This window comes from Metopolophium dirhodum, chromosome 1, assembly GCF_019925205.1.
Source record: "Metopolophium dirhodum isolate CAU chromosome 1, ASM1992520v1, whole genome shotgun sequence".
NCBI lineage: Eukaryota > Metazoa > Arthropoda > Insecta > Hemiptera > Aphididae > Metopolophium > Metopolophium dirhodum.
Genome location: NC_083560.1, coordinates 145,281,261 through 145,420,906, shown reverse-complemented (window position 1 = coordinate 145,420,906; position 139,646 = coordinate 145,281,261). Strand labels below are relative to the sequence as shown.

The following is a 139,646-nucleotide window of genomic DNA, read 5'->3' as shown; positions in this document are numbered from 1 at the left end:
TTTGATTCAATAAATATTGCATTATGTGATTGTAGACGTATTATTTGGTCCTTAATAACGTAGCTGGTATATTGCTTAACGTAAACACAATTAAATATATTATTCAAGCATACATAATAACGGTCAGATAAGTGAATAAAATACAATTAAAGTTTAAACCATGTATATACATAGAATACGTAGACACACAGCTCCGTAGACACACAGCTTAATTGTTGAAGTTTTGACCGTGATTTGCATCACAAACTGTGGCTCGATAGGTTAGGCGTAGGTTCCCCAAACATAGGATGATAGGTAGGTCCGGGTTCGAAACCGTCGTAGCTCTCTTAGGGCGGCAACGACTGTACCGTGTATTCTATGGCACGGCCGCCCGTCAATTGACTTTTTTGAATTTTTTTTCACTTTATATTTCATAAATAATATAATAATATACATGTTAATTTTACATTATATGACTGTATATTATATATTATGTACCTATATGTTATTTAAATTATTAGGAATTCAACACATATTATTTTCTTTAAACTGTCATTGTTATTATATCAAACTAATTATACTAATAATCATATTTATTTTTCGTAAGTTATTTCGAATGTTCTGTGATTGGGTTTATGGAAAATACTATTTTTTCTCTTCACTTATAGCAACTAGACATACTAGACTTATTTTCTGCAGCACATTGTTCGCTATCCGACTAAGTCGACTAAGTCGGATAGCCAACCTAGCTGACGAACTTTAAAGTTAATAGATTTTGACTTGATATGACTGACTTTCTAGACACTCCAACACGGTTTCGACTTTACACTTTTTACATAAGAAAAAGCACCGGACATGTGACGGCACATACCTACCATTCTATCCGCAGTCGACGGATTGCTCATTTTGATTTCGTCTTACCCGTCCGGGGAATGCGATTTTTTCATTGGCGGGTTCTAGCGAAACCACATCCAAGGTGGTGAGGCCTGTGAGTTTCGCTGGGTGGCGCGGGGCTGACAGACCGCGGCGCTTGCCGAAGGCCGGGGCGTCCACTTCGCCGGCGGATGGATACTGATTTATAAAGTTTGCTAACACCGAGCCACTGTCCCATTTACGGTTGATTACGTGAATCAACCGGTGACATGAGATCCAATCACGGCGTCTCTGACGAACGTCTCGCTTGAAGGACGCGAGATGAGAATCACAGAAGGCCGACGCTAGCTCCTATACGCTTAAGGCGTCGCGTCGAGTGATTACTTCTCCGAACATCTCTCATGAGTACCTTGATCGATAGATGGTTCGCATTAGCTATGAGCAAAGATGCGTCCCTGGCGGGAGAGATCAAACCGAGTGGATGGGAAAGCGCACTGGCGATTCGGTCGGCGGAGGGGCGGTGATCTGGATTCAGTCAATCGTTTACAAATGACCCAGCTCTGGAGAGAGGACTCCGGTGTTGTGCGCCGGAACCAACCTCGACGGCTGGGGGCCACCAGTGGCAAAATCTTGAACGCACCAGCCGTAGGGCCGGCAAACACAGTTTGTCGTCAAAATAAGCACAATTTGTTACCGTAAGACTGAAATCACCGAAGAGTGGGCGGAGTCAGGAACCACATGCCTGACCTACGGGCAGGTAACATCTTAGTAACGTTAGGCGGAAGCGAGGAAGCGGGGGCTAAGGTCCATCACTGCCGTAAGAACTGCTAAAGAAACTGCGGTGACGACAGCGACGGGGGGCTCGGATCCCCCGCTGCTGAGCGGAAACCAACCGCTACAGACAACACGAGGCCACCAGAACTCTGAAGGCGGCAGAGCGAGGGCGGGTCTGGGGGACCGCCGGCTACACCGGGCCGGTGTTCCCGCGCCCCCACGGGTGAAGCGCCCGCCGGTCGGGGAAGGGCTGGCGGGCCCCCGGAGCGGTCTGACCTAGGTTGCTGAAAGGGCATCGAGGTAACCCCGTGAAGACTTACTGGCGCTCACCCGCCTGGCAAGGACGGCCCAACCAGGTCACGACGAACCAGGCGTGTAGACTGACCAGTACAAGTACACACCTGCTACCGGCCGCACCAAGACGAGTCACGTTGAGAAACTGGCTGACTAATCTGGTCCGGGAAAGGGGCAGGCGGGGTACGGTCTTAACGAAGCTAGCCCTAGAGCTTCGAGTTAACTGAACTGTAATCACAAGGGCTCGGGGCAGGCCATGCTTGGTGCTAGCGAAATGACCAAGGACCTCCGAGTTCCCTGGGCCACCTGTACCTTCCAGGGTGGTAACCCGGTGGTTTAGAACACGCTAAGCCACAAAAGGTTTGAAATGGGTAGGAAGGCGGGGGGGGGGCGCTCGAACAAGGCTACACCCTCGAGCGCCCTCACGAAAAGCTCGCTCATGATTGTGCAGAACCGTGCGGAGCAAAAAAGAGCCGCGGGATTGAGACCGCGGCTGACGATGTCCTGCCCGGGTACAGGACTGGGTGGACGATGAACGGCCGAAAGGCGTCTTCGCACCCCCGGGCCATTTGAGGGCCCCGTCCCGATCTCAACGCCAGTGGAGGGCGCATCTCCAAACCGAGCTTCCCGGGGTAATAGGAAGCACCTGGAGGTGGTCTCAGAGACTTACCGGTGGCGACGGGAAAGGGTCATCAATGAAGGAAAAGAGGACTGGCTAGGCAGTTTTCAGCAGACCAGCCATTCCAACAGTATACCCCGGAGATGGGCAGCTTGCAGGTCCTCAAGGATCGCAGAGCATCTACTTACACATACGACTGCCCGACCGTCAGCTACGAAAAAGTTCCGCGCTCAAGGAGCAAGCGATCGGAGCGGACCGAAACGCAGAGCGCGGACCCACGGGAAAAACCAATAACCGTGTTCCAGGCGTATCAACGCACTGAGGAAGGGTAGACCTGATAGGCACGTCAAAAGACCCCGACGTGGGTCCCCGTATAAGGACGACCGAGGTGATGGAGGGCACCTTCCTTTTCCGCACGGGAACCATCTACCCAAGTGGGGAATCATACCACCTGCGACAAACCAGTGGGCTTGAGCGAGAAGCGCCAGAGCATGACGTGGGAAGCAGATGCGGATCTCCGTCAGCGCGCTGGTGCTTCTAGCACGAACCTGACTGAGAGCACACGGGCCCGACCAACTCGTGTGCGAACACGTGCAAGGTGGAAGTCCGGCTGGGGGACATACACCGTCAAGCACTCAAACCCGAGCATTCGGTACGGACACGGCACCCGGCAAAAGAAAACCGTACCACTCAAAAAAGGGCGCATCGCGTCAGCGTAAGAACTGCCCCGGTGTCGATGCTAGTGGGAAAAGAGTCGTTGTGAGTACTCTGGATAACGGATCCTTCAATCTCATCTCGCGGGCGACGAGGACAGCCCCACTGAAAACCCGACCTAGCTTACGCCCGAACGGTAACAGTGCCCGTCGAGCTGTGTGGTGTGCGTCCGGCCGACGCGCGCGTGTACCTCGCGTGCTCGCGCTCGCCGGCCGCGCGTTCGCGACATATGTGGATGGCCTCGCGGGGGCTGTCGGGAGTAGCGCCTTAGTAGAAGGGGAGTTACTTGACTGGGTCGAATCCATCGCTCGCCGACGCGGTTATACGAAACCCACCGATCTATCTCGTACGAGAGCAGCCGGCGGGGGATCGTCAGCCTGGCGCCAGGGCGCCCTGACGTAACCCGTCGGAGGGATGTTTGTTTCCGCGTCACCCAAAGGCGTGAAGGAGCCGCCCTCGCGACATATGGCTAAAGGTGTAAAAACCCCCGAGGGAATGGTCTTATAACTCCCCGTCACACAGTGGTTAGAAATGACTTGCTTTACACTTAAACATGCAGGTTTTTTTTTTTGATATAATTATATATACATTACAGGTACATGTTTAAATGTATTGTATTGGTTAATATAATATTATGTATCTATATGTTTTTTTTTTTATGAATTATAATAAATAGGTACAATATATTATAGTTATAGTTTGTATTTTTCGTAAATTATTTCGTAAGTTGTATGATAGGGTTTTCAGTTATAGCCGCCCAACGTCGGGTCTGCAATCCACCGCAGGTGGATTGCCTACTTGATATGCTGTAGCACATTGTCCACGATCCGACGAATTCGGATTGCCTACCTAGGTGGCTAATTGGATGTTAATCGATTTTGACTTGAGATGACTGACTTGCTAGACAATCCAACTCGGGTTTTGACTTTACACTTTTTACATAAGAAAGAGCACCGGACATGCGACGGCACATACCACTCTATCCGCCGCAGGTGGATTGCTTATTTTTGTTTTGTCTTAGATGGGTAATGACTGATTTGCTGGACACTCTAACATGCAGATTTTCGAATTAACATTTTCTTACACGTACAAAAAAAGCACCGGGCATACGCTGTGGGGTAGTATCATCATTGAATTGCCGGTTTTCATGGGTCATGGGAGATTTCTAGACACTGAATCTTGACTTTCAAACGTTCCCACCTTCGAAACGAGACCGCCAAAGAGCCAGGCCATATCAGAAATTCTTATCACTTTCTAATGTGTAAGTGTCACATTTATAATTCGAATGTGTCTCCAAAATCGGTACTTACTTACAACTAACACGGTCAAGGGGTCCAACTATTTTTTCGATTATTCACCTATCTACGCAACTAACGGGGTCCGCAATCCACCGCAGGTGGATTGCATACCTGGTGATATACGCTTCGCATATAGTCCGCGATCCGACGCAGTCGGATCGCCTACCTATGTGATTTTAAGACTGATAGCTAGACATTGATAAACCTATCGACTCTACACTTTTTAACAATTTTAACAACCAAAAGCAGCGGAGAAACGGGAGATGATCCTGGAGATCGTATCCAGCCTATCTATTTACAACGTTCGTGACGGATTGCTAGACGCTCAAACTTTTAAACATTCCCGCCAAAGCGCCAAGCCTTATCTCCAATCCATATCACTAATCCTTATCACAAATCCTAAACTTTCGTCTTACAGCCTTTGCGACTTTTATATTCCAAAATTGGTACCCACTCTCAGCGAGTCCAACTTTCCCAGAGTTTCACTTAGAGCTATATTAATAAAACACCTTTCCTAACTTTCCTAATCATAAAGTATTGATAAAATGCTATATATATATTAATTTATATGTATTATTAGCATTTTAGCATTCGTCATATAGGTAAAAAAAAAAATAGTTTTAGAAAGGTATATTGATATTATTACTACTTAAAAACATATATAATATATATTATAAATATTTTTAAATTATCAGCTATAAAATAATATGATGTATCTAAAATATTTTGACAAAATATATTTTTATTTTTACAGTAATATATTTATAAAATGTAATCACAATATCTCACAAATGATTCTAAAATTATTTCAGAAATATCAAACCAGCGGCCAAAATATATTTTGTACATATATTGAATATGTCTTATTATCTTCTAAACACCATCTAAAGTTGTTTTAAAAATATTTGTAGTTTGTGAATGATATTTTAAAAATAAGTAGAATTCATATTATTGCTATGTGGGATGTAATAAATATAATAATTATATGTCGCCTTAGATTTTTCAACTGCCGTACATCGTCGTCTTGAGTGGGTGGCATTTGTGGTGGACCAAGGTTTTGCCGTGAACCACACATCTAAGCTGTGTTCGAGGCATTTCGTCCCCGGTGTTGACTACGCTGTGGGAAACGTGGAGCGCCGCCGTCTGTCGACAACAGGGGCCTGTTTCATAAAAAAAACAAGTTTGAAAAATACAAGTGACAAGTAACATGTAAAAACAGACAAGTCCAATTCAGCATTGTTTCATAAAAATGTATTCCAGTCGAAAATGACTTGTCAAATAAATAACGGTTTACAAGTCAGCTGTTTATTTTTACAAGCCTGATAAGCAATGTATGATAATATTTCGGTTTATCAATCCGAAATTTTTGATCACGATTGTACCTACATACTACATATTTTATACTTCTACATTCTACAAATATATTTTTAAAAATGACCAAATTAACAAACGAAATACTTTTAACTTCTATTAAAGAGCATAAATATGTGTTGTTTGGTGCTTTTTCAAGTCAGCTTTCTCACCAAAATAAGGAGCAGGCTTGGAAAAAAGTTTTAGACACTGCTAAAAGTGTGGGTCACAAACTGCCTGAAAATAAGGGAAATGATTGGACATATATACGTGATACATTCTGGCAAAACCATAAAAAGAGAGCAATGGTAAGTTATATTTATTTATTATAATAGTTGTGGTGATCGTGCTAAGTACCTACATCAAATTTGTAATGTAGGTACCTACTTATTTTTATCATCCTTGAATTTTTAACAATTTTATTAAAACTCAATAAAAATTTATAACCAATATTATCCAGTGTCATAGTCAGGAATTTTGTATGGGGGGGGGGGGGGGGGTGGCTAACATTCCATATTGCCTTTGTAGATAGTTAACAATTTACTTAAATGTGTCAAACTAAACATATTACATTATTATACTCGCATTCATGACAATTTTACACAGACACACACATACATATAAATACTCCAATATTTTATCTAGATTTATGTATGGAATAAATACAAGTCTGGATGATAACTTAAACATATTTATTGTTATAGCTTAAAATTGGACCTAAAACTGGCTCGGCAGGAGGAAAAAATTGCAAACTTACTACAACTGATGAATTAGTTTTAGACATCATTGGTCGACAATCACCAATTGTACAGGGTCTAGGTGTACAAGATTCCTTGGGCCATACTCATGAAACTGTACTAGAGTGTACTAATGAGAATGTGGTAGCAAATGATGTAAATTTGGTTCAGTCTAATTCACCAGCAGACACATCAACCATAAATATTATTAGATATTCATCACCAAATGATAATGTTAAAAATATTGAAAAATGTAAGTTTGCATCGTGTAATGTAGGTCTAAATTATCAATATTATTATTTTACATCATTATTCATCACAAATGTTTTTTTGTATAGCAAAGAAAAGAGTGGTAGTAGCCAGTTCTTCAAAAGAATATAATAATATGGATGAATTAACGGCCTTAAAGCGTAGGAAGTTGGAACTTCAAGTTGAATGGCTTGAAAAACAAAACTACAAAGAAACTCTGGAAATATTACAATTAGAAAATAAATTATTATTGGAACATTCTAAGTATACGTTTGATTTAGTACTGGGACATAATACTGAAAAATTAAATTTATAAACGGATCTCAATTTAGTTACATTAAACTCTAAACAAGTTGTTTTTATTAAGATTCAATATATATTTTAAATTTGTACTTGTTATTTGTTATTAAACTTTAAATATTGTGATAAAACTATTTCATTTCTAAGTTAAGGATCTTAAATTAGTTACATAAGACCCTAATCAAGTTGTTTTTATTATTATTCAATATATATTTTAAATGTGTACTTGTTATTTGTTATTAAACTTTAAATATTGTGATAAAACTATTTCATTCCTAAGTTAAGGATCTCAAATTAGTTACATAAGACCCTAATCAAGTTGTTTTTATTAATATTCAATATATATTTTAAATTTGTACTTGTTATTTGTTATTAAACTTTAAATATTGTGATAAAACCATTTCATTTCTAAGTTAAGGATCTTAATTTAATTAGTTAAATCCCAAATGTCTTAAATATCATATTGTTAATTTACTTTAATTATGTTTTTTTTTTGTATAATATTCATAAGTATATCATTTAAATAATTATTTTATTGATAACATAATATTAAGTACTTCAATAATTACTAATTATATTATTTTCATATTCTGACTTTTTTTTTTTATTTTAATGCAAATTTGATAAATATTTTACATTAACAGTTATTGATTTATATCTTATATTTCAACTTTTAAGAACATAGGTTCCTACTATAAGTTATTTAATTTACTTAACCTAGATAAAAATGTGATTTCATGTTAAGTATGATGAAATCATCTAAAATTGTTTTTTATCTCTTGCAACCTATGTTCTCCATTCCCTAATGGAACATTTTGTAATTCTCTGTCTGGTTCATCATCGCTTAATTCATCATTGCTACTGTTGTTTTCAAATTCCTCCAACATAATATCTTCATCATTTTCCCTAGCTAAATTACATAAGGCAGTACATGCTTGAAATATATTGCATTTAAGCATGGAAACTTTTCTTTTAAAATTCCAAATGCATTTTCAATTATTCGTCTTGTTTTTTTATGACGTCGAACAAATGACAGTTCTGCTGCATCATTTGGGTTTCTTATAGTAGGCGGTATTAGCCAATCTTTTAAAGGATATGCGCTGTCGCCAAGTATAATCCCATTTTCAATTGGTCTCCAACCTGATTCCATTTTAGCCCATAATGAACTATTGCGTAAGACTCTAGCATCATGTACTGAGCCTGGCCAGTTGGCATTTACATAATAAAATTGCATAGTCGGTCCACAAACTGCTGTACACGTAACAGAATGATTTCCATGTCTATCAACAAACACCGGTTCATTTATCGATGGTGCGTCAATTTTAATTAAAGTTCCATCAACACAACCTACAACTAAGGGTATTGAAGCTATACTATGGAAATGTTGAACAACAGTTACCAAATCTGTTGGAATTATAAACAAAACACCCTATATAATGTAGTGTATAAGTAATATATTCACACTGTAGTTCATCAGACGCTGACTATACATTTTTATATACTACAGCATATTATATGTCCTGCGTAGTGTAGCCGGGTATACATAGTTAGTCGTTGATTTATATTACGCCTCGTAACACTATTGTACATCGTATCATTATACTTATTATTATATTATATATATCCGATTATATTATTATTTACCTTTTAACTTCTGTATATCTGTGTACTTCAACAGGTTATGGGCCCAGAGTAAGGTCTTTATAATAAAGTCGTGAATAATTAGTAAAATAATAATTGATTAACGAATTGCGTGTTTTTTGTGTACAGACAGTGTACAGCAATAATAATTCGCGAAGTAAGTGCAGTGTAGTGTGCGTGCGTTTCGTAGTGTGCGTGCGTTTCTTAGTGTGCAGATAGTGTACATCTACGTTTTGTTTAAATATGGAAAACGAACAATATAAAATCAACAAACTCAAAGATGCATCAAATTGGGACATGTGGAAATTTCAAATTAAGGTTATCATGAATGCAGCTGAAATATTTGATGTAGTAACAGGAAAATCAAAGAAACCAATTTTAGCAAAAATCGGTAATGAAACTGAAGATGAAGCGAGAAAAAGGCATAGTGTTGATTTTTCAATATGGAAAAGGGCAGATAATAAGGCTCAAAAATGTATCGTCACTTCACTAGATGAACAACCTCTACAATACATTATGAACTGTGACACAGCAAATGGTATGTGGAACAAATTACTTAGTGTGTACGAACAAATGTCGGACACAAGCATAACAATAGTACAACAAAAATTCTATCGTTATACAATGGATCCTAAGGACAATATAGCCGGTCATATTTCGAAACTAGAAAATCTAAGTAGACAACTAAAACAATTGGGAGAACCTATCTCAGAATCAATGTTGATTACAAAAATTTTGATGACATTACCTGATAGCTATAGGCACTTCTACAGTGCATGGGACTCAATGAATAGTACAAATAGAACGCTAGAACAGTTAACCACTCGATTGATGGTGGAAGAAACACGACAAGTGCAAGGACAGGGGGTCCGTAACGATGGTGCTGAAAGTATTGCTTTGACTGCAAACAAAGGCAAGTATATTAAAAGTCAAAAATACGGGAACAAAAATGATAATACAAAACCAGGAAAATGTAACCACTGTAAAAAACCAGGACACTGGAAAAGGGACTGCAGGATATTCAAAAGGGAACAAGAAGAAAAGAAATCAACTTCCGGTTTGGCGCTTATTGGTGTACAAAGAAAAATTGAAGAAATCGACGACTCAGACAAATGGTATGTGGACTCAGGTGCGAGCGACCACATGACAAATCGGAAAGAGTGGTTCGTCGATTATAAAAATTTTGATGTGCATTCGCCTGTACGTATTGGAAATGGTAAGCACATTATGGCAGTCGGAAAAGGTAACATAAATATTCATACTTATGTTAACAATAAGTGGATAAAAGGCTACTTAAAAAATGTTTTATATGTACCTGATATAAAAGTAAATTTATTTTCTTGTGGGGCATGCCTTGATAAAGGAATTACAATGGTGACAGACAGTAAAGGTTGTACATTTAAAATGGATAATCGTGTAATTGCAGTCGGTGTTCGTGAGAATAAATTGTTTTCAATGCTAATCAAAACAGATATTTCACAGGAAATTGGACACTGTGCTAACGTTGCAGTTAAGAAATTAACATTAGAACACTGGCACAAAATACTATGTCATCAGAATGTCAAACATGTTCGTGAGTATTTAAAACACAATCAAATACAATTTACAGATATACAAGGACAGTTATTCTGTGAACCATGCATCTATGGCAAACAGCATAAGGAGACGTTCACTCAGAGCGAAACAATAACTATTGAACCAGGGCAAATAATACACAGCGACGTATGTGGACCCATGGAAGAGAATTCATTAGGAGGTAAAAGATATTTCATTATTTTTAAAGATGATTATTCTAAATATACTTATGTTTATTTTATGAAACATAAATCTGAGGTTAAAGAAAAACTTAATTGTTTTCTGAGTATGGTTAAAACTCAAACTAAAAATGTTATTAAAACTATTAGAAGTGACTGTGGATTAGAATATAAGAATTCTGAAGTTCAATCAATTCTAAATATTTTTGGAATAAAGCATGAAACAAGTGTACCTTATACTCCTGAACAAAATGGAAGAGCTGAACGTTCAATGAGGACTATTTGTGAGGCAGCCAGAACAATGATATATGCCAAGAATTTTCCAAAATCACTGTGGGCAGAAGCAGTCAATACAGTAGTGTTCTCATTCAATTATACTGGTAATTCAGGGAAAGTATGTAAAACTCCATATGAGTTATGGTTTGATAAACTTCCTAAAATAGAAAAGTTTGTAGAATTTGGAATAAATGCATATAGTTTAGTTCCAAAACAACGATGAAAGAAGTGGGATGCAAAAAGTCGAAAAGGATACTTTGTTGGATATTCAGAAACTTCAAAAGGGTATCGTATTTGGTATAAAGAAAATAACGAGGTGTCACTTAGTAGAGACGTTATTTTCAAGGATGAAAGTGTTGTAAATGACCAACGTGTAGAATGTTCTAATAATTTAAATGATAGTAATAACATTGATGTTCTTAGCTTACACAAAGACGGCTCTTTAGAACACAGCAATACATCAGAAGGAGATGGAGTCATGGAAAATAAATTTGGGTCAATAAGTGTAGATGACAATGAAAAACAAGAACATGAACAAGAAAATGGATCAAATGTCAACGTGTACAACTTGCGAGACAGAAGTAATATTAAGAAACCATTACGTTATGATAATTCAGCCTTTTTCGTAGTCGAATCCGATCCAGTGAATTTCAAGGAAGCTGTGGAGTCACCAAATTCAGAAAAATGGATAGAAGCCATGAACAATGAAATGGAATCTCTTGAACAAAACGGAACATGGTCGCTCGTAAGTTTACCTAAGGACAGAACTATTGTAAATTGTGGTTGGGTGTATAAAACAAAATATAATGTTCATGGACATGTTGATCGATACAAGGCTAGGCTAGTAGCAAAAGGGTATAGTCAAATGTTCGGTATTGATTTTAATGAAACCTTTAGTCCTGTAGTAAAGTTCGATTCAATTCGGTCTATATTAGCTATATCAGCAGCAGAACAATTACAACTTCGACAATTTGACGTTCAAACAGCCTTTCTATATGGAGATTTGGACGAAGAAATTTACATGAGACAACCAGAAGGGTTCAACGATGGTACCAAAATGGTGTGCAGACTTCAACGCAGTTTATATGGCCTAAAGCAGTCACCACGATGTTGGAACATAAAGTTCAAAACATTTCTTCTTAACTTTAATCTATTAGAAACAAAAGCAGATCCCTGTGTTTTTGTTAATAGAGAAAATAACAAAGTATTAATCGTCGCTATATTTGTTGATGATGGTCTAGTTGCAGCTACATCGAGTCAGGATGTACATGCATTAATGGAATATTTGAGACAACATTTCAATATTACCGAAGGAGAATTGAATCAATTTTTAGGTACAGAAATTGAGCGAAAATCTGATGGATCAATTGTAATGCACCAAGGGTTGTATTGTAAAAGAGTATTGGAGAAGTTCAATATGACTGAAGCAAAATCAGTTCAAATACCAGCAGACCCTCAACATTCATTAGATGACAAGCAACAAAATACTAATTTAACTAGTAAAGTCCCATATCGTGAAGCAGTCGGAAGCTTATTATATCTCAGTCAGATTACAAGACCGGACATAACTTTTTCAGTAAATCTAGTTAGTAGATACATCGAGGATCCAAAGGAACAACACTGGACAGCAGTGAAACGAATTTTAAAATATTTAAAGGGAACTATTAATTATGGATTGGTATTTAGTTCTAGACAAAAACTCATGTTAAAAGGATACAGTGATGCTGACTATGCAGGTGACTTGGATACAAGAAGATCAACATCAGGGTCAGTATTTACATTAGGATCTGGAAGTATAGCATGGAGTTCACGTCGTCAACAGTGTGTTAGCCTTAGCACAACTGAATCAGAGTACATAGCTTTAAGTCAAGCAGTACAAGAATTAACTTGGTTAAAATTGTTTTTAGGTGAATTGCTGGACCAGCCAAAAACGGTGCCAACAATGTATGGAGACAATCAAAGTGCGATTAAACTCGTAAAAAATCCAGAGTTTCATAGAAGAACGAAGCACATAGATGTTCGCTACCACTATATAAGAGAAAAGTTCAATGAGGGATTGTTTTCATTGGAGTACATATCCAGCAAGGAGCAGATTGCGGACATTATGACAAAACCAACTCCACGAACGCGGTTCAATGAGCTAAGGGAGATGTTAGGAGTTATAAATATTGATGTATAAGGGTATATTGTTTAAGGGAAAGTGTTGGAATTATAAACAAAACACCCTATATAATGTAGTGTATAAGTAATATATTCACACTGTAGTTCATCAGACGCTGACTATACATTTTTATATACTACAGCATATTATATGTCCTGCGTAGTGTAGCCGGGTATACATAGTTAGTCGTTGATTTATATTACGCCTCGTAACACTATTGTACATCGTATCATTATACTTATTATTATATTATATATATCCGATTATATTATTATTTACCTTTTAACTTCTGTATATCTGTGTACTTCAACAAAATCATTTAGAAATCGAACCAATTGTGGAAAAAGTACCTCATTTATGGCTTTTGTCACATTTCTTACTACACGACAAACAGTAGCTTTTGATACACCATGCATATCACCAATAGCGTGATACTGAGTACCACTTCCCAAAAAATGTAAGCATACATTTACTTGTTGAATGGGGGATAATGCATGATTTCTATTTGTATGATGAACTAGAAGATGCCCTATACTGCTGACAATGTACTCCAACTTCACTGAGTTCATTCTGAACCGTTCATTGTATTCATATTCAGCCATAAAATTATTATTAATTCTTGGACGGAATATTCTTCTTCGATGAATGATAACATTTTCATCGTCGCTGTCAGAAGAACTTGATGATGAAGATGACCACATTTTAAAAAAAGTTCTCTAAATTTTGAAGAATAATATAATGAAATAATATTAATAACAATTGTCACTTAAAAAACTATACTTCAGGGACTAGTCAAATTGTTATCATATTTTCAATATATTTTACAAATCATTGTTGTTTATGAAACAAAAAACAAGTTTTTTTACAATATTTTCCAGGTTTTCTTTAACTTGTCAATTGTCACTTGTCATTGGTCAACTTGTCAACTTGTATATTATATGAAACACAAAGTTAACAAGTGAATGAAATTTAAAAGTTTACATATGGTCCATTTCGACTTGTCTTTTTTATGAAACAGGCACCTGCAGTGCTGTCTTTGGTGAGTGTATAAATTATATATTCAATAATCGCAGTAGGTACACCGTGACTCTATACCCGTCGGGCTCGACTTAAGGCTGTATTCCACTAACACCGTGTTCCGTGTAGACCGTGTTCGTGTTGAATATTGTGCAGAATTTTACTATGTTACCACAAAATATGATAATTCAACCAAACTATACCTTTGATGTTAGATAAGAAACAAAATGATGTTATCTTTGTTGATAATTTTTAAATACTGTAAATTTGAACTTTACTGTTATCTACGTTAAACTTAAAGTTTGGTAGTTTGTAGTTAAAGTTAGTAGTTAAACTAAACTACCTAAATAATAAGTATTTATACATATAGTTAATTAAAAACAGTAATATATATTTTTTTATCTATTAATAATAGTCAATATTTAATAGGTATGTCTAAACGGAAATATAATGTGGAAATAGAAATGTATCACAAGCAATTACAATTGCATAAAAGAAAAATAATAATAATAACTGCTATTTTAGAAGAATTACATCATACAAGGTAGTAATAAATAAATTAGCAGACTTCAGTAGTATTCTACTATTCTCAATATAATAGGAATAGGTACCTAATGTAAAATATTAAAAGCATTTATTAATCCTGTATTCTAGTATATGATATATACTTCAATAGTAAAACATTTTGTTTTTTTTTTAATAGCAGATTTTTATTTCTGTGTTTAATTATAAATTACTAATTACTATATTTATATAGTATACAAAGACAATTTGTTTAATTCACTACTACCACTTTACACTCAATGAAGTCAAACAGGCTACCCAAAAATAAATATCGTAATTTGTGCAGTGTTTAAATGTACATTTGTTTATTAATTTTTGCAACCTCCTATCACATGACACCAACTTCATCTTCATTTCCTTCCTCTTCGATTGCATAGTCTTCCCTAGAAAATCAAACACAAAATATCAGTAAAAATGTTTATACATAATAAATAAAGTTGCATACCAAATACAGCGTTATTCATAAGTTTAAAAAAGTCCTTCTCAAAATCATTCTTCGCCTTTTTCCTCAACTCTGTGTTTAACTCTATATATTTGGCTAACCAGTCAGACTGGTTAAACTGAATAACCCTATGTACTTATAAAAAATAAGAAAAAATAAGAAAAAAATTATAAAAATCTGTTTAAAATACAAATATTTACCTTTTCCACTTTCAACCCATTCTTAATTGCCTGATGCAGATTTCTATAATGTATAACATAGTTCTTCTTCATCTCAAAAGTTGCCATCAACTTCCTCACCTTCGACCCGCGTGGTATATCGCTATTCGGCAAGAATGGTAGATCGTTGTGCTTATCATGTAATTTTTGTGGGTATGTTACATCCACCTCATACACTCGCCCTATGGGTGATGTGTCGTTCAAATCATCAAGTCCGTTTAACGTAGGTTCGACCCAGTTGAACCCACCGTACGGCATGTACTGCGACATTGCCCATCCATACAAGTTGTTACCTATAAAATTGAAAAAAAAAAAACTTAATAAGTATGAAAATATTATTAAGTTTTGAAAAAATATTCTTACAGTCCTGATATACTATCCACGATTTCTCTTTCGTCTCATCGTAGTCCGGGGTCTTTGCATTATTCGCCTTCGCATATCGTTTGCTCGCTTGAACCAATCCACCACGTATACCTATAAAAATAATTAAGATTAATATTATATATACACATTTAAAAAATAATATACTGACCATTCTCAAACATCAATAACATGTCATAATCTGTTAAAAGTGAAAGTTTCTGCCCCGTAACCTTCAGCATCGCATCGAAACTTAAGCCTAGGGCGGTGAAATAGTGGGCTGCGTCCAAGTTGTATGCCCTCATACATACGTCGTGGAAGTTTTCGAACACATCAGCCAACAGCAATACATCGATTTTCAAATATAAGTCTGAATACTCGCCCAACGTCGTACAGCCAAAGTGGTCCCAAACCAACTTCGCGTGCTCAAAGTCTTCCTCCTTTATCCTCGTCTCCTTCAACGTACTATAAAAACTCCTCTTACTCGGTAATCGTTCTTCATCCAATCGCTCCCAGCTATCTGTGTACTCGTATGGGTACACCCCCTTCTGAGTCACTAACGGCATATCTCCGGCGACAAAATGTTTCGCGGTTTCTCGGAAATTCTCAAGCTCTGGTGTCACAAGATTTTTTGCTAAAAATGACAGTCCTGATGCCATAAACCTGAACGTGTCTATAAATCGCATTGAAAAGGTGTTTGTGACGTATTTCGTAAATGATATAAATTTCTCCTTGCTGTTAGGTATTACTTTAATAGCTTGGGTGTCATGGCCAAGTTCTGTAACTATTAGATGCGCGTCATAGTTGGACAGGTTATGAAAAAATATAGGTATATAGTTTGGTGTTTGAAGTTTGAGATTGCACGCGTTACATATAGCTTTCCGGTATTTTCCAGAGAGATGACAGTGATCCGCCACCTTATGGTTGTCGTATGTAAAGTTAGTCTTACATAAATTACATAAATTCCATGAATCATGCGACTGCCGTTGTTCATGCGTGAAAACTATAGGTTTATTGGTCTTCAATAATTTTTCAATTTTTAGCGCCATCTCAGTAACGGTTTCAACAAAATGCCTCACCACGTCTGTCTTATTCTTGTTTCCTCGGTATAATATTGACTCTGTTGGTATGTCATGTTCCTCCAATAATTCCTGCGGTACGTTATCGCTCGCTTTCACAAAGAGTCCATAGCTCATCGCTTCATGTCTATGTAATATCCTCGTTTTGTCTCCTTTGCCCTCATCAGTCTTCGTCAATATCGTCTCAAAATCTGCATAAATTACTATGGGATGTCTTCGAGTCTTCTTCCACGCCTCGAATTCAGTACACTCACCCTCTTTTGGCATATCTGGTAAAATTGGTGTGTGTTCTCCGCAAATCAGCTTGTGTTGATTCAGCGCTTCCTGTCCGCTCAACTTGTATTTATGCAGCCTGTCATCGAATGATGTGAAACACCTCTTGCAAAACACTACTCTCCCTTCATGTTTTGTTTTTTGTCGTCTAACGAGCCGGGAAAAATTTGAAATATACACATAGTGTGAGTTTTTGTCGTCCGTCACCAACAACAAGTCAAAGTGGTTTGGTTTCTCCTCATCGACTACTCGCAGTGGGTACACTTCAGACCTGGGCAATTTCGGTATTTGTAACTTTTTTTCTAGTCCGTATACGTTAATGGAGACATTGTTGTTATTGTTTTCGAATTTATTAATATCGGATAGTGGTGTGGGGGAGGTGAGTCCATTAAAATTATATTTATCAGCGTGCTTTCTATAATTTTCTCCTACACAATATTTATATTTTTCGGATACATTATTTGCCGCATGTCTCGCCAAAATTGCCCACTTAAAACATTCCTGGTCTATGTTTGTGGATTTATTGTACCCTGTTTCCTGTCGATATACGTTGGCAACTCGATATACGACGAGCCACCCAACGGTGTATATTTATATATCGCCAACAACAAACCGTCTATTGACTCTAGAGAAAACCCACTCCCCCTCCCACTGTACTCATCTTTCTCCTTTATCAACTTTATATACGCCCTCTCTACAATCGTTCTAATGTCACTATCCGGATAAAGTTCTACCGCCGAAGTCTTGAATGCCCGGTTCTCCGACGAGTTTGGTACGTTGGGCCGGTTGTATGTTGCCTCGAGTTTCAAATTGAATTTAATTGCATGTTTTTTTCACGTGGGTTTTCAATAAATTGACTAGCTCAGGCATAAGCGGGCGGAGAAAGTCAGAATAAATCATTGTATTAGTAATAGTTTTAGCATAATACCAAACTATTTTACGGTTTTCGGACGACAAAATCTCAACAAACCCGGGTGACTTGACGAGATTCAATCTAATTTTTTTAGCGTTAGCAGCTGAGGTGGTATTGGCGGTCGAAACACGTTTCCCGTTAACGGCAACGGTGTATGAATCTTTAAAAAAAAAAAAACTAATATTAATATCTAATGAAATTAATTTAATGTCGAATCTATTAAAAATCTAATCAACCCGTGACTGAAAAATAAAATCTAACGACATGTATTTTAAAAATCTGTTTAACTTGTATTCGATTAATAAATCTAATTTAACGTTACGTATTTAAAAAAATAATCCACGGTGGATAAAATAAAATCAGCGGGTCTTTTAAAAATCGAATTAATTCTGATAAATTAAATAAAACTAACCTGTATCCTTAAATTCGTCCATTGCTTTCATACACAATAGATCGTCGTCGGATATCGCATTCGATCCACCGGCCGGGACATCGGGGACAAATATTTGAGGCGCGATCTGTATAACATCACCTTGAGTAGTGGCACGAGGCGCTCGTGTTGGATGATCTATGATTGGTGCAGCGGGCATTGGTCTCAAATGTTTTTGAATGTTGATAATACCTTGGGAAAAATAATAACAATAAATTAATATTGAATAAAAAAAAAAAATATAACATACCATGAATATTTTTCAGATGTCTATTGGCATGCGATTTATAGTTGAATGTCGATGTAAATACGGTACACGGAAAACGTATACTGGTATGAGTTATTTCATGTCGAATCAAACTGTCTTTTCGTCCAAAAACCGACGGACACTGCACGCATTTAAATATATTGGTAGGTAATTACGAGAGAGAAAAAAAAAATGTTTAAAAATTAAAACACAGAGTGATAATAATAATAATTGATTATATTTTAAATAATAAATAGGCAAATAATAAATGCTGAAAAAAACACGAAGGGAGCAAACGCATAGCACGTGTACAAGTAACTGTGACACACTGAACGCCGTTGACAACGGCATCTGCAGCTGGTGTAGGACAAGGTCGTATCGATAACAAAGGGATAATAGCCATCAATTCAATGGATAAATACGATTATTTGAACGTTTTCAAAAAAACCTACACCGTAGTAAAAATGTTGCTACATGATCTACATCTAAACGTCAATATTTAGATCCAAATTTATCTATATCAAAGATGTATGAGCTGTATGTGAAAGAATGTAATGAAACAGGTCAAAAACAAGTAAGTTTATCATTGTATAAAAAAATATTTTGTGAAAATCATAATTTATCATTCTTCAAACCAAAGAAAGATCAATGTTTAACTTGTGAAAAGTATAACAAATCTGCAAAACCTCAATCCAAAGACATGGTTATAAATTATGAAAATCACATCCGGAGACGTGATGAATCTTTTGCTGCAAAAAAATTAGATAAAGAACGAGCTACAAGTGACCAATCTTTTTGTAGTGCTACATTCGACCTTCAAAGTGTCCTCCAAATTCCAAGTTCTGAAGTATCAGCCATGTACTACAGTAGGAAACTTTGTGTATATAATTTAACATTATACGAGGCTGCTGCACCAAATAATGCATTTTGCTTTTTATGGACCGAAGTTAATGGTCAAAAAGGAAGCTCTGAGATTGGATCAGCATTATTAAAGTGGATATATCAACTCCCTGAACGTATTAAAGAGATTTCCCTGTATTCTGATACATGTAGTGGGCAAAACAGAAATCAATATGTTGCTGCATTATTTTTATTTGTTGTAATTCATACAAACATTGAAGTACTCCATCACAATTTTATGGAGAGTGGTCACTCATATATGGAGGTAGATAGCATGCACAGTGCTATTGAGTCAGCTAAAAAAAACGTACCAGTCTATACCATGCACGATTGGTTGAATATCTGTCGCCTAGCTCGTTCTCAAAGAAACAATAAAAAATGTTCTGGGTACTCTGTTCATGAATTATTATATACAGATATTTATGATCTAAAAAGTCTAGCAAGTATTTTAATAAAAAATAGAACTATTGATAACTATGGTGATCAAGTTTCTTGGTTAAAAATTAAAGTTATGAAATATGAAAAAAATAAAAAAGGGATAATACAGTTCAAATACAATTACTCAGACAATGAATATAGAAGTATACACGTGGGTGGAAAAGGTAGGCCTTCTAAACTTCCTGAAAATTTAAAAATGTTGTACGACAAACAATTAAAAATATCAGAAAACAAAAAAAAAGATCTCATGAAGTTGTGTAAGTCTGAAGCAATACCAAAAGACTTCCATAATTGGTATCAAAATATTCCATTCAGCTCAAAGAAGAAAGATACAATACAAATTTCAGATTCTGAATCAAATTCTGAATAGCATACCATATTTTAGTTATTATGAATTAACTATTTTTTTTTTATTTGTAAACAAGGTCGAAAGTTATTTTTTATTTTTTTGTTATTTTATTGTAAAACAAAGTTATCTTTTTATTTTTATTTTTTGTTATATTTATAATGAATAATATTTACTGTTAAAACTAAGATTTGGTTTTAGTAATATACAGTTTCAATAGGATTAAAATAGTTATTAATGTTATTTAAATAATAATACCTAAAAACAGTATTAGGTAATAACACATGTTACCTTCCAAGTTCAAATACTGTATGTTTATACCATTGTTAATAATAATAACATGCTGATGTACATTGTGCATTTTATATTACATTATAATTTAAATTAAAATATAAATGGAAAAAATGACCAAGTGCTTAAAATGCCACTTAGTCATTTTTTACCCATATTAAATTTCAAATTTTTTCAATTTAAGCTTAAAACAAAAGAAATTGAAAAAAAATTATTGAACATATTAATTATACACATTATTACAGTTTATATGATATCAATTTTGAAAAAAATGGATAAAAATTGAATTTTTCATAGCATATCTAAAAGTAAAATTGATATAACCTAAAACTATAAAAATACACTTGGTCAGTTTTTGCATGACGACGACGATATTTTTAAAAATGTTTTGAGCAAGTTGTAGGTAAAAGAAACTTATTCTAAAAGCAGTATATATCATTGTGAATTTGGTAACATAAAAAATTAATGTTTCTTCATGTCCAAAAAAAATAGGTCTCACAATTTAAAAACGTATTATTGTGTCCCTTTGGCAACCAAAGTCTGAACACACCTATGTCAAAATTACATATTTAAATAAACACTGTGTCAATTAATGTTCTGCGTTTTATGTTTCCAGTTTGGGGAACAAGAAATACAGGAACTTGTTGACGCAAATCTTCAATTAATAGAGTTTCGTCTACAGGTAGAGGGTCATTTGAGTTGATAAGCATATTATGCAATATGGTACCCGCCGTTTTTCCCGAATCGAAATTCCCGAATGAACTTTTTCCCGAATGTCGTTTTATCCGAAAATCCGAAAACCCGAAACCTTTTTTCCCGAACGACTTTTTCCCGACGGTTATTGTTCCCGAAATAAAAATTTTTAAAAATTTAAAAATGTTGTTATAACTGTGAGCTGTAATGACTAGGTATGTATTTTCTATACATTATAACTAAAATACAGCTGTTGCTATACATTCTAATCTTTTCTAATCTTTTCTAATCTTTTTTTTCTCCGTGCGATAAACGGGCACATGTAGAATCGCATGTTTGCCATTATTGCACTTTACCGTCGCTGATTTATATTTTACACCGATATTATTATTATTATTATCGTTTGTATCTTTTATCTATGGTATACAAGTAAAACGTAATCGTTGTAATCGTAAAGCCGCGTTATTCGAGTGCTATCGACCGTCGTTATACTTTCCAGTGCATTTTATTGTAAATAATATAAGATTATATACTTAGCAAAATCATTTTAATTTTATTTTAATCTATCACCATGGATGAAATTAAAATTTTGAGTGAAACAAAATTAATTTGTGGAGGTTTTATTTATGTGCGTTCTAAATTACCAGTCAACGGTAAAACATACTGGGAATGTCAAAAGTTACGTAAAAAAGAGTGCAAAGCAAGAGTTATTACTGCGTTCAATATTTTTGAAAATAAAAATTATTTTGTACGAGAATCAACGTTGGACGATCACGACCATGTTCCCAACCAAGAAGAGTGTGAAGCAGAGATCATCAAATATTCTTTGAAGCGGAAAGCTGAGGACCAACCACAACTACCACCTACTCAAATATTACGTACAGAGATGGCTGGCTTATCTGACGGGGTTCTCAGTCAACTACCTAACCGTGATAATTTAAAAAAATCAATGCGTCAAGTCCGGAGGTATTTATTTTTTTCAAATTTCCACGAATCCAATTTAATTTTTATGTATTTTACACATACCTAAGGAAAAATTTGCCGCCCAATCCAAAAACACTTAATGACTTTGGTACTCTTCCCGATCGGTATCAAAAGACGCTTACGGGTGAACATTTTTTAATTTACGATTCACTTGATGATGATTCCGTCAATGAAGGTAGAGTCGTTGTGTTCTCGACTCGGAGAAATTTAGAATTATTGGCCCGGAGTGATTGCTGGTTTTTAGACGGGACTTTTAAGGTTTGACGGATTTTATTATATTTATTAGTTTATTACCTAGGTATATGTCTATGATGTGTTAATCAGTGGTGTATTGGTACGGGTACGCCGGTATACGTCGTATACGTCGCGAGCGTCGCGGCGAACAACGGTGTCCGGGTGTCATGACGCGGCGTTTAACAAAAATGTCTCTTAAGATTTTTAATATTTGAAAAATTAAACGTTTTATTGAAATTCTGATACTTGCGTCGTCTTTAACACATAAAATCACACATTGCTACGTAAATTAAATTTCAAAAATAAAATTTTTAGGTGGGTAAATCGTTGTGTGAAGCGAGCAACTTTTACACGTATGAGATAGGCAATTCCGACGAGTAAGGCCCAATGACGTCACGCGGCTATTCTTCATTTCTTAATATCTCTTAATTATCTCTTATTAATATCTCTTATTTATTTATCTATTGAAGTAGGCATTGAATGTAATTATATAACAATATGATTTTGTTTCATAATTCTTAGGTGTGTCCCACTATTTTCACACAAGTTTTCACGATTCTGGGAACATGCAAACAACACGATGCTCATGACACAGTTGCTATTCCATTTGTATATGCACTGTTGTCGTCAAAAGAAACGGTTCAGTATGCCACTGTGCTAAGAGCAGTACAATCTTCATTTAACGAACTCAGGATTGTTTGTGAACCGGCTAAGATCATGACTGACTTTGAAAAATCTATAATCAACGCTTGTCAAAAAGTTTATTCAAATTGTCCTCTCAGTTGTTGCTTTTTTCATTTCGGTCAATCAATGTATCGACAAATTCAATCTGTTGGTCTTCAAGCCACATACAATGACCCTGATGATCGTTCATTAAAAATGTACAGTCATATGATGCTAGCGTTGGCATTCGTACCTTTGGCTGAAGTACCTCGCATTTTCTCGCTTTTGAAAAATGACGCGCCTGAAGATTTATTACCAATTTTGGAATATTTTGAAAAAAATTATGTTGTAGGAGTAATAGCTAGAGGGCGAAGACGAGGAATTCTTCCACGTTATCCGCCAGAAATTTGGAATCAGCACCAAGCCGCTCTAACTGGTTCACACAAAACCAACAATGTAAGTGAGGGGTGGCACAATCGCTTCCAGCTTGTTATTGGAAAACAAGCAACATCATCCAGATCTTTACTCCGCTCTCGGTGAGATCCAAAAAGAACAAGCTGATGCTGAGATAATGATCGCGGAGCTGAGTTTAGGACGAAAAGTTAGAGCACTACCAAAAAGAAAATGGCGGGATTTTCAAAAGCGAATAATGTCCATTACTGCTGAATTTAATACATACCAGCCGTTACAATTTCTGAGGGCAATCGCACATAATATTGTTTTGTAATTTTGTTTTTAACGATAACAGCATTTATTATGTTATTATACTTTTTAGTTTTTTTTAAATAATTTTTATATGCATATAATTTGTCGATTTTAAAATATTTAACGATAACGCAACAGCATTTATTATGTTATTATACTTTTTTCGGGTAAAAGGTGTTCGGTAAAAAAGGTTTCGGGTTTTCGGATTTTCGGATAAAACACTATTCGGGAAAAAGTTCATTCGGGAATTTCGATTCGGGAAAAAGGCGTTCGGGAAAAAAGGTTTCGGGTTTTCGGATTTTCGAATAAAATACCATTCGGGAAAAAGTCCATTCGGGAATTTTGATTCGGGAAAAATACCGGTAACCATGCAATACTGCTGTAGCTATAATAGTTACAAGAGTAGTTGGGATTTGAGTTCGAATTCCAACTAATAACACAGGAAACCGTCTTTTCCAAACACCAAATGTTCGTTCGATGACATTTCCTGTGCCAATTTGTGCTTTCTAAAAATATAATAACACCTTATTGCTTTGTACAGAGCAACAAATATATTCTAGTTGTTTTATAAAATTTGCATATGGTTTTCTTACTTGATATCGTATTTCTGCTTCAGTAACAGGGTTGGAAAGAGGTGTCATCATATAATTACGACAAGCATAACCTCCATCTCCTACCATTACAGCATCTCCAAATTCATTATTCTCAAATTGTGCTCTTAATAAAGAATTGTCGAATATTGTTGAGTCATGAACTGAACCAGGCCATCTAATAATGTTTGTAAATCAATAAAACGAATTTAGAATAACTAATAAGTGACAAGTTTTTTGCTACAAATTACCACTAACCGAGCCACAATATTTTTGAACTGCAAATTACTGTTGCATACGGCTTGAACATTGATAGAAAAATAGCCTTTTCTGTTGCGGAATCTTTCTCCTATATTTTTATTGGGTGATTGGATTCTGATGTGTGTACAATCTATTGCTCCAATGACTTTAGGACATTGGCGCATTTTATAGAAATCTTCATAGACTACTTTTCTATCAGCTTCTGTTTTTGGCATTTGAATGTATTTTGGTTTTAGTGATGCAATACATGTTGACACTTTTTTTACAATACGGCACACTGTTGATTTATGGATTCGTATATGGTCTCCTAGAACTGCCTAAAGTTTGACATACATATTTTTATATATACAATAGTTTAACATGCTTCCGTGGGCAAACATAATAATCTAAAATATTCACCTGAAAAACACCAGTTGCATAATATCTAAGTGCAATCAGAAGCTGCAATATTGGTGATAATGACATACTGCATTGTGTATTTTGACATAAATGATCTTGAACCATGTCTAGTAATTCGATAAACATTGTTTTAGACAACCTGATAAACATACATAAATCATTACTCGTTGACTCAAGTATTCAAATATGTATTCTGAATACAAAATTAAAGTATTCTTTACAAGACTGCATTTTTAGACCAAAGGTCCGGTTATAATACATATAAATAGGCATTACTATTTAAAATATGTGAAAATAGTCAAATCAAATATTTCATAAGTACCTGAATCGCTGTTTAAAATCTGTATCATCATATTCGGTAAATGGATTGGATCTATCACGAAAAGATCGTGGTCTCGGTAACACCTGAAGCACCCCAATGATAAAATCATCATCACTCGTTGAATCAGAATCAGATGAGGACATATTTTATGAGTGTGATGGTAAAAAGTAAAAGAACGTATTCTTTGAATGTGTATTTTAATATTATTTATTTTACCTATATTCAAATATTTTTCATAATAAAAAAAGTGTGTCTGATAAGAAATATAATTTCTTATCACCATTTTAACGGACCTGTAAAAGTTACCGAACCAAAATCGGACCTGTAGTTTACAGGTCCAATAGCCAATAAATTACAGGCCCGTTAACGCTAATGAGCGATCAAGCAACACCCAATTTTTTTTAACGGACCGTTAGTGCGTACAGAGCCGTAAATCGCTAATGATCGTTTATGCAACCCACCCTTAGAGTAATTTTTATATAATCAATCACAGTTGAATAAGTTAAATAAATCAAACATATTATACTAAAAACTCGAGATTTACATTTATTCCATCATTCTTCAATCCTATTGACTGGGGCACGTTACAAATTGGCGCTGTGGACAGGGTATCTCAATAGATACTTAGAGAACAGGAAAAAATAATTAAAAATTTTTTTCGAATTTTCGAAAAATTTTGAAAATTTTCGAAAAATTTTGAAAATTTTTTCTGCAATCTAAGTCCATTCAAGGAGGCAAATTCTTCATCGAATCACCGTTGGGAGATTGATCACCTACCAACAACTCCGAGAAAGGACCCTGAACAAACTAACAATTACTAGTCAATACGTGAAAGCAATGGAATTGCCAGCGAGACAATCATACCAGCTGCGTTGTTGTAAGTATCTAGTTAAGTTCCGTCATTGTTCGTCTCCTATGGTATAGCGTATGACCATAGTATATTATTACAAGAAAAAAAAATAGTTGTGTTAATTAAGATTGTGGAACATGAATTTTCGATTTAATTAAAAACATATTATAAAATTGTTCAACCTTTTAACTTAAATAAAATAATAATTTAGAATCAAATTGAATTAAATTAAATAGTAGTTCGAATATTTTAAAACAAATAATAATTTAATAATTTAATAATTTAATAAATAATTAAATAAAATAAAATTTACAATCATTTTAATAAATTAAATAAATTTAATATTAAAATAAAACTTAGAACAATTTAATAAAATTAAAATAATACTCTTTTTTATTTTTAAAATAATTTTGCAGTCATTTAAATAAAATAAAAATATTATTTTTATAATATTATTAATATAAATAAATAATTTTAAAAGAAACTAAAATAATTTTTCAATCATTAAAATAAAGTAAAATATTATTAAAACATTATTACTATAATTAAATAAATTTTAAAATAAACTAAAATAAATTTTCAGTAATTTAACTAAAATAAAATAATAAATTATTTTTAAATTCAATCAATAAAAAAAAATAAATTAATAATTGTTTTAAATAAAATAAATTAATAATTATTCAGAACTTAAACTAATATAACTTAAATAAATTATAATTTTTTTTTTAATAAAAAATACATCTTGTAAATAAATAAATAAATAATTATTTTGAAATGAAAAATAAGTTATTGAAATAAAACAAAAATTGAATTAATTATTTTAGATATTTAAATAAAAACTTTTACGATTGATTAATAAATAAATAAAATTATTTAGGTTGAACAACAATCCAGATTTACGTAACAATTGATTGAAATAAACCGTGCTTATTATTTATAATAATTTTGAGAATTATTATTTGATATTTTAATTATTGAAAGGCAGTTAAGTCCTTATTGTTGAACATAGCCACAATCTATAAAAAAAAAAATTAGGAATTTATTTTGAAAGAATATTTTATTAAGGCCGGGAAGTAAGTCCTTACGTTTTGTGAATTATTTTGAGACAGTTGTTGTCCATATTGGGGGAATTTATTAAGGCCGTGTAGTAAGTCCTTACATTTTGTGAATTTATTTGAGAATTTTATTAAGGCCGTATAGTAAGTCCTTACGTTTTGTGAATTATTTTAGGACATTTGTTGTCCATATTGGGGGAATTTATTAAGGCCGTGTGGTAAGTCCTTACATTTTGTGAATTTATTTGAGAATTTTATTTGAAGGCCGAGAAGTAAGTCCTTATATTGTTGAATTTATTTAAGACATTGAAGTCTTTGTTGAAATTATTTTATAGGCCGTATAGTAAGTCCTTCTGTTTATGTGAATTTTTACGACAATTATTGAAGTCGTGTTTTGTTGAATTTTATAGGCCGTGTAGTAAGTCCTTCCGTTTATGAGAATTTTTACGACAATTAAGGTCGAGTTATATTGAATTTTGAATTTTAACGACAATTGAGGTCGAGTTTTATTGAATTTTGAGTTATTATTACGATAATTGAAGTCGAGTTATTGAATATTATAGGCCAAATTGTAAGTCCTGATATTTTGTGAAATTATTTGAAGACAGTGAGTCTATATTTTGAGATTTATTTTATATAAGGCAGGAATAAGTCCTTAAGCGTTGAGTTAAATATCAAATTGAATTAATTTAATTAATACAGTTGGTAGGAGTCACTATTTAAGTATAGATGTCCCAGGGTTGATTAATTAAGTTAAAAAAAAAAAATTGAATAAAAAAAAAATTTAAAAGGGTTTTAATAGGGAATATAATAACAGTGTTATTATTTATCGTTAGTAATACGAATTTAATATTTTGTTTTAGTTATTTATTCATCGTTGCTATTAATTGTATAATTAATTATTTATAAACGATTTAATTTATTTTACGCTAGTGTGTCATTTACGTTTTAGTTAAGAGGACGCTACACTGGTCATTTTCAGCGGTAAAAACACGTCTACGAAAAACAAACGAAATGGCATCAAAAAGTGGTTTTATAGTAAAAATACTCATAATGAAATTTATAGAGAACAATATTTAGGAGGGAACCTCATAGGTGTTTTTCAAAATATCAATTAATAAAAAAGTTACAGTTATTTAAAAAATGTAAAAAAAAAAGGTTTTTGTCCCTTTAATATTGAGCTGTATATTTAGATTAATACAAAACCCCAATGAGGTTCCCTCCGAAATACTATTCTCTATAAAATTTATTATAGGTATATTTACTCTAAAACAACTTTTTAATGGCTTTTCGTTTGTTTTTCTACAGCATGTTTACGTCGTTGGATTTGATTTTTTATTGCCATCATGTGCTGCCACCTACTTGCCGTTATGACGGCGGCCGCTAATTCCCCCACCACGCCAAAAAGTAAATTTAACAATAACTGTCTCGTGCGTTCGCTCGTGGGTCGGTTATCGGCGACGACAGACGCTTCTGAGAAATGAGAATAGATTATGTGCCGATTATGAACCAAACCAAAGTTGTTCCTAATATGGATTACTGACATTATAGAAATGACAATAATGAATAAATAAAATTATTATAATTTTGCGATCGGCGGCAATCATAGACGGCATTCCATCACTGACCTACTGGATAGTGGATAACTCTTTGATTTATGTTCATTGTTCAATCATTTTTCTAATATAATTACTACGGGCATTCTAATATTTTCAGATGGTAGGTACATCAAACTTCAAAATATGCATCATCCAGCAATAATAAATTCAAGTACCTAATCATATAAAATAAATATTCAAATTAATTGAAACAATTACCTATTATTATTTATTATAATATAAGTATGACTATTATGACTATCCCCCACAAAAAAAATGAGTTATAAATATACACACCGTACTTATTAATTAGTGATTACGAATTCCAGACAGCGGAAGTAACAATATGAGACTACCTACTAATAACTGTATTTCCAGAAATGTGTATAACAATTAAAAATAAATATTGAAGTATAATTATTACTATAACTACCTATTGTAATACCTACTCAAATATTATCATAAAGTAAACTCTGAAAAATAACCATTCCTTCTGGATGACTCAAGGTGATCACATCAGTTGTAAGCATTTTTGTGACTTTATTACAATTTTTTTTTGCACTTTTTTACGGTCGTTTTACATTGTTCATTATGGCAAACAAAAAAAATGTGCTAAAGCGTAAACGGTCAACTAAAAATATGGTTACTAAGACACTTTCACAAAAACGATCAAAAAAACCGAGGTAAGTGCCCTAAATTACATATTATTTATTTTAGATTCTGAGCGAAGCGATGAATGTATTGATTTTACAATGATGTGTGTTTTTTTTTATTTTTTCATTTTTATTTTTTAATTTTAATTTTTTTTTTGTGTCATCACCTTTTAGGACGGTAAAGTGCTTGGATTTTCTTCAATAGTAACTTTTCTGATAGGAAAGTGAATCTAGTTGGTACTTTGGGGGGTCAAAAGTAAACATTTCTCAGTAGTTTTCAAACGCGACAAAAGAAAAATTAAGGAAAAACGGGGATTTTTACGCAAAGTCTGTTTTCGAGAAAATCAATTTTGGTTTTTGGTGCTACTCTAAAACAAATGACTGTAGGTACATGAAATTTCGACTGAATGTTTATATTAGCATTTTCTATACACCATAACATTTTCCAAATATTTTGATTTATTTTGAGCTGTTTACGGACATATTCAGTTTCTATTTTTTTTATTTTTTTTTTCTATAAATATCAATAAAATTTTATTTGTTGGGTAAAATCGTAGGGACTTTAAACTTTTTACAATCTTGATTTGCAATAACGTCAATAACATAACTTCTCTTCTTAATTTAACTTTTTACAAATAGTTGAAATACAAACACTTCAAACGTAATAAAAACCTCAAATATTTTAAAATAAATTTAATATAACTTTACTCATTAAGTTTCAATTTGTTAGTTGTTCATAGCTTTGACTTAGTGAGTTATTCAAAATTGTATTTGTCGTAATCAACCATAAATTAAATATGATATGTTGTATAACTATAACTATATAACTATACGTGAATCTATTTTTATTAAATTTATATCTGAATAGTAATGTCGAAGAGCCAACGGGAAGTAATTTAGTTGACACACCATTGACACCAGATACGTCATTGTCTCAATTAGAGTAAGTGTATCCTATATATTATGTAAACTGGACTAAATATATATGTATATGTATAGTGCTCAAAATTTTAAAGTAAGATTTTTACTATACTCCATTCAGAATAACCTTGCCCACTCGATCGACGAAAACTCGTCCGGTTTGCGCATGTCTGTTGCCACGGTGAGCGCTGATGTTTGGTGTGCTGCCGCCGCCGACACGCCGCAGGTGTATACGTAGTGAACAATAATATCACACATGTTCACGATTCTACGGTGCCACTGCCACAAGTGTTTCACGCGTTCAATTCGTAGCACGTCAAAAAACCGCGCACCCTCCATTATTGTTTATTTGCTATTATATTATTTTATTTGCTTTATCTTTATTGTGAATTCAACATGGCAAGCAGTTCTAGCGAAGAAGATGCTCAATATGTCCCATCACCAATTAAAAAACATAAAATGGGAAAAGTGAGTATCAATATAATATAAGAAAGTCATCATAACTTTTTTTAAATGTTAAAAGTATTTAAATAAAACAGTATTTGATTCTCAATTTTAAATACTTCCTCCAATACGGCATTTTTATTAAGACTTATTTTTTTTAAATATTTATATTTCAGGCTATAAGTGAGGAAGTAAGAATACGAATTGTAAATATGTATAAAACCATCATCATGAACGAACCTAGCATCTCCGTGAGACAAATTCGTAAGCAGATATCGGAAACATTGGGTGTTGGTGAACGTTCAATCCAAACAATAATTACAACGTACAAGGAGACAAACACTGTGGCTGCTCCAAAACAGACACGTAAGAAAAAATCTTTTCGGGATGTTTTTGATGAATTTTCAAAAAACGCAGTACGCAGACATGTGCATACTATTTGGTTTCGTCGTGAAATTCCGACAGTCGATAAAATCCATCAAGCCGTATCCGCCGACGACAGTTTGCCTTAAATATCGCGTACCAATTTATTTCATCTTTTGAAAGATTTAGATTTCCGGTACAGTAAACGCAGTAGGAACAGTGCTATGACGGAAAAAAATGAAATTGTTGTGTGGCGTAGAATGTATTTAGAGAACATTCAAAAATATCGGGAAGAAGGTCGACATATTTATTTCCTCGACGAAACGTGGGTGAATGCTGGAGATTGTACATCGAAAACGTGGGTTGACACAACAGTACGATCTCACCGGGACGCATTCCTAAAAGGACTATCCACAGGTGCTGTCAACCCCTCGGGCAAGGGAAAACGGCTCATTGTACTCCATATAGGTTCAGAAGATGGCTTTCTACCTGGTGGTTTATTGTGTTTTGAGTCAAAAAAAAACACAAGTGATTACCATGACGAAATGAATGGGAACACATTTCGTGAGTGGATGGAGGGCATTCTACCTCTACTACAACCGAACTCCGTAATTGTTATGGACAATGCGTCCTACCATTCCGTTAAACTTGACCGAGCCCCATCATCCAATGCCAAAAAGGCGGATATTATCAAGTGGTTGGAAGATAAAGGAGAAGTAATAAAGCATTCGATGGTCATCCCTGAACTCCTACATATTGTCAAACGTTTGAAGCCAATACACAATAAGTATGTTATTGACGAACTTGTAAAAGCAAAAAATCATACAGTTTTACGACTCCCGCCATACCACTGTGAGTTGAACCCCATCGAACTGGCTTGATCATCAGTAAAAAACCACGTTCGGATGAATAACACCACTTATAAGCTTCCAGACGTAAAAAATTTATTGATAGAGGGCATAAAACGAGTCGACGCAGAAATGTGGAAAAATTTTATAAGCCATACCAAAAAGGAAGAAAAAAAATTTTATGAAGTTGACAAAGTTATTGACGAGGTCTTGTCCGCCGAGATATCAGATGATTTGACGATGACTATCACGGGAGACACTTCATCTGAAACGGATTCAGATAGTGAATAATTTTTTTGTAAATATGACTAATTTTTGTATATAACTGTTTAAATTTGTGTGTAATTTTTGTAAATATGACTAATTTTTGTATATAACTGTTTAAATTTGTGTGTAATTTTTGTAAATATGACTAATTTTTGTATATAACTGTTTAAATTTGTGTGTAATTTTTGTAAATATGACTTTAATTTTTGAAAATAACTGTTGAAACATAATAATTTTTTTTTTAGAAATATGAGGAATTTTCGTAAATATGAAATTGTATTTATTTTTTAGTTTTAATTTCTTACTAAATTACATATATTGATTCCTTTTTGGTTTTAATAATGAGTGTATACAACCGTAGGTATTGTGTTTGGTGCAGAACAATAAGGTAAAAGTACAAAAAAACAGTAAAAAATGGTAAAGAATAAAGAATTGATTATATCATTATTGGTAATAATTATTTCGATCGTGTTATTATGATTCCCTGTATGCACGGCGGCGGCTGTCGGTGACGACGGGTCACGGCAGCAGTCGACAACTAACGACCAATCACAGCGCTCCTGACTTTCACCGGGGGGTCTGACGGCTGCCGGCGGCTCAGTCGCGTGCGCAAAAGTGGGCAAGGTTATTCTGAATGGAGTATATCCAACGATGAAAAAAATCAAAATATCCAAAATTAATTCAAATTACTTGAAATTTTAACACATCATCATAATGAGTATATTTGAATTTGTATACAGTAGGTATACCTAATATACATTTAGAACAATTTTGTGCAACTTATAGGTACATAACTTTAAAACTTTGAAAGTTATTGTTTCATAAAAGTTATAAGTGGAAAACAGAAGCACCCTAATTATAATCAATAGTTCAAGTATAGTACACATAAGCATAGTATAGGAATTTAAAGGAATTGAATTCCTAAGTATAATATTTCAAGTACCATATTTTTGAAATAATCAGGACAAAATAAAATTAAATACAATTTTACTAATTTGAATTTTTTAGTAGTACACCTTGCCTAGATGAAACGTTCTGGCCTTTATCAGAGTAAGTTTATAATATTTTAATCAAAAATAGATACATATAAAACTATAACATACATATTTAAACCTAATTAATTTTAGTGACACACGCACTCCATCACACACACATACGTTATGTACGGAAACCAATGATAATAATGCCAATCATGATTTGAAAGGGTAATAACTAATATTTTAATAATAATGTAATATTAAAATTATAATATGTAGGTATAATAAGTTAGTTTTTACTGTGGTATTTGAATTTTAATTGTAGTCCTCTAGTTGGTCGGCGTATTGTAGATATTGCATTTTTCATCAAACAAATACAAATAAGGCATTAAGGACCATTTGGATGCTCATTTATTGACATGGAATTTCAATCAGAAGTGATACATGGCTTTTATTCGATATTTGTTTTTAAATGTAAAGTATGTTGTATTGAATCTAAATTATACTCGGAAAATATTCAACAAAATCAGTACATGTTAGTTAATAAAGCTGTAGTAAATGCATGTCAGTCCATAGGTAAATATGTGTTGTAAAGTTTAATAAAGAATACAATTTTATTATTTCTTGTAGTTATAATAATGATAATATGTACCTAAAATATGAAACTAGGGATTGGGCACACTCAACTCACGGAGTTTGCCGCATTCATTGATGTACCGTCATTATCGTGTAGTGGGTATGTACAAATACAATCAAACGCAGCGAAAGCTGTAAGCGAAGTAGCATGGGACGAAATCAAAAAGGCTGGAGAAGAAGAACGCAAACTTGCCATACAGCATGGAGATATCGATATTGACGGTGTACCGATGATTACAGTGGTAGCTGATGGACAATGGTCGAAACGCAGCTATAAAACCAAATATGACGCATTATCTGGAGTAGTAAATATTATTATTATTTATTCATTTCTTAATTATTTTTTAATTTTTATTTTACAATTATTGATATTTTATTATTTTTATTTAAATCGTTACCTATAACCTATATATGTTTGAAATTATGTTATCTGGAATCTGTACTCTTACCCTCCGAGGGTGTAAACTATTTACACATAAACAGGTATATTACAAACACTTTAGCTATATTTATTTTTAATGATAACAATTCACAGGCTACAATCATTGGATATAGGACGAAAAAAGTACTGTTCATTGGGATTCGCAATAAGTATTGTGTAATATGTCAGAGATCTGAGTCAAAAAATGAAAACAGTATAAATCAACATGAATGTTTTTTAAATTGGACCAAAGCGTCTACTAGTATGGAGGCTGATGGTATAGTAGAAGGTTTTTTGAAAAGTGTGGAAATGCATGGACTAAAATATAATCGGCTTATTGGTAAATGTATTTTCTAAGAGTAATAATTCATATATTATATACCTACTTAGTAAAAACTACATAGCTAATTTATTAGTTTATTTTACTGTATTAAACTACTATTTTTATATTTGTGTTTGAAGATAGATACTTTTTATACCAGAATACAACTTAAAACTAAAAACTGTAAATATTTAGATTTTCACCAAATTTTTTGTACCTATTAGCATTATCTGTATTCTATAAACTGCAGTATAACTTTTAAATTTTTCGACTTTTTCGTCTAATTTTTGGTTGTTTAATTGTATTGGTTGTAAACAAAACAAGTAAGTAACTTGTTAGTCTAACAGAAATAAAAAAAGTCCTAAAAATTAAAATTTTTTTTTTAATTTTCGTCATTTTTACGTATTTTGTCAATATTTGAACTTTAAATGCTTTAAAAAAAAACTGTGCCTACGGATTTTTAATATTTGTCATCTGCCTTTGAAAAAATATAGTAGGAGCCTTCTATTAAATTTTCAAGAACTTTTACCCAACAAATAAATTTTTATTGATATTTATAGAAAAAAAAACTAAAAAAATTGAAACTGAAAATGTCCGTAAACAACTCAAATAAGTCAAAATATTTTTAAAACGTTACAGTGTGTAGAAAATGCTAATATAAATATTCAGTCAAAATGTCATGTACCTACATTCTACAGTCTTTTCTTTTAGAGTTCTGTAAAAAATCGGTTTTGCGTAAAAATTTCCGTTTTTCCTTAATTTTCCATCCGTTTATCACGTCGCTTTTGAAAAACTCCTGGGCATTTTTACTTTTGACCCCTCAAAGTACCAACAAGATTCACTTTCCTATCAGAAAAGATACTGTTGAAGAAAATCTAAGCATTTTTACTGCCCTAAAGGTGGCAACAGACACAAAAAAAAATGAAAAAAAAAACACATCATTGTAAAATCAATACATAGTTTGATTTTTACTTTGCATTTAGGTGACGGAGATAGTAGTGTGACGAAAAGACTTCACGAAATTTCACCATACGGCCGCCATTTTCACATTAAAAAAATTGAATGTCGGAATCACCTGATGCGAAATTATTGTTCAAAACTAACTGCGTTATCTAAAATAACAAAATATTCATTGCGAGTTCGTAAATATGTATTGACCAATATACTACGATTTAGGAGTGATGTCACAAAAGCTGTTAAACATTGGAGAAATACTAACGATAAGAACAAAGCTCAAAAAATAAAAGGTACCAACTCTTTTTACAATGTTAATTAATTACATTCAATATGATTATCATTTTATATATCTAATCGCATAATATTCATATTTGTATGGTCATTATACAATATATTATACCTATATTAATTTTTTAGGAATTCAAAAAGATTTGGCTAATGCTCCATTCCATCGATTAGGACAACATACAAATTGTGATTCTTATTTTTGTAATGGTTCTAAAGTACAGAATACATTAAACTTAGTTCCCGAAGCAGAAGATAATGGAATCATGAGTGAAATCCAAAATATAATGTCCAGATTAATTACAAACGCCGAAAGTTTACTCGAAAATAAAAACAATAATATTTGTGAACAATTTAATTCTATTATAAACAAACATACTGGTGGCAAGAGAATTAACTTTTCTGGAAGAAGAAGCTACAATACAAGGGTTGAAGCCGCTGTGATAGATTTCAACTCCAAAAACTTTTTACGACTTATACATAAAAAACATTCTAATGGTTTTAGTCCTGGTATGTAATCAATAAATATTCAATTTTTGGTTTAATTTATTTTCCTGCACACATTGTTTAATTTCAGGAACATTTGGGAAAAAGTTTATCAATAACCGTTATAGGATAAGATCAAACACAATAAAAAGACGGCAGTTATTTCCAGAAACACGAAAAGTACCAAAAATGAAGACAAGTGGACCGGATGCTGATTATGGTATGGCTGAACCACTTTTAGATACACTATCACCAGAACAAATGGAAATTAAAAAAACAGACTTTCTTGCTTCGTTGCAAAGAGCTAATGTTGAACAAATAGAAATCGATACTAGAGAACAAAGTGAGTGTGATAAATGGTTTCAAGAGCGAAGAATTCGTCTTACTGCATCTCGGTTTGGCCATATCTGCAAAATGCGAAAGACCACTAGTTGTAAAAATTCTGTGTATGATATACTTTATGGGTCAGATATTCACTCCAAAGCTATTCAGTATGGAAAGGACATGGAAGTTGTTGCAAGAAAAAAAGCTGAGCGTTTTCTATCCAAAAAAATATATGCTTGTGGTTTATTTGTGGATAAAGAAATAGGATATTTAGCAGCTAGTCCAGGTGATTTAGTATATAATATTTATAATCTATTCAAACTATTAAAAAAAAAAACTTAGGTACTTATTTAAAAAAATTTTTTTTTAATAAATTGATGTCATTGTTATATTGTATATTCATAACAAACCAAATAAATAATAACAAAAACAAGAGTCTGTTATAAGTAAAATGGAGAAAATACTATAACATAATTTTTAATTTACGTTTATTATTATAATATGAGTACCTACTGAATTTTAAACTATATTGTTATGTTAATAATTAATCATATAATATTTTTCTTTTATTAAGATGGGTTGATAGAAGATACCGCAATAGTAGAAATTAAATGTCCATTTGTGGCTAGAGATACTATTAACGCAGTTGAAGCTGTACACAAAAAACTTGTAAGAATATAATATTGTTTTATAAACGAGTCATCATATTATAAAATAACATTACAAGTTACAACTAACGTAAATATATTTTTAGCTTCAACATTGTTTTATTGATCCGTCAACTCAAGCAGTACAACTAAAAAAAGAAAGTGTATACTACTATCAAATAATGGGGCAGCTTTATATAACTAAAAGAACAAAGTGTTATTTTGTTGTATACGCTGAAAAATGGCTGCATGTACAAGAAATATTTTATGATCATTCTTTTTGGAAGTCAAAAATGGAGGAAAAGTTAAAAACGTACCTATTATTAACCTATATATTAATTAATATTTTAAATAATTTATAACATATTATAGGCATATACCTAATCTATGTCTATTATTTATACTATATTATAAAGAAATTACAAATATCATGGGTAGGTACTAAATAAGTGTTATGACATTTTTTACAGATATTATATGAAATGTCTGTTACCAGAAATAATCGATCCGTTGTATCCAAAACGGTTGCTTAAATCCGATATCAGGGAACCAGATTATATTATATGTAAAAACATAAACTTAAATAAAAAATAAAAAATAAAATTCTTTTTATTTTGTATGATACCTATAACATTTTTCTTATAAATAACAAATCATTTCAATATTCTAATAATCTATAGTCAAATTATATCAAACATTTACCTACTAGAAAACTAATATTTAGATATTTATGTAATATTAATTTAGGTTATTGTTATAAATTAGGTATTATTTACTGTACCTACTTTATATACCTATGTTTAATGTATTAATGTAATACATATAAATCACGTAGGTACACGCGGATATTGAAAATATTATAGTGGCAGAAAGGCATATACGTGTTGGTATGGATTTTAGATTTACGCGATCCGCCACAAACAAAGGTTGAGAGAATAATAAACATCGCTCCCGAATGAGCACAATCGTCGGCTGGCCGCCGACTACCAGTAGTGGGCGCGGCTTAAACGTCGCGTGCTTGCGCATCGTGAAAACACTTAACAGCGCGTTCTCTCGGCCGTTGTATACGTTTCGCTTTAGGTGTAGCGTCCTCTTAAGTTAAAAGTAATCTATTTTAATTAGAATTCTATATTTATTTAACTAAATTATTATGACTATTATTAAATGAGTCAAAAAGAAATTGATGATAGTCTAACTGAAAGCGAAACCGGAAGTGTTCAAATAGTAGATCAGGTTAAAGTTTCCGTAAACACTGAAGTAACAAGTGATAGTGAATTAAATAAGGGAACTGACAAAGAAAAAGATACAACAAATAGCGATAATAAGGATTTATTAATCGATTTAAGTACAGACGAAGGGTATCAATATTCTGTAGATTTCGATAGGGAAAAATATTTAACAGCTATCAGGGAGAAGAATTTGTTGAATACAAGTATAAGACCGATATTAGTTAGCGAAACGGAATTACGAAAGATAGGTACCCGGACTCAGAAAGGAATAGTACATACTCAATTAGAAGAGGTTAAACGAATAAGAAAAACCAAAATGACTAGTAAAATTCCATTAGACAAAGCCATCCTAATGATCCCCACCTGTAGCAAACAACACATTAGTAATAAATAATAAGATAGTTAATAAGATAATTAAGGATAAGTTATGTTTTAAGTTGGAACCAAAAACTGAAACAGTTGTGACCGTGCCAATTTCCGATCCGGCTATGGAAAATAGAGATGTTATAGTTCTTAAACAGGAATTAATTAAAGACGTATACTGTGCCAATGTGGTAGGGACAGTAAGGTCAGGAAAGGTTTTAGTCAGTATATTAAATGTTTCTGAAGTAACTAAAGAAATTAACGAAAATATTATGAATAGAATATTGTATGATACCGCTACGACCTATAGTATACATGTGGTACATACGGAGATTAATGATGACAATCGAGTCAATAGAATTTTAAATCTAATACGAAGTGACCATATGAGTATTGATGAGAGACAATCCATATTTGAAATATGTGAACAATATGCGGATATATTTCATTTAGAAGGAGATCGATTAACTTTTACAAATGCAGCCGAGCATGTTATAAATTTGAACGTTAACCAACAACCCATTTATCAAAGACCCTATAGGTTGCCACATTCGCAACAAGCCGAGATTAAACAGCAATTAGATAAGATGCAACAGGATGGAATTATAGAACCATCTAGTTCACCTTGGAATGCCCCTCTATTACTTGTTAAGAAAAAATTAGATGCCAGTGGGAAAGAAAAGTTTCGTATCGTGATAGACTTTAGAGCTTTAAATCAAGTGACTTTAAATGAATTTCATCCCTTACCTGATATCACGGAAATACTCGATCATTTAGGACAATGCCAATTGTTTAGCGTAATTGACCTCGCTTCAGGTTTTTACCAAATTCCGTTATCAGAATCTTCACGAGAGCTTACAGCTTTTTCAGCTAACAATGCACACTACCACTTTAAACGAATGGCGATGGGGATGAAGACTAGCCCCTCCACATTCCAGAGACTTATGGATAATGTAAAGTCAGGAAATATTGGGATAAAATGTCTAGTATATCTTGACGACAGAATAACCTATGGGAAAAACTTGGATGATCACAACAATAAGTTAATAGATGTTTTTGACCGTTTGCGTGAGCATAACTTAAAAATACAGCCAGATAAATGTGAGTTTGTAAAACGAGAGTGTATATACTTAGGGCATGTTATATCTGAAACAGGAATAAGACCAGATCCGAAGAAAATCCAAGCTGTTCTCGATTTCCCAGAACCTAAGAATGTAAAACAAATTAAATCTTTTCTAGGATTATCCGGATATTATAGGAAGTTTATTGAAAATTATAGTTCGATAGCTAGGCCTATTACTAATTTGTTAAAGAAGGATGTAAAGTTTAATTAGAGTGAAGAATGTGATAAAGCTTTCGGAAAGTTAAAACATGCATTATGCACTGAACCCGTATTACAATACCCAGATTTTACAAAGGAGTTTATCTTAACAACAGATGCTAGTGGGAAGGCATTAGGAGCCATATTATCACAGGGAGAAATAGGAAAAGATTTTCCCATTGCTTATGCTTCAAGGACCTTAAGTCCAAGCGAATTCAACTATTCTACAACAGAGTGACCACAGAAACGAATGTATACTATACAGGATATAAAGGAGGAAAGCTATAACAATTTCCTTGTAAAATTCTAAGGCACATTGATAACCAATGGTAACGTTAAGGAGGTACATGGAGAATTGTTGGAGTCACCTCCTGAGTATCATATAGTTACTGAAATAGAAAAGTATTATAACTTCAGGTCGGGAACCAACTACGAAATAAAACAGAAATTTGGGGATACCGTTATCTTGAAATCCAACAAACAAGTAGGAGAAGTAAAAAAGGTTAAACATGAAGATAGGTATATAATATTCTTAATAACCAAAAGTAAGTCTAAGCAGAACACTACGTATGAAAATCTATATACAGCTTTATTGAATTTAAAACATTTTAGTGAAAAGCATTCTTTAAAGAAACTCATAATGAATCAGTTAGGTCGAAAGGATGGATTAGAATGGGACAAGGTTAGAGCTATGATTAGATATGTATTTCGAACCACAGGAATAGAAATTTTAGTTTGCTCAAAAATGGAATATACAGAGCAAAAGAAATTGATTATATTTAAACAATTTCACGACTCAGTGCTGGGAGGACATGCAGGAATAAACAAAACCATTAGGAAGCTTAATCGTCAGTTTAATTAGCCAGGACTAAAATTAGATGTAAAAAACTATATTACGAATTGTGAGTCCTGCCAAAAGAATAAAGTTACAAATAGAAAAATTAAGCAACCCATGGTAATAACCACCACAAGTTCAAAGCCATTTGAAAAGATATTTTTGGATATAGTAGGACCATTAGTCACTACCGCATCTGGAAATACTTATATTTAACAATGCAAGATGATTTAACTAAATATTCATTGGGAGTACCATTACCATATCACACAGCCAATACTGTAGCTGAAGCTTTTGTAGTACATTTCGTTTGTATTCATGGAATACCAGAGACCATATTAACTGACCAAGGGACAGATTTTCTAAGTAAAACATTCGCAGAAGTATGCAAACTTTTAAAGATTAACAAGATAAACACCAGCCTTTATCACCCGCAAACTAATGGGGGGTTGGAAAGATCACATAGAACATTAGCTGAGTATCTTAGGCATTATGTAGACAAGGATTTAAATACTTGGGATCAACTGTTACCTTATGCCTTATTCGTTTATAATTCGACTGAGCATTCAGACACAAATTATCAACCATATACATAATTGTATGGGAAAGAACTAAATATTCCGGTAAATTTGAAAAGTAACCCCGAGCCTAGATACAACTACGATGATTATCTGTATGACCTGAAACAGAAAATGCAGGAGTCTCATAAAATAGCAAGGGAAAGATTAATAAAGAAAAAGATTAATTCAAAAGCGAATTATGATAAAAACGCTCATAGTGAAGAGTTGCATGTAAAAGATTCAATACTGTTACGAGATAATACCCAAAAGAATAAGTTAACACCATTATGGAAGGGACCATATAAAATATTAGAAGTGTTAGATACTGAGAATATTGTTATTCAAAGGGGGAGAAGGAAGGTCACGGTACATAGAAATGATGTGAAAAAATATCATGAAAGTTCCAGTTAGAGAATTAAATAAGATAACTAAGATAGATATAGTTGTAAATTATTGAGTAAATAACGTAGGTGATAAGAAAAATATTTTAAATTTTAGGGAAAAGCAGAAGAATTTCCTGTTGGAATTAGAACGGGCTATCGGAAGTGAACCCACCATTATAGCATATTACGCCCAGATGAATTACCCAAATGTTAAATAAAACATATAAGCACAGCGAATCATAACTTAGCTGATCCATTCTCGAGATCCAAATTAAAGGAATATACTAAGAATATAACACAATTTTTATATGATATGACAGAAAATAGGGGATGGTTAGATGAACGTTGTTGTGACACATTGATAGATTTTATAGAATTTATACCTGAACCAGGCGATTTGCTGGAATATAAAAGATTAGAAGCTAACGAAATGATTGCTTTATAGATTAATTGGGTTGCTGGAGATTCATGGTCAATCAGGGATTCCGGAAGAAGCAAAGAGGGAAACTAAAATATTGTTTAATGAAACTACATTACTAGGAGGGCTCATGGTACACACTACACAGTGTAACAAGTATCCAGGATAATGTGAAAATGTTACCCGAAATCTATGAACACAGATGTAATTTACGATTTATACGTATAAAATGTAATGGAGTGATTGACAGCGATAAGGTATACCGACAAGGACAGATTTCATTATCTGTGTGTGTGGGAAAACATTGTTCAATAAATTTGCTAAGACCAGAAGGAATAGAATCCGAAGGGATAGTTTCCACATAATTCGGTTTGACAGGAGATCAAGTATTATTCGAATAAAGATTGCTTATAGAACCCATACCTCTTCAAGATTTTCAAAATAATGATAACACAACTAGTGCAACAGAGGTAGAAAGAAAAGCTGAGAAAAGATCCTTACCTGATATGTTAGAAACAACCACCAAGTTAAATACCACAGAATATCCAATAACATTACCACCGAACCACCTAGATGCAAATATAACCACTAATAATTCGGTTATATGCTACAACCGTTGTAGCAACCGTACTTGAGGAATCCACCAAGGCCAGTAATCTAAAGGAAATCACCGAAACCAGTGAATCAATAGGAACCAATATTAAAACAAATGATCAAAAAGAAAGGAAGTTAGAATTAAACTATATATATATATTATGTGTCAAAATGGGAATAGTAATAATAGCCATTGTTACGACACATCGTAATGCATATTATCGCCGCGACCAAAGGTCCATGACTGAACCCCCGCAAGCTCCGCGTGCCCATGCGGTAATCAAAATCTTATCTCGTCTCCTTTCCGTGCATGCGCCATTAATCACTATCTATCTTCCTATTATTATTATTTAAATTAATTATTATGTACAATTGATATCGTTGTTAATGATATCAATTTTCTTGTTTTGCTGTATCATTCGGATCGTTTTTTTTGTTGTTGTACCTACTGCCATTGCGGCAACCTCAAATCGTACGCAGTTTTCTGTTATTGAACCATCGCCCGTCGTTGACATTGCGTCAACGTCCGACTCCGACGTCTTGGCACCTTTGTGCTTGTCATTTAGGCAACCGCAGTCGATCGAGTGAGTACACCTCTATATTATCACGTCATTCCTGCCAGCCTTCGTGGGAAATCCAACTCCTTGCCCGAGTTCGGGACTGGTGCCAGAGTCAAGCGCGTAAGTCCGCCAGCAACCCAGTGCGTTGTGTGAGTGGCCGCTCCAGGTCGTCGGATTGCATTGCTCACCGGACCGGACCTTCACCTGCCGTAGTTTTTTAAGTATTTTTAAGTTCAGCCTAATTGTAATTGCGCCCTGTGGTCATTGCACCAGACCGATCAGACCACAGGGACCCCGGCCCCATACTTAAACTGCACCGTCCTGAATCCCATTGTACCACCTCCCTTCCTGCGTTCCTGGCTGCTTGGTTACAGCCGCCACGCGGATTCGTCGTGGGCACATTAGGTTGCCTATTCACCGGGAATCTAGGGGCACATTAAGTGGCCTATCCTCTGAGATTCTAGGAGCACATAAAGTGGCCTATATCCCCGGAATCCAGGGGCACCCCATATTGGTCATCGCCGACCTAAGTCGACTGGTCTGTCCCTGACCACCCACATTACTCTCGTACATAAATTTGGTCCTTCGAACCGGATATAAAGGAAACAAACCGTGACCTTTTCCTATTGTCCATCACCGTTAGAAAAAATAAATAGAGTAGCATCTACACGCTACATCATTGGTTGGTATCGTTCGTTTCTGATTCTTCGCTGTTTATTTGGTTACTTCATCTACGTCTCACTGATTCAGTTCCGTGCTTGTATATTCTGATTGTCACCTCGGATTTATTCTGACCATTGTCACAATGTCACCTCCCGTTTCAATGGGTTATGTTGAAGCCAAGTCTCGCGTGCTCCGTGGTACGGACCGAGTCACCTCCTTCATCTCTGCTGCAGGAGAGTACAAGGCAGACCCTCAAAATGCTGGCAAACGTGCCAAAATAGAACAAATGGTACAACACGTGAATGAAATCCGTAGAAATGTCGAAGCTGATATCCAGTACATGGAAACAGCTGTTAGTCAGGGTACAGCGCCGATCGATGTCACTGATACCAAAGACAGTCGGACACTCTCTGCGAAATTCGATAATCTTTATTACGAACTCATCGCCTTCGCGGATGTACATCACATCACGATATCTTCGCCCCATGACCAAACACTCTCTTCGACTATAAATCAATCAACCTACGGTGGGAACCTTGCCCATTATCAGTTGCCGAAACGAAAGTTCCCAACATTTTCTGGCAAAATCACTGAGTGGCAAGGATTCGATGATCTTTTCAACTCGATACTGTCGCACACGCCCAATCTTCCCGATGTGGAGAAATTTGAGTTTCTGAAAACGTCTCTCGAAGGCGAACCGCAATCACTTGTTGCACACCTTACCTTGACGGCCGCTAATTACCACAGTGCGTGGGAAATATTACGAGGTCGATATGGGAACAAAAGAGATCTAGCCAGAGTTCATCTTGAAGCTCTGCTGACTCCGCATAAAGTCCTATCTAACGATGCCACTTCAATTAAATCGTTGATCCACTCGATCTTGGAACACACAGAAGCGTTAGATAACCTGGATCTAACAACACGACACTGGAGTCCAATATTAATATATATGTTTGAAAAATATTTAGACTATGACCTCCGGGCGCGGTGGGAAATGATTGTTGGCGACAGACACCAACCACAGGTTACCGAATTCGTCGATTTTTTACGCCTGCATGTGCGGTCAGCTGAAGCGCGTTCAGGAGCCTACTCATCGGTGACACCTGCAGGTCCTGTTAGTCAAGTTAAACCTACTCCAAGATCACAACATCCAAAATGGCAGCATTTTTCCTCGTCAGCCAAAGCTTATATTGCAACCACCAACCATCCGCCATCTCCAACCATACTTTGTCCACTATGTCAACAGACCCACTCAATTCGCCAGTGTTCGCTCTTCGCGGCTCAAGGCCCCACTGAACGGTTCCAAACGGCGAAGACCCATCAGCTATGCATAAACTGTTTGGGTTCTGGGCATTCTGTAGGAGCATGTCCATCAAAAAAAACTTGCCATTCATGTAAAAAACAACATCATTCACTACTGCATTTCCCCGCCAGTGCACCCACGGGCACAAGCGGTCCGCCGCCAACTTCAATGTTTGTGGCAGCAAAAAATCCTCAGTCCATACTACTTTCTACGTTGCTTGTCAGTGTCGTGTCAGTCGACAATCAGAAATATATCCTCCGGGCATTGTTGGATACGGGCGCACAGGTTAGCTTCATTACGAATCAAAGTGCCGATCGCTTATCGTTAACCCGTCGTCGTTGTTCTACACAAGTCAGTGCTTTCTCGGGTGCCTCAGTCAGTGTCGTGTCAGGCGTCACATCTATTGTACTGTCACCGGTCGGGAAGCCGGACCCGTCTGTTCCTCTCGATGTCTTGATTGTGTCAAAAATCACTGACTACCTACCTCAAACAACATTCAATTTCACTGCGTGGCCCCATTTAAATAAGCTTGAGTTAGCCGACCCAAGTTTCAATATTCAAGGGCCCATTGACATTCTGCTTGGTGCAGATGTCGCCCCAGCGATCCTGAGTGGTGGCCGTGTTGCTGGTCACCAATCACATCCGACGGCGTTCGGAACTATCTTTGGATGTGTTTTAATGGGACCAACGACACCAATCACAACAAATACAGTCACGTCGATGTTAGTGACCACTGAAACGGCACTCGAAAACTCTCTTACTAAATTTTGGGAAATAGAAGAGCCACCTCAACTGCAACACCTGAGTCCCGATGAAGTTTTAGCTGAAGAAATATTTTTATCGTCCGTCAAACGTCTAACATCTGGGCGATTCAGTGTTGCACTACCATTTAAACAGCCACGTCCGATCCTCGGAGACTCGAAAGGCATGGCACTAAAGCGACTTCACTACTTGGAGAACCGATTATCACGTGATGAAGGTCTCTCAAAACAGTACCTGGAGTTTATGACCGATTACCTCACTAGTCAGCATATGGAAGTTGTTCCTATGAACCAAAGAATGACGCCATACTGTTACTACATACCACATCACTGCGTTCTTCGTCCAGAAAGTCGTACGACAAAACTCAGGGTAGTCTTCGATGCATCCGCTACTACCACTGCAGGACGAACACTGAATAGCAGTTTGTACACTGGTCGAAAACTACAACAGGATCTACCACAGATCCTCATTCGTGCTCGAACCCATAAGATTCTGTTCACTGCGGACATTAAACAAATGTACCGGCAGATTGAAATCCACCCGGAAGATCGTGATTATCTAAGAATTCTATGGCGCTTTGAACGTGATAAACCTATCGAAGAATATCGTTTACGCACTGTCACGTATGGTACGTCCTGTGCGCCTCATCAGGCCTTACGCACTTTGCAGTACCTAGCCGAACTCGAAAAGAACACATACCCCACCGCCGCTCAGATCATCATGCATGATACGTTCGTTGACGACATCCTTACAGGGGCCAACACCCCGGAATCCGCGCTTGAACGTCAAGAACAATTGATCTCACTATGCTCCCGAGGACACTTCCAGCTCCGGAAATGGGCCAGTAACTCATCCGTGGTCCTCCAATCGATTCCGGAATGTGACCGATCTATGTCTACTGACGTTCTGTTCGATGACGAGTTGGAAGCCGGGTTGAAAATCCTCGGCATGCGGTGGAACCCGAAACAGGACCATTTCTCCTATTCCGTCCAGCGTCCTAGCACAAAACCTACCAAACGCTCGATTCTATCGGATCTCGCTCGCATCTTCGACCCGCTTGGTCTCCTTGCACCGACCACCTTCTTAGCAAAACATTTAATGCAGTTGCTATGGACGTCTGGGATCGGATGGGACGACCCAATTCCTGAACAGATTCTTACAATCTGGCAGCGGTATCAATGCGACCTGAAAATTATCCAGAATTTGAGTGTTCCACGCCGAATCACCATGGACGGAGAAGTCAAATACGAACTCCATGCATTTTCAGACAGTTCTGAGAAAGGATACGCGGCAGCCGTATATCTGCGTTGTGAGCACCGAGAAGGAATTAAATGCCATCTTATCACCGCGAAATCAAAAGTTGCACCCCTAAAACGAGTAACCATTCCCCGTCTCGAGTTGTGTGGAGCTGTGTTGGCCGCTCAACTGCTACACTATGTGCATGAAGTCCTCAAGTCTGTCCTCTCCGTCGAAGCGATGCATGCCTGGACCGATTCGACTACCACTCTCGCGTGGATAAAATCTTCACCACATAGGTGGGCTACATTCGTCGCAAACAGAACCAGCCAGCTTCAGAGTCTCACACCACCATCGCTGTGGCGTTACGTCCCAACCGGTCAAAATCCAGTTGACTGTGCGTCTCGTGGACTCTACCCAACAGAATTAATGCAACATTCAATGTGGTGGAACGGACCTGCTTTCCTGTCCAAGGAAGACAGTGAGTGGCCACCATGTTCCACACTCAGCGCGTCACATACGACTGACCTCGAAATCCGACACACTACTCTTTTGTTAACCTCATCCACTACCATCTTCGGCCAACTGTTTCTTCGGATTTCTTCACTGCAAAAAATTATCCGCATCGTCGCATACTGTATACGAGTCGTTGTACGAATTAAGCAAAGCACCAGAAACCTGTCGCCTGTGGAGCTAGCTCACTCTTTGAAAGTCATCATACTTGCCGTGCAACAAGACGCATTTGCCGATGAACTTAAACGGCTCCGAGATTCAAATAACAAAAGTACCAGTAAACTCCGTGGCCTAAATCCATTCATTGATGAACGTGAAATTCTTCGAGTTGGAGGTCGATTAGTTCACGCGGACATTCCCTATGAACAGAAACATCCCATACTCTTGCCACGCTCACATCGATTCACAGATCTGCTCATCGACGACTTCCATTTACAACATAAACATCCTGGAGCTACCACACTACAATCCATCATCCAACAACAATATTGGATCATCGCTAGTCGACAAGTCATCAAATCTCGACTCCGACTCTGCATCGCTTGTTACAGACTCCGTCCTCGTAGCGTTCAGCCAATCATGGGGAACCTACCAAAGTTTCGGCTACAGCAAATCAAACCATTTGTCGTCACAGGAGTTGACTATGCCGGACCAATAACTTTGAAAACGTCAACCACTCGCCGAGCTATCCCGTGCCAAGCGTACATATGTCTCTTTGTCTGCATGACAACAAAAGCACTACATTTGGAACTAGCTTCGGATCTATCCACAGAAGTGTTTTTGATGGCCATGTGTCGGTTCATCTCCCGTCGTGGCCCTGTTGAACAAATACATAGCGACTGTGGCACGAACTTCGTGGGTGCAGCAAACTTGTTCCAGACCGTTGACAATTTCACTCGATCCACAGAGTACCAGACAAAATGCCAAGACTACCTCGCAAAACGTAACATCAGCTGGCATTTCAACCCCCCATCTGCCCCTCACTTCGGAGGACTGTGGGAGGCTGGAGTGAAATCGGTCAAGACGTTGCTGTATCGAACTCTCGGGCTCCAACGACTAAAATACGAGGAACTTGCCACATTACTCAGTCGAATCGAAGCGACATTAAACTCAAGACCATTAGGTGCGCTGAGTCATGACCCTCGTGACTTCGAAGCGCTTACGCCTAGTCATTTCTTAACTCTGATGCCCAGCACGGCGATTGTTGAACCAAACTTAGACTCAGTCCCGCTATCACGCCTCCAGCGCTGGAGACTCATAAAGGATCTACACACACATTTCTGGAAACGTTGGCAGTGTGACTACTTGCAGACCCTACAACGTCGAACCAAATGGACACAAAATCAAGAGAACATCAAGGTGGATACACTTGTCCTCATTCGAGAACCAACCACGACCTTAAGCTGGAGACTCGGCCGAATCACTCAACTTCACCCTGGTCTGGACGGTGTAGTTCGAGTAGCAACGGTTCAAACAGAAAACGGCCTCCTCAAACGACCAACAGTGAAGCTATGTCCACTACCTATATGTTGAATGCGGGATGCATTCAAGGCGGGCAGTATGTTACGACACATCGTAATGCATATTATCGCCGCGACCAAAGGTCCATGACTGAACCCCCGCAAGCTCCGCGTGCCCATGCGGTAATCAAAATCTTATCTCGTCTCCTTTCCGTGCATGCGCCATTAATCACTATCTATCTTCCTATTATTATTATTTAAATTAATTATTATGTACAATTGATATCGTTGTTAATGATATCAATTTTCTTGTTTTGCTGTATCATTCGGATCGTTTTTTTTGTTGTTGTACCTACTCTCGTTCGCTCGTCTCGTCATATACTGTATACACGAGACGTGGTGTTTTTTGCTCATGTATCGTTGTAAATAAATAAAATCTTTGTTCACGCCATTGCGGCAACCTCAAATCGTACGCAGTTTTCTGTTATTGAACCATCGCCCGTCGTTGACATTGCGTCAACGTCCGACTCCGACGTCTTGGCACCTTTGTGCTTGTCATTTAGGCAACCGCAGTCGATCGAGTGAGTACACCTCTATATTATCACGTCATTCCTGCCAGCCTTCGTGGGAAATCCAACTCCTTGCCCGAGTTCGGGACTGGTGCCAGAGTCAAGCGCGTAAGTCCGCCAGCAACCCAGTGCGTTGTGTGAGTGGCCGCTCCAGGTCGTCGGATTGCATTGCTCACCGGACCGGACCTTCACCTGCCGTAGTTTTTTAAGTATTTTTAAGTTCAGCCTAATTGTAATTGCGCCCTGTGGTCATTGCACCAGACCGATCAGACCACAGGGACCCCGGCCCCATACTTAAACTGCACCGTCCTGAATCCCATTGTACCACCTCCCTTCCTGCGTTCCTGGCTGCTTGGTTACAGCCGCCACGCGGATTCGTCGTGGGCACATTAGGTTGCCTATTCACCGGGAATCTAGGGGCACATTAAGTGGCCTATCCTCTGAGATTCTAGGAGCACATAAAGTGGCCTATATCCCCGGAATCCAGGGGCACCCCATATTGGTCATCGCCGACCTAAGTCGACTGGTCTGTCCCTGACCACCCACATTACTCTCGTACAGCCATAATTATACTAGTGATTATATAAGTCAACATTATAAATTGGTGGAAAGAAGCAAATTCAATTATTTAAACTCAGTAAATCTTAAATCTTATACATGTGATGATATAGAGTTAACAGAAACTAAAATGTAATCAAAAAGTCAAGTAGATAATTAATAACGTAATATTGTATAATTAATAAGATAATAAGATAAGTATATTAAATAATATAATATAATAGGAATTAAAATAAGTAATTAATAAATTTATTTAAATGCAACGTATAATGAAAAGATACGAAAATTTGATTAAACATTTCATTTAAAAAAAAACAAAACATATTTACAAGTACAGTAAAACCTCCCTATAACGGACCCTCTATTAAACGGAATCCTCTTTATAACGGAAAATGTCAATAGTCCCGGTTCAAATAATATATGAAATTAACCTCTCTAAGACGGAACCTCTACAAAACGGAAACGGACAATTTTCGTGATCCAAATAGTAAAAATAATCTCTATTAAACGGAAAATAAAATTATTTAAAGATAAATTACAATTATGTAGATACATATATACTATGTACATACATATATATTTGGTGACTAGATAATCTTAACTTTATTATTACCTGAAATATCAGTCGACAGTATCGCTTCACGATTGTCATATTGAATTGTTTATTACCTTCTAACGAATATTTATAGTACAATGTATAGCAAAGATTAGATAAAGATTAGATACTTGTGTACATAATATGTACCTACAATATAATTTTGTTAATATGAACTGCCCAGTCGTCTTTTTTCTGTCGAATTGTTCATATCGTTTAGTCAACGTGTAGTGCTCACGGTCTGTTTTATCGTTGTGATTTCGCTTGTTTTTGTACTGTTTTTAATTGTTAATATGCCACGTACAGCCCTGACTTTGTCCTTCAATCTTTATTATGCAAGATGGATAATTGTTCTTCAGCCCATCAGTTTGCGAAATCAATAAGTGTCTTGGATGCTGTCAACTGGATAGCGTTGGCTTGCAATAATGTGAAAGCTGAATGTGTGCGAAATTGTTTTCGTAAAGCCGGGTTTCTTTCAAATGAAGGAACCAATATAGATTTACCAGAAAATGCTTTGAAAGAAATGAATGAGGAGTGCGTTACAGCAAATGTTGATGTAGAAGATTTCATTACATTTGATAGTAAATTAGAGACGCATCAAACTTACGATTCGGTGACTTTTTTAGAAGACGAGGAAAAAGAAGAAGAAAACGATGATAATGATGACAGCGAGACCAATGATGAGCCAAAAATAAAAGATTTTAAAACCGCAATCTCATATTTAGAAGATTTACAAAAGTTTTCAGCCATGATATCTAATTCAAATCTGTTAGAACTTACCACAAAAGCTCGAGAATGTGCCGAACATGCTGCTCTTAAACACAAAAAGCAATCAAATATTAAAAATTATTTTTCTTAATTAAAAAAGAGTACAAATATCGAATTGTGTAAAATGTTTTTTTTAGTTCTTAGTTTTATTTTTTAAGTATGTATTTAATACATTTATTTATTACACATTTATTATTATTTTTATCACATTTAAATACAATTTTACCTAAAATATATATTTTTTAACAGATACATACATAAATACATACATAATACTTCTTGAAACTTCATTTTTTTTTTTTTTTTACATACCTCTCTATTACGGAAAACTCTTTATAACGGAAAAATTGTTGGTCCCAAGCGATTCCGTTATAGAGAGGTTTTACTGTAATACAATTTATAATTATAGGAATCGCTAATCTAAAATGGATAGGAATGAATAACTATTGCAGGAAACAAACATAAATATAGCAATTCAAAGGCACACTAATTCAGAACTCGGAGAATGTTATAATTTTACGGAATGCTTTGATCATCATATAAATTCAGCTAATAATACAATATTAGTACCTTACGAAAATGGTGAAATTTTAGAAATAATTAAATGTATAAAAAGATTCATGACAGATATGGTTGTAGAAAGAGATTTGGCAAATCCAATTTGTTTGGATTTGGCCAGATATATTAATATTGTACCTAGTGCAAAGGATTTATTGTTTTACGAAAGATAGTTAATATAACATAATTAATTATAAAGGAAAAAAATATATACTGGTCTATGATACCATTGGAGATTTTAAATACTAAATAATTATTTATTGTAATCAAAGATATTTTTATGTATAATAACGTAAATCAAATTATTATATTGAAATTGTATAACTATTGTATTATTTTTAATCATCATTTTATCATCTTATCATTTTTAATCATAATATTTTAATCATATTACTAATAACAATTTTTATTGTATTTAAGTTATATATCATGTTAACTAACAAAAATATAATTGTGTCAATCTAATCAATTGTAATACTCTAATCGAGTAATCAAAAAAAAATAATAAAAAAAAATGTAACTATTAATTATTATCATGAAAATTGTCATAATATAACAAAAATTAACCATTTATCTATGTACTAAATGTACTGAATGCACTGAATTATGTAAAAACATTGTAAACATTATCTATGTAAATTGTATAATCTATGTAAAATTTTAATTTTAAAGCTTTTTGTAGTTCTACAAATTGTAGCCCTACAAAAACCTTTGAAAGGGCGGTGAGGTGTAGCGAGCTGTGACTTAATATCATATTACCCAATATATAACACTTATTTAGGTGGTGTAGAACCTATCCTAGCGCTAGTCACTATATTTAGTTTATTTTTAGTTATTTTAATTATTATTTTTTATTCATAATTTTTTTATTTTTTTAAATGTTATCTGTATTTTATTTTAATATACATTATTATTATTAATTACTTTTATTTGAATTAATGACTAATTTATTCTATACATGAAAAAATATTCAATAAATGTGTAGCGAGCTGTGACTTAATATCATATTACCCAATATATAACACTTATTTAGGCAGTGTAAAAGTGTATATATAATCATATATTATAGTACGCGCCGCGTAACATTAATAGTAATAGTAATAGCGTCCGCGCTGCGTGTGTAGTAGTAAAGCGAATATCGAGCGCGTGACCCTGAACGGCGTGCGTCAATATATATATGCTTACGTATATAAATAACTCGTATAAAATGACCGTATAGATCTGTGTGGTTATGTGGAATAAAACACCACAAATGCTCAACAACAACACATATATATGTTCATCCGGCCGTGTGCAAGCGTGTGACAATCCCACGGTAGGCCTAATCGCAAAATGACCATATATGGTTATCCAAAGTAAAGTAGGGACAGGGACAGAACTATCGAGGAGAGCTGATGGACAAGCGTTCATCAGACGAGCAACCGACGAGCTTAGGAACAGTCATCAGTAACTATTGTCACATCTCGCTAGCTTCATTCGTATATTTGGACTTAGAGTAATTTTTATATAATCAATCACAGTTGAATAAGTTAATAAATCAAACATATTATACTAAAAACTCGAGATTTACATTTATTCCATCATCCTTCAATCCTATTGACTGGGGCACGTTACAATATTTAGCACGACATAGTATACATGTACGTTAGTTATGTTACTATTGTCTATTCGAGTAATTAATTTATTACATATTAAATAGTTTATTTCATATAATACTCATAATTAAACCTACCTATTTAAGTTGTTTCAAATAGTATATAGTCATATAATCATACAATTTAATTTCCAGACCTTAATTAAATACATACATTTTTACTATGTTTATTTATATTGTATTATTTAAAATCTGTAGCATCGTTTGTATTTTACACCAAATTTTACTCACCTAAAAACTGTAGAACCCACTACATAGTATATTATATTTTTAATATTTAATATTTTACCACATATTCGAGCCCATGTCAAACGATTTAGAAGCGTTGCTTTATAAACGTAGATAATAAAAGAAATAAATGTGTATATTTGTTTTTTATTAATTTGATTTTATGCTAATGATTGAACCTATCAAAGGATGCTTAATAAATCTAGCTAATTATTTTATCAAATAGTTTAATTGAACACTTAATACTTATAACTAAACCTACCTACATAAGTAATATCAAATAGTATAGCCATATCATTATACAATTTAACTGCCAGAATTTAATTAAATACATGTAGATCTATTAGTTTATAATAATTATTGTATTATATAGTATCTGCAGCAGCTTTGTATCGTACATAAAATTTATAATTAGCAAATTATATTACCTCAAACAATCAACTGCCCTAAAAACTGTAATATATTTACTACCTACATAGTATACATGTAGGTAAATTATATTACTATTATCTAATTCAAGTATAAAAGAACCGTCCCATATATTCCATAAGTTCTATTTTGTTATTATATTAATATTATTTAGAATCTGTAGCAGTATATTTTGTATGCTACTCTAAATTTATGATTACCAAATCTGACTCACCTAAAAACTGTAATATATTATGTACCCACTACATAGTATAGGTATTTCATATTTAATATTTAACCACATAATCGAGCCCAATTAATATTACTCAATAAATGTAGACAATAAAAGCAATAGCTGTGTATATCAATTTGTTATTTACCTTTAAATAAACTGTTTATTAATTTGATTTTATGCTCTTTACTATGTAGTAGGTACATAATATATTGCAGTTTTTAGGTGAGTCAGATCTGGTAATCATAAATTTAAAGTTAAATTGAATAATGATATCGCTATACTATTTTATATTACTTATGTAGGTAGGTATTGTATATTTAATCATGAGCATAAAATCAAATTAATAAATAGATAATAAAAAGGTAAATAACAAATAATTAATATGCACAGCTATTGCTTTTATTGTCTACATTTCTAAATATATAATACCTTTACTACGTAGTAGGTACTTAATATATTACAGTTTTTAGGTGAGTCAAATTTGGTAAACAAAAATTTAGTGTAGCATACAAAATATACCTACCCGTAGTATAGTCATACACTCTGCGTTGATGTATTCAAACGTTTGTCACATCCATCGTTGAGCTAGGATATTATCATATAATTTAACTAACCCAACCACCGTATCAACTCTTAACGTTTAGACATTTATTTATTAAGTATGCATGTACCTACAGTACCTTCTGTGGCTATATCGTGTATCAAATATATAAATACCGATAGGAGTATCTCACGGCGTCAAGGAGACCGAGTAGGCAAAAGTCTGTAAAATATAAAATCGAACTCTTCGAAGTACGGCCGCAGGCGGTCAATAAATTTAGCGGGGAACGCGAAGTCATCAGCGGGGAGGTCCGACGTCTCGAATTTTGAAAAAAAAAAAAACGTAAAATGTTCGTTAAATACGAATATATTTTGATAAGGTGGAAGTGATAGCAAAAGGTAAACCTAACAAAAAAAAAAAACGCGAAAAAAAAATTTCCGAATATACACAACCACCGCTAATTAAATTCGATCCCGGAGACCGGCATCGAAACCATGACTCCCGGGCCATCCGCACCAACGCCTTACCTACCTACCTACCTACCTAACCGAGCGTCGCTGGGGGAGACCCCCAGACCCCCCGGTGTCGATCATGAGTGTTTTCGATGTCGGAAGCCGCAGTGGTCTTGCGGTCTGGTCGTCGACTCGAGCCGACACGGTGTATGGGTGATATGGAGGTCTGGTGATAAGGATCTGTGAACAAATTAGTGATAAGGATGATAAATTTTTTATGAAAATTAGTGATAAGGATTTTGGATTTATGATAAGAACGGTGGATTTTGATAAGAAAAGTGGATTAGTGATAAGAATTTTGGGTTACTGATAAGGATGTAGGATTAATGATAAGAAAAGTGGATTTTTGATAAGAATGGTGGATTAGTTAATCGGGTAGCTGTAAGTTTTTTACTGCCGTCAAAAACGCCAAATCAAGTAATAAAATTCAAATATTTCGGACGGTCCTAATCATATAGCCACCTCGATTTATTTGGGGTCTACCAGGTCAGTCACCTACCTCGACGTTGGACTTATATGTCTCGGCAACAGGTATGCAACGTTCATTACTTCTGCAGAAACCGCAAATTAAGTAATAAATTACGTGAAAAAAAAAATGTAAATCATTTCGGGCGTCATGGATATAGCCGCCGTCTTTTTTTGAGTGTCTAGCAGGTCAGTCACCACGAATGACGTTCGCCGTAGTAATAAGGGTAGGCAATCCGACTTCGTCGGATAGCGGACAATGTGCAACGGCCGGGTCACGTCGTCAGGTATGCAATCCGACAGCGTCGAATCGCCGATAGCGTTCATGACTGTCACCGAGAACACAAATAAATTACGTGAAAAAAATTCAAAACATTTCGGGGGACATGAAAATCATATATCCGCTGTCTTTTTATGGGTGTCTAGCAGGTGAGTCACCTCGAATGAAGTTCGCCGTAGTAACAAGGGTAGACTACTGGACGGACAATGTACGACGGCCGGGTCACGTCATCGGGTATGCAATCCGACTGCGTCGAATCGCGGACAGCGTTCATGACTGTCACCAAAAACTCAAAATTACGTAAAAAAAATTCAAAATATTTCGGGCGTCCTTGCAAATCACATAGCCGCCGTCTTTTTGGAGTGTCTAGCAGGTCAGTCACCTCAGTGTTACCGGTAGAAAATCCGACTTTGTCGGATAGCGGACAATGTACGACGGCCGGGTCACGTCATCAGGTATGCAATCCGATTGCGTCGAATCGCGGACAGCGTTCATAACTGTCACCGAAAACGTAAAATTAAGTCAAAAAAATTGTAATACATTTTGGGGGTCCATGAAAATCATATAGCCGTTGTCTTTTTATGGGTGTCTAGCAGGTCAGTCACCTCGAATGACGTTCACCGTAGTAATAAGGGTAGGATAGTGGACAATGTGCGACGGCCGGGTCACGTCGTCAGGTATGCAATCCGACTGCGTCGAATCGCGGACAAAACGCAAAATTAAGTAATGAATTACGTGAAAAAAAATTCAAAACATTTCGGGCTTCTATGCTAATCATTTAGCCACCGTCTTTTTAGGGTGTCTAGCAGGTCAGTCACCTCAGTGGTCCGGATAATTATATATATGCAGTATAATGTATATACTATGTATACTATGTATATATGTAAATAAACTTTAGGTACATAATAAGCAAACCCATATAATGTTACAATAACCAATACGATTTACAAAAACATTAAACATTTCCATGCGTAATATATATTGGAAATATTATGTGAATTTCCAGCGGCCACGTTAATAATTTTTGTCGTCATAAGCTTAGTAGTAGAGTAGAGCAATATAGAAGCGAAAGGGGTTCTGTTTCCCATACGAACCTCCGAAAAACACGGAAACGTTTCCGCGCACCAACATGATGTTAGACCCAAGGTCTCCCGTATCGTGTAATCGGGAGATACGTAACGCGGGGTCGGCTTGTTAAAAGTCGCGCCTACAACTTACTGTAAGTCATTCGCTGATAGCGAGAGGATCGACGATAAACGGTCGGTGATAAGTCCTACCACTTTGTCGGTATTCTGTCAAAGGCGGGAATGTTTGAAAACCATGTTTGCGTGTGTATTAATGAATTCGAGTGATGATCCTGTGGCATTATTATGACTATATGAAAATTTTTTGCAAAAATGAAAAAAAGAATGATGGTCAAAAGAGTAAGGTGTAATGCTGTGTTCGAATGAATAATAAAAATATAAAATATCGATATAATATGTCAATTCAATAAATCAGCCGTGCGATATCGTCACCCGCATGGGTTACCTGCCTTGACTCTTGTTATTGTCGCCGCTCTAAGACTGCGCCGACGTCCGACTATAACCGTTATTAAACATCCGACAGCCGTGATCGAATAACAGAAAACACATGAGTATACAATGTAATATTGTATTATTAATTTAATTTGTTGCTTTTTAAAACGTTGACCGCAGATCGTAGGTATTAATCAATCAATTTAATGTAATGTAACACATGCTTTCCGTTCACCGAATTTAATATTTTATCATACCATACCATACCATCGACATAATAATACCGACAGATCACTTATTGTTTGTTTTACTATACACTTTCTTTATTGCTCTTCATTTGTCAACTTCAGAATGAGTAACAAAGTATAAAAGAAGGCCCTGATGTACGCTTGGCAATTGCCGTTAATCAGGGCCTTGTTTTTTTAACACGTTCAACGAGGATCGTATATAATATCAATTAATAAATAATTATAATAATAATATAAGTGTTTTACTATACACTTTCTCTATTTATTTTTATTTATCGACTTTAGAATGAGTATAATAAGGTACATTAGATTGTTTTTAACACGCCCAACGCGGATCGTATATATGAATTAATAATAAAATAATAATATAAATTTGCGAAGAAAATCGAGCCTTAGTTTTGTCTGCAACACATGCTTTCTGTGTAACTAAATATTATTTCTATTTTTTGTTTTTGTTTTTAACACGGTCACCGCCGATCGTATCTATCAATTAATGTAATGTATATACCATATACAGTTGGCGTAGAGAAAGTGGCGCTCCCATCGCCTAGTGTACCCCCAGTACACTGCAGTAGCCGTACCCTGACCTTAAGTGGTTGGGGTAGTCTGGTCCTCCAGGTTGGGGGTTGAGCGCAGGGCTAACAACCCTGCCTCGTAAAAATGCTTTGTTCAGGACCCTAAGAACAAGCCTCGGACTAGATTTAATGGAAAAAGACATGGAAACGGAAACACGGAACTTACTTTTGGAACTTGGAACGTACGAACTCTTTACAAACCCGGTGCTGCACAAAGTATGATTAAGGAAGTAGAAAAATATGGTCTAGGAATAGTAGCTCTGCAGGAAATAAGATGAAAGGAAGCAGGAAGTATAGACATGGGCAATATGACAATCCTTTTCGTGGGGTGTGATGAAAGAGGACAATACGGAGTTGGTTTTGCGGTACGTAAGAATATAGTACCAACGATAAAAGATTTTAGAATAATTAACCCAATACTGGCGTTGCTAAAAATAGAGACTAAATGGTTCGATATCGTATTCATTAACGTACATGCACCCACGGAGGACAAATCACAACAAGAAAAAGAAGATTTTTATACTGAGATAGAACAACTACTAGAAGGGATTAGTAATAGCAAAATAAAAATTGTACTAGGAGACATGAACGCCAAAATAGGGAAAGAGAGATCATATAGACCAACTATTGGTACCCACAGTTTACACGACATGACTAATGACAATGGCACAAAACTTGTGGATATGGCCATAGGGAAAGGTCTCAAAGTCAAGAGTACAATGTTCCCGCATAACAACATACATAAAGGGACGTGGGTGTCACCTGATGGTAGGCACATAAACCAAATAGATCATATATTAATAAATGAGAGATTTGCCAATAACATAACGGATGTAAGAACATACAGAGGAGGTGACTGCGACTCAGACCATTTCCTAGTGGCTAGTAACCTTAGGGTTAAGCTAAAAACAATGAGTAGGAATATGAAATCGGAAATTGTCAGGTATGATGTAGAGAAACTCAGGGATAGTAGGAAAGCTAGAGAATTTCAAGAGAACATACAGAAAATGGCACGAGAATTAAACTCAAACCCCGAAACAGTAGATGAGCAATGGAAAATAATTAAACATACCCTTGGAAATGTGTCGGAGAAAGTTTTAGGGAAAGCCCATAGAACGAAGAAACCCTGGTTTAATGCTATCTGCCAAGAAGCCCTGGAAAGAAGGAAAATAGCAAGAGAAAGATGGCTAAATGATACTAACAATCAGGAGGAAGAAAGAATCTTTATAGTTAGAAGGAAAGAAGTACAGAACATTTTGAGGTGTGAAAAGAGAAAGTATGTTCAAAATTTAATGAGGGAGGCAGAACAGGATTATAGGTCACACAATACACGGCAGCTATATCACAAGGTAGTTTTAAAGGCGGATATAGAAGACAAGAAAAATTTCTGAAAAAGGACGATGGAAGCCTAGTGACGAATCAGGAAAAATAATAGAGAAATGGGCAGAGTACTTCGAAAAGCTACTCAATTGTGAAGCACCAGTTGATAAATTTACATATGGACACAACGAACCCAATGATGATCCCTGCCCCCCTCCCCCCCCCCCCCATCAAAGGAAGAAATCGAACAACAGATCAAAAGGCTCAAAAATCACAAGTAACCCGGGGAAGATGACCTTCAAGGGGAAATTTTAAAGCATGCGGACAGCTCCATGATAGAAAGTATATACTTGTTGATAAAAGAAGTGTGGGAGACGGAAATTTTACCGAAAGACTGGGGAGAAGCATACATATGCCCAATACACAAAAAAGGCGACAAGCAACTCTGTAGTAACTATAGAGGAATAGCGTAGCTAGATACAACATATAAGGTATTATCATATTGCATCCTGGATAGAATCAAACCTTTGGCCGAACAAGTGGTGGGGGACTATCAATGTGGATTCAGGCAAAATAGGTCAACGACAGATCAGATATTTATAATCAGGCAGTTATTCCAGAAAAGCTGGGAATATAATAAGGAACTCCATGTTATCTTCGTTGATTTTCAAAAAGCGTATGACAGTATAGATAGAACTAGCATAACCGAAATTCTGAAACATTTTCATTTCCCAAGGAAAATAGTACAATTAGTGGAAGCTAGTATAAGACAAACCAAAATCAAAGTCAAAGTAGGAAACGCGACATCGAGGATAGTGGAGGTAAGAACCGGACTTAGACAGGGGGATGCCTTGTCTCCAGTACTCTTTAATTTAGTATTAGAGAAGGTGGTCCGAGAAATAAATATTGGAAGAGATGAAGGAGTAAGAATGGATAGAACTTGCTTCAGTCTGCTCGCCTATGCAGACGATATAGTCTTGCTAGGAGAAGACGAACATAAAGTGGTAGGTTTATGCGGCAGGTTAATAGTATCGGCAAAGAAGGTAGGGCTACATCTCAACATAGAGAAAACGCAGTACATGAAAGTTAGTAGGGAACTATACTCTGTTCAAAATAAGACCGGACCTCGGCGGCGACCAGTTTTCGTTCGCGACGGTCAGGCACCTCCCCCACCATAGATCACGTGTCAGGCCGAGCCGCAGAAATAAGCCACGCCCATGCGCACAACTCGGCCGCCGAGGTCCGGTCTTATTTTGAACAGAGTATAGATAACCTTTAGGAAACCGAAACCATAACAGTTGGCCAGTACGAGTTCAAAAGAGTAGAAGATTTTAAATACCTGGGCACGATTGTAACGCAGAAGAATGAATGTCAAATTGAAATTCAACAAAGAATAAAAATGGGAAATAAATGCTTCTATGCACTAGGCAAACTAGTAAGCTCGAAAGTCATGTCAAAAGAGGTTAAAACTCAGCTGTATTTGACAATCATACGACCAATAGTCATGTTTGGTTCACAATGTTGGACGTTACGAAAGACTGAGGAGGAAAGATTAGCAGTTTTTGAGAGGAAGGTACTTCGTAAAATATATGGACCTATATATGATCAAGAGCTTCAAGGATGGAGAAAAAGACATAATCAAGAACTGACGGAGCTTTTCAATAGACCAAATATTATGAACGAGATCAAACGGAGCAAGTTGGTATGGGCAGGACACGCAGTTAGGAAGCAAGATTCAATGGTTCAAAGGGTACTCCAAGAAAACCCAAAGAGAAAAAGACCACTGGGTAGACCAAGGCTACGCTGGGAAGATGGAATAAAAAAAGATTTCCTAAGTGCTGGTGGAGCGGAATATGATCATAGGGACTGGAAGGAAGTAGCAGAGAATAGAGAAGAATGGGAAAGGATTTGTTCTATGGCAAGACGGTCTCAAAGGCCTTAAAAAAAAAAAAAAAATATACCATATACATTTTTGAACCCTGGCTTAGTTTTAATGTGCACCATATGCATTTCGTTAGACGAATTGAATATTTTATAATGCCACAAACATAATAATGCAGACCAATCAATTGTTCTTTTAAACTGTCTTTTTAATTTAGAATGAGCGTCTTCAACATTAGCCGGAGCTGCACCGTCTACATATAGACAACGGGAAAGACCGCGCTCGACGTAAGTATAAATTTGTATACGATTATTGGTTAATCTATATATTATTTTTTATAATAAAATTAGAAACGATTAAAATATTATTTACCCGTTTCAGAATGTTATAACTGTTATGTATATTATGTATATAATTGTAATTTATATTGTAGCCAAGCCCAGAGGTGGCCCGTCGAAAGGGGGCGGTGGTGGTGGTGATGGCGATGGCGGTGGAGGTCGCGACTGAAGTAAGCATACATTTGTATAAGATTATTGGTTAATGCTGAGTGTTTACTTTACATATTCCTTAATAACAGTCTTAATATTATTTATATAATTGTAATTTATAATTTAGCCAAGCCCAGAAGTGGCCCGACGAAAAGGAGCGGTAGTGGTGATGGCGGTGGAGGTTGCGACCGACGTAAGTATAAATTTGTACTCCTCTATCTGGAAGTCGACCACTTCCACGTACTCCACCATTTCCACGTCCTCAATCTCCTCTACCCGGATGTCGACACTTCCATGTCCTCCAGCCCCTTCCATCTGGACTTCTGCCACTTCCACGGCCTCCACCACATCCATCTGGATGTCTCTGAATACCTATAAGTTTGAGTTTAAGTTTAGAGTATTTTCTTACATCAGTATTATATAGTGTTAGTATTCCATTGCATAATATAATTATTGTTCAACCAGGAATAATATAGTGTGTATCAGTGTAGATGTTATTTTGTAAATAAGTAGGTACAAATGAATAGGAAAAAAATTAGTAAAATATGTTCAATAATAGGAGTACTTATAGCGTACCGTGACAAATATGTTTTCCCATAATGAATAATAATATATTATTAAAATATGTTATTATACATTGTATACAAAACTATTAAATCCTGTTTTTCTGAACCTGTGGTACGCGTGAAACCGTCATTGGTGATACCCAAAATTGGAATAACATAATATTTGTTATACTTTTTGTACATTAAATACATATTCCACATACAAAAAGGTTGAGCACCGCTGTACTAATGTATTAGTATTTTTATAGTAATAATAACTAATAGAAGAATCTATCATATTAATTTCACTCAACTTTATAAGCACAATATTAAGTATATCACACTAATAAAACAAATACAATATCAGATATATGACCATAGTTAGATTTCAAATATGGACTGTCTCTCATCAATACTCATATGGTCACTTCATATTAAATTTAAAATTCTATTGACTCGATTGTCATCATTAATCTCAGTATGTACCGCATGTATACTATAGAGGTCCATGTCACTGGCACCGCCCATTTTGAATTTCGGAACAAAACACGGGGCTTTCGTTTGTGCCCCGTTTGTGCTAGTTTGTGCAGCAAATCCCTTCGTTTGTGCTCAATCCCTTCCAGAGTTATTCGCGATTTACCTTGGGCGGTGCTGGAGACATGCTGGCACCGCCCAATTAAAATTTTGAACTCAAACCCGGGGCTTTTGTTTGTGCTCCGTTTGTGCTGGTTTGTGCAGCAAATCCCTTCGTTTGTGCTCAATCCCTTCCAGAGTTATTAGCGATTTACACTGGGCGGTGCCGGGGACATGCTAATAGCAAACATCGAATATCGAATCCGGACCAAAGCCGTTTGTTTGTGCTCCGTTTGTGCTGGTTTGTGCAGCAAATCCCTTCGTTTGTGCTCAATCCCTTCCAGAGTTATTCGTGATTTACTCTGGGCGGTGCCGGGGACATGCTAATTGCAAACATCGAATATCGAATCCGGACCAAAGCCGTTTGTTTGTGCTCCGTTTTTTGTGATTTACCCGAGTGGTCTAGGAAAGGTTAGAAGTGCCCTTTTAGATATTAAGTAGGTAATTTGTAAAGTTAATTTATAAGTTGGTAATTCCAAATAACATAAGGAGGCAGAATACAAAGTGTATTAAACTATCAAATTCACCATCCACCATTTAGCTGTTATTAATTATTTATATGGTATATTGTTAATTTTTATAATCCGTAGTTCGTTGATATTACCATATTTTAGTATACCTACATTGGGTATTTAAATTTTGCTATTGTCATTGTACAATAAAATATTCTCGTCTTTCGTATAACATGTTAATAATCACTTTTTTGTTGGTTCTGATGTACTTATCTTCATTTTCTAATTTGTTGGAAAACGGGAAAGTCTTTTTTGCCTAAACCCGCCGTACAATTATACTTATTACACTAATAGTGTAACGTGCTGTAACGTGGTCGGAAGAACGACCAATTAAATATAAAATATCTAGGGAGAGTTGTAGGACTCAATAGATATAATTACCGTAGTCAGAGGTAAATTTATAGATATCAGAATCTTAAATGTATTTAAATAACTAGGATTCAATATCAGTTATTAATAATATTTTTATTGTATACTGCACTTACAAATAATTATACTCCAAACTTGTAAATTGCATTCTATATATAATATGACTGCATCGTCATCATATGGAGTCCGGTGGTAGTAGTGTATTGAGGTCTAAGGTGACAATTGAACTAATTTACTTATACACGGTGTAAGTAAGGCCATTGGCCTTACTAATTATGAGTGTGTGTTAATATTAATTTATCTGTCAGCAGTTAATCCTACGTAAAAAGTTTTGTGATTTACCCGAGTGGTCTAGGAGTAATGTTAATAGAAGTGCCCTTTTAGATATTAAGTAGGTGATTTATAGATTTATTTACATGCTAATTTAGTTAATCACAGCTTAACGTTTGCGTTAGGTTAGGTTAGGTTAGACCGAGCTAATGTAAGTAACAGAAATTCAAATTTTGTATTACCAGCTCTTATTCTGTTGATGGGACAAGATTCAAATAATTTTGCTCTACATAGAGAATCGTTTCGAACAACTCGGCATTAGCATAGAGAAAACATTGCATCACATATAAAAAGTAAATTTGACCCGTTCATTTATCAAGTTATTCATTGGGATGGGAAATGTTACCAGCATTAACAAAAATGGAACATGAAAATTGTCTTGCAGTTTAGTTTCTGGAAATAGTGTTTTCAAGATTTTAAGTGTTCCTCAGTTATTAAAAGTTACAAGCAAAATATTAGCTGAGGCTGTTTATAATCATATTAATAACTGGAATTTATCAAATCGTATTCAACCTATGTGTTTTAATGCGACTGCTAGCAATACTGGACTTATAAGTAGTGCCTGTGTAAAGGTCCCCACACACTGCAGCGGTGGCGGTGGCGGTGGCGGTGGCGTTAAAATGAGTCCGGACACAATTTAACGCCACCGCGGCGGCACCGCCGAGACAATAGAATTTCACCGCCACCGCTGCAATGTGTGGGGAGGACCTTTACTAGAAGAAATATTGGGACGACATTCAATAAAAATGGCGTATCAGCATATTTTTTTAAATTTTTATATGTCAAGTATTTGAGCATTTAATAAGTCCATCAAATGCACCCGATATTGCATTATCGAAAAAAAATTTTAATTCCTGGTCTTCAGTAAATAGGTAGATACATATTAAAAATATAGGTATTAATAAATTACTTGCAAGCAGTTTTATAGTCAGTTTTAGTTAGCCCGAGACGAATAACCTTCTATTCTACGAATACTATTTACATATCATTTAAAATAGATTTGTTTCTACAGTACGTTTCACGAAACTAGCGACGCCGCAGGTTAGGTTAGATTTCCAGTGGCAGATTTTTGTATTTATTTTTTATTTTTTTAGTATATTAATATAAATAATATAATGTATAATAAAATATATTATACAAAAAATAAAATAATTATTTTTATTCATATTTTTTAAAAACCGTACAGTATTCCAAATTGCCGCGTATTGTGTGCAAGTTTGAGAAACAACGGAACACCGAAATTTCACCACTGGGAGCGTCACTAGTATCGCCCGTCGGGCCCGTTACAGCACAGTTACAGTTTATTATGCGGTCGAGTTATATCTTGTTTAGACTAACTACCAGATAGCGCACGTGCCACGTGCGCATTCATATTTTGTGCGTCGCCGCAAGCTGATTGATAAGTGATAACTGATAACAATAATCTACAAAAGTGCTTTGATTTTGGTTTTGATTTCATTTTGGTCAGTCTCACAGATAACAGTTTCTGATTATTAGTTAATTTTATTGTTTACACGTTAGGCTATTGCAGTTTGTTGTTTTAGCTCTCCAAATTATTTCAATCACAAAATTTCAGATTTGGAAGAAATTCAATTGTGTAAAAACACCACCTCGCACGTAAGAATGCACCATAAATTAATTGCTTGCTCAACATATTTTTGACAAATTATATTTATTTTCATACATTGCGCATTTATTATGTTATATCAGACTAACAAATGCGTAATTTTGAACTTTAAATATGGTCAGTGGTCCGATACACTCGAATACGTTTAAAAACTCTGCTGGATATCATTATGATACTTTTTATTCTAAGAAATGTTTTCTGGACAGATACTTCTGTGGGTAGGTGTTTATAACAAAGTTATATTTCTTAGTTTTTAAATACTCCATATTTTGTCATATTATTTTTATATTCAATAGAAATTTCTGCTGGACAGACATTTCTCATGGTTTATTGTATCAAACCATTAATTTACATATTTCTTGAACGTGTTGGTACAATTTTTAATAGCTATTTATCAATATTTTATCCAATTTTGGTTAGATAATTTCGAACATGGCTTAAAAATTATCGTCATCTTAATTATAAGTAAATAAGATACTCTACAGGTTGTCATAATATTCATATCTTAATATTATTTTATATACATTTCTATGGATGGCAGTATGTTAGTTAATTTATTGTGTTATCGGACCAAAATTATATTTCCCTGGTGGAAAATGAAAATTTGTTGAGCTGGCCTCAATGGTGTTATGGTGTACGTGGTAAAAAATGAATAGAAGTTCAAGTACTAGTTCTTCAAGACTAAGAAAATTATCACACTTGAAACAAATAATAATTAAGCACCCTACTTTCCTTGCTATTTTTTACCTGATTGTTTCTTATTCAAGCTCCTAGAATAAAATAAAAAATATATATCCATACCAAATAAAACAATGATTGAATATTTGAAAAAAAAAATTCTGGGCCAATCAGCAGCTTTAATATTTAAAGTATTTAAAATATTTAATACCTTAAAGTAAACAAATAATACTACTTCTTAGATTAATTGTAATAATTTTTAATCAAAAAATATTTTTATAGTTAATAAAACAGCCTGAATTTTATATGTTTTAGAATTCATAATTATCTTGTGTTATTTAAATAATTTTCTTGTTTGTATTAATAATTAATATATGAACATTATTTTCATTATTTAATTTAAAAAGGGTTAATTTGACAAAAATAATTAATAACCTAATGAAAAAAAATATATAAATAGGAATATTAGATTTACCTACACCTACTCGACTTAGTTTTATTTAAAAATAACAAAATAAGCATTTAAAACTTTTGGAAAAATATTCAAAATATATCTGGAGACTGTCATGTTAAGATATTTTATATTATTACATTTATATTGATCATTTTGATGAGTCTTATACAAATTTAATCTTTAAATAATCATAAATAATATAAAAATAATATTGTTTGAAGTTTCTTTATAAATAATTTATTCTCAACTTACATAGAACCAAGGTTCTTGTACTGCAATTATTTCAAACCTTAACTATGGATATTAAAAATTTTATGAATTTTTGTCTACAAAAATACTTGCAAATTTTCACATTTCAATATAATATTTTAACTTTAAACATATGTATACACATGTGCCTTTGTATTTTCTAAATTTTTAAATTGCTATAAGACCAATTTATGAGGAACCTTGTATTACATTTTCAAGAATTTCAAGTTAAAAATCATTTATAAAAAAAAAAATTAATTATTGATTCTAAAAAACAAAGAAAGAAGAATAGTATATGATACCTACATTTATGGCTTCATATTCATAATATAGTATACATGTGAGTAGTATATATTATACCATTCCTGGTGCACCTCATTTAATTATCATAAAAAGATCACAAAATTGAATTGCGATATTCCCCAAAATATTTTTTCATGAAATTGAACCTTTTTAACCTTGAAAAAAAATCGTCTTAATTCAATTTGAGGCGCAGGGGTGAGCGATTGCTCCCATGCCCTACCCTCGCTACGGCCATGATAGTATATATACATATTTATAAAATAAAGATACATCTATATAGCTTATATAGTTAGTAAATATATAGGTACATATATATAAATATATATACAGTCTTGTAAAGTATTCGAATACAAGTATTTGAATATTTGTATTAAAATACTTTTCTAAGTATTTTTTGGTATTCTAAATACAATTTTTTTAAAGTATTTTTTAAGTATTCAGAATACTTCTTAAAATACCACAAAATTAGTTTTATTAATTATTTTTCACAGCGACTTGACATTCGTAATTACAATTGGTAATAATATTATTTTTTTAACCATACTTGTATTAATGTAAAATAATATATAATATGTAAATTATCGACTTAATCTCTGAGTCTTAACTCTAAAAAGCTATATAATTATATTTAAAAAAAACATTATATTAATAAAATTGAATTTATAAAAACAGAAAACATTTTGTATAGAAAAGTAGGTAATAACAATTTTTTAAATTTAAAAAATGCTACTTCCAATTTTATGGGTTCTGATATACAATATACATATCTATAAAGTAAAAAATTAAAAAAAAATACTTGTATTTGTATTCAAATACTTTGTGAGTATTCGTAAAATACATTTTTACAATAGTATTTTAAAAGTATTTTTAATACTATTTTATTCGAATTCTAGTATTAGTATTTTAATACTTTTTCAAATGTATTTTTTACAAGATTGTTTATATATATATATATATATATATATATATATATATATATATATATATATAAGGGAAAAAATATTGATTTAATTTAAATAAAAATTAATTAATTGATTTAAGACAAGTATAATAATTTTAAAAAGATGAAAAATTTAGTTTTTTAATGCATTTGGATTAAACATTTTTTTTAATAAAGTAAGTATTTAAACTTGAATTAATAAAATTTAAATTTAAATCATTAGTTTAATTATGTTATTTAAAAAATATGAAAGAAAAGATGACTTTGAAGTTCAATTAAGATTAAAAGATATAAATATTGACTAAATTAATTTAACCCATAATTTTATGGTATAGAAATAAATTTTTAAAAAAAATAAGAAAAATATATTTTTGTAAAAATTTGTCGTGTTGAAATAAATGGACATTCAACTAATTGTATTCCAATTCAAGATAAAATTAAAAATTATTATTAAAAAATTCAAAATAAAAATTTATTTAAAGGATAAAATAAGTTTATTAAACATTTTTTATTATTTAATATAGGTTAGGTCTAACCTGAATTTTTCATTATTTTTTATGGCTTTCCTGGCAATTCCTTTCCCAAAAGTATCGACTAGATCAATTTTTCTACCAGAAACCACCATACAATAAAATGGGAATTATATTCACGGGCTTTTTTGACAGGTACAAAAACCATTGAGGACTTAAAATGCCAAAACAAGCAAGTTTTGATTCAGAAAAACTTTTAAAGATCTTATTAGAAAAGAAAGACACAATTTTTGATGCTGAAACTAAACAAATCCACAAACCATCACATATTTGTTGGTTAGAAATTTCTCGTGAGTTGAAAAATGTTATAAAGCCAAAGTATATTTATACAATCGTCCTTCAAAATAGATTTGGGATTTTATCAAAACTAGATCCTAATCTTTCACAAAGTTCCATCAGCACCAAACATATTCATATCGAATCTACAAAACTTGTTGAGCCATTAGATTCTGATAGTGAAACAGATGAACTTGTTACTTTAAAGTTTAATATTACCTTATCAGTAGAAGAATGGAAAAGAATTTATACTCCTAATAAAATATATAATCGGTCTGATAGAATAAATGCTACTAGATCATACGACGTCTTAACTCCAAATGAATGGACCAATATTATTCATAGTCATTTTTTTGAACAAACAAGAAAGTCTTGTCCAATAATTTACAAGTATGGCAAAATTTTCCCTGCGGGTGACAAGTATTTACAAATATTAGGTCATTGTTCAAGTTGCAATAGTATTTTAAAATGCTTAGTTGAGAATTGTCCTAGCCCAGAGACGCGAGTCACTATGCATTGCAGTTACAGTGGTGCTTTTAATAAGTGTAACAGTGGGAAAAAAAGGCGTGTAATTGGTCAAAAAAGAGACGACTATTTGAATAAAATAGTAAAACAAAATATGTCAGCTGCATTTGTAAGAAGAACTGAAGCTAATGTACTAATGGAATTCGGAGAAAGCGAACCAAGTCATCTCCCATCTTTGAATGCACTTAGAGTATTGAAATATAGAAATAATAAAAAAAATCAGCTACATAATGATCCAATTATGGCATTATCCCTCATGAAAAGTATAACACCGTATAACAAAATTATAAACGATATTGGATATGATCGGTTTTTTATACACTATTGGACTGTGACTAAACTTAACATGTATAGATTGTACACAAAAACAAATAGTACACCTAGAATTACAATTGATGCTACTGGTGGAATAGTCTCAAAGATTAAATTAATTTCTGGCCGGGAAACTGCAAATATATTTCTGTATCAAATTGGTGTAATGGATTATAAAACTCAGTCTCAATTCACAGTTGCCCATATGTTGTCAGAAAGACATGATAACAACTCCATTAGTCATTGGCTTACCGAATGGACAAGAAATAAAATTATTTTTCCGAAAATTGTAGTGACAGATCAGTCTAAAGCGTTAATGATGGCTGTAATCAAATCCTTTACTCAATATTCAAGTTTATCAAAATATTTGTCCATATGTTCATCACTTTTATTAAAAGAAAGTGAAGTCGAAATACCTCATTGTATGCTTAGGAATGATTTTAATCATACTATGAAGCTTTTAAGTTCATGGCCAGAAATTAAAAATTCTTCATACAGAATCAAAAATTTTTATCTACGATCCATAGGTTTAGTTATTGCAAGTACAGATTTCAATGACATCAAATATTTATTAGAGTGTATTTTTACTGTCGCACTAAATGAAGAAGATGGATATGTTTCCAACAATATTCCAAATGCATGTGAAATCGCAAAAAATTATTTGAAACAAAGGATATCGAGTCATTTTGTAATCAATCAAGAAACCGTATATTCTAGTGACGAAAATATTATTGAGGGCCAAGATACTGAGTTAGATAGTGCTCACTTACTTAATGAACTAGCTGACGATAATAGTATTTTTAAAATTATTCAAAATATTTATAATAATTGTTTAGAAGAATCACATTCTCACAAAAATCAAGGCAATCATGATAATATGCAATATTGTCCAATGATTGCTAAGAAATTATTACAATTTTCTAAACTTATTCCGTGTTGGTCCGCGGTTATGGTTTCTATTTTTAAATTTGGAGAAATAACAGAAACAAGTGCTTCGTCTGAGAGCTTGTTTAATGATTTAAAAAATCGTACTTTTAAACATAAGACTCTACCACTACGGGTAGACGATTTTATTCAAATATACATCGATGATATTTTAGGCTCCATGAAAATTGTAGGCGCAAAACAAATAAAACAATACACGGACATTGAGAATTGCATTAGAACCGAAAATAAAGGGGATGAAATAAATAAAGATAAATCATTTGATCCAATTCAAGATTTATCTGTAAATTGTGAACAAATTGAAAAATTAGTATCGTTAAGTGAAAAAGGTCAATATAATGTAATAAGTACATCGCCAACCAAATATAGTTCATTAACTGATACAGAATATTTTCATGAAAAAGAGACGAATAATATAAAAAGCATATCACCAGCTACAAGTATTGATTTGTTATTAAGTGAAGAAGATACCGCAAGTATTGATGAAGAACAGGATAAAAATAAGAGAATAACAACAGCCACATTGTCACGATGTGACGAATTTGATAAATCAAGCGAGGACGAAAATATAGCAATTGAAAATTGGAAAGGACAAGGACATCAGCACAAAAAAAAAAAAGGAAATTATTTAGACGTGGACAGGAATATTTTATTTTACAACGATAATAGCAAAACTAAGTCACCAGTAATTGGTATACTTAAGAATGGTAATTGTCCTGAGCTACAAAGTATAAAAATTAATAATAGTCAATATACGCTTACTAATACTTGCGCATTTGATAGTTTGGTACAGATTTTATTCACGTCATATGCCGACAGCTTAGATTATTTCGAATTTATTGAAGTGAATATCGATTTCAAGCTTTTTGAGCTTATTTCTCGTGGTATAAGGGATGGAATTAATGTACAAAGTTACAGAAAACGAGCGATGATTTTAATTGAGATCTATAAACCACCTTTAAAATATCCAAAAGGGCATTTTCATTTAGACTGTTCATGTACAGAACATTTTATAGTTGAAAATATTTTTAAGAACTATGATTCATACCAAGAAAATAAAACATGTTTTAACTGCAAGGAAGAAAAGACAAGAAAATGTAGGACGATTGTTGTTAATTTACCTACAGCGGACTTGACTTTTTTTCTCGACGTTTTGAATGATATGTACTCAGATGATTACAAAAAATGTGACAGTTGTGATAAATATACAATAAAATGTAATTATACATTTGGAAAACAAATATTCATCGAACTTTTTGCCCCATCTTCCGAACGACAACTGCAGTTGAATAAGAACTTCGATGTTTCTCTGACCCTTTCCGAAATCCCACAAAGATTATATTTAAATGGAAACAATTTTACTTTGAGAGGAGTGATCAATTTCATTCCACCATTATCATTCAAAAATGATGCTATTGGTCACTACGTATCTTATTGTTGGAGAGAAAATTCAAATCGATGGGAACGTTATGATGATCTAAAATGCGCACCTAGGACAGTAAGACCAACAACAATAATCGCAAATTGTCAATTTATAATATATACAGTTTAACATAATTATTTTAAAATTTTATAAAAATGTTTTTTTTTTTTTTTTTTAAATTTTAATAGCAAGTTGCCAGATGTTTAACAGTATAGTGTAGAGGAATACATAATGAAAGTATGATCTAATAATAAATATTTGATTAAAAAGTTTACATTGTAATTTAATAGTCTGCGATTATAAACAAAATGTTATCCTAAATACTCATTAAGCTTTGATCACAACAGCTTAATACCTAATTAAAAACAGTATTATTAATGTTATACAAGTAAAATTATACAATAAATATATAATCATATGCAAATATATTAAAATCCGTAAAAATGTTTAACAATAAAACGTGTTTAAGTTAAGTTTGTAGTAATTAATGTTTATGATTTGTGATAAAATACAACAAAAGTAATTATTTAAAAAAAATAGTTATTATTGTAGGTACCAGAATTTTTAAGTTTTTTAGACTTAAGTAGGTATATAAGTATATAAAAAGACGGTTATTAAGATGTGAACAGGCATATTTTATAATGGAATGATAATAGCCAAGCCAAAACTCCCATTATTATTGGTATACGACTAGGTTAAGTGAGGTATAAAATACCTACGTGTCCCAAAAGCTTATCATTACATTCCTACAGCTAATAACCCGATGGAAATAGTAACTAATACTCAAGACCAACAAAAAAATAAATATCGTTCATCCTAGACTTAAAAACTGTGAACAACCAGTAAACACCTATAACCTATGCTACCCCATTTAACAATATTGTAGACTGATCAAACTTAAATAACATTGTAAAAACTAAAAAAACTTGTATAAACCTGAGTGTGAAAAAAAATCAAATCACATTATTTTTGAGGTTAAATTATATGCAATGTATTTTGTAGTTATGAGAATACCCTATCAATTTATCATTATATAATATATTTATAATATGTATTTATCAATTCCACACAAATATCCTGTTATGAAAAAAAATAATTATATTATACCGACTGCGCTGGTTACTGTACAACGTACATACTACATATGTTATCTACCTACCTTAAGATTTTTTCGAATCTAAAACTTATAAAAATGATTGAATCTAGACAAACCATAAGTTAAAACTAATTTTATATTTTATTGCATTTTTATTAAAATTATTTATTTATTTATTTTCATATTAGGTCATCTATTTAAAACACCTCTATCTTGGTTTATATGAATTATATGATACAAAAATATTAACAAATAAATAAATATACACCTGCTGCAATATATATATTTAGGCACTGTTATAATTATAATTATAAATATGTTACATATTACCTATGAATAAAATTCAAACTCTACTTTTTACATCAGTACCAACAAAAAAGTGATTATTAACATGTTATACGAAAGACGAGAATATTTTATTGTACAATGATAATAGCAAAATTTAAATACTCAATGTAGGTATACTAAAATATGGTAATATCACCGAACTCCGGATTATAAAAATTAACAATATACCATATAAATAATTAACAACAGCTAAATGGTGGATGGTGAATTTGATAGTTTAATACACTTTGTATTCTGCCTCCTTATGTTATTTGGAATTACCAACTTATAAATTAACTTTACAAATTACCTACTTAATATCTAAAAGGGCACTTCTAACCTTTCCTAGACCACTCGGGTAAATCACAAAAAACGGAGCACAAACAAACGGCTTTGGTCCGGATTCGATATTCGATGTTTGCAATTAGCATGTCCCCGGCACCGCCCAGAGTAAATCGCGAATAACCCTGGAAGGGATTGAGCACAAACGAAGGGATTTGCTGCACAAACCAGCACAAACGGAGCACAAACAAACGGCTTTGGTCCGGATTCGATATTCGATGTTTGCTAATAGCATGTCCCCGGCACCGCCCAGTGTAAATCGCGAATAACTATGGAAGGGATTGAGCACAAACGAAGGGATTTGCTGCACAAACCAGCACAAACGGAGCACAAACAAACGGCTTGGGTCTGGATTCGATATTCGATGTTTGCAATTAGCATGTCCCCGGCACCGCCCAGAGTAAATCGCGAATAACTCTGGAAGGGATTGAGCACAAACGAAGGGATTTGCTGCACAAACCAGCACAAACGGAGCACAAACGAAAGCCCCGGGTTTGAGTTCAAAATTTTAATTGGGCGGTGCCAGCATGTCTCCGGCACCGCCCAAGGTAAATCGCGAATAACTCTGGAAGGGATTGAGCACAAACGAAGGGATTTGCTGCACAAACTAGCACAAACGGGGCACAAACGAAAGCCCCGTGTTTTGATCCGAAATTCAAAATGGGCGGTGCCAGTGACATGGACCTATACTATAGGTTGTAGCGGTATCATACAATATTCGATTCATAATACCTTCGTTAATTTCTTTAGTTACTTCAGAAACATTTAATATACTGACTAAAACCTTTCCTGACCTTACTGTTCCTACCACATAGGCACAGTATACGTCCTTAATTAATTCTTGTTTAAGAACTATAACATCTTTATTTTCCATAGCCGGATCGGCAATTGGCACGGTCACAACTGTTTCAGTTCTTTGTTCCAACTTAAAACATAACTTATCCTTAATTATCTTATTAACTATCTTATTATTTATTACTAATGTGTTGTTTGCTACATCTATTACTGCATTATTATCCATTAAAAATTGTTGTCCCAAAATACCATCCTTAGGTATAGGGAACGAATCACGTACTACTTGAAATTCTGTTTCTATTTTAACATCATTAAATCTTAAGGTTATTTTTATTAATCCTACTGTTGGCACGATCTTATCGTTAATACCCTTTAAATATATATTTTTATCTTCCTGCATGAACACTTTCGGTTTCGCTTTCAGTTAGGTTAACATTAATTTCTTTTTGACTCATTAATTAATAGTCATAATAATTTAATTAAATAAATATAGGATTCTAGTTAAAATAATAATAATAATTTATAATAATTTTTTAAACTTAATCAAAATATAAGTGATACACTAGCGTAAAATAAATTAAATCGTTTATAATAATTAAATATACAATTAATAGCAGCGATGAATAAATACTAAACAAAATATTAAATTCGTATAACTAACGAATGGACAATTAAATAATAACACCGTTATTATATTCCCTATTAAAACCCCCCTTTTTTTTTTTATTCAAATTTTTTTTTTTTAACTTAATTAATCAATCCTATGACATCTATACTTAAATAGTGACTCCTACCAATTGTAATTATTAAATTAACTAAATTTTTTTTTTTTAACTTAATTAATCAATCCTAGGACATCTATACTTAAATAGTGAGTCCTACCAATATTGTATTAATTAAATTAATTCAATTTTATAATCAACTCAACACTTAAGGACTTATCCCGGTCTTAATAAAATTAATCTCAAAATATAGACTCACTGTCTTCAAATAAATTCACAAATATCAGGACTTACAACTTGGCCTATAAAATTCAATAAAACTCGACTTCAACTGTCGTAAAAATTCAAAATTCAATATAACTCGACTTCAATTGTCGTAAAAATTCAAAATTCAATATAACTCGACTTCAATTGTCGTAAAAATTCACATAAACGGAAGGACTTACTACACGGCCTATAAAATTCAATAAAACACGACTTCGATAATTGTCGTAGTAACTCACAAAAACATAAGGACTTACTTTACGACCTTCAAATAAATTCCCCCAATATGGACAACAATGTTCCAAAATAATTCACAAAACGTAAGGACTTACTACACGGCCTTCAAATAAAATTCTCAAATAAATTCACAAAATGTAAGGACTTACTACACGGCCTTAATAAATTCCCCCAATATGGACAACTATGTTCCAAAATAATTCACAAAACGTAAGGACTTAAAAAAAATACCTTGCGTTATCGGATGGTTGATTTAAAATAACACCCTTAAAATGTGAGCTACATACAGAGCATCGTCCGACAACAGTAACAAAATTATTTCCATTTCGACATACATGAGCTCTTTGGAACGATATACAGCATGGCAATTGAGTATGGATCCAAAAGTGTTCGGCTAGTATGGGTGTCCATTGATTCTGTTGTAATACTTGATGACTTTTAACATTTTGTTTTGGTCGATTTTTTTCATTCAGTCTATACACAATGTCATGCAGCTTGATCAACTTCCACTCATTAACAGAAAAAGTAAAAACAAACTTTGTTTTTGGTAGATCTTCATCTAAATTGCTACTATCGTCTGAACTATCTAAAAAAAAAAAATTAAATCTATATATGTAGCAATTTTGATTTTACTAGCCAAAATAATTTAATAAAATATTAAATTGTCCCAAAAATGATAAAATACCAATATATTAAACAAAAATATAAATAAAGAAATTACAATATAACAATAATTTATTTATGTAAATGAAAAATCATATGTTGATCTATTTTTGGGATCTATCTATCGGATTTTGTATAGGTATAGCGTATATATGATGAAAAGATTAATGGAAAAAAAAAATAATGTATGATCTTCTTTCAAGATGGTGAAATATAATGTACATGAGATTAAATATTCTTTAAGTGGTTGCCGTACTACTGTTTCGCTGTACATTGGGTATCGAGTATGTGATTATAATGGATGTGTTATATTTTAATTAAATTATAAATCTTTGCATACGAAAAACGATTCTGAGCGGAGATAGTATATCATTCGTTATCCTACCATAATTGTGTAAATAGTTTGACTCCCTTATTAAATGGTCTAGCTTTTTACTTTAGTGAAGAAGTTTTTATTGACAATAATTTAAAAAAAAATTACAGAGTTCAAAATTTGCTTATGGCTTAGCTCAAAAAGAGACAAAATATTTTGAAAATCCTACCATGTATGATAAGTGCTAATTGTAATATTTGGTGAAAGTTTCAAGTATTGCTATTAAAGCAACTCATAAGGAACTTTGCATTAATTCTTTAAGATCTTTACCAACTCCCACAAATATTTAACCAAAAAATGTTTAAATTTTTTTATAATAAATGTTACTAACCATTTTCATTCGGTGAATCAATAATAACATTAGATGTTAAAGTTTTTGAACAAATTGGAAATCCAAGTTTTTCCTTAATATCATACCGGTTTTTAAATACTAATGTATGTATAGCACTTTTAGAATTTCTGCCCATATTGGGTTAGTGACAACAGCTATTTCTGAAAAAGAAAAAATATAAAAATGCATCTTACACGTTACTATAGTTACAAAAGAACATTTTATTATTGACTTGCATACTTACTCATGTCACCTTTTTCGTCTTTGCTAACCACATTATCTTTAAAAGATAAAATAGCATCAACCACAACTGAAGGTGGAACACCACATTTTCGTCCAGCCATGTTTAATGATGATATTGTAAAAAAAAAAAACAATTAATATTATCAAAACAAATAAAAAAAAAGATAATTTAAAGTCAAATATAATTTCAAATTACAGTGATAAAAAAACAATATTTTGCTATGAAAATCACATGTACTCGGCCTAATCGACAAATTACGAATGATCATTTAATTATTTCAATTAAGAACAAGTTCTTGTCAATTATAAAAATAATATTAATATTTTATTTTATTTAAATGATTGAAAAATTATTTTAGTTTATTTTCAAATTATTTAATTATATTAATAATAATATAATAATAATACTTTATTTTATTTAAACTCTAGGGTTAGGTACACAAATCCAAAATATTATTTTAAGCAGTGGCGCATTTATTAGATTATGCATAGGCCATAGGGATATTTCATATATGTATATTGTATAGCCATTTATAAATTACAAATTTGAAATGAATAATATAATATAACATCTATTTACACATGTTTTGAATCGTTTACCAACGCGACTCAACAGGGCAAGTGACTTGTACGCGTGATCACGATGGCACCGCGTGCGGAATGTGCTAACGTTTTCTGCCACTGCCAATTATGGCATTATTATAATTACAAATAAAACTATAAATAATAATATGCTACTACTACGGTATAATAATAAATAATAAATACATTTTTTTGTAGGAATTATAAGAAATTATACACTTTAGGTTTCAAAAAAGATTACCTATAAGATCTTATTTACGGAGACCATAATGAAGGATTTTTTTTATTTTTATATAATATATTTATATATCGTCATAATACACCAATTACTCCCGAAGAACACTATTTACACTATTAAGAACACACAATAATTTCATATAACACTTTATAACTGCTTTGTTCAACAGTGTCACAGACCACAGTGACCACTTCACATAACTACATGAGGCGACTGACGTTGAAGGAACCACATTTGTCTACTCTTATAACTTATATATTATTATCGCTTTAACTATAGTACACGAGGCGAAAAGTGAGCCGCGATCGTTGCGCGTCAAGCGGTCATTTTTTCTGGTTTCAGGGGTTCTACGTTTGTGTGCAATGGAAACAGCTGGCGCGCATTTTAAAAACGGCAGGTGGTAATTTATTGTACAATTGATTGTATTTTGGAGACCAATTTATTTTCTTTTAGCAGTAGGGGGTAGTGCTGCAGCTGTTGCATACCACAATATTTTGTTAAGGTTTGGTTAGTCATTCGACATTCGAGATACGAGTTTACACGTGTTTTTATTCGTTTATTATCTACGTTTGTAATCATATTTCCCGCGTTCTTACATGGTTGGTTTTTAAAGTGCGCGCTTTTAAAGTTTGAATGTTAATAGTATTTTTAATTATTTCTTTAATAATTACTCGTATACAAAAATAGTTTTAAAATGGCATATCAAGACACACATTCTCAAACGAAGAAAGTTATTTTTCATGTTTATAATTATTTCAAAACATTGGCTGGTGACAAAGGTAAGCCAGAAATTAGTAATTTTTTTCGTCAAACTCGTGAAATGACTGCTGAAGCGTGTGGCGTAAGTCTTGCTTGTGTTAAACGAGTTTGTGCTGAAGGGAAAAAAATGACTGTGGGTGAAAATCAACTAGCTGCCGAACCTTCTTCATTTAAGTCTCCAAGGAAATCTTATAAACGTGCCAAACCTATGACCAACTTAGACGATTTTGACAATGAAGTTGTCAGAAGAACAGTTCATAGTTTTTATGATAATGGTCAGTATCCAACTAGTGCAAAAATATTGAGAGCGTTGCATGAAAAAATTAATTATTCGGGTTCACAATGGTCCGTGCGACATATTTTGCGTAGTTTAAATTTCAAATACAAAAAATGTAATGATGGGCGTAAATTTCTAATGGAAAGAAATGATATTATTTGTTCTCGGGTTAAGTTTTTGAGAAAAATGAACGAGTTCAGACGTAATAACGATACAAGGCCAATAGTTTACTTAGACGAAACATGGGTAAACCAAAATCATACGCGAGGACACATATGGCAAAACTCCGACAACACCGAAGGATTAAAAGTACCTATTGGAAAGGGCGGTCGGCTTATTGTGTGTCATGCTGGGTCACCTTCATTTGGTTTTGTCAAAAATTCAAAACTGGTTTTTCGTTGCAAGTCGGGATCGCAGGCAGACTATCATTCTCAAATGAACGCCACCATTTTTCAAAAATGGTTTATAGATATGTTGGGCAATTTAGAAGAACCTTGTATAATTGTAATGGACAATGCCTCATACCATTCTACCTTAACAGAAGAATATCCTAAGGCAAATACTCGAAAGGCAGATGTACAAAAATGGTTACAAGACAAATCTGTAGACTTTTCTCCAGTAGAGACATTAAGCGAACTACGGGAAAAAGTCAAATTGACGATTCCAAAAGAAAAAAAATATAAATTGGACGAAATTGCACTTCAAATGGGCCATGAAGTGGTAAGACTTCCTCCTTACCACTGCCAATATAACCCAATCGAATTAATCTGGGCGCAAGTTAAGGGTAAAGTCGCGGAAAAAAATAACACCTTCAAAATGGCAGATATAGAAGTGTTAGTAAATAGTGCTTTAGATGCAGTCACAGCAGAAGATTGGGCAAAATGTGGCGACCACTGCGATAAAATTCAAGAAGACGATTTGGTGAAAGAAGGATTAAGAGATGAAATTTTGGAGCCTATTATAATGACAATTAATCCCGGCGACAGTTCTACTGACGAAGACGATGATGAAGACGATATGATTAATTAAAAAAAAATGTATTATAATATGTATTAATCGTGTTATTTGTATTTTATGTATTACTTGTGTTATTTGTATTTTATTTTTATTTTTTATTATAATTTATTAAAAAAATCTACATTACGTCGTTTGAAATTACTTTATAGGCGGGAAAACAGTAAGAATAGGCGGAGTAACCCTGACGAAAAATAGCCGCTTGGCGCGCGACGATCGCGGCTCACTTTTCACCTCGCGTACTATAGTTTCTATTTTGCTACACCTATTAAAACATTCTGAATTAGATATACTAAATGTTGTTTTAAATTACATAAATATTTACTTAATTTAATCAACAGTTAAATATTTAATAATATTTATTTTTAGATTCTGAGCGAAGCGATGAATGTATTAATTTTACAATGATGTGTGTTTTTTTATTAATTTTTTAATTTTTTTTTATTTTTGTGTCTGTCATCACCTTTTAGGACAGTAAAAGTGCTTGGATTTTCTTCAATAGTAACTTTTCTGATAGGAAAGTGAATCTAGTTGGTACTTTGGGGGGTCAAAAATAAAAATTTCCCAGTAGTTTTCACAAGCGACGTGAAAAACAAAAGAAAAATTAAGGAAAAACGGGAATTTTTACGCAAAATCTGTTTTCGAGAAAATAGATTTTGGTTTTTGGTGTAACTCTAAAATAAATGACCGTAGGGACATGAAATTTTGACTGAATGTTTATATTAGCATTTTCTATACACCATAAAATTTACAAAATATTTTGACTCTTTTTGAGCTGTTTACGGACATTGTCAGTTTTCAATTTTTTTAGTTTTTTTTTCTATAAATATCAATAGAATTTTATTTGTTGAGTAAAAAAGCTTGAAAATTTAATAGAAGGCTCCTAGGTTATTGTTTCAAAGGCAGATGAAAAAAAATTAAAAATCCTTAGTCACAGTTTTTATTTATAAGCATTTAAAGTTCAAATTTTGACAAAATAATGAAAAATCACGAAAATTAGCAAACTATTTTGAGTTGAGAATTCATAAAAATTTTTCGTTTTAAATCTAAGATTTGAAAATGTAATATAAGATTACTCATAAGTTTGTCTACCTTTATCAAAAAAAAAAATGTCTACAAGAAACTTAAATTAAATTTTTATGAGCGTCTGAAATTTATATTTTTACAACATTTGATATTCAGTGGATTTCTCATGTACAATTTTCTTATTTTATTGTAATTAAAAAAGGAATGACTGTAGATACTTGAAAATTTCACTGAATGTTTATATTAGCATTTTCTATACATGATAAAATTTTGAAAATATTTTGACTCTTTTTGAGCTGTTTACGGACGTTGTCAGTTTTCAATTTTTTTAGTTTTTTTTCTACAAATATCAATAACATTTTATTTGCTGGGTAAAAAAGCGTGAAAAATTAATATAAGGCTCCTGATATATCATTCTAAAAGTAGTTAAAAAATATTAAAAATACATAGGCACAATTTTTTTTTATAAGCATTTAAAGTTCAAATTTTGACAACATTTATCAAATTTATAATTTATTAATTATTTTGTGGTTAAAAATGTATAAAATGTTTAACTTTTAGGGCTAAGGATTGAAAATTTAAAACAAGGCTTCACGTAAATAGGTTATATATAAATTACTTTATTCACAATAATATCATCAAATATACTTGGTAATATCATAGGCTGACTGACAGTTTTCGCTCAGAATCGTTTTTCTTATACAATGATATTATATCATTGAATTCAAATTTAACACCATCCATTACAGTGACCCACTTGTAACCAACTGTACAGCAGAGCGACATCCACTTATCCACCTTTTTATATATTATGAATGATACAAACGGTGGGTATACCCTTAATTAATACGTAGCATGTACACATTTACCTACATTATCCTAAATACCTACCTAATTAAGTTAGTGGTAAATATATGTATAAAAATTAAAAATGTTGATATGTATTTAACGGTATGCTAAATATTTGCATTTTAATAAAATAATATTAATTTATACTTTTCATCAGTGATCAGTATAATAATTAACTATTGTTTTTATGGCAGCAAACGGTAAAATCGCCAAAACGGTTTTTTAGCCATTAAAAAATGTCGTGCGAATTCCGGTGACTGTCGTGCGAATTCATGCTAATGGCGTGCTAAATATTGGCGGTATCACTTTTGCAAAAATCGCAAAATTTCTCTAATGGGCCGGGCTGGCGCAACGGTAAAATCGCCAAAACGGGTTTATAGCCATTAAAAAATGTCGTGCGAATTCATGCTAATGGCGTGCTACATATTGGCATATATATAAAGTCGATAGACGATAAGTATATTTTTTCTATTGGGCCGGGCTGGCGCAACATTGCTCCAGCTCGGCCCATTAAATTTTGAGTTTTGCAGTTAAACCAATACCATGCAAATTTTAATTTTAGTCATGCAATTTCATGCTAATTGCATGTTAAATATTGGTGCAAAAATTTTCCAATATTTCGAAATGGGCCGGGCTGTCGCAACGTACGTCTCGAAACCACACTCTTGACGGAACAGAGAGTACCGTACTCTGTTCTCTGTACACAACTAAAAATCTGTACATGATATTGTAGTTTTCGGCTACCTGCATCTACCACGAAATAAAAAGTCAGTTTAAATTCGTATTCGTTTGCGTTTATCTTATTGTATTCATTTGGTCACCTTACACCTCACCACACCATCCACGCGGCTCCCCAAAGGTCAGCATCAGGGCGAATAGGGTCACATTATTATTTTGCACTAAAAATGTATTCACACTGTCCATGAGGTGAATAGGGTCAGTAAAATAGATTTTTTTAATTGTTAAGTTATACCTATAAAATATATTGCTCAGTGAAAAATAGTTATATAAGTAACAATGAAAAGAAACACAATTTAAAAATTAAATTAATTAATAAAATTTTTTATTTTTGGATTAAAAATACAATGTTAAAACAATAGGTAGGTAATGATATTTTTTAACAATATCAAATAAGCACCTTCATATAAAAATAAAAATAAACAAAACTTGAGCTTTATAGAATTTTCCTTAACCCGTTATTTAGTACGCATAATAATATTTTCTTTTTTTATAGTACTAATATTACAAAGCAGCTAGACTTCTTTTTATGTTTTGACACATACGTTGAGATATACTTTCTTTTTGTCGCTTTAAAAACGATTTTACCCAATCCATACCAGGATAATTATTTTTAAAGCGTTTCATAGTACAGCCAATTTGATCTAAGTGATATTTAACAAACATTCTTAATTCTAGTTCTGATACTGGATAACACCAATCAGCACATTTAATTATGTAGGCCACCAACGTTTGCTCAATATCTACTTACAGGAAAAGTAATTTGACCACCAATTTTGTTTACTTGCAGATTATTGTTAGGTTTGTATTTTGTATAGTAGCGTTGCAGTTTTTGATATTTTATAATATTTTCGATATGGATCATTGGTTAAAAACTGGTAGCTTTAGTAAAAGGAAAACTACAGAACAGTATTATCCAAGTGCAAGATTATGTAATAAAATATTATGTCTACTACATTTTATATCTGTTTTATAATAATAAATATTATTTGATGACTAAATTGAAAATTCCTACTTCATTATACATTATCTTACATAAATATTAAGTATATACTAATGTACTTATAAGCAAAAAATATACGTCAACAAATATTTACCTTAATATAATCTTGTAGTTCTTCAATAAATTATTGCAGTGCATACTTCCGGAATTATGGACAAGATGGATGATTTTGATACTTTAAAGAGTAACGATAAACTTGCAAAAGAATCACCTGTGGCTAAGTATCTGAGAGTTAGAGCCAGTCTTTCATTTGCTGGTATAGATAGCCTAAACTGTGTATCTTCTTTTTTTATTTTGGGTTCAATAACATTTAGTAAATTTTTGAATGTTTCAGCAGTTTTTGAAATGGTCTCCGTCTTCATTTTTTAAGTCATTAAGTAACATACTACCACATACTATAGTGATACCAATTTTTGTTCCGATACAGCGATCGCATCCACCAACGACGTATTTTTCTTGGTTTTTTTTTTCACCAATAATTTTGTGGTAATAGCACACGCACAAGCTAGTAATATATCATTGGCATCTTCACAAATACGTCATTTTCAACAACAAAATATATTCACTAAATAATTTAAATAATTTAAAAAGCAACAAATTTAACAGACAGTACACTAGTTCACTAGAGCAGGGGTCTCCAAACTTTTTTATTGAAGGGCCACAAAAAATATCAAATGCTCTTAGCGGGCCAAAAGTTTATTAACAAATATAATTTTTAATTTTATGAAAATATAGGTATACAAATATAAGTTAACTTTAAATCTTTTTATAAAATATTGTCTACAATATACTTAAATATAATTTGGTAATTTATCTAACCGTAATTTCTCAGTAAATTTTGAAAAAGTTGTCTTATGTTTCGTTTCATAATGCCTTCGAATATTGTACTCCTTAAATACAGAAATACTTTCTTTGCATATTAAAGAAATTATTTTGTCACCTGAATAAATTACGAAATAATCCAACGACCACTTTTCATTGAAAACACGACATTCTGAATCTATTTTCCTTTTGAATCCTCTTCCTGACATGTCGAATTGGTTAATTAATAGGTAAAGAATAATATTTATAATAAAGGCACTGCAAACTTAGACATGTAACTGTACAAACGTTATGAAATGATTTCGTCGTACCACTCGTCTATGTGACTAATCTCTCCGTTATCGACGTTAAAACTAAAAATATAAAAGGAAATTGCAATGTCTGTCATCATAAATTATGATACGTGCCCGCGATAACGACTTTTTAAATTACACATATCTAGATATCTATATTTTATTTACCGTCTTATGGGTGCTGCGGGCCGTTTAAAACTTGTTCGGGGGCCGTATCCGGCCCGCGGGCCGTAGTAACCTAACCCTGCACTAGAGAGTAGTGTGCTCATCACAGAATATTTCAAACCAAAAATTCTAGAGAACAAGCCCGAGCGGTGGCGAACAGTTCCGAACACAGCAATGTAAACGGTGATGCCGAATTCGCGTACGTATGTGTTCGGTAGCAATAGTTCGCATTCATTTGCGTTCGTTCGCGTTCGCAGCCTAATGTAAACGCACCTTAACGTGAACGTGAACGAATTTCAATTTTCTAGTGAACGTTCCGAACACCGGTAGTACCCAAGTATAAATTAAATATACCTATAAGTAGTATATAAATGTATGTTCTGGCTCACTTCATATATATCAATAAAAGATCACAAAGAAAACAATGTGCAAAAAGATCAGAAAATTGAAATGCAATAATAATTAAAATATTTTCCGCAAAACTTAATTATTAAAAATAAAAATCTAAATACAATAATAATTAAAATATTTTTTAATATAATTGTTCTATTAAAAATAAAAAAATAAATGCAAAAATGTATTAAAAAGAAATTGAAAAAATTAATTTAAAAATTAAAAATATAATAAATAATAAAATAATGGAAACAACTATCAATGATTTTAATAAATTACGAAAAAATGAAATGCAAAACGAAATAGAAAACTCAATATTAAATAATGAAATCTTTGTTAAGTTTTGTAAATATGAATACTATAATACTAATAATAAAAATATTAAAATTAAAATTATGAAAAATAATCTAAATAAAATTCCAATTAAAGGAAATATTTTAATTGTCGATCATGGACACAATATTTCTGGAAATGGAAAACCTTATGCTTCTAAAATACTAGAATCGCCAACATGGCTTGAAATTTGTAAAATAGCTAATGATTTAATAAATACAACCGGTACTTATTTTTTCAAATATCTCCATGATATTTGTGTTGTTCAAAATTTCGGAAATATTAAAATATGTTGTCTTAGCATGGGAGGTACAGATTCCGATCACAAAATGCTTAGAATATAATAATATAATTAATTAAATTTTTTAATAGAATTGTTCTATTAAAAAAATATTTGATATTTAACGCGCACCCGAATAGGGTGCGCGTTATTAAAATCCAAAAATCTTTGAAAACGATTTTACACTATGATACTATGAGGGGGACTTATAAAGAATTAAAAACAAAAAGGTTTGATGTAAAAATAAACATTCCAACATAAATAGCAACGGAGTTATACTTAAATGAAAAATATGAAGCGGGGGGTAAACTTTTAATATGTAGTGTAGATAACCATATAAAACATATCTGTGTTGATCCGCCTTGATTTTATAAAATATTAAATGAAATATAGGACTTGTAATATTTAACTTTGTATAATTATACGAACTCATTATTAATAAAAAAATGCAAAAAATTTGCAAAATATCTGTGTTGTACAGACATCCAGAATGGTGGCCACCTCTCACTTTTTTTTATTTTTTTATTTTTTATTTTTTTAACTGGTTGTCTGTACAACAGAGATATTTTTTTTTACCTAAGCACTGTGACGTGGTGGGTTAGACAGGTATTTATTTGTAGAATTTAAAGTCAGAGGTGGACATTATATACGTCAGTCTTGGAACAAGACTGAGGTAGATACAAATCAAGGTGACAACGTAGGCCGCACCACGTGACAACCTACATTCGCATGTAAATCACCAATCGCCCGAAGCGCAACAATTGCCGGCTTTATAATGCCCCCCACCTAATTTCAAATCCTACTACGAGAACAAACACAGTAGGAACAAATCTGCTGCAGTCAGATTCGAACCTAATATGTTCAGTCTCAAAACACACGCCTTAACCCACCGCGCCACAATGCTTAGGCATGTAATGTATACTATGTAACACTATTTAAATAGTGTTAAGCTAGTATAATTGTATCACATTGTATACTATAATATATAATACTTACGAAGTATTATATTCACACTGTATAGTAGTCAGCAGATAACATTCTACAACAGGATGTTAAAAAATAATCAGTCTAGCTATATATTATTATTATTATTATTCGAATCATTTAATTCCTCTTTTATTAATTTACGTAGTTTGTTTAGTGAAATTAAAATTTCATTATAATATCTGCTTTTAATAAAACTTAAAATATTTTCGAAACAACTATTATGAATTAATTTTAGTTTATTGTTATATCTATATTTTAAAAAATTTTCGAAACAACATTTATTTATTACATCATCCCATAACATATTATCAATGTCACTATCATTAAATATATGTCTTAGGATATTACGTTGTTGTTCAATCAATTTTAAAAGTGATTCCAATTTTTCATTTACCATTTCTTTTATTTATTATAAAAAATAAAAAAATTTTTTTTAAACAGTATTTAAAATTATATTAATTTCTAAATAACATACTATATTTAAAAACGTAAAAACATAAAAAAACGACTCGTTAACGTAAAAAAACGACTCGTTAACATAAAAAAACGACTCGTTAACGTAAAAAAAACGACTCGTTAACGTAAAAAACAACGACTCGTTAATATTATAGGATATAAATAAATTAAAAAGATAACTACTATTTTAAAAGTAAATTCGTAAGTGTTATATTCTAATTAAATTTTCAATGTTTAAAAAATTTAATTTTTTTTGTAATAAATAATAGTAATGGAAAATAAAAATCAAATTAATGAATTATGTTTGCCAAAAACTATAAAAACGATAGATGCTAATAATGTAAAAAACGAATTTGGTCCCTATGAAATCAAGGATAAAATTTATAAAATTTACAAACATGAACTAAATAAAGTGGAATCGTTTCGCAAATCATGTGTAATATTCAATAAATTTAATAAAATATTACAAATAAAGTACAAGAATCAAGAAAATACTTTTACAACGGAAGAAATGGATGAAATATTACCGATACGAGCAATGTATTATTGCACTCATGATTGGAATCAAGGTGCAATATCTGAATTTATTGATTTTCGAAAAAACTGGAAATTTCCTATTTTGTATTCTCAGGTTCGTGGCGATTATATTCCAACTTGGGATCAATGGGAATGTTTTGGTATGATAAAGTCTGAAATTACAATATCCGAATTTATTAAAAATTTTAATTCGATTTTTAATAACACATTTTTCTATAATTACATAGATAACAATGATAAATTATGGTTATCAATTGATATAATTTCGGATTATCATTTTAGTCCATATGCTCTAACTCCACAAAATGATGATACAGATGAAGAATATGAATGTGGAAATATTAATAGTGAAAAAAAAATTGCTAATAAAATAGAAATAATCGAACAACAACGACTTGTTAAAAAAAAAACGACTCGTTAACTCGTTATTTTTTAATAGAAATATTTCTATTAAAAAAAATTATGATATTTAAATAAATTTTTTATAATTTTCAATAAATTCTAAACATAAATGACCACATATAGGTGGATCATTATAGTATTGAAATTGGGAAACAGTACAAAAAAGATTATCTTTACCCAAATATTTTAAAAATTCTTTTGGTGGCTCACCAACTATATGACCAAATGGGTCAAAATATATTTTAAATGTATTGTTTATTTTTTTCCATGCAACCCAATGAGAACCATTTTGAGTAGAATCATTTAAATTAAATACTCCACATTCATTTTCCCATGGTGTTGTAGGTAATTCATTTAACATAAAACACCCTCTATAATTTTTTATTTTATTTCCAAAGTAATTTATATCTATATTACTCAATGGGTCAATTTTTATATTATTTTCTTTAATCCAAAACCGTGTATAAATACCTTCAAATTTTTCAATATTATTTCTAAATGTTTTTATTTCAAATTTATTCATTTTTTTAATTTTTTTTTCAATATTTTTTTTTTTTTTTTCAAACCAGAACCTTGTGATCTAATTTTTTCCATCTCTTTATTATGTCGAATTGTTTCTTCTTCCAATTTTTTTTTATGTTTAGCATCAGTTATTGCTGTATAAACTGCACTTGCACCTGCAGCCGCAGCACTTAAACCTTCAATCACAGCAATAGCTATTGGTAAAAATCCACCTTTTTTAATTTGAACATGTTTAAGTTCTAATCTTGATCTGGTATTATTTTTTTTAGCGTTTTTTAATTTTCTTATTTGTTCTGGCTCAAGAATAAATTTATGTTTTCCACTATCAATTTGATTATTTTCAATTAGAATTGATACATCTTTATTATTTTTATGAGCTTCCAATATTTTATTAAATTGTTTTTTATTTAAATTTAGATTCATTTTATAATACAAAAAAAAAATAAATTAAATTAAATTCATTCCAAATCGTCTTTTAACATTCATTACATTTGATGTAAAAATGGCTGCAGTTTTTTCACCTATAGACTATGAGGATCATAAAATCTTTCCATTGCTTTTTGTTCTAAAATTTTATCAGCAATATGTCTTGTTTTAGTATCTTTATTATCTTTATAAAAATAATCATGTTCTCTCGCAGCTTCATCTAATTTGTTTATAGGTTTTTTATTTTTTTCTAACTTTGTTCCCGGTCCTAAATAATTATAACCAGGCCAATGTATTTGAGGTAAACTTGAACAATTCAAAAGAAAATTAACAATTCCTGAACCTGTAATAATTTTCTTTGGTAAACATGAAACATATGATGATAAATAATCTGCACCAATAATAGGTATATCAATTAATTTTTCCATTTCTCTAATACAAATATTAAGAATATCAAGTTTTTCATCATGGTAAATATTATTTCCTGTACTTTCTTCAATTGATATATAATGTATACGTTTAATTATTTTTTCTTTTGATATATTTTTCACATCATTTGGTAAACAAGTTACATATTTTAGTAAATATTCAATACCTTCAGGAGTATCAATATGGTTTTCCATAATTATTTTAAACAAATGAAGAATACCAAGTTTTTCGTTTTTAAAATTATTATTTCCAGCTCTTTCCTGTGCAGAAATAAACTGTAAATTATCTATAACTTGGTTTACATTACTAATATAACGATATTCAATATGATTTTCTGTGTATTTCTTTAAACCCTCCCCTATTTGATTATCTTCAGCTAATATTTCATTATTTTCTTTCTTTTCCATAATTTCATTATCATCATTATTTTCTTTCTTTTTATTAATTTTTTTATTATTTTTTTTATTATCAGTAGTTTCTTTCTTTTTATTATCCGTAGTTTCTTCATCATTTTCATTCGTTTTAATTCCATTCATTTCTCTCCAAATGTTTTTAATCATATCATTATATTTTTCACCACGACTTGATTTAGCTCTTTTCGTTGAAGGATCATTGTTTTGATATATAGAATTAGTTTCAATTAATATATTTTTATAAATATTAAAATCATCATCTGTATAAAATTTCGGATTGGTAGTATCTACATGAGTTAATAATCTCCACAAACCTAGAGTTCCTGTATATGTTTTTCCATTTAAAATTATATTATCATTTTCAAAATTTATTTTATCTTTTCCAATCATATGAATATCATCTTCTTTATTATAATATATTCCAAAAGAATTAGTATCTTTTACAGTTGGTAAATATCTTGTCGAAATAGCACCTAAGTTTATAACATTTTTAGGTAATGGAGAATTACTTGTTGATTTTTGACTAGAATATTTTGGAGTTCCAAAAGTCTCTTCTGAACTTGTTAATCTTTTTAATTCTGGATTTCTAGGTTGATAATAATAGGGTTTATTTAATTTTTGAATGTCTCCTTCAGTTTTAATAGCAACATCTTTAACTGCATTCATTGTTGTATTAACATTTGTTAATGCGTTTATTATTGGTCCAAACTTTTTTTGTTGTTCTTCAATTACATGTTTTTGTTTTACAACTGTATTTCTAAATCTACCCTGTAAATCTTTTTTAAGATTAATTATTTTATTTACATCTGTAGATTTTAATTGTTTTTTTTCTTTTTTAATATTATCTTCATCTTCACCTTCATCATTTTTTTTTATAATAACAGTCTCTTTTTCATTAGGTTTTAATAATACATCTTTAAACCTATTTTGTAATTTTTTTTTCTTATTAATTATTGTCTGAATCTTTACATCTGATGTGTTTTTTAAATTATTTCCTACCTTGGAATTGTTTTGTGTTTGATCTTCAAATGTAACATTTTTTTTAATTTTTTTTTTTAATTCTTTTTGAATTTGTTTAATATCCATTTATTATACAAAATAAAAATAAAACATAATCATTCATCGATTTATAAAATTGTATTACCTTTACTGTCATAGATTAAATTTTTTATCAAGTCTATTGTTATGAAACCATATGATTTTGTTTTACTTTTTTTATCATATTTTTTACAATAAGTTCTATTAATTTCTTTAAATTTTTCTAAAGGTACATCTTCACTAATCAAATCGGACCATATTTTTTCAATATAATAATTTGATTGATTAAAAACAATTAAAACATTCAAATTATTTCTTATTGTTTTTATATCTACTGAAGTATAACTTTGTGTTAAATAAATAACACTAATATTCTTTGATCTTGATCTTATAAAATATTCAATTATCATGTCTTGTTTTTCTTTTAGAAAATCATCAAAAATCACTAAACTATTTTCTTCACAATCATCTACAGATATTATTTCATTATTAGAAAAATGTGTGTTTATAGAAGGTATATCATCAAATATTTTTTTAATATATTTATAGGCTGGTTGATCAATATTTTTTGTAAAAATATATAGATTTAAATAAGGAATCCAATAATTTATAATCAGATTATACAACAAGTTTGTTTTACCACAACCAGATGGTCCTATAATTAAAACACGTGAAGGTAATTCAAATAAAGATTTTTTTTTATTTTCATCTTCAATAAAAAATTTTACTTTTACTTTATCCATTTATTTAAAAAAAAATATATATTTGGTAATATAAATAAGAAAATGGAAAATATTTTAAATAAATATGATAATTATATAATAAATAGCCAATATGAAAGTTATATACCTCAAATCACAACAGAATTAAATAAACCAAACCGAAATACAATAGTTATAGTAGATGGTAAAGATAAATTTCTGAATGTTAAAAATTCAAAACTTTATTTATTACTTGAATATGTACAAGAAGATGGTACTAAATATCCAGCAAAATCTAATGTTATGTTATCTGATAATGGTGGAGCATTTTTGTTTCAAAAAATTACAATTAAATTAAATAATAAAATTATAGATGAAAGTGAGAATACTGGAAGACTAAGTACAGTAAAAGGTTATATGAGTTATGCTGTTGATGGAAATGGTCCTACACAAAATTCAGGATTTCAATCTACATCTGAAGGGGGAGGAAGTGTCGAACTCATCATTCCTTTATCACACTTAGGTTTAGGGTCAATGAAAGATATAAAACAAATTTACAATGCTAGATTTGAAATAATTTTTACAAGAAACACTGATGATGATGCATTGATTCTAGAAACAAACACTGAAGCTACAGCAGAGTCAAAAAATGTTAAAGCAAAACGTGGTAAAGTTAATATTTTAGAATTAAAAGTTCAAATGCAAACAATAGAATATGATGAAATAACAAAAATTCAAATAGTTGATGAATTAATTAAGAAACCGTTTATTTTAGATTTTAAAAAATGGCAATGTATTGAAATCAGAAATCTTACTGGAAAAAATATAAGATGCGATTTATCACCTAATTATCGAAACAATGAACATCCATTTTTTGGTGTTGTTTATTTTCAAAAAAATAAACTAGACAATCAAGATAGTAATGCTGCTTTTTTTGATGATTGTAATGTTGTAAATTATTCTTTTAAAGTTAATGGAAAAAAATATCCTAATGAATTGCAAAATCTTGATTTTAATGATATGAAATTTTGTCAAGCATATGAAGATCATATGAGTTATAAAAAAACCTATTATAAATCACATGAAGAAAATCCATTAATGTATTTAGATAAACAAATGTTTAAAAAGAGACCATTTTTTGTTGTTAACATGAGTAGACATCAAAGTCAAATTGCGGTCACCAACTGTACACTAATTTTAAACGTAGATTTCAGTAAAAATTTACCTGAGAACACAATTTGTTATGTTTGTTTAATTTCTAGTGCAGTGTATACGTTTGATATTGAAAGAGGAATAGTTGATGAAAGTTTTTAAAAAAAATCGTTCCATACTTTAATTTTTCAAGATATTTTATCTTGAAAAAAAAGTTGCCCTCGGAATTCCAAGGGCAACTTTTCATATTTATTTTTTGATTAGATCAAGAACACCAATAAATTCTTCATCAAAATTAACAATATTACCTTTCAAATCTAAAATATAAATTTTTATCTTTTGAAATCGATTTTTACTCACTGGTCTATATATCATTTTATGAGGTTTAATCAAAGCACTATTAGAATTATATTGAAATAAAAATAAAACTTCATCATAATGAGATAGCTCATCAATATGATGTGTAATAGATTCTTCAATTATATTACAATGTACTTCTAATATTTTGTTGTTATTATTTAATGATGAATTTTCTCCATAATGTGTATGTATTGTATCATTCAATCCTAAACTTAAATTTAAATCTTTATCAAATGAAAAATAATCTTTTGTTGTTATTTTAATACAATCACTATTATTTTCAAACTTCATAATCGAATTGAATAAGATATTTATAGTACGCGAGGTGAAAAGTGAGCCGCGATCGTCGCGCGCCAAGCGGCTATTTTTCGTCAGGGTTACTCCGCCTATTCTTACTGTTTTCCCGCCTATAAAGTAATTTCAAACGACGTAATGTAGATTTTTTTAATAAATTATAATAAAAAATAAAAATAAAATACAAATAACACAAGTAATACATAAAATACAAATAACACGATTAATACATATTATAATACATTTTTTTTTAATTAATCATATCGTCTTCATCATCGTCTTCGTCAGTAGAACTGTCGCCGGGATTAATTGTCATTATAATAGGCTCCAAAATTTCATCTCTTAATCCTTCTTTCACCAAATCGTCTTCTTGAATTTTATCGCAGTGGTCGCCACATTTTGCCCAATCTTCTGCTGTGACTGCATCTAAAGCACTATTTACTAACACTTCTATATCTGCCATTTTGAAGGTGTTATTTTTTTCCGCGACTTTACCCTTAACTTGCGCCCAGATTAATTCGATTGGGTTATATTGGCAGTGGTAAGGAGGAAGTCTTACCACTTCATGGCCCATTTGAAGTGCAATTTCGTCCAATTTATATTTTTTTTCTTTTGGAATCGTCAATTTGACTTTTTCCCGTAGTTCGCTTAATGTCTCTACTGGAGAAAAGTCTACAGATTTGTCTTGTAACCATTTTTGTACATCTGCCTTTCGAGTATTTGCCTTAGGATATTCTTCTGTTAAGGTAGAATGGTATGAGGCATTGTCCATTACAATTATACAAGGTTCTTCTAAATTGCCCAACATATCTATAAACCATTTTTGAAAAATGGTGGCGTTCATTTGAGAATGATAGTCTGCCTGCGATCCCGACTTGCAACGAAAAACCAGTTTTGAATTTTTGACAAAACCAAATGAAGGTGACCCAGCATGACACACAATAAGCCGACCGCCCTTTCCAATAGGTACTTTTAATCCTTCGGTGTTGTCGGAGTTTTGCCATATGTGTCCTCGCGTATGATTTTGGTTTACCCATGTTTCGTCTAAGTAAACTATTGGCCTTGTATCGTTATTACGTCTGAACTCGTTCATTTTTCTCAAAAACTTAACCCGAGAACAAATAATATCATTTCTTTCCATTAGAAATTTACGCCCATCATTACATTTTTTGTATTTGAAATTTAAACTACGCAAAATATGTCGCACGGACCATTGTGAACCCGAATAATTAATTTTTTCATGCAACGCTCTCAATATTTTTGCACTAGTTGGATACTGACCATTATCATAAAAACTATGAACTGTTCTTCTGACAACTTCATTGTCAAAATCGTCTAAGTTGGTCATAGGTTTGGCACGTTTATAAGATTTCCTTGGAGACTTAAATGAAGAAGGTTCGGCAGCTAGTTGATTTTCACCCACAGTCATTTTTTTCCCTTCAGCACAAACTCGTTTAACACAAGCAAGACTTACGCCACACGCTTCAGCAGTCATTTCACGAGTTTGACGAAAAAAATTACTAATTTCTGGCTTACCTTTGTCACCAGCCAATGTTTTGAAATAATTATAAACATGAAAAATAACTTTCTTCGTTTGAGAATGTGTGTCTTGATATGCCATTTTAAAACTATTTTTGTATACGAGTAATTATTAAAGAAATAATTAAAAATACTATTAACATTCAAACTTTAAAAGCGCGCACTTTAAAAACCAACCATGTAAGAACGCGGGAAATATGATTACAAACGTAGATAATAAACGAATAAAAACACGTGTAAACTCGTATCTCGAATGTCGAATGACTAACCAAACCTTAACAAAATATTGTGGTATGCAACAGCTGCAGCACTACCCCCTACTGCTAAAAGAAAATAAATTGGTCTCCAAAATACAATCAATTGTACAATAAATTACCACCTGCCGTTTTTAAAATGCGCGCCAGCTGTTTCCATTGCACACAAACGTAGAACCCCTGAAACCAGAAAAAATGACCGCTTGACGCGCAACGATCGCGGCTCACTTTTCGCCTCGTGTACTATAAATGATTAATTGAATAATTTCCTTTTAATTCTATTTTACTATTTTCATTAGAAATAATACCTTTTATTTCTTTTAAGAAATCTTGAGTGTAAAATTTTGGATTTTTTTTTCCTATTACCGTATAAGTAATATCTGAGTGTATATACTCAACACCTGATTCTATTTCTTTCCATTTAGGCCATGTTTTATTAATAGGGAACAAACGTCTTATAAAATCAAAACCTAAACAATTTGACAAATATTCATCAAAGCACAGACCGATTGAAGCAGTTATTTTTAATAAATTGTTATTTATAGATTATTATATATTTATAAGATTTATTTTAGGAAAATTAGCCACAAATTTAGTTCCGAATGAATTAAATAAATTTTCAATTTCGCCTATTGAATAAATACCTATAGATATTGTACCTAGTGGGATTTGACCATTTCGACCTAATCTAAATTCACATTCTTTTTCAATATTTATATAATATTCACCATCAATAGGATGATACATTTTTTTCTCACTTGTCATTGAAAAATCAATTTCACTGTTTTCGAAACCTAAATATTTTTTTAATTTTTCATCTAATTTATATTAACAAGGAGATTTAATTGTAATTCTATTAGTTTCATCAGAAAATGATATAATAAGTGGTTCTATTTCTTTATTCAATTGTTCAATACTATATCTACCTGTTTTTATATGTATTATATTCTGTTTAATTTTTATACAACAGTCTGATTCAATATTAATAAAATTGTTGCCTTTCAAAACTATTGAATAGAGACCTAAAAAATGATCACCATCATCATTGTGAATAGTTTTGTTTAAATTAATACAACCCTTTTTAACTTTTATAAATACCATTTATAAAAGTAAATTTATTTTTTATTTAAAATTAAAATCATGTCTTGTTTTCCCATTCTTTAAAATTTTTTCACAATTATAAATAAGATTCAATTTTGTTTCCGAACATGTATTATACCATGTTATTTTGTTTTCTGTAAATTCATTCTTATATCTTTCTGGTAAATTTAACATATATTCATCGTTTAATACAACACTTACTCTTTTTCCAAACTTTGTATCAATCTTTATGAACTTATTTACTGTGTATGGTTTTCCTTGTTCCAAATCATTAAATTTTATAAATGTATATCCATTGTTCATTTTATTTAAAGCATCTTTAAAGTTTTCTATTTCCATTTCTTATTTATATTAGAAAATATAAATTTTTTTATTTTCAATAATTTTTTTAAAAGTTTTCTATTTAAAAAATTTTTTTCAATATAAATATAAAAAATGAACGAAACTATATATTGTCTTAAATGTAAAATTCAAACAAAAAATATTAATGCAACTAAAATTCAAACAGTTAATGGTAGATGGAGAATTTCATCAAAATGTTTCAACTGTAACACAAATAAAAGTAAATTTATAAAAAATCCTACAATTGGACATAATATTTCCAATAAAAAATTAAATGATACAGATAAAATGATATTAGCTAAAGAACTTCATAAACCAGTTAGAAAAAAATTTCCTAAACGAAGAATAATTACTAAAGGTATTGATGATTTATGGGCTGCTGATTTAGTTATAATGAGAAATTATTCTGATGAAAATGAGGGTTATTCTTATATAATAACTGTTATAGATACATTTTCAAAATTTTCTTGGGCTTTAGAACTCAAAAAGAAAGATGGAATTAGTGTTTCAGAAGCATTTCAAAAAATAATAAATCAAGCTATATCACAAAATCATCAAGCACCAAATTTACTTCACACAGATAAAGGTTTGGAATTTGAAAATAAACATTTTAAAAAAGTTTTGCAAGAATATGGAATTAAAATGTATCACACCCAAAATGAAGAAAAATCGTCAATTATTGAAAGATTTAATAGGACTTTAAACAAAAAAATGAGATTACAATTTGAAGTTACAAATTCTAAAAAATGGATTAAAATTTTAAAAAGTTTAATATATGAATATAATTTCAAAGACATACATCGATCTATTGGTATGAGCCCTTGTGAAGTAAATAAATCTAACGAAGATGTTGTTTTTCACAAATTATATTCATCAAAAAACGAACCAAAACCAAAAATTAAATTTAGTGTAGGTGATAGAGTAAGAATACCAGCTTATAAAAAAACATTTGATAATAAATATATTAAAAATTGGACAACAGAAATATTTATAGTTAATGAAATTTTATACACACATCCTATTACTTATAAAATTATAGATTTAAACAATGAAGAGATTGAAGGGAGTTTTTATAACGAAGAGTTACAAAAAACAATATTTTAAATGATATTTTTTAATAGAAATTATTTTTATTAAAAAAATGAATGTAAAAAAAATAATAATATTTTCTATAATAAAGAATGGAAGGATTAAATAAAATTGAATCTTTAGTTAAAGAAATTGATATCAATAATAAAATGGATGTATTAAATAAAAAAATATATCCTGCTAAAACTTGTGATAAATGTAATTTAACAATTGGTTCCAAAAGTTGGTCTGCTCATTTGAAATCTATTCGACATCAAAAAAATGATATAGATCAAACAATTTTACCTTGTAGAGTTAATACAAAATATAATGGTGTACCAATTAATCAATATAGACTAAAAAATTTTAATTTTTTGAAAGTAATGCGAAATGAAATAAAAAAAAGTATACAAAAAAAAAATAATAAATGTTATGTGAAATTTTGTGCTTTTGAATACTATGAATATTCTGAGAGTATTAAATATAATCTAAATAAAATTCCAATTGATGGAAATATTTTCATTATTAATCAAGGAGATGATGGTTTTGGAAATGGAAAGCCTTATGTTTCTAAACTATTACATTCACCAACTTGGTTAGAACTTTGTCATATAGCCAATGATCAAATTATTGCAACAGATGATTATAATCACTATTATCTAGACGATATTAAGATTGTTCAAGATTTAGGAAATATTAAAATGTGTGAATTTAGTATGGGATCTTAATATTATTTAAATATTATTTTTATTAAAAAATTGAATGTAAAAAAATAATAATATTATCTATAATAAATAATGGATAATAAAAAAATTGAAACAAGTGTTAAAGGAAATGTTAACAATAATAAAATGGATAACAAAACTTGTGAAAAATGTAACTTAACAGTTAGTTACAAAAATTGGTCTAGACATTTGAAATCTATTCGTCATCAAAACAATGATCCAGATCAAACAATTATACCTCGATTTAGAGGAACATACAGAGGTACAACAACAAAAAATGTAAGAACAAAACAAGAGAGAATACCAAAAACAGATAAAACTTGTGATATTTGTAAGCTAACAGTTAAATACAACAGTTGGTCTAAACATTTACAGTCTATTCGTCATCAAAATAATGGTATAAGACCAAGAATATCAAGAGAGATAATACCTAAATCACATAGAGTTTTTAATTTTAATGAAGAAATATTTGAAATAAACAACACGATTCGACCTATTTTAAAAAATGAAGAAACAGCATTTCAAAGTAGATTAAAAACTTATATTATTAAAAATAATATGGGTATTAAAGATATACAAACATTTTTAAATCGTTTAGATAATCCAGTAATAGGACGACTTAAACAAGAATTAAAAATAAAAAAAATAAAACAAACAAATTTAAAAGTAAATATTTGGTTGTATGCTATATATAAGAGAGGTACTAATAAAGAAAATATGGAATATGAGGAAAAAAGTTTTAAAACACCAAATAAAATTTTAACAAAAATTTCTAACTTAAATGATTTTTATACAAATACAAAAATTAAAATTGTAAAAGAAGAAGAAGATTTTATAATGAAGAAATCTCAATGGAGACTTCATGAAATTTTAAGTTTGGGAATAAATATAAATAAATATGTTCCTTTTAAGGGTTCTTCATATATTCCATTACCTAAAAATATTGGAAATAAAAAAGCTATTATAAATGTTCAAAATAAAGATGATAAATGTTTTCTTTGGGCAATACTCTCTGCTTTACATCCTGTTGAAAAAAATGGAGATAGAGTAACTAAATATAAAAAATGGGAACATGAATTTGATAAAGAATTTAAAGATATTGAATTTCCAGTAAAAATCACAGACGTTCCGAAATTTGTTAAAAGAACAAAAGATATTTCTATTAATATGTTTTGTTTAGATAACAAAGTAATTGTACCTTTAGAAACGAATGAAATCGAAAAAACTAATCATATAGATTTATTATATTTGACAGTGGATGATAAGGATAATAAAGGACATTATTGTTGGATTAAAGATTTAGGGAAACTAGTAGGAAGACAAAACACTAAAAATACTAAAAAAAGATTTTACTGTAAAATGTGTTTAAATAGTTTTGGTACAGAAAATATGTTAAATGAACATAAACATTATTGTATTAATAATAAAGCAGCTAAAATAATTCTACCAAAACCCTATAAGAAAACTTTAGAATTTGAAAATTATAATGATTCATTAAGAGTCCCTTTTGTGATTTATGCTGACTTTGAATGTACACTTCAACCAATATATACTTGTCAACCAAATGATACAGAGTCTTTTACAAAATGTTATCAGAAACATATACCTAATAATTTTTGTTATTATATTAAATATAGTAATGGTGATTATAAACCACCTGTAAAATATTCTGGTCCAAACGTAGCTCAAGTATTTTATGAATGTATGAAAAATGAAGAAATAAGTATTTCTGAAATATATGATAAAATAGTTCCTATGAAATCATTGAATGCAGAACAATTAAATAATTATTATAATAAATCTAATAAATGTCATATTTGTGAAAGATATTTATCTGATTTACCTCCACTGGTAGAGAAAAAATTTAAAATAATTAAAGACACTATTGATTATTATAAAAATACTGATGATGTTAAAAATTTTAAATTGTATGAAGATAAACTTAAAATAATTAAAGACACTATTGAATATTATAAAAATACTGATGATGTTAAAAAATTTAAATTGTATGAAGATAAACTTAAAATAATTAAAGACGCTATTGAATATTATAAATTATTAAATATTATAAAATATTGTAAATTTAACAAATTTATTTTGAAACAAAAAAGTAAAATAAAAAATCTTATAAAACAAGTTCTTTGTCCTCAAACGGTTAAATTGTATGAAGATAAACTTAAAATAATTAAAGACACTATTGATTATTATAAAAATACTGATGATGTTAAAAAATTTAAATTGTATGAAGATAAACTTAAAATAATTAAAGACGATATTGAATCTTATAAAAATACTGATGATGTTAAAAAATTTAAACTGTATGAAGATAAACTTAAAAACGAAATAGAAAATAAAAATATGAGAAAAGTTCGGGATCATGACCACTTAACTGGAGAATATAGAGGAGCAGCACATTGTATATGTAATCTTAATTACCAAAATCCTCGTTTTATTCCAATTGTTTTTCATAATCTTTCAGGTTATGATGCCCATCTATTTATAAAAGAATTTGGGAACGATACTGAAAAAATAAAATTGCTCGCAAATAATGAGGAAAAATTTATTTCTTTTTCAAAAATGATATCACGTGTAGTAACTAGGAATGGTAAAGACATAAAATTATCTACAGAATTAAGATTTATAGATTCATTCAAATTTTTATCTAGTTCTTTAGACAAATTAACAAATAATTTAAGAAATGATTCGAAATTAAATTTAAAAAATAAATTTAAAGAACTTAGTAAATATTTTCCTGAAGAACATTTAGATTTAGTTACTAGAAAGTTAGCTTATCCCTATGAGTATATGGATAGTAAAGAAAAATTTAATGAAACATGTTTACCTCCTATTGAAAAATTTTATAGTTCTCTCACTGATAAAAATATAACTAAAAAGGAATATGAAAACTCACAAAAAATTTGGAAAGTGTTTAATATACAAAATATGCGTGAATTCACAAGTTTATATAATATGATTGATGTTTTATTGTTAACAGATATAATAGAAAATTTTAGAGATATTTCTTTAAAAAATTATAAATTAGATCCTATGTGGTATTTTACAATATCAGGATTTGCGTGGAATAGTATGTTAAGAATGACAAAAGTAAAATTAGATTTATTAACAGATGTCGATCAATTGTTGATGTTTGAAAATGGAATAAGAGGTGGTTTATCTCAATGTAGTCAAAGGTATTCAAAAGCAAACAATAAATACATGGGAGATATATTTAAAAAAAAAGAGGAGTCAATATTTTTACAATACTTAGATGCAAATAATCTTTATGGTTGGGCAATGAGTAAATATTTACCTACTGGAGATTTTAAATGGATTGATAATCAGAATGATTTTGATGTAATGAATATTTCTGATAAATCACGTAAAGGTTATATTTTAGAAGTAGATTTAACTTACCCTAAAGATCTTCATGATCTACATTCAGATTTCCCTTTAGCACCGGAAAGACATTTTGATGGTAAACAACTCCCAAAATTATTAACAACTTTGTATGACAAGAAAAAATATATAATACATTATGAAACACTAAAATTATATATTAATTTAGGTTTAAAAATAGAGAAAATTCATAGAGTGTTAGAATTTAGCCAATCTCCTTGGTTAAAAGTGTATATTGATTTTAATACTAATCTTAGATCAGAAGCTAAGAATGAGTTTGAAAAAGAATATTTCAAATTAATGAACAACAGTGTTTATGGACGTAGTATGATGAATGTTCGAAATCATGTTGATATAAGATTATGTTCTAATGCAGTCCAACTAGAAAATTTAATTGCAAAACCAAATTTTGATCGAAGAACAATTTTTACAGAAAATTTAGCTGCAGTACATATGAAAAGATGTAAAATAACTTTCAATCAACCAATATATGTAGGAATGTGTATTTTAGATTTATCTAAAATGTTAATGTATGATTTTTATTATAATATTATAAAGAAAAAATATGGAAATAAAGTTAGATTGTTATATACAGATACAGATTCACTTATATTAGAAATAAAAACTAATGATTTTTATCAAGATATGGAAATTATGTTAGATCATTTTGACACTTCAGATTATCCAAAAGATAATATTTATGGTTTACCTTTAGTTAACAAAAAAGTCTTAGGCAAGTTCAAAGATGAATTGAATGGAAAAATTATGACTGAATTTATAGGTTTAAGATCTAAATTATATTCACATCGAATCTTAGATACTGAAAAAGAAATTAAAAAAGCTAAAGGTGTTAAAAAAAATGTTGTAGAAAATAAAATATGTTTTAATGATTTTGAAAATTGTTTACTAACAAAAAAATCAAACTATATTAAACAAAATTTATTTAGAACTAAGAAACATGATATTTTTACTGTAGAACAAAACAAAAAAGCTTTAAGTGTTTATGATGATAAAAGATTTATTTTAGAAAATGGTATTGATACATTAGCTTGGGGACATTATAAAACAAAAATAGACAGAAATGATTTTGTAGACCATCTCAATACACTAATTAGAAATCAAAATCAAAAAGATTAGAAAAATAGATAATAATAACGCGCACCCTATTTGGGTGCGCGTTAAATATCAATTTCTTTTTAATACATTTTTGCATTTAGATTTTTATTTTAAATAGAACAATTATATTAAAAAATATTTTAATTATTATTGCATTTCGATTTTTATTTTTAATAATTAAGTTTTGCGGAAAATATTTTATTTATTATTGCATTTCAATTTTCTGATCTTTTTGCACATTGTTTTCTTTGTGATCTTTTATTGATATATATGAAGTGAGCCAGAACATACATTTATATACTACTCCTATATTATATATTATGATAATATTATTATGTACTTACCAATTTCGAAGCTCCAAACTACAATTTACGGCAATGCCGTATAATGAATCAACGAATAGGACACTATAGGACACTAAGTATAAAGTATTAACGTACAAAAACTCTCACGAAATCGCAAAATAAAAATGACTTTGCAATTTGCTAATTTGCTATTTTGCTCATTACTGCACAGTGCACACTCGACTCTGCCGAAGCCGAAATGCCGAATGCGCGGCCGCGGGGGAAATGGTAAATAACAATATTCTACTATTCTATTTTTATACACAAAATAATTAAATTAATAACAAAATCATCGATTTCATACCAATATTATCATTGAAATAATGTCAATACATTTGTTTATACTAACTTCAAGTAAATATCGTCTAATAATTAAGATGATAAGCTGTTTATTTTTAATAATTAAATTTAAGATAATAATTTATCAATCAAAGTAAATTAAATTAATTAAAGTAATGAAAGTCATGGATTTTTATCATTAGTTTTAATCTAACCTGGCATAAGTTTAATTAACTGATTAAAGTTCAAAAACAATGAAAATATGTCGTAAAAAATCGTCTTTAAATCATTGATTTTATTATAAAAATGTTGTGGATGATTATGATTTAATTACTTGAATATAATTATTTTAATTAATTAATTGGAATATAATTAATTAGTAAACATTAATGTAATGGGATATTTTTATAATACAATCAAAGTAAATATACTTAAATTCATAATATTCCCTTGGTTTTTATTAAATTTATAATTACTTTTAAACAAATTTTAATGCTACAAATTAATGATACCCAATCTTTAAAACTAAAACTCGTTTTTTTCTGAGTGTAACTAAAAAATTTAAAAATTGTATAAAGTAAAAACAATTTTTTTTTAAATAGATATTTTAAGTTAAAATCTGGACAAAATTAGATAATGAAACGGAAAATAATGATTTTAATTATTTTTTTAAATTTAAAAATATTATTTTTGGCTTGTTGGCAGTGGCGGCTTGTGGTGTTCAAAGTAGATGGTGTGCAATTATTGTAAAAGTTTGTTTTAAAAAAAGATAGTCTGTTTTAAGTATAAATGTAATAAGTTAAATATTTAAATGAATATAAATATATCGATTGTTGGAAACCTTTTCGTTATGTAACTCAATGCCTAAGTAATAAAAATAAAATTAATGACGATAGTTTTAAATTATATAAAAATAATAAAATCACTGATTGGTACATTGGTTATCGAGGTATCTACAAACAAAGTTATAATAATAATTACACGTAATAATAATAATAAAAAAATACATAGTAAAATATAGTATAATATTGGAAAAAATAAATAAATAAAAATTAATGTGATTTTTGAGTTTGAATAGCATCAACAAGTGTATTGATAGCAGGTTTTATTTTCGATGTAGAAATTCTCAATACAGCGTTTAAGTGACCATCGGTTAATCGCGAAGCATATTTGCTTTTCCGATATTTCATTAGGGAAAAAGTTTGTTCACAAATATAAGTGCTCCCAAATATGGTCAACATTTTTTTAGCAAAATATTTTATTTTGCTAAATTTTGTTTCACAGAGACTCGAATAAAACTGAATTAAATTATTACAATCACGAAAAGCGGTTTTAAGAAATTCGTCACTTTGCAACTCAATAATTTCCATTTGTAAACAACTTTCAACGTTATCAATATCAACTACAAACGGGTTCTGAAATAATTAATCATGTCATGTCAGTTAAAAAAGCAAGGTCGAGTATCCATTTTTTATCCGATAATTGGGGAACATTTTTTTCTTTTTCATTCATAAATATATTTATTTCCTCTCTAAGAGTAAAAAAACGTTTTAAAGCTGCACCCCTACTTAACCAACGAACTTCCGTAAAATAAATAACATCACCATATTCAGCTTCAATTTCTTCCAAAAACTGTTGGAATTGTCGATGAGGTAACCCATTTTTTCGTTTATAGTTTATGGTTGATATAACTGTATCCATGACATTTTTCCAAGCCAAGACTTTGCAACATAGTGCCTCTTGGTGTATGATACAATGAAAAACCATGGGCATTTCAAATTTATTATCAATCATTTTAGTCTTAATTCTCCCAACAAAACCTTTATGTATGCCACTCATATTTTTTCCTCCGTCAGTAGTAATACTTATTAATTTTTTCAACGAAAGCCCTAATTTTTCGAATGAATTTTCTTTATTTTTAAATATATCTTCACCTGTTGTAGTGCCTTTTATACTACACATATCTGCTAACTCTTCATAAATATTAAACTCCTTGTCTATACCACGTATAAATATTAAAAGTTGAGCTGTGTCAGAAATATCTGTGCTCTCATCAATAGCTATCGAAAAACAGTCTAATGACGGTATGATATCTTTTAATTGGGAAAATAAATTATTTCCCAATTCCTCAGTTCGCCTCACATACGTTCGAGTCGAAAGACTAATTTCTTCAAATAGTTTTATTTTTTCTGGACATACTTCATTCGTTACAGCTAACATGCACTTTTTAAAAAACTCAATGTCAGTAAAAGGGCGATTGTTTTTTGCCAACATTTCAGCAACTACATAACTTGCTCGTGCAGACGCTTCGTTACGTGTATTTTGGGATTTGAAAATATTTTGCTGGCTACTAAGAGATGTTAAAAAATGTTTTATTTTGTTTTGTCTTAATTCACCAGTTAAGTTTTCAAATTTTGCTTTATGCTCATTGTCGTAATGTCACCTGACGTTGTATTCTTTCATTACTGTTATGGTTTTATTACAAATTAAACATAATAACTTACCACCGTGTTCGATAAAAAAGAAAAGTTCGGTCCAATCTTCTTTAAAAATACTATGCTCATCGTTAATTTTTCGTTTAGGAGCAATAGAGTTACACGTACAAAAATTTGAAACACAGAATTGAGACGATTACACTTCACTAGAAAATCAATTCAGTAATACAAAGTCGTATTTCGTTTTGTATAATAAATTATTATCGATGTTTAACGAAACGTAGATAACGTGTACAATGTTTCTATACATAATATCTATTTTTGTTCAATAATTGTATAACTAACTTCTCGTGAGAAATCCCAATTTTTATCAGCAAAGATAACGTGTTGTATAATATTTTTAAACTAACTATAAATTATTATCACGGGCCGCATAAAATTGCTACGCGGACCGCATGCGGCCCATGGGCCGCGGGTTGCCGACCCCTGGTATATAGTAAGCACCGCGTAATAATTACGTTAATAATAAAACTAGCAGATGCGCTTCCATATTACCTAATATATAACACTAATTTAGGCGGTGTAAATGTGTATATTATATCGTATATTATAGTACGCGCCGCGTAACATTAATAGTAATAGTAATAGCAGATGCGCTGCGTGTGTAACGATCTGTGACTACGTATATAATAATAATAATGATATATTCAATAATAAACATAAATGCTGCAGGGAGCACGTAACCCCGGGCGGCATACATCGATAAAACTAATAGTAGTAATATCAGTAATCCCGGAAAGCCTAATAGTAATAACATCAACGGTACCGCACAACACGTGATAAGGATATGCACGCATTATCCATATTCTAGGAAAAACGAATAATATAATGAGCGTAAAAGATCATGACTTTGTACAAAATATATACTCCTAAAATAACATAATTATACGAATGACGTCTAAAGTTGATCTCAGGAGTACGCAGAGATATACCGTTTTTATACTAAAATGCCATAGGAGGGAGCTATTAAGAATAACCGACGAGGTACGTCGATGGACAAGTGTCCATCAGACGAGCACCAGCAGAGAAACCACCAAGTCAATTATTAAGTCACATCTCGTTTACCAAAAGTTATTAGTTAATTATTTTGGACTTAGAATATTTACGTTAAAATTACAAATAAATATACATAACTCATACATTCAACTTGTTAATTATTTCAAAATACTTCCATTATTGAACTGAAGTAGTTGGTTCGTTACAAAATTGGCGCTGTGGACAGGGTGTCTCAAAAGATACTAAGAAGAAAAGAAAAACATTTTCCATACTACATATTTGTATTATTATTATTTATCAGTACCGCTGGTATATTGTCGTCGTACGGTCGTCTCGCGGAAAATATATTATTACCTTATTATATTTACGTGTTTACAAAAGATTTAGGCAAAAAATGTCTCGTAAAAGTGATCACAAAGTATGTGCTTGGTTGGATGAATTTGAAGAAGACCTAGAATTAGAGGATAGTGATGACTCTGACGCTGATCCCAATTTTGTACCAGGTAATGCATTTGACTTGCGTAATAATAATAGTGAAAATGAAAGTGAAAATGATGATGATTTTGGTGATACCTATAATAATACTAGTTTTTCTTCTGAAAATGAGTTTTACTTGAGTAAAGACGAAAAAACAAAATGGTATAAAAACTCTATTCCCAATAAAACTAAACAACGTGCTCATAACATTATAACTCAGCGCCCTGGTGTCAATGCCGTCGCTAAAAATGCTACAACTATTTTAGATTGCTGGAAACTATTTTTCCCTGACCCTGTGGTCATTGAAATGGTAATATGTACAAATAAATATTTGCTAAAATTACGTGCGAAATATCAACGACCAACTATTATACCAGATACTGATAAAGAAGAAATTGATGCGCTTCTTGGACTACTATACTTAGCAGGATATCTACGCAGTAGTCATGTAAATCTAAAGGATTTATGGTGTGATGAAGGGTTTCGACCGGAATATTTCCGATCAACCATGTCTGAACAGCGATTTTACATTCTACTACGGGCACTCCGATTTGATGACATTGAAACAAGAAATTATAGAAGGACTACAGACAAATTAGCACCAATACGTACTGTTTTTGACGGATTTGTAAAACGTTGTCTTGAATGTTATACCGTCGGTGAAAATTGCACCATCGATGAGATGTTGGAAGGTTTTAGAGGTCGATGTAGTTTTAGGCAATATATACCGAGCAAACCGATTAAATATGGGATAAAGATTCAAGCATTGGTCGACTCTAAAACATATTACACGTCAAATATGGAAGTATACGTTGGCACCCAACCAGATGGACCGTTCAAATGTGATAATAGTCCCTCCAGCATCGTAAAAAGGTTAATTTTTCCAATATCAAAAACGGGACGAAACATAACTATGGACAATTGGTATACCTCCATACCATTGGCCCTTGACTTACTGGAAAATCATAAATTGACTATTGTGGGAACCATCAGGAAAAATAAACGGGAAATTCCGAAATACTTTCTAGATACAAAGAAAAGAGAGGTAAATTCAACTATATTCGGCTATGGGAAAAATATTATTTTATTATCCTACGTTCCACGTAAAAACAAAAATGTTATGCTAATATCTACAATGCACAAAACAGGTTTGATTGATGACAGTTCAGATGCCAAAAAACCCGAAGTGATTTTATACTATAATTCAACAAAACAGGTGTTGATGTTGTGGATGAAAAAAAAGAAGAGTACTCTGTCGCAAGAGTAAGCTGTAGGTGGTCACTTACAGTATTCTTTTCACTAATGAATATTGCCGGTATAAACAGCCAGATAATATATTACGAGAATACAAATAAAGTAATCCCTCGAAGACTTTTTTTGAAAGAATTAGGGAAAGAACTAACCAAAAATCACATGACTATACTCTGTTCAAAATAAGAAACCTAGACGGCGGCTAGCTACTGCGCAGGGGCGTGGCTAGACAAATAGCACGGACATAAATCAACGCCACCGCAGCGCTTCGGCGGGAGCGACTCATTAGTCTATCTTTGATAAGTGACATGAACACATAACTTAAAATGCATTGTATACCTGTTCACGCCGTGCGGCGAGGTGTGTGTGCGTACTTCTCCGTACGTTAACACGTTATACAACCAATTTATTTTATGTTTTCTAATTTATATTATGTTACCTTTTGTTTCAATGTATATTTATATTTTTTCTCTTACCAGGTGTAAAATACATACGATCGTAAAAAATAAAAAAACAATTTTTAATTTTTAATAAATATATTTTAATAAAAAATAAACAAAAATAAAAAATATATGATACAATTATATTATAAAAAAAAAGTTAGTCAGAAGAGTCATTCGATGTGTCTCATGTAATGGTTAGCACACATGGTTCCATTCCATCAATAATCTCGTCCATGATGTCGTCAACTTTCCAAATCTTGTTTTCTTCATCAATCACGTGCTTGATAAAATTTTGCCAATTTTCTGGTGTAACTCTGTCAATTGCCGTGTTGAGAAGTCGGCGGACGTCGTCAGCCTTAAATGTTGTGTTCTCCCGTTTGACGTAGCCTTTTACCATCGCCCACGCTAGTTCAATTGGATTGAATTCGCAGTGGTACGGTGGTAATCGGAGAACGGTGTGCCCTGCGTTGCTAGCCAAGTTGTCGATAACATACGATTTCTCGCGTGGTTTTAACTCCCGCACCTTAGCTAAAAGTTCAGCCTTTAACATCGGCCTGTCGAAAGTAACTCCTTTCGCATCAAGCCACTCCAATATTACGGATTTTCTTGCACTTGAAGTAGGATATTTTTCGGTTTGGACTGAATGGTAGGGTGCGTTGTCCATAACAATAATAGAACGAGGATCAAGTCGAGGAAGAATAGACTGAAACCACTCTTTGAAATTATCGCCGTTCATTTCATCGTGGTAGTCAGTGCTATTCTTTTTGGACTCGAAACATAACAGCCCACCCTCGAGGAATCCTTTGTCTGAACCGATGTGTAACACAATCAACCGTTTCCCCTTACCAGTTGGGTTTGTCGGCCCGGTTGTTAGACCCTTGTTGAATGCATCGTGTTTGGACCGTACCGTTTTATCTATCCACACCCGGTCTACACAATCACCTGCGTTCAACCACGTCTCATCCAAATAGTAAATCGATCGACCTTCGTTTCGATACTTGCAGATGTCATATAAATATTTGCGGCGCCAAACAATCAAGTCTTCTCTCTCTGTCAAGACACTGCACCTTTTCCTCTTTGTAAACACAAAATCCAATTTCTTTATAATGTTGTACAAAGTAGTACGCTTGAAGTTAGGGAGCGACGGATCTTCGTTAACTTCAAACAACATTTTGTCGATTGTAGGGAGTTCACGACGCAACCAAATTGAATGGACCTTTTGCCGAAGTCCATTGCGGTCCAAATCATCGATCTTATTAAAAAGCGATGTTTTTACTCGCTTCGTGTTTGGAGAAGTCACAGTGTTCTTTTGCTTATACTCGACGATAGTTTTCATTATTGTATCATAACCTATACCCGTGGCTTTTGACAGATTGTTATACATATCACTGCATGTAATATCTGGAGTTTTCATCAGAGTATCTTTGTACATATTAACAATGATACTCTTTTGTCGACTGTGTACATACTGCAAAAAATAAATAAATGTTAACACACATCGAAGACGAATATTTCAAATGGTAATTCTTTAGTATGTGAGCACCAGTCTACTTGCTTTATCCATATTATAATTTTACACATAACTCAATTTTCACATACTAACAAATACCTTTCAAATGTGTGATTATTTGGCATAACCAATCAATAAAAAAAAAGTTTAACTTACTTTTCCTTTTGGATTTTTTCTTATTGGAGAAATAACTTCGTCTGGTTCAACAAGATTGCGGTTTTCACTGTGCTCACTCATAGTAAAAGAATTGTAAGTAGAAATTGCGAGGTTAAAAAACGGAGGACGTTGTAACGGAACTAACACAAATTCTACAATGAACAATATTATTTGAAATTCAACGGAAAGGCGCGTACATGCGAACACCTGCCACCAGCTGCGTCGCGCGTAGTCGGCCGAGCTGGTGAGCAGGTGGTTGATTTGGTGGGGAGAACAATGGGCGTAGCCTGACCGCCGCCGACGAAAACTGGTCACCGCCGTCTAGGTTTCTTATTTTGAACAGAGTATAGACGTTTACAAATTCCTACTTTATCATTTACACTTCGTCAAAATATTATGAAATTGACTGGATATAAGTCGAATGAGGAAACAACCAGTGATGTAGTAACAAGCCGTACGAAATGTTATTTCTGTCCATCAAGAAAAAATCGGTTCACAAAGGTAAAATAATTCATTTTTTTACAATTTCGTCTATTTTTATAATATGTATTATAATATAAATTTATAGTCAAAAATATGTTTTACAGACTCGTTGTTCAAATAAAACATGTCAATGCTACATATGCAAAGAACACACCCTCCATATTTGCATAGCATGTACAGATAAAGAAGAATCAGAATTTGATGTGAACAATTCATATTCAGAATAAAAATAAATTCCTAAGTCATTTATAACTTAAAAAAATTAATTATTTTTAAGAAAATGTTTTGTCAGTTAATAATATTCAATACATTTAATACTTGTATCATGAAACAAATTTATTTGTATTAATTTCTATCAAAAATACTATTAATATTAATATGTGAGCGTTTCGCTCACACGTCAACAACAGAGTTATAAAAATAACGTCACCAACGACGGGTTAACTAATGATTTTTGTTTATTGATCAATATTTTTTTCAGATCAATAAACAGATAATAATTGATAACAATGCACAAACATGTATCAGGTCCGCAATCAGAATTTTGATTTGACCACGCACATAAAGTGAAATGATTATTGTTTTTTTTTTCTGTTCCGCATTTAATAGCATTTAAACGCAAAGCATAGGAACGTGGAATGTACGAACAATGTTGAAAACAGGCAAGCTGGAAAATATAAAAATAGAAATGAAAAGACTAGATATAGACATATTAGGATTATGCGAAATACGTTGGCCAGATAATGGTGACTTCTGGTCTGACGACATCAGAGTTATTCATACAAATAGTACAAGAGGACAAGCCGGTGTTGGAATTGCTCTCAATAAGAAGTGGGGTAAAAGAGTTACGAATTTTGTGACCTATAGTAGCAGACTATGTTTGATCAAAATAGAGTCAACACCAAACAACCTTGTAATTATACAAGTTTATATGCCAACGTCAAAAGCAGATGATGAAGAAGTGGAAGAAGTGTATGCAGGCATTGAAGAGCTAATAAAACATACTAAACCACACGATAACGTAATCATCATGGGAGACTTTAATGCTATAGTTGGAAAAGGCAGGGAAGGTAGAGAAGTCGGAGACTTCGGTTTAGGTAAGAGAAATGCAAGAGGAGAAAGAGTAGTGGAGTTTTGCAGAGAAAATGGTATGATTATAACAAACACCAGATTTCAAAACCCTAAGAGAAGAATATATACATGGAAAATGCCAGGTGTGCCCGCTACCAAATAGATAACATACTGGTAAAAAATCGATTTAAAAATCAAGTTAAATTCTGTAAAACATATCCGAGTGCTGATTGTGACAGTGATCACAATATAGTAATAGCGAAATGTGAACTTAGATATAAAAAACCACAAAGAACAAAAGTACAGCAAGACAATTATAATGTTAGATTACTTAAGAGAGCGGAGATTGAGAAAGAATATGGACGTTATATGGATATCGAATACCAAGAACAAAATGTAGATGATCCACCGAATAAAAAGTGGGAGAACATAAAATCAGCTATTAAAAAAGCGGCGGATTCTGTGCTAACAAAAAAGAAAATAAAGAACCCAGAAGAGCATGGATTGACAAGGAAATAGTAAAACTTATAGATGAAAGACGAAAATATAAAAACAATAACACGAGAGAAGGACAACAGAAGTATCGTCAACTAAGGAACCAGGTTAATCGAGAAGCCAGAAAAGCAAAAGAAGAATGGCTAACAAAATAGATAATGCGTATCACAAGATCCAACAATTTGTAGGAAAGAGAAAACGAAATGTCACTAATATCAGAGACGAAATGGGTCAATTACTAGTTGATGATGAGGACATAGTAAAACGATGGAAAGAGTATATTGAGGAGCTATATGAGGGAGAAAAATTGGAGGAAATTACAACAAATGAGGAAAAAACAAAACTACCCATCTTAAGATCAGAATTTGAGGTAGCGCTCTATGACTTGAAAGAAAATAAAGCTCCTGGGATTGATAACAGCAGAACTATTGCAATGTGCTAGTATGAAGATAAAGGCTGCTTTATACCAACTAACTCAGGATATATATGATAAAGGAGATGTGCCAGACGATTACTGTAAAAGCATATTTGTAACTATACCAAAGAAAAGTGGAGCAAATTCTTGTGAGCACTTTAGAACACTGAGCTTACTGACACATGTCCCAAAAATCCTGACAAAAATAATAAATCGAAGAATAGAAGGAAAAGTGGAACAATACTTAAAAAATGACCAATATGGATTCAGAAGACAAAAAGGTACACGAGAAGCAATTTTAGGATTGCGAGCGCTAATTGAAAAACAGATCGATAGAAATAAAATCACATATTTGGCCTTCATAGACCTGGAAAAGGCCTTCGATAAAGTAAATTGGAACAAGATGCTGCATATACTTCGAGAAATAGGTATTGAGCAACAAGACCTACGAATCATCCATGGTCTGTACAAGAACCAGACAGCCTGTATTAAAAAAGGAGAAATCACAACTAACGCTCAAATAAAAAAAGGAGTTTGACAAGGGTGTACGCTATCACCACCATTCTTTAACTGCTACATCGAAAAAGTTATTAATATAGTGAAAGCAAAGCTAACAAGATTAAATATTGGGATCAAAATTGGTGGAGAAATCGTTTCAATGATACGATTTGCTGACGACATTGTGGTTATAGCTGAGAGTGAAGGTGACATACAGCGTGCAGTTGAAGAAATGGATGAAATGCTCAGAACATCAGAAATGAAAATAAATAGTACAAAAACGAAGATCTTAGTCTGTGCCAGAGACCCAAAAGTAAAAGCTGATGTATACATTGGTAATCAAAAACTGGAACAGGTAGAAGAAATGGTATACCTAGGGAGTAAAATCACATCTGATGGCAAGAGTGTCCACGAGATTAAACAACGCATAGCATTAGCAAAAATTGCCTTTAGTAAAAAACAAAAGTTGCTCACTTCAAAAAGGATACATCTTAATATCAAGAAGAGACTTATAAAAACATATGCATGGAGTGTTGCAACATATGGATGTGAAACTTGGGTAATAAATAATACCGAAAAGAAAAAATTAGAAGCGTTCGAAATGTGGTGCTGGAGGCGTATGGAAAGGATAAGCTGGATAGAGCGGAAAACGAATGAAGAAGTACTTAGAAGAGTGGGAGAAAAACGTACACTCATAGATGCGATTAGAGAAAGACGCTGGAAAATGATTGGACATGCCGTGAGACACCCGGAAGAATTGCATAATATAATATTGGAAGGTATGATAGAAGGAAAGAAAACTGCAGGACGCCCGCGGAACTCGTATATAGGACAAATTAAAATCGATGCAAAAGTCAAAACTTTCAAAGAACTCAAAGAAAAGGCGAGAAATCGGTTAGAATGGAGAATTGGAGTTGTAAACCAACCTTCGGGTTGAAAAAAAAAAAAAAATAATAATCTACTTTGAAATGCTGTTTCTTCAGTTTTTAAAACAGGTCTAATCGTGTCGTTATTTTCAAAAATTTTTGCATTAAAATTGAAAACTTTATGTGGTTTGGGTATTCTCTCTTGTCTTGGTCTTATACCATTGTTTTGATGACGAATAGACAGCAAATGTTTAGACCAACTGTTGTATTTAACTGTTAAATTACAAATGTCACAAGTTTTATCTGCAGATCTTTGTATTCTCTCTTGTCTTGTTCTTACATTTGTTGTTGTTGTACCCCTGTATGTTCGTCTAAATCGAGGTATAATTGTTTGATCTGGATCATTGTTTTGATGACGAATAGATTTCAAATGTCTAGACCAATTTTTGTAACTAACTGTTAAGTTACATTTATCACAAGTTTTGTTATCCATTTTATTATTGATAACATTTCCTTTAACAAAAGGTTCAATTTTATTTATATGTTCCATTTATTATATAGAATATTATTTTTTTTTTTACATTCATTTTTAATAGAATAATTTCTATTAAAAATATCATTTAAATAATATTAAGATCCCATACTAAATTCATATATTTTAATATTTTCTAAATCTTGAATAAACTTAATATCATCTAGAAAATGGTGAGTATAATCACCTGTTGTAATAATTTGCTCATTAGCTATTTTACAAAGTTCTAACCAAGTTGGTGAATGTAATAGTTTAGAAACATAAGGCTTCCCATTTCCAAAATCAACATCTCCTTGACTATCTTCTCCAGAATTCAAATGATTAATAATTACACGTTTAATTAATGTAGTGGACTGTATTTTTTTTTATTTTATGGTTTAATGTTGTTTGAATTACAATAACACTTCACAAACAACAACACGAATACATACTTATGGTGCACGTATGTGTACACTGATGGAATACGACTGACTTCATATTATTCGTTCTATCAAGACAAAAAAAGGTTCGTCCGATAAGCGGCTATCGTAATAATACACATTATAACAATAATAATAATAAACTTGATGACAATAAAAATAATAGTAATAATTGGTTTTATAGATAATAAATTACATACGTTCAGGATTTACTAAACATGGTGCCGGGCCTGAAGGAGTGAAGACTTCAGGAGGAGAAGAAATTGGGAGTGGGCATAATTTTGTAAGGGAACGTTTGAGCAGTGAGTTTGTGGTTTGAATTGTGGCTACGCGAACCACTCCATCGTTGCCTGGGTGTAAGGTTTTTATACTACCCATTTTCCAGCTTAGTGGTGGAGTATTGTTGTCCATTATTAGTACAATGTCTCCCGGCTTTGGATTGGAGGTGTGGCTATTCCATTTTTGCCTGGTTTGGAGTGAATGTAAGTATTGCTGTGACCATGTTTTCCAGAAGTGATACATCATCAATTGCAAATGTTCCCATCGATTTTTTGGATGGTGTATCATTGTGTTAGGTCCGTAATTGGTTTCTGGTTGAGCTGTGATAGGTGCACCGATGATAAAATGACCAGGTGTTAAGATTAATGGAGTACTTTCATCTGAAGAGATTGACGTTAGCGGTCTGGAGTTTAGACATGCTTCAACCCGTGCGAACAATGATTGCAGTTCTTCAAACGTTAATATAGTTAATCCAATAACGCGTTTGATTAGTGTCTTAGCTGATTTTATCGAAACTTCCCAAATCCCTCCAAAATGTGGGCTGACTGGAGGTATACATTTCCACGTTATAATGTGATTGATTTCATTTTGAAATGTTGGAGTATGTGTGAATTTCATCATTTCGTTATGCGCACCGACAAAATTTCTACCGTTGTCACTATGGATTTCTGTGGGGCACCCTCTGCGACTAGAGAATCGGATAAACGCAGCTATAAAAGCAGCTGTCGTCAAATCAGTGACCATTTCTAGATGTACTGCCTTTGTGGCAAAACAGATAAATAACGCTAGGTACACTTTACGTGGTTGGATTTTGCGTCTCAATTGTTCCTTTGCAAAGTATGGTCCGGCGAAATCTATCCCAACAATTGTGAATGGACGTGACGGTGTTATACGTTGTGCTGGCAAGTTTCCCATGTATAGTGTATATGGCCGTGGGGTAACTTTTGCACACTTTATGCACTTTCGGTATGTTTGTTTTGCGATTGTCAATCCATTGATTGGCCAATAAGTTAACCGTATAACTGTTAGTATAGTTTGAGCACCACTGTGAAGCAACACTTTGTGATGATATTCAAATATGAGCTTGCTTACATGGTGTTTTGGTAAAATTATTGGATGTCTTTGATTATATGATAAAAGTGAATTTTCTAATCGCCCTTTCACTCGAAGAAGACCATCGCTGTCGAGGAAGGGATCGAGATGCCTTAGTGTACTTGTTTTCTTCACTTGGTGACCATTTTGTACGTCTTTAATTTCATTGCCATATCGTTCTCTTTGTACGAATTTAAGAATAGCCTTTGATGCATATTGGTATTCAGGTATCGTAATAGTAGTATATATTTGTATGTTCACAGCCAGCTTTTCCACGGTAAAAATTTTTTTTCAAGGGGGAATGTCCCCCTTGGAGCACTCAGATTTACCGTGTAACACATTTCACACTGATTGTTAGTAAATTTTACCTCGAAAAAATGTGCTGTATTTCATTTTTACTCATGTTGGTTACACTGATTTTTTTTACAATAATTTTAAGCTGATTGCTGATTATTTTTTTCATATTCAGTTACTGATGATCCATCGTTCACTCAAGTCGTGTCTCATTTTTCTTTATTTTCTCAAAGTTTTATTAAATTGTATAAGTTATTTAATTTCTTCAAAAATGAATTTTCAAAAATGCGCAAACGATGTCCAGTCATTGGTCGATCAAATACGATTCAATTCAACGCCAGCGTATCCAGAATTCTCTGCATTTGTATCTAGGTTACGATCTTTTAAAAGTTTTCCTCCAAATACCGGTCAGAATAAGTACAAGCTCTCAGAATGCGGATTTTACTATATCAATCTCGATGACGCAGTTCAATGTCATTGGTGTGGAGTAATTCTACATAGTTTTGAAATCGATGATAATTGTTTTATAGAACATACCCGATTCTCACCAAAATGTTTATATGTATTATTAATGAAAGGTAATCAGTTTGTTCAAAAAGTCTTAAGTAAATATTGTAAAACCGAAGTTATTTGTAATTGTGAAACCGGTTCGTACGACACCATTTGTTAAATCATGTTTTTTTTATATAATATACTGTTTATAATATTTGCTGTATTGAATAAAAAAAAAAAATAAAAAAAAATTGAATGTTTTATCTTAAATGTTTTATTATTCGATTTAATATCTTGTGGACGTATAGCCTAGCGGGTTAGTGCGTATATAATAATTTAAAATGTTTTTCAGGTATCAGGTTAGTAAGTATATGTAAATTCCCTCTCTAGTATGCACTAATTCGCTAACTGTACGTTCACATTTTTTGCATTTTTTTTTTTATCCGAGTTTTTAGTATATAATATGACTGCAAAGGAAAAAACTAACAGTCCAATGTATAACTCCTAACAGTTATATCCTACTTTTTATTGTGTACTTTTTTAGCAAAAAAAACTTCATTATGAGTCCACCAATAATTGTCTGTAAGTCTACATTCGACATCCGAGCTTTTAACAAGAAAAGTATTACAGTTGGATTACTAATTAATAAGCAGATTTCAATTATTTTATTATTAGAATGTAAACTTTCAAAGAAAATTATTACATTAAGTTTAGAAGAATGGTTCACACTGATGTCTGAATCTAATTACAATTCAATTATTAATAACCTAAATACCAGGGTGAGGCGTGTAAAGATTACCGATTCCTTTTCATATTCAATTAATGTCAAACAGAGTTCAATTACCCTACATCTAAACGAGGAATATATTACCTTGACACACGTAGATTTGTACCGGCTTCGTCAATTACAGAATTTGATTGATTTGTATGTGGTAGACAAGCAAAAACGTTTAGCAAATTATCAAATTACTTTCAACACTGCATATGACCTAATTAAAAATGATGTCCGTGGTCTGCCATCCACTTGTCAAAGGAACGAATTTACCAACCAATATATTCAAAACTATGATTTTAATTATTATAATCATTTACAGAACGATGACACATCGTTTTTATATGAAATATTACAATTTCATTTTAACACATTGTCCGATATGATTTTACAAGATCTAATAATATAAAATATATAAATATGTTTAATAATTATTTATTTAAAAAATAAAAACTTTTTTATTCAATAATAAACTTGCTTTTTTTTCTTAAATTACATGTTACCTTTAATCATAAAGAATAGTTTTAATGCGTTTTAGTTTCAAATTTTATGTTTTCAGTAAATAAGTAGATTAAATTTTGATAGTACAGAATTGATAGCAATGTTTCAATTAGAAATTTTTTTTCTCAGACATACTATATAGTTTATAGGTTTATGTTTTCCAAGACCTTTGAGTATTGAACAAATAAAAACATACATGTATAATAATATTTTGTTTTATTAAATGAAACTCATTTTTCCGTATAATAATCAAACAACCGTCTTGCTTTTAATAGTTTGACGCTTTGGATCGGTTAGTAATTTATCAAATATAATTTGCATTGTCTCATTAAGACCAGTATGAAGTGTTTGATCTTTTGATTCGTCGGTCGTGTACAATCTAACAGTAGCTTCACTGAACTTCCATCTATTACAACAAATTATTTTATTTAAAAACAAAAGAAGTAAATAAAATCAGTAAAAAAAACAGATTCAGCAATAGTTTTTAAATTTAAACCAATGTATTTACCTGTCCTTTACTGGTACATTCTCGATGTTAGTAACCTTATAATGACTTAGCACCCAAAGATCCTTTCCTTTTTCTTCAAAAGGCGTCTTTATTGTCACAACGCCATCTCCTTGTCTGAATGTTAGCGAATTAAATACTTCAACATCAAAATCTTCTGATCTCAAGCGTTCGCTGATATTATCTCTGTATGATGCATTCTATAAAAAAAAATAAATTATTTATGCTATCATTAGGAAAAAATATTATTTTTATTACCATTTTATTCTGCTTCTTTTTCATAGGTTTTTTAACACTTGTTTTTTCTGCAGAACGTTTTGATCCAGGTTTTGTTTTTGAAAAAGACGGTCTTATATCAATTGATTCGCTAAAATGTTCATTCTGTGAAACATAAAACATAGTATATTATTTTTTACTGTTTTTTCCATTATATATTTTTTTCTATGCCCCAAGAATTATACCCAAAGCGTTGAGTAATGTTACGACGCACTTCCAATATACTATGTTATAATCAGTCATTTAATATTATTTTAAGAATTATAACCATAGCGTTGAGTGGTGTTACGACCGGCCTCCAATTTTCTATGGTTATAAGATATTTAATAAGTAGTTACTAACCTCTGAATCAGTTGAAGCAATTGTACGGTACGACATTTTATTTTGGTAGTATTTCTGTTGAACTGAGCTTCTTGTCCTGGGATGAAATCTTGAAGACTGGTGAATATTAGAGAATACCCTCTGTCTTTTATACACAGATTTTTACCACTACTTCAATAATTAAGTATACAAATGGTCATAGCCTTACATTATAGAAACCTGCTAAAACATGAACATACAGGTACAACAGCAAAATCACATTACATGACTTTAAATTGACGCTAACATAACCTATCCCAGCCAAATGTTTATGACATTCACCTTTTACCATGGTCAATACCCTCCTTGAATAAATTTCTACAATAACCTTACCTTAGATGGGTGCTGAAACATGTTCATATACAACAGCAAATTACATTACATGAATTTAAATTATTACAAACAGGATTTAAAATAAATTAGAATGTATACATTCATTCTCAAAAACCAATTACATTATATGAATTTTAATTGTTGCTAACATAACCTGTCCAGCCAAATGTTATCACATTTACTAAATGTCAATGCTTAGAATGTATACATTCATTCTCAAAAACCAATTATATTATATGAATCTAAATTGCTGCTAATATAACCTGCTCAGTCAAATGTTTTCACATTTACTTAATGTCAATGCCATTATAATATTAAAACAGGATGTAAAATAAGTTGAAATGTTTAAATCCATCACAAAAAATTCTAATGAGAGAAGAGAGGGTTATTTTCGGGTATAAAACCCAGAATTTCTTAGCTTATCGTCATCAGTTCAAGCAACAGCAGTTCCAAGAGCAGCCAGCAGCAGAACAGTCTTCTTCGCCAAAACAACAGCCAGCCAGCAGTTTACCAAACATCTTCAATAGCCAGTCAAAAGATTGTCAAAACAACTCTAACAAATAGACCAGCCATCATACTTAGAAAAAGTACCTCAATTTCTACAAGCTATGTAAGTACTATTTTTTTTTTATTGTTATTATTTAATTTAACATCATACTTCTTTTTTTTTAAAAATAAAATAGAATAATAACAATTTATTGTTGTAATGATAATACAGTTTTATAATATTACTATGGGTATTGAGTGTTTAGACTTAAAGATTTTTTTTCATAGATTATTTAAAATAAAAACATTAAAATAGAAGTAGTTGAAAGACGGTTTCTCAACTCTCACTTTTAGTCACTACTATAATATAAGCTGTTTTCTTTTTTTTGTTAAGTTATGATCAAGTAACAATAATACGTTATAATTACACCATAGAGTAATAATACTAAAATGAATTACACCACGTCTACAGTATAGAAGATAACTGATGTACCATACTATCATAGATTTACATAGATAAGATAGAACATCGGGCTTATCATTCATCAATAATATTGATAATTATTACCTAACCTCAAAAATCTTTAATAGTCAATCTCTTTCATGATAATTACTATAGATACCGTTATCTAGTAGTTGTTGCACGATACCTTGTTTTTATCAATGTTAAAATACTATAGCTGATTATAAATATTTGTTATAGATAACGTGATTGTTGTATTACACGTGTAATATTATCTTACGTAAAATGTTTTAATATAAAAAATTTTTTTTATTATATTAAAATATTCAATAATGTTTAATGACTGTATAAAATATATCCTAAAACGTATATTATACACATATATAAATTTAAATTATTTTTTCTATAATGTTTTTTTTATTGCTTTTACGTTAAGATTATTCGAAAGCTGCTGTCGCACGTTGATAGTAAACACGTAGTTGCTTTCGTGACAACGTAATGTTACCGTACGAACTCTACGATAGTTACAATCGCCCTATCTACTATTAACTAACATATAAATTATCACGTTTTTTTCTATTATCGTGTGACGTAGCTTCACTAGCAACTAAAATTTTATTTTTTATGATATAAATGCTATATTGTCTAATTTTTAAAGTTTTTTTATTTAGCTTTGAATAATATAATTAGTTATTATTATATATACGTATATACGTACATTCGTTGTTTTATAAATAATCGCTTTAATAATTAGATTTATATAATATTTTATATTTTATACTAATGTATTTAGTCAAAAATTACAGATAATGAATTTTTGGCATTCATATGATTTTTGTAATGAACAAATTCAATATTATGGAGAACAAATTGTAACCTTAACGAAGATGATTGATGAAAATAAGATTAAAGAAAGATATGAATATAAAGATCTCAAAAAAAAAATTAAAAACCTGAAATTCATTATTTATTTAAGTAGAACAAACTCTAACCCAAATTTTTCTTATATAAAAGATTTAAACGCAAAATTAGTTTTATTAAGAGAAGAAAAAATGGATATATGTAAAAAATATAGTGATTTATATGTTACAAATTTTCGTAAGCGAGAACACTGTTTCGGTAAAAGGTTAGATTTTATTACAACAGCAGAATCTAAGCGTGAAAGATTTAGATCAGGTTAAAATTTTTTTTTTTAAATTTGTTATGAATAATTAGTAATAATATTATAAGTTTATATTTATGTATATAGGTATTCAATGTAATTTTCTTTTTTTGATTAATACATACAAATTTTTAATATAAAAGTTAAAAAACATAAAAAATAGAAATATGTTGGAAATAAATTATTGTCATTAATATGCATTATTTTTTTTTATCTGGCAGATAGTTTACAAATTCTATATAATTTTTCCAGATTTTTTTTTTAAAAAAAAGAAAAAACATGGAAGCCAAATCGTTAATTCACGAGCAAATCATTCAAATATTGGAACAGCAAAAAGAAAATGATCATGCTCAAGATGTTGACGAAAAAATGTTCTATTCCAATATTAAAAATATTAAAATAAAAATTCAAAAAGCGGTGCTGAAAGAAACCAGAAAAAGACTTATTGAAGAAAAACAGAATTTAATAAACGAATTTAAACATTTAACATATATAAATTATTTATGCGAGAAAAATATTCAAAAAGGTCTAAATAATTTATATAGTAAATTAGATAATGTCGAATAATATTCTGTTTTTCAATAAATAATTAAAATATTATTTTTTTTTTTTGTTATTATTTATTATTTTATCATATAATTATTATTGTGTATATAAGATCTGCTGGTATGATAAATGTTTTCAAATAAAACTAATTTAATAAAAATGTTAGGAAAAGTGGTTTAGATTTAAAAAACGTATCAATTAGTTAGTTTTTGAAATTCTATGTAATTTTCAGAATCATGAACCCAGAAATAAACGTAATTAAAAGCAGAATTCTAGCAGCAGAACAGCAGGTGCGTGACAATAAACGCTATTATATCGAGAAACGGAAAGCATTTCGAAAAGTATTTGTAAAAATTAATGATAGTATGAAGAAAAATTCATTTTTTAAAAATAAATTGATAAATGAACATAATAGATTCGAAAACTATTCAAGTGAATGTAAAGCAGATATTCAGTGTCGGTTAACAGAACTAAACAATCGGTTAAGAGAATTAGAATCTGAGTAATTTCTTATTATATTAACCAATTCTTTTTTTCTTTGTAATAATTTAGAATTAATACTTTTATTATATTTTGAAAACAATATTCTGAATTGCTTGCATAAGATTTAAAAAAAAGAAGTTGATGTTATAATAAATTTACAATATTATGATTGCTTTTACCTATGTTTTTTTTTATTTAATCTATTTTTTCAGTTTCATAATGAAAAGAAAAACGGTTACAAAACACGAGCGAATGTCATCTTCTGATGAAGGTTTATTTGAAATCGAGAGATTTAAGAAATGTTCAAAAACATTTTTGATTAAGAATACTTTAAATTTTATAGACTACACGCTTTTTTTTAACTATGTTAGAGATAAATTAATTTTAAAGTTAAAAGAATCATGTTTACAATCATCTATAAAATTTAATTTACATGTGGATAGCGTATACGAAAGAATACTCACTCAAGAAGTTCGGGACATAGCTTTCAAAACTTCTAATACACTTGCATGTAATTCATCCGATTTCAATAAATTACTAAATGGAATGTTCAATAAATTATTATCTGAACAAGACCAGTTTTTAGCGAAAGGATCTGGGTGGTCCCTTAAAATTATAGATGTATTACAATTGAGAATTAATACAGTGAATCCTCTCAGAGGAGGAACGTATCTAGATCTACCTGAATATATAAAAGATAAAAGAGCAATTATAAATGTAAAAAATAACGATGCTAAATGTTTTAAATATTCAATACTATCTAAGTTTGATAATCGATCGAATAAAACTTATTTGAATAAGAAATATTTTAAAATGTTAGAAACAAAAAGTGGTTTAGATTTTAAATGTATTGATTTTCCAACACCAATCAGTCAGATGAAAAAATTTGAATGTACAAACGATGTATCAATTAATATTTATAGTTTAAATGATAAAAAACATATTTTTCCTTTGTATATTTGTAATACTGAAAGAAAAAAACATTTCGATCTTTTTCTGTTCAATAATGATGAAACATCACATTACTGTTATATAAAAAATTTTTCAAGATTCGTTAGAAGTCAGAAAACTAAAAATTAATGACTTAATGACTCAGTTTAAAAGCGTTATCTAGCGGAACAAAATACAGCAGTATTATTATTTTCATTGATTTATTTACCACTAGATGACGCTTTTTGTTTTTATCGATTGTAGATATATATATAGTTTTCAAAACAGACTAATTAGGATCAGGAGATCATGTGAAATAATTAATTCGACTTAATAAAAAAACTGATATTTTATTTTATTAAAAAATAAATAAATAAATAAATAAATATTATACATAAAAAAACATTATTTTAAAATATCTGATGATGTTATCCACGAATTTTGACTTGAATCAAAACCTAACCATTTAACAAACATTTTATTCCCAACTTTTTTTACAATACGTTCAATGAGAAAGGTGTTTGGAAAATCAGTTAATTTAATTTCCTGTTCATAAAAACCACCTAAAATTACACTGCCTGATTCATCCTTTAGTTGATAAGTAACTGGATTTGTCTGTAAAACTTTTGAAACTGTAAATATTTCCGTTGTCCAATTTGGTGTATATCCTTTAGTAAATATATGTTTATACTTAGATATTCGTACTTTATCGTTAACTTTAAATTTTGGTTTATACAATGTTTCAGAAATTATATATGTGTTAAATTTAATTCTGTTTGTATCCATTCGAGCTTCACTAGGTGTACATTTGATTGTTCTGTGTTTTGTGTTATTATAGTTATGTGTAATTTTTGATATTGTATTGTACCAATTCCATGTGCCTGTTGCAGTAAAATGTCTATATATATTATTTTTAAGAGTTCGAATCACACGTTCCGCGATTGAACATTTGATAACACTGTATGAACTGTAATGTTTAATTTTATTTTTTTTCATTAAATCTTGGAATTGGACATTGTAAAATTCTGTACCATTATCTGTCTGTAAAAATTTTGGTTTAGCTTTTTTCAATATATTAAACATTCCTTTTGTACATTCTTTACCTGATTTATTTTTCAGCGGTTCCACAAATACATATTTGCTATATGTGTCTATAACAATTAATATGAATTTAAAACCATAATTTTTTTTAGAATGAGATTGCATATCCATTAAATCAGCTTGCCAGAGGTCGTCAATAAACCGTGTTACCACACTACGTCTAGGAAATATTTTTCTCGCTGGTCGATGTAGCTCGTTAGCTATACTCTCTAAGGTTGTCATTATACTATAATATTTCTCTCACGCAGTTCTTCTAAAATAGATATAATTTCATTATTGACACCAGTATTACCAACACTTTGTGATGATGTCAGAAGATTTAATCTAGTTACTAGCTCATTCGGATCGTCATAATAAACTAATTGTGTTTGAGGTAATACATCTTTATATAAACCTCTGCCTGTCTTAGGATCAGGTGATGAAGTAAAATTAATCATATCTGTAGACATGTGATCTGCAGGTGAAAAACTGCTTGCTGATTGATTAAAATCAAATGGTTCAATTTCTTGTGTTATTTTTCTACGTTTAGCGTTAAATAACCCAAAAGGAGTAGAAGGTAAAGTATTGTTAAATGATTTTAAGCTAATTCGAGGAGTTGTATTCTCATTAATTTTAGCTATTTCTTCGTTAAACTGTTTTTCCTCCATTTTCATTCGATCATACAACGGTTTTACAACAGTCATCCATTTATGGTACCTCGAGGTTCTAGGTTTTCCATCTGCTTTTAAATGGACTCCAGAAGTTTTCAAAATATTGTAATAAGATTCTATATCTTCTATAGTTGTTTTTTTTGGTTCCTTCTCACATAATAAAGACCATAGTCCTGGTGTAAATTTATAATATTTATTAAGCAGCAATAATTTACCGTGACTAAAAGTTGCAGAGTGTTTTCCTATTTTATACGAATCACTATCTTTATCATAATGCAAACCATAGGATTTATCATAACGTGTTGATTTAGGACGGTTATTTAAAAAATTTTCAAATGGTGAATTTAATTCGTTATCATCATCATCTTCACTAGTACATGAGGTTTCTGATTTATTTTCTAGCTCAGTTGACTGTGTGTTCCATATTTCATTTTGTTTTGTATGTGTACTCAATGGTTCAATTATTGGCTTAAATGCTTCACGGAAATAGTTTTCAGAATCTATAACACCGCGTTTCATTTCCATTATTTTTCGTTTAATATTTTTTTTTGATGTTATTAAATTTTCCAACAAGACTTTTTCTTTGTTCATTGTAAATAATAAATGTAATATACCTGTATCGTGTGACTACCGATAACACTATGCAGATAATTACTTTGTGACGGTATATTTATATATGAGTATAAGCATATAAAATTATCTTATTTTAATGAACGTATGAAAACCACATCTATACCTTCCTTCATTAATTTCCCGAGTTTTATCGATGACCATAAACCCATAATCACTATGATTCCAACATAAATGAGAAATTTTGCGAAATTCTGAGAAATCCATATCTGTAGATGAATGATCGTTGAATATATGTCGTAAATTTGTATCATCTTGTTTCAGTATTATTAAGAAGTTTGCGTTATCTCTTACAAGCTGTTTGGTTATTTTAGAATATGTCTGTGCTAAATAAAATACAGAGCTAGCACCCGAATGTCTACCCATACTAAAGTATTCTCTAATTACGGACTGTGGACCACATATCACATCGTCAAAAATGATGATGGAATTTTTCTTGGTTAAGTTTGGTTTTATAACCTTATCAGCGCTTGTAAATATGAAAAAATTAGCACCCTTTATATCATCTATTATTTTTTTCAATAAAACATATTTTTCCTGATTAGAGGTTTTTGAGTATAAATAAATATTTTCAAATCTTAACCCGTTTGCATGTGTGATCAGATTATACATTATATTTGTTTTTCCTGAACCACTGGGGCCAACTAGTATAGCACGTATAGTATCGGGTAATAACGAACCATGTCTTGATGGTTTTTTTACTACCTGAACATCTACATTTATAACATCTAATTTATCTTTCTGCTCAATCAAATTCATATTATTTTCATATAAATACTCTAGATTTTTTAAATTTATAGCCAGTTATAGATGGCGTGTTCAACTCGCAAGTGTAAGTCAGACAAGACTGGAAAAGGATTAGTAAACTCTCTTATAAATAGTCTCCCGTTCGAAGCCCATGTTTCAGGCTATCAGTATTGCGGCCCTGGTACAAAATTAAAAAAGAGACTAGATCGTGGCGATAAAGGAATAAACCCATTGGATGCTGCTTGTCGTGATCACGATATTGTGTATGCAACGAGTAAAAATTTAGACGATAGACATAAAGCTGATAAAGTGCTAGAAAATCGTGCTTGGGAGAGATTTAAAGCAAAAGATACACCTAGAAAAGAGAAATTAGTTGCGTACGCAGTAACAAACGCAATGAAAGCTAAAAGAAAAATAGGTATGGGTTGCAAACGGAAACGTGCTATAAAAACAAATTGTATACTAGCAGCGAAAAAAAAAAGAATCTCAAAGAAAAATAATGGTGGTAAAAGGCTGATTTTAGCACCGAGGCAGTCAGGAGGTGTAATTCCCTTAATACCTATATTTGCAGGATTGTCGGCACTTGGTAGTTTGATGTCTGGAGGTGCTAGTGTGTATAATGCTGTTCAAAATTCAAAAAGAAAAAAAGGCAGTGGTTTGAAATCAAACAAAAATAGGTTAAGAAAAAAAAACTGATGATCACGCTACCTAACAGACCGCTTTCGTCTCAAGATATTATAAAATATGTCGGAAAGTTGAAAATCAATCATTTCCGTGGAGTCTTTTCACGTGATAACTTACCTAAAAAACCGCATACGATTGAATGTGGTGTATTAAACTTGGATATATCTTCAGGCGACGGAAGTCATTGGGTAGCGTTTTATAAAAATAAGGACAAAGTTGTTTATTTCGATAGCTTTGGCGATTTACCACCACCAATTGAATTACAACATTATTTTCATGAGTTTAAAATAGTATACAACTATTCTAACTATCAAGATTTCAATACATTTAACTGCGGTCATTTATGTCTTGAATTTTTACAATGTATGAATCTGTTACATTAAGTTTGACTGGAAATACAACTATATTATCAACGAATTATTTTCCGTCCCTAAATGTTTACGAGGATTCAGAAATAGCTTTGTTATCTTTGCAAACGTGCAATTCATTTCCAAATATTATAAATCCAACTAATAACCGGCTGAGAATAAAATCAATTCCTCCAGATAGAATAGCAAAAATTCAATTTTTTGTACCAGTCGAATGCCGTGACATAGAAGATATTAACAAATATATGGTAGAAGAGTTATCTCAAGTTAATAAAGTCTACGGAACAAAGCTGACATTCAGTGTACGTATTGATCCTGTCGATTATAGAACGTATATAAAATGTAATGGAATACTAAACTTTGAGCATCCGCATAGTATAGCACCTGTTTTTGGGTATAGAAAGAAAGTTTGTGGACCGTTTCATGAAGAACATCGATCGGATAAAGCTGCAAATTTAAACACAATTAATTCTATAAAAGTAATGTGTAATATAGCACATGGGTCATTCAACAACCAACTTCAAAGCCATTCGATATATGAGTTTTTCCCAAGTGGGAGAAGAGGAACAAAGGTTGTTCAATCTCCGGTAAACCTTATATATTACAGATTAAACAAAACAGATATTAATTCAATTACTGTTCAGTTAGTTGACCAAAACAATAATCCAATTGACAATTTTAACGAAACGTTAACAGTTGTTCTGCATATTAAACGTCACGGATCTCATCATTAAATTTATATCTTAGATTTTGTAATGTATGAGTCAGTTACTTTAAGTTTAACTGGGAATGCTACCATATTATCTGTAAATTATTTTCCACCTATAAACCTTTACGAGGACTCAGAAATAGCTTTGTTATGTTTACAGTCATTTAATTCGTTTCCAAATATTAATGATAATAATAATAAATTTTCTATACAAGTAGCTGAGAATGAAAACAATAATGATCCTATGATATGTTTTATTACATTGGAAGAGGGTTGTTATGAAATTGAAGATATTAAGCAACGAGTTAAGAAGCAAATAGATGACTATAATAGTAAAAACTTAACCAATTTAACATTCGACATTACAGTTGATCCTAACGATTTCAGATCGTATATAAAATGTAATGGGATACTACACTTTGAGCATCCGTATAGTATAGCACCTGTATTCGGTTTTGAAAAACGAGTATATAAGCCACACAATGAAATTCTTCGATCGGAAAAAGCTGTAAATTTAAACACAATTAATTCTATAAAAGTAATGTGTAATATAGCTCAAGGATCATTCAACAACCATCTTCAGAGTCATTCGATTTATGAGTTTTTCCCAAGTGAAAGGACAGGGTTGAAAGTAATTCAGTCACCACCAAATTTAATATATTACAAATTGAATAAAACAAATATTGATTCGATAACCGTTCAGTTAGTTGATCAAGATCATAATCCGATTGATAATTTTGCTGAGGCATTGACAATTGTGTTACATATTAAACGTTACGGATCTTGAGATGGGTTTAAAATTCAATATAAGCCCACTACTTCGGATCAGTACAACTAGTCATAAGACTAAAGTGCTACCAGCAACATCAAATCAAATAAAAAAATTGACGGTGAAGAATAAAAAAATTTTACAAGCTTTGGGTTATCAATTAAAGCAGAATGCCTGAAAGTGATATTTTGGATATAACTTCACAGTACGAAACGGATTCTAAAATTACAAAAATTGAATATCATTCATACGCACCGTATACAACATCATTTAATAATAATGATGAAATACGTATATCGATCCAGCAAACGGATGTCTATCCATATCTACACGAAAGCTTTATTTTTTTGGAAGGAATAATTACTGATGCTACCAAAGTGAAACTAACTAATAACGGTTACTCTTACCTTTTTGAGCAAATACGGTTGGAAATCAATGGGATAGAAGTAGATAGCACGCGTGTTCTTGGAATCACTAGCTCGTTGAAAGGTTACTTATCCGGTACGCCAGACAACTACAATTGCTATGAAAATGCTGGCTGGAATTTTAAAAACGCAACGCAATCAGAAAATGATAAAGGTGAATTTAGTGCTTGCATTCCATTGAAATATTGGTTAGGTTTGTTTGAAGATTATAAAAGAATATTAGTGAATTCTAGATTGGAATTAATATTAACTCGAAGTCATAGCGATTTAAATGCTTTAAGTTTAAAAACTGGTGTAACTGCTTCTGAAGGTAAAGTCGTTTTAAATAAAATAGCCTGGATGGTTCCACATATAACTGTTGACGATGAAGAAAGGTTAAAATTATTGAAACTTATAGAAAAAGAAAAAAGTTTGTTTATTCCTTTTAGATCTTTTGAGACTTTTGAATATCCTGAACTCGGAACCGCTAAAAAAGTTGTATGGAATTTGAAAACTGCTTCAAAATTAGAAAAACCACGATTTATCATAATTGGATTGCAAAAAGGACGCAAAAATATGTTATCGAAAGATTGTAGTATATTTGACCATTGTAATTTAACAAACGTTAAAGTATTTCTGAACTCGATAGCTTATCCATACAATAATTTGAATTTAGATTTTACTAAAAATAATTTCACTTTATTATATAATATGTATACATCGTTTCAAGAATCGTACTATGAAAAAAGTATTCGTAACCCGATATTGAGTCCTTCTACTTTTCTGACAAACGCTCCAATTATAGTCATCGATACTTCGAAACAGAACGATTCAGCTACTGCCTCGGCAGTGGATGTTCTATTGGAAATTGAAGCTTCAGAATCGCTTGCAGGTGTAACTGCTTACTGTTTATTAATTCATGATCGTATTGTAGAATATGTACCTTTTACTAGAGAAGTAAGGAAACTTGTGTAAATATAATTAAGAATTAATTTTTAACAATAAAAACTATTATTTAATAATTTGTGTTCTTTACTTGAAATAATTATTTTAGTTTTAAGATTTGCTAAAAAATTTGCTACACGAAGACAAAATTTGGTAGAAAATCTCTGTTTTGTGTTACACGGTAAATCTTAGTGCTCCAAGGGGGACATTCCCCCTTGAAAAAAAATTTTTACCGTGGAAAAGCTGGCTGTGAACATACAAATATATACTACTCGTAATATATTTCGATTTCGAGCATTTGGTTTTGAAACGTAGACAAAATGCTACAATTCTTGTTAACTTCTCAAAGGAAGAATACTTGTGTAGCCATGACTGTTCTACTGGATTTTGTTGCGTAACTAATACAGTAGGTGCTTGATACATGTGTAAGTTTGTCGGCCAGTGACCTGGTTCTTGTGAAAGCCATTCTGGTCCATGCCACCATAGATTTGATTCAATCAATTGACTAGGAAAGGCACCACGTGAAATTAAATCTGCTGGATTTTGTCTCGTATTAATATGATACCAGTTAGCGTGCTGTGTTAACTGTTGAATTTCTGTGATTCGGTTTGCTATATATGTTTCTTGTTGAGTAGGTGGTAATGCAATCCAACTAAGTGCCACTGTAGAGTCACTCCAAAAATGACACTGTTCTGGTGGGATCGCCAAATTTGTTCGGATTTGATTAGCAAGGCGTGCGAGCACTAACATACCACATAGCTCTAATCTTGAAATGGATATGGTTTTCAATGGAGAAACCCGATCCTTTGAACATAATAATTGGACTTCGATCTTGCCATCATGCGTTTGGTGTCGGATATATAAACATGCACCATAGCCATTTTTGGATGCGTCACAAAATGCATGTATCTCAGCAATAGAACAATTGAACTGAGTATTTACGTTTAGTATGTACCGAGGAGTTGATATGGTTTCTAGCTGACTCAATTGCTTGGTATAATTATTCCACTGTGATTCAAGTTCCTCTGGTATCAGTTCATCCCAAGAAAGTTTTAAGGCCCACATACTCTGCATAATGCTTTTTGCTTTTAGGACCACTGGTCCTAATAGTCCAAATGGGTCGTACAGTTTTGCAATTTGTGATAATATGGTTCTTTTAGTTGGTTTTTTCGGGGTTTCAATATTTACTTTATACAGCAACTGATCACGCTTAGAATCCCATTGTACACCAAGAGTTTTGATTATATCATCATTTATAATTGTTTTATTTGTGTTGAGCTGACCAGCTGGTGAGAGACCCTGCAATATTGACGGATGATATGAACACCATTTATTCAATTGAAACCAAAGACGGCTATTAACCGATCTTTTGTAGCTAATAGCTCTTCATGTGAATTTCCCCCAGTGAGCAAATCGTCGACGTAAAAGTCGTTTAATAAAACCTGCCCCACGTCTGGCATATTTTTACTTTCATCTTTGGCTAGACTTCTAAGTGCTTTGATTGCTAGATATGGTGCTGATGCTGTACCATATGTTACTGTGGTTAATCTATATTCTTCAAGTTCATCTTTAGATAATTTCCTCTACAGTATTCTTTGCATGTCTTGATCATCTTTGTGAATTTTGATCATGCGATACATTTTTGTAATATCTGCTGATAAAACATATTTGAATGTTCGGAAACGAATTATTAAGTCAAACAAATCCTTTTGTAACGTCGGACCCACCATTAGTAAATCGTTTAGTGATAATGATGATGTTGTTTTAGCAGAACCATCAAATACAACTCTTAATTTGGTGGTTTGACTAGATTCTTGTGTGATATGATGGTAGGAATAATGATTTTGAATCCAGTTCTAGCTTTGGCATCTTCTCCATGTGGCCCATGTCATAGTACTCTTTTGATATTGGGCATTGATGTTAGGTTGTCGCTCGCGTTTCCTTTCATTGGACAAAAAGCGTTGAGTAGCCAATGCTCTAGACTGACCGAGCTTTCTGCCATCATCACGAAATGGTAATCGCACAATGTATCTTCTATCTATATCACGTAATGTAGTTTTCTCGAACAAGTCTTCACATTGTTGTTCCTCGATGCCGTTTTTCCCTACCGCTGGCGTGAGCATGCCCTCTTCAGTTTGCCAAAACTGTGTAATTTGTTGATGCAGTTGGTCAATTGAATGACATGCTATTGGCCTGGGTTGCAATTCAGTAGGTACATTTCCACCTCCTGCAATTATCCAACCAAGACTTGTGGATTGTGCAACTTGACCGTTTTGTAGCTTCAATCGTTGATTGGATAATACATTATAAAATACATTTGCTCCAATTAATAGGTCAATTGGACCAGGTTTATCAAACGAAGGATCAGCTAGGGTAACATGACGCAGCAAAGTGGCCTTTACATTTGGATTCAATGGTGATGTTGGTAATTGAGCAGTTATAGATGGTAGCACTAAACATTGGATGTTAATAGTGTAAGAACTATCTTTCGATGTCATTTGTACATTGGTGGTGTTTGAAATATTGATTTGTGCACAATTTATGCCTTGTACAGCAGTTTTTGTTTTGTATTGCACTAGTTTATATTTATCGCATAGTGACTTTGTTATTTAGCACGACTGTGAGCCTGAATCTAGGAGCACTCTAGCTTGAAATCTCTGTGTTGGGCCTTGTAACTCAACAAGTGCTGTCGCCAGTACCACTCCGTGATCCTGGTTTCTTGTTGTAGCTATAATGGAGTTTACATTGGAGTTAGATGTACTTTGCTTTTCATTCTCGTCAAAATGTAGTAACGTATTGTGTAATTTGTGATATGTTTTACATTTTGACGACTTGCAGGTACTCGTTTTATGTGATGGTTTTAAGCAGTTTATACATAATTGTAATCGTTTTGCTTTTCAAAACGCTCAGAGGGAGACAAGTTTAGAAATTGCTCGCATTTGAACGTCAGGTGTGCCTCTGAGCACACGTCGCATTTTACTGATGCAATGGATGTGACGGCTGCAACAGTTGGAGTTTTGTGAGAGTATCTATTTTGAGGTCGGGTGCTTAGCTTCTGCGTTGGCTTATCTATGCGCTCCAGGTAGTTGCATTGATTTTTCATAAATACTTTAATTTCTTCCAACAGTGCGGGTTCCCTTGTGGTTTTTCTTGATGATTCCCATGCTTTCCTCGTTTCTTCGTCAAATTTCCTCACAATGATGTTGACCAAGATATAATCCCAGGTATGTACTTCTATTCCGAGTTTTTCTAGTGACCGTAAATGGCCTTCTAGTGTATCATAGAGTGTTCTCAAACCTCGGTGAGACTCCGTTTGTAAGGGTCTGTGATCTATAATGCCATTCAGATGTAGATCTATCATGAACTGTTTATTTTCGTAACGTTCTTGCACAAGACTCCATGCAATCGTGTAATTTAATGCTGATATTGTCATTGATTCAATGACATTACTTGCTGTGTCTTCAAGAGCGCCTTTTAAGTAATGGAATTTTTGAATTGTTGAGAAGGTTTTGTTATCGTGTACTAGAGCTTAAAATGTATTTTTAAAGTTCAACCATTTTGTTGGATCACCGTTAAATTTTGGAAGTGGCACTGGTGCCATGAATGTGTGTGGTATGGATTTGTGCTCAACCTCCTGTGTTGTTGAGGTGGTCTCCGTTTCTATGTATGTTTTGATGCTGCCTACTAGTCTATAATAATTATTTTCAAAACTTTCTCGTTCATTGAATTGATTTTCCGATGGATCTATTAATTCAATTTCTTCTTGCGTTTCCATAAATGACTGCCATACATTTTCATACTTGCTCAGACGGACTGCTGCATATCTTGCATATTGTCAAAACTGTCGAAGTATTTTTGTAATTTGGTGGTCATACCTTTATATACACCCCGTCGGCCGATTAATTTTGCTAATTTTTGTTTCACTTCTTCTTCCATATTGATGCCTTGCTGTTATAATTTTATGGACAAGGAATTATGGAAAAGACCCGACAATGAACAATATGTTTAGCTTGACTAATAATTTCACTTAATGTCTAACCTATTATATTAATTTATTAACTTAGATTAATCTTACCGGGTAAATGCGTTCAATGCAATTGATTTAATCCACGCGACCTATACCGAGATCTGTATTTATGATGTATAACAGTAAAAAAACAACAAGTGATCTCGCGTTACTTACTGCCGATGTGATCGCTGCCATGCCCAATAAAGTTGCGCCTTGAAATGATTTGGACTGTTACTTTATTGAGTTGCTGTATACTTGGTTGCCTCTTCTACGCCGTGCTGAATCTCGTATTTGAGTGATCACGCCGTTGACGGAGACGATATCCTTGACTGCACTGCTGTATAACTGGTTGCCTCTTCTACGCCGTTCTGAATCTCGTATCTGAGCGGCCACGCCGTTGACGGAGACAGTATAGTATTACTACGCTGTGCTCTCAAGGTCAACCACTTCTTATATTATGCGGTGTGCGTGGTTATTTCCACTGAGCACTATAATATTTATATAGATTTAATAAGTTTAATGATATTTTCAAACAAATACTTGAACAATAACTGATGGATGTTGCTTGAATTTGACTTGATGTCGGATGGCTGATGACTCGCAACAGGATAGATCAACAAAATGGATCTCCAACTGTACAGTAATATTAAACATAGATTTCAATAAAAATTTACCTGATAAAACAATTTGTTATATTTGTTTAATTTCTAGTTCAGTGTATACGTTTGATATTGAAAGAGGAATAGTTGATGAAATTTATTAAAAAAATCGTTCCATACTTTAATTTTTCAAGATATTTTATCTTGAAAAAAAGCTTTTCATATTTATTTTTTGATTACATCAAGAAAACCAATAAATTCTTCATCAAAATTAACAATATTACCTTTCAAATCTAAAATATAAATTTTTATTTTTTGAAAACAATTTTTACTAACTGGTCTATATATAATGTTATGAGGTTTATTCAAAGCACTATTAGAATTATATTGAAATAAAAATAAAACTTCATCATAATGAGATTTCTCATTAATATCATGTGTAATAGATTCTTCAATTATATTACAATGTACTTCTAATATTTTGTTGTTATTATTTAATGATGAATTTTCTCCATAATGTGTATATATTGTATCAATCCCTCCTAAACTTAAATTTAAATCTTTATCAAATGAAAAATAATCTTTTGTTGTTATTTTAATGTAATCACCATTATTTTCCAACTTTATAATCGAATTGAATAAGCTATTTAAATGCTCAATTAAATAATTTCCTTTTAATTCTGTTTTACTATTTTCATTAGAAATAATGCCTTTAATATTTTTTATAAAACCTTGTGTATAAATCATTACTTTCTTTGTACCTATTATTTTATAAGAAATATCTGGTGCTACTTCGTATGAAGCAGGCCATGTTTTATATATAGGATTTGCTTGCGTTATAAAATCTCCAATATAATCAAAACCTAAACATTTTGACAAATATTCATCAAAACATAGACCGATTGAGGCTGAAATATTTATAAAACCATCAATTAATTCAAGACTTTTTTTAGGAAAATCGTAACAATTCAATAAATTTTCAATTTCTTTTATTGTATATATTCCCTTAAAAATTGTATCTATTGGTATTTCACCATTTCTACCTAACCTAAATCTACAATCTTGTTCTATATTTATATAATTTTCATTAGAATTGGGATGATAAATTATTGGTTTACTACTAACTATTGAAAAAATCAAATTCACTGTTTTAGAAACCTAAATATTTTTTTAATTCTTCATCTAATTTATAATAACAAGGAGATTTAAT

The 139,646-nt window shown here is 31.9% G+C and overlaps 14 protein-coding genes and 2 pseudogenes across 14 annotated transcripts; 9 read left to right on the top strand and 7 right to left on the bottom strand.

Annotated features, from left to right (window-relative positions):
* Positions 1 to 15,635: 15,635 nt before the first annotated feature.
* On the bottom strand, positions 15,636 to 18,475 carry LOC132933152 (uncharacterized). Its single transcript, XM_060999471.1, is given in 5 exon segments — positions 15,636 to 15,734; positions 15,854 to 17,487; positions 17,490 to 17,805; positions 17,807 to 18,045; positions 18,298 to 18,475. Coding segments are annotated over 5 exon segments (2,466 nt in total).
* Positions 18,476 to 21,106: 2,631 nt separating this feature from the next.
* LOC132933151 (putative nuclease HARBI1) lies at positions 21,107 to 25,531 on the bottom strand. The gene is made up of 6 exons (XM_060999470.1): positions 25,389 to 25,531; positions 25,067 to 25,205; positions 24,665 to 24,984; positions 24,410 to 24,584; positions 24,193 to 24,322; positions 21,107 to 21,258 (listed from the first exon to the last, which is right to left on the bottom strand). The coding sequence occupies exons 1-6, from the start codon at positions 25,529 to 25,531 to the stop codon at positions 21,107 to 21,109; spliced, it is 1,059 nt and encodes a 352-aa protein (XP_060855453.1).
* Positions 23,166 to 23,838, top strand: LOC132934142 (uncharacterized; annotated as a pseudogene).
* A 5,330-nt stretch (positions 25,532 to 30,861) lies between the features above and the next one.
* Positions 30,862 to 31,452, top strand: LOC132937461 (uncharacterized; annotated as a pseudogene).
* Positions 31,453 to 31,496: 44 nt separating this feature from the next.
* LOC132933150 (uncharacterized) lies at positions 31,497 to 32,153 on the top strand. The gene has a single exon (XM_060999469.1). The coding sequence runs from the start codon at positions 31,497 to 31,499 to the stop codon at positions 32,151 to 32,153; it is 657 nt and encodes a 218-aa protein (XP_060855452.1).
* A 12,357-nt stretch (positions 32,154 to 44,510) lies between these two features.
* On the top strand, positions 44,511 to 49,715 carry LOC132933148 (uncharacterized). The gene has a single exon (XM_060999468.1). It carries the CDS (start codon positions 44,511 to 44,513, stop codon positions 49,713 to 49,715), a length of 5,205 nt encoding a protein of 1,734 aa, XP_060855451.1.
* A 9,937-nt stretch (positions 49,716 to 59,652) lies between these two features.
* LOC132933147 (uncharacterized) lies at positions 59,653 to 62,615 on the top strand. Its single transcript, XM_060999467.1, has 3 exons — positions 59,653 to 60,629; positions 61,191 to 61,758; positions 61,953 to 62,615. Exons 1-3 carry the CDS (start codon positions 59,653 to 59,655, stop codon positions 62,613 to 62,615), a joined length of 2,208 nt encoding a protein of 735 aa, XP_060855450.1.
* Positions 62,616 to 80,601: 17,986 nt separating this feature from the next.
* On the top strand, positions 80,602 to 81,972 carry LOC132933146 (uncharacterized). Its single transcript, XM_060999466.1, has one exon. It carries the CDS (start codon positions 80,602 to 80,604, stop codon positions 81,970 to 81,972), a length of 1,371 nt encoding a protein of 456 aa, XP_060855449.1.
* A 13,854-nt stretch (positions 81,973 to 95,826) lies between these two features.
* Positions 95,827 to 97,197, bottom strand: LOC132933145 (uncharacterized). Its single transcript, XM_060999465.1, has one exon. It carries the CDS (start codon positions 97,195 to 97,197, stop codon positions 95,827 to 95,829), a length of 1,371 nt encoding a protein of 456 aa, XP_060855448.1.
* A 9,971-nt stretch (positions 97,198 to 107,168) lies between these two features.
* On the bottom strand, positions 107,169 to 108,014 carry LOC132933144 (general transcription factor II-I repeat domain-containing protein 2-like). Its single transcript, XM_060999464.1, has one exon. The coding sequence runs from the start codon at positions 108,012 to 108,014 to the stop codon at positions 107,169 to 107,171; it is 846 nt and encodes a 281-aa protein (XP_060855447.1).
* Positions 108,015 to 109,625: 1,611 nt separating this feature from the next.
* Positions 109,626 to 110,975, top strand: LOC132933143 (piggyBac transposable element-derived protein 4-like). The gene has a single exon (XM_060999463.1). The coding sequence runs from the start codon at positions 109,626 to 109,628 to the stop codon at positions 110,973 to 110,975; it is 1,350 nt and encodes a 449-aa protein (XP_060855446.1).
* A 611-nt stretch (positions 110,976 to 111,586) lies between these two features.
* On the bottom strand, positions 111,587 to 113,149 carry LOC132933142 (uncharacterized). The gene is made up of 2 exons (XM_060999462.1): positions 113,069 to 113,149; positions 111,587 to 112,870 (listed from the first exon to the last, which is right to left on the bottom strand). Exons 1-2 carry the CDS (start codon positions 113,147 to 113,149, stop codon positions 111,587 to 111,589), a joined length of 1,365 nt encoding a protein of 454 aa, XP_060855445.1.
* A 1,051-nt stretch (positions 113,150 to 114,200) lies between these two features.
* Positions 114,201 to 115,141, top strand: LOC132933141 (craniofacial development protein 2-like). Its single transcript, XM_060999461.1, has 2 exons — positions 114,201 to 114,765; positions 114,822 to 115,141. The coding sequence occupies exons 1-2, from the start codon at positions 114,201 to 114,203 to the stop codon at positions 115,139 to 115,141; spliced, it is 885 nt and encodes a 294-aa protein (XP_060855444.1).
* A 2,898-nt stretch (positions 115,142 to 118,039) lies between these two features.
* Positions 118,040 to 119,621, bottom strand: LOC132933140 (uncharacterized). Its single transcript, XM_060999460.1, has 2 exons — positions 119,587 to 119,621; positions 118,040 to 119,399 (listed from the first exon to the last, which is right to left on the bottom strand). Exons 1-2 carry the CDS (start codon positions 119,619 to 119,621, stop codon positions 118,040 to 118,042), a joined length of 1,395 nt encoding a protein of 464 aa, XP_060855443.1.
* Positions 119,622 to 121,474: 1,853 nt separating this feature from the next.
* On the bottom strand, positions 121,475 to 123,406 carry LOC132937043 (uncharacterized). Its single transcript, XM_061003873.1, has 4 exons — positions 122,401 to 123,406; positions 122,041 to 122,163; positions 121,786 to 121,982; positions 121,475 to 121,683 (listed from the first exon to the last, which is right to left on the bottom strand). Exons 1-4 carry the CDS (start codon positions 122,434 to 122,436, stop codon positions 121,527 to 121,529), a joined length of 513 nt encoding a protein of 170 aa, XP_060859856.1. The 5' UTR covers positions 122,437 to 123,406; the 3' UTR covers positions 121,475 to 121,526.
* A 2,237-nt stretch (positions 123,407 to 125,643) lies between these two features.
* Positions 125,644 to 127,934, top strand: LOC132937042 (uncharacterized). The gene is made up of 2 exons (XM_061003872.1): positions 125,644 to 125,698; positions 126,104 to 127,934. The coding sequence occupies exon 2, from the start codon at positions 126,111 to 126,113 to the stop codon at positions 126,969 to 126,971; it is 861 nt and encodes a 286-aa protein (XP_060859855.1). The 5' UTR covers positions 125,644 to 125,698; positions 126,104 to 126,110; the 3' UTR covers positions 126,972 to 127,934.
* The last annotated feature ends 11,712 nt before the right edge of the window (positions 127,935 to 139,646 follow it).

Bases quoted from the DNA above. Each gene is read 5' to 3' on its own strand.
- LOC132933144 (XM_060999464.1), bottom strand. From the start codon at position 108,014: ATGTTGGCAAAAAACAATCGCCCTTTTACTGACATTGAGTTTTTTAAA.
- LOC132933145 (XM_060999465.1), bottom strand. From the start codon at position 97,197: ATGGCATATCAAGACACACATTCTCAAACGAAGAAAGTTATTTTTCAT.
- LOC132933141 (XM_060999461.1), top strand. From the start codon at position 114,201: ATGTTGAAAACAGGCAAGCTGGAAAATATAAAAATAGAAATGAAAAGA. The intron at 114,766-114,821 runs GTGTGCCCGCTA...TTAAAAATCAAG, and splicing joins ATATACATGGAAAATGCCAG to TTAAATTCTGTAAAACATAT.
- LOC132933147 (XM_060999467.1), top strand. From the start codon at position 59,653: ATGGGCAATATGACAATCCTTTTCGTGGGGTGTGATGAAAGAGGACAA. The intron at 60,630-61,190 runs GTATGTTCAAAA...CATCCTGGATAG, and splicing joins TTGAGGTGTGAAAAGAGAAA to AATCAAACCTTTGGCCGAAC. The intron at 61,759-61,952 runs GTTAGTAGGGAA...GATAACCTTTAG, and splicing joins AGAAAACGCAGTACATGAAA to GAAACCGAAACCATAACAGT.
- LOC132937043 (XM_061003873.1), bottom strand. From the start codon at position 122,436: ATGTCGTACCGTACAATTGCTTCAACTGATTCAGAG. The intron at 121,983-122,040 runs GTAATAAAAATA...TTTTTTTTATAG, and splicing joins AAAAGAAGCAGAATAAAATG to AATGCATCATACAGAGATAA. The intron at 121,684-121,785 runs GTAAATACATTG...TTGTTGTAATAG, and splicing joins AATGTACCAGTAAAGGACAG to ATGGAAGTTCAGTGAAGCTA.
- LOC132937042 (XM_061003872.1), top strand. From the start codon at position 126,111: ATGAAAAGAAAAACGGTTACAAAACACGAGCGAATGTCATCTTCTGAT.
- LOC132933143 (XM_060999463.1), top strand. From the start codon at position 109,626: ATGTCTCGTAAAAGTGATCACAAAGTATGTGCTTGGTTGGATGAATTT.
- LOC132933146 (XM_060999466.1), top strand. From the start codon at position 80,602: ATGGCATATCAAGACACACATTCTCAAACGAAGAAAGTTATTTTTCAT.
- LOC132933142 (XM_060999462.1), bottom strand. From the start codon at position 113,149: ATGAGTGAGCACAGTGAAAACCGCAATCTTGTTGAACCAGACGAAGTT. The intron at 112,871-113,068 runs GTAAGTTAAACT...TATTTTTTGCAG, and splicing joins GAAAAAATCCAAAAGGAAAA to TATGTACACAGTCGACAAAA.
- LOC132933140 (XM_060999460.1), bottom strand. From the start codon at position 119,621: ATGAGTAAAAATGAAATACAGCACATTTTTTCGAG. The intron at 119,400-119,586 runs GTAAAATTTACT...ATTCGTACAAAG, and splicing joins ATACAGCACATTTTTTCGAG to AGAACGATATGGCAATGAAA.
- LOC132933151 (XM_060999470.1), bottom strand. From the start codon at position 25,531: ATGTCCTCATCTGATTCTGATTCAACGAGTGATGATGATTTTATCATT. The intron at 25,206-25,388 runs GTACTTATGAAA...TATGTTTATCAG, and splicing joins GATTTTAAACAGCGATTCAG to GTTGTCTAAAACAATGTTTA. The intron at 24,323-24,409 runs GTAAGAAAACCA...TTATATTTTTAG, and splicing joins AAGCAGAAATACGATATCAA to AAAGCACAAATTGGCACAGG.
- LOC132933148 (XM_060999468.1), top strand. From the start codon at position 44,511: ATGTCACCTCCCGTTTCAATGGGTTATGTTGAAGCCAAGTCTCGCGTG.
- LOC132933150 (XM_060999469.1), top strand. From the start codon at position 31,497: ATGACGGAAAAAAATGAAATTGTTGTGTGGCGTAGAATGTATTTAGAG.